Source organism: Cupressus sempervirens, chromosome 8 (genome assembly GCF_028749045.1).
Source record: "Cupressus sempervirens isolate cs-2001-9-10 chromosome 8, ASM2874904v1, whole genome shotgun sequence".
Taxonomy (NCBI): domain Eukaryota; kingdom Viridiplantae; phylum Streptophyta; class Pinopsida; order Cupressales; family Cupressaceae; genus Cupressus; species Cupressus sempervirens.
This window is the reverse complement of record NC_143125.1, coordinates 785,084,323-785,228,501: the sequence shown is the minus strand read 5'-3', so window position 1 is coordinate 785,228,501 and position 144,179 is coordinate 785,084,323. Positions and strand designations below refer to the sequence as shown.

Below are 144,179 nucleotides of genomic sequence, written 5' to 3'. Positions count from 1 at the left end.
CATTTTCCCAATTCTACCCAATGATGATTATTCTCTCATGGAATGTAAGGGGGTTGAATAGCATCCCTAGACAAAAGGCTATTCATAACTTGGTGGTGGATCATAGTCCTGATGTTTTTTGTATCCAAGAGACTAAGCTCTCTGTGGAGTCTATGGTCCAACATGCCTCTAGTATTTGGTCTCGTGGCCAATGCCAGTGTGTTGGGGTAATAGGCAGTGCTGGTGGTTTAGCTATATTTTGGGATCCTCAAAAAATTTCTCCTCTTGGCTAGATGTCTTCTCGCTCAGCTCTCTCTATGGTAGCTTCTGCTCTAGACTCAAGAGAGGTAATCATGGTTACTAATGTGTATGCACCTATTGATCTTGTGGGAAAGGAGGAACTTTGGGAACATATTCAATATGTTAGAAATTGTCATCCTTATCATCCTTGGGTGTTAGCAGGGGACTTCAATTCAGTTTTAAGTCTGGAAGAGAAGCATGGTGGTTTGGCTAGATTGGGGCCTTCTTCTGCTCTTCTTTGGCAACACATATCTCTTTTGCATCTCTCTGATGTTAAGCCTTCTAATGGCCTCTATACCTGGAATAATCATAGGACTGGTGTTGCTGCTATCTCAGAACATCTAGATAGATTTCTTGTTTCTTGCTTCTGGCTTAGTGGCACCCTTACTATCTCTTCAGAAATCCTTGATTGGAGGGGTTCAGATCATTGGGCAATCAAATTTTTTGCTATAGGGGCTTATGTTCCGAAGCATCCTCCTTTTAAGTTCTAGTTGATGTGGCTTCATGACTCCTCTCTTCATGATTTTGTTTTTTGTTGGTGGAAAGATGGTGCTCCTGCATATGGTACTGCAATGTTCTCATTTTCTAAAAGGCTTCAATATGTTAAAAGGCAACTCAAGATATGGAAGAGGGAATGCTTTGGGAACCTTCACTTTATGAAGAGGTTTACTCAAGAAAATCTTGATGTCATCACAAGGGAGATTAGAGATCAAGGTTTCTCAGAGGATCTTGGCCAGGCTGAATCCCTTGCTTCTAGAGCTCTAGAAGAATGGGAACTTCGAGAGGAAATTTTTTGGAAGCAAAAGGCTCAAGTTGATTGGCTCTAGGAAGGTGATCAAAACATTGCCTTTTTCCATAAAATAGTGCAATCTCGCCAGAATCAGAGCACTATCTCTTCTTTGGTTAATTCTCAAGGTATCTAATTGAATTCCTTGCCAGCTTTGTTCTAGGAGGCTATTTCGTACTTCTCTACCCTCTTCTCTAAGGACTCTCCTCCTGCTGATAATGAAGAAAATATTATTTTGTCCTATATTCCTTCCCTTATCACTCAGGAAATGAATGATTATCTCATGCGTCCTATCTCTTTGGAAGAGCTGGAGGAGGTGGTCTTTGGCATGCCTAAGGGGAAGGCTCCTGGTCCTAATGGCTTTCCAGTTGAATTCTTTTAGGAATTTTGGGACATCATTAATCATGATTTGTTGGAGGTGGTTAAAGAATCCTAAGCTAGCAAGCAGATGCTTTGAGCTTTGAACTCTACATTCTTGACTCTTATTCCTAAGAGAGAGGGTGCTAATCAATTGGAGTTTTTTAGACCAAGTGCTTTATGTAATGTGGTTTACAAAGTTATTACTAAGCTAATTGCTGAGAGACTGAAAAGGTGGCTTCCCATTATTATCTCAGAAGAACAAGGTGGTATTGTTGCTGGCAGACAAATTTTGGATGGGGTGGTTATTGCTACTGAGGCTATTCACTCTATGGATACTTCAAGGGAGAGAGCCATGTTTGTTAAGCTGGATATGGCTAAGGCCTACGATAGAGTTAAATGGAGCTTCCTAAGGAGTATTCTTCTTTCTTTTGGATTTAGCTCTAACTGGGTGAGTTGGATTATGAGTTGTGTTACTTTTGCCTCTTTTTCTGTTCTTATTAATGGTCAACCTTCACAACTATTTGGTGCTTCTAGAGGCCTCTGCCAGGGTGACCCTCTCTCCCCATATCTATTCATTATCATGGTTGAAGGCTTGGGAAGATTCATTAAGCATCAGGTGTCCCAGAATTCTATTCAAGGCTAGCGGTGGGGTAATGGCTTACCTTCTCTTTCCCATCTTCAATTTGTTGATGATTCTGCTCTTGCCGGTCTTGCTAGGATCAAGGAAGATGAAGCCTTTTGACATGCTTTGGACATTTATTTGGCAGCTTCAATCTAGAAAGTTAATGAGCACAAATCTTTTATTTACTTTTTTAACACTCCTGATTCTATTCAGCACAGGATTGTTGGTATCCTACGGTTTCAGATAGGTTCACTTCCTTTGACTTATCTTGGCATTCCTATTGCTGTTTCTTGGCAGCCACGTCTCTTCTGGAAAATTTTGATTACCAAGCTTCAAGATAAGGTAAATCATTTGACTCATAGATGGCTTTCTACTGCTGCCCGGGTTACTCTTCTTCAAGCTGTTATCCAAGCTCTTCCTACTTATGGAAGCATGGTTCATGTTGCACCTATTTACTTTCTCAAGGAGTTTGATCCTCTTTCTCAACAATTCCTTTGGAGTGGTAATTTGCGTAGTACTAAATGGAGCTTGGTTAATTGGGCAACTATTTGTAGGCCTAAAAAGGAGGGTGGTCTTGGTCTTCGATCTGCTCTATTGAATAGTCAAGCTTTGGCTACTAAACTTTTTTGGTGATGGTGCTCTAGAAAATATCAACTTTGGGCTCGTATTATCACTCATAAATATTTTCATGGTGCTTATCCTTGCTCTATTTTTTCTCTTCCTCTTGAAGGTCATGGCTCAATGGTTTGGCATACTTTGAAGATAGGTGCGATGTTGGTGAAGAGGGGTCTGTTCTGGATATGTAAAGGAGGTTCTCAGGCTTTGTTTTGGTCTGATGCTTAGGATGGATTCCCTTCCATTTTATCCATATACCCTCATCTTCAGCCTCTTTGTGACTCTTTTCTTGCCACTGGATGGGATAAAGTGCCTCATTACAAGACTCCTTATCAATTGGGACCTGTTGTTGGTTACAAATGGAAGTATTCCTCTGATTGGCCTCCTGGAGGTACAGACATGGATCGTCAGGAGCTTTCTCAAATTCTGGCCTCTAGAGAGTGTTCTTCTTTTCTTGGTCCAGATGTTTTGGCTTGGGGCGGTACCTTGTCTGGTAAATATCATGTCTCTGCTGGGTATCAAGAGATAACTAGACAATTATTTGGGGATGCTGAGGTCCCTTGGTGGAAGCAAGTTTGGAATAAAGTTTCTTGGTCCAAGTGCAATTTTTTCATGTGGCTAGTGGCTCACAACCGTTGTCTTACCTGGGATAATCTTTGTAAACATGGATTTTAGGGCCCCTCTTATTGTTTTTTGTGTGGTAATGGAGAGGAGTCTGTCTCCCATTTGTTCTTCCATTGCTCCTATTCTACTCAGATATGGCACCTTTGGTGGAGCGCTTGGGGTTGCTCTTGTCGGCATGCTTCCTCTTTGCCTGAGTTTTGGGCTCGCTTGGGTAGTGCTCCCTCCAAGTCTTCTTCTCTCCATGCTGCTTGGATTGTTGGCCCATCTTTCATGCTTTGGCATATCTGGTTGGAGAGGAATCATCGCATATTCCAAGATGTTTGGCTTGGTGTTTTTCATCTTTGGTGGAAAATATCACATTCTCTTTAGGAAACTATTCTTGTGAAGTGTGAGCTTGATGGGGGTATGGATCCGGTTGATCTTGCTATCTGTAATCGCCTCAATTTTCATCTGCAGGATGGGGTTGCAGCTCATAGGTTTCCTTCTATGTCCAGGCAGCTTCACCATCAGAGGAAGGGTCGGGTTAACCGGGATGGGCACTAGACTCCTCCTCTCTGTGGAGTTTTAAAAATTAACACTGATGGTTCTTCCCATGGGAATCTTGGTTCGGATGGTATTGGCGGAGTGGCTCGTTGTAGTTCTAGGGATGTTAAATTTTTCTTCTCAGTTCATAAGGGTGATTATACTAACAATCTCATGGAAGCTCAGGCTATTTTATATGCTATGGAACAGTGTTGCTTGTGGGGATGGAGTAAGATTATTTGTGAGTCTGATTCCCAGGTGGTGGTGAACATGCTTTCTTTGCAAGAGCTTGAGGATGTTAGTTGGCAGCTGGCCACTGTTGTTAAGCAGATTCTTTTCTCCTCTTCCTCTTTTCAGTTCATTAGGTTCATGTATATTCCTCATGAATGGAATAGAACTGCTGATTGTTTATCCAAATGGGCTTCTAGTCATGATCCGGGTTGGAATATTAGGGATAGAGGGCAACTGTCCTTTGAGATGGTGCAAGAATTTGATGAACTTGTTGCTCAGGATCGAGCTCCTTGTTGAGCTCTCCTTGTTGTATTCCTTTCTATCTTAATAAATTTTTACCCCTCTTTTTGCTAACATATGAGAAAAGTCTTAAAGAAGATTTTTTTGATGTTATGAGCAACTTTAATGTTCTAAAATTATTTAAAAGTTTCTTTTGCTCATTTTCAATTGCCATGAAATTGTAATACTAGAATGATGAATATTGATCAAGAATTGTACACCAAACATGTACATAAACATTATTTTAATTCTTATAACTAATTTTTCAAATCCAATCTTTTCTAGATTTATCACCATTGATGTTAAAGAACCATTATAAAAAAAATAGCACAAGTGCATTTATAAAATATCATTGCTTCCACAATATATTAATTGTTGGAATTTTTTCATTGGTCTAAAAATAAGCAAGTGTTTTGTAATTAATATCAAAGGTAAATTATTTAAAATAAAATTAATATTTTTATTTTAGATATTTTCATGTGTTTTTTGGGCCAGCTCATCATTTTGAAAGTTATTTTTTGAGTATACGATTTTTACACAAATGCTTTTTTGTTTGAGTTGGAACATGCATTTTGAATAAATAAAATTTGTTGACTTTCCTATGTAGATTTTCTCTTGAGGTCACTTGAAGTTCATCTAGTCATCAATTATAAGACTAGATGAGTATTGTAATTAATGTAAAATGGTAAATTGTTTAATGCAAAATAAAAAAATTTTTTTGATATCTTCGTGTGTGTTTTGGTTAGCTTATTATTTTGCCACCTATCTTTAGGGTATCTTATATTTGGGCTTGATGCTTTTTGGATGAACTAGAAAATGTATTTAAAATAAATGAAGGTTGTTGATTGACTTGATTAGAATTGCTTAAATAGAGGGCACACTTTCAATTCATTTCATCATGAGTCACCAAACTAGACTAGTGAGAATATATAGTTGTGCATACGGCAAAGTCTTAGAGAAGATTTTGTTGATTTTGTGAGTAGTTTCTAAACTTCTAAAATAATTTGTAGCTTCATTTAGCTTGTTTTCAATTGTAAGGAGGTTGTAAGGTTGGAAGGAAGAACATTGTACACCAAACAAGGAGGCTTGAAGTAGAAATAGAAACTAATAGAGAACTATAGGTATGTATTTTGTTCAGATTTGATATAGATTCTCATCAATTATTGTGACTATAAACTTCTATTATATTTTTTATGATTTATTAGTTTGATTGATTGAAGGAAAGTTTAGTGTAACTATCGATATGTGCAAATCTGTATTCCGTTGTATTATTCTGTTGGTATCTTCCCATCACACTAGTTCATGTCTTTTCTACTTTCCTTATTCAAGTTACTTTTGACATTAAAATAAGACCATACTAATGGTTTAACTAGATTCTAGTTTCATTATTTGAGAACATTATATCACATAGTTCTATTACTTTACATTGTTGAATCAAAATTAGGGTTTTTTTTACTAGGTTTATGGTCTCAAGAAGTTGGTAAAGCCAGCCTTGTAGTCACTGGAGATGACATTCTAGATAATCTTGTTGATCCTCTATGACTATACAAGGGAGAGTGGAAGAGGAGGCTCAAAATGCTAATGTCTTCTCAGCTTGAATTGATATCAATGATTTGTAAAGGTGAGAGAGATGCACCCATTTTCCAATGGTCTAAAGAAGATGACATTGTTCCAAGGAATCATGGCATAGAGGTGTGGGTGTGAGTTAGGGGTTTGTCCATGGTTACTATGAAGAATGTTGAGAGTCTACTTCTTGCTTTGGGAGTTTCTTGTTAGTTGACGGTAAAGAGAATATGGGTGGTGATTCAATTTATATGCAGAGATTTCCTTTCACATTAGGCCTCGAGGAAGAAAACCAAGAATGGAAGACCATTATTAAGTATGATAGGATTTGCAAGCCTAGATACCTATATTCCTTGAAGAAGCCATAATCTTCACCATCAATCCACAATGTAGAGGAGGATCATACAATTTATACCGTCCATCAAGTCTTTGGGGGATGACTATCTATGGCCACTATTTTGTTGAAGAGAATACATTGAAGGATAGAGCATGGATATTTGGAAGGAGTATTCAGTGACTACTAGATCATTGAAAGGATTTGGAAATTTCTCATTGACATTCAAAGTCTTTTCCTACTAATTAATTCAAATGACTTTTTGAGGCTCTTGAATACTACTAAGAGGGGTGGGATTAGTAGTGTCACCAATGCTGGTGCTTACTACCTTAACTTTGCCACTCTAAGAGGCCTTACATATGCATGTAAGGATCTAAGAAACATTGTGCCAAAAGTTGTGGGTGTTGAGGCTAATCCAAAGGGTGGACCAGGTAGGCTTCAAGAATTAGTCATGCATATGTTTCATTTGAATAAAAGAGGTCAAACTACTCATCAACATCATGGGAAAGTTCATTTTCTAACAACCTTTTAGGTAATCGAAGCTATAGTGAGAAGTTTCTTCTTCTCTTATCAGAAGCTTGTGATTGTTGTCATATGTAGGGCTAAATTAATGAATGTATTTGCAACATATACAGGTGCTTCAGATGCTCTAACTCATACTACTCCTCCAAATTCTTAGTTCAAGATGATTGGAACATCATCTAGAGGCCCATATGATCCTCTAACTTAGATATATTTTGAGCCCCATTATTTCTCAAGTGTGGATGCTACCAAGACATTGCTAAGTGACCACTATCTCAACAATCCTACAAACATTCTCTAAAAGGTAACTAGTTCTTCTTAGTAGAAAATCTATGCAAAATTTTGAATGTGGATATATTCCAACATCAAAGAAAAATCAATGTGAAATTTTGGCCATGATTATATTCAAAGATGAATATAATCAAAAAAATGATAAGTTTGAGTTGAGAGCCTACATTGATGTTGATTGAGCTAGAAACATTGACGATAAAAAGAGCACTAGTAGAGGAGCATTTTTCTTAGGAAAAAGGTAGGTTACATGGACTAGCAAGAAACAAAATTGCATATCTCAATTTATTGGTAAAGATGAATATGTTGTTGTTTCATTAAATCGTACATACATTGTATGGATCAAACAACTACTCAAAGGTATGAAGGAAGAAATCATTGAATTTGTGATATTTTATTGTGATAATATGTAAGTTCTATAAATATATCAAAGAACCCTATGATGCACACAAAGACTAAGAAGATTGCAATCAAGTATCATTACTTAAGAGAGTTAGTTCAAGACAAAGAGGTGAAGATGAAATATGTGAATACAAAAGACCAAATATATAATATCTTCACAAAAGCATTACCTAAGGATGCTCATGAGTATCTAAGAGGTAAAATAGGGGTGATACCCCAATCCAAAGTTTCTTGAGAAGCATAAAAATTTTCCTCCATCAACTGGAGCTAAATGTTGTATTTTACACATTGATGCAATGGATCTTACTTTAGGAGCTGCCTAAAGTAATCTAAGAGTTGGAACAATTGATTAGTCACATCAAAGGTGACAGAGGGAGAAACTAAAAGTCTTAACATCTACATCTTAAGATGACAAGTATTTGACATTGTTGTCAAAGAGGAAGAAATAGCAAAGGGAGAAATACAAATTTGAAAGACATACAAAATATCTACTTAGAAGGAGATAATATACCTAATCTTTTCTAAAGAAGGAGAAGTGACTGAAATAAATTACATCTACCTAGTAAGAGGGAGAAAATTACTAAGGAAGATATAATTCATAAGGAAGATTTGATTGTCTATTGATCAGAACCAAATATTGTACCTTACACAGAAGATGAAAGCTACTGATAGAGGGAAATATTTAAATACAAGGAATTATTTTGTTTTTGGTATTATTGTTGGTATGGTTTTCCATCAATGCCAAAGAGGGATATTTTTGAAAACAAATTGACATAAGTATGATAATGTGTTTCAATCATTATTTTGTCACTGATGTCAAACCTTCTACTTACTGGTAAGACAACTACTTAGTTGATTTAAATACTATCATTTGTTTGATTGATAAGGAGGTTTTGAAAGCAAGATTAAAAAAAATACCTAAAGAAAAGGTTGATTTATGGTAAGAAGAAAGATTACAAAGGTCAATTAAGACAGTGATGTTATAGTGTATTGATTATCTACTTAAGGCTGCAAAGATTGGATACATTGACTAAGTCCAAAAGAACAAGTAAGAAGAATTGAGTTTGCCAAGCTTGACTAAGTGGACAGTAGGTGCCAGCCAAGAAAAGTTAGTACAAATCAAGCATAAAATTAGTTGGAGTTGAGTATTTAGTGAAACTTCAGTGTATGCTGAGTGATATAGTGCAAGCCGAGTAAAGTTTAGTTGATTCTAAGCACCAGTAAGCTTTAGTGTTTATCGAGTTATCTAGTGGATGATGAGTAGAAGAACAATATGGAAGCTAAGTGACAAAATATTGATGCCAAGTGCCAATATTCATGTTAAATCATAGATTTGATGAGTTTGAGTCTACTATTTCATTTTCTTAATTTTTTTGAAGCATGTGGAAGATAACTATGACGAGTTGGTGTCACACAATTCATGGTAAACCATTTTGAGGTGAATTCAAAGAGGATTCAAGGGAGAAGTTTCTAGAGGAACCAAATGAAAAGTGAGTAGATTCATTGTATCCTACCTAATCCTATCTAACCCTAAAATGGACAATTGAGGTTGAACGAAAAAATATCTTAAATTTCTATTTATAGAGAGAGCTAGTTAGAAGAAAAGGTTGTCATGTGTGAGAACCTAAGGAAGACAAGGAGTCTAGGGTATTGCTTCATTCCATGACCAAATACAAGAGACTTCTATTGGCATGAAAATAAAGAAGGCTTAGGAGTATGAATGGTTGAAGGGTGAACAAGCTATTAAAGCTTAAGTGTGTGAAAGCCAAGAAGAATGGAGCACTAAAACAAAGATTTATAATTTGCAAGTGAGTTATGATTTTTTATCAAATCAAGCCTTACTATTACATTCTAATCGTTGTACCAGTCTAGGGTAAATCCTTTGGATTAAGGTTGACCTAATAGTCATTTGTAAATCCTTTAATTGGGTGACATTCCAAGTGAATGATCTAAAGTCCTCTAATAGGGCTCACTCCTAAAAGGGTGATTGAAATATCTAACTAGGTCACACTTAATAGTGTGTATTGTAACCTTTAATAGGGTTGGCCTTTCATAAGACATTAGTTCAGAAGAGTGAGACTTAGTATCATGTTACTGGTGTTTTTTCCCAAATTGGCTTTCTACATAAAATCATTATGTCAAATGTGTTACTAAAACTCAACATATGTTTCATGTTTACATTCTAAAAAGTTCATTTGATAGTGGTCTATAAGTTTAAGTATTGTATGATCTAATGGATGCATGCATGAATATATTTTATGGATATGGGTTCACTAAGATGTGAAAATTTTTATTTGTACATCTGGACCTTGGATAACTAATCCAGCCCCCTCTCAATTATTCTAAAGAATTCCAACATGATCATGGATTTAGAGAGCAGAGTTAGCATAAAGTATGATGATATTGGGCTATTAGAGATGAAAAAAAAAGGATATTGAAAAGACTATTTTTGTTGACAGGCTACCTTAGCTTACATATTGATTATCTACATAAAAAATTGGATGAATGTCTTTTAGATAAAGCATCATATGACAAGTTTGTATATTCATATTTGAATACAATAGAGATTGCAACATATGGGCTACGTGTACTAATCAACATATCTGAATTAGTCAAGGAAAGGTTAGATAAATACTTCTCTATCTTGACAAAGAATTTTGTGGATTGCATCACACTAATACCAACTCAACAATCTTAATGATATTAATTCAAAGTTTTGAAACCACCTTTGTCATTGATGTAAAATGGGGAGTATTAGTGAAGAAAATTGTATAAGGGAGTTATAAGTAAGAGCATACTCAAATGAGGAGTATCTGTATGTAAAGATGGTATAAATAAGATAATGATGCACAAGTTTTTGAAAAAATTGTGATTGCCATGTAACAGATATTACAAGTTTTGAAATTTTATAATTTTAATTTTTGGGACCTAGCCAATTTTCCAACAAGTTGCCATCAATGCCAAAGTGGGAGATTATTGGAAATTTCACTAGGTTAGATGATATAAGGCTGTTATTTATGGAAAAATATAGTCAAGATTGAGTGATAAAATCATGGAGATAAGATTTGATAGAAGTACTTAGTGTTAGGATTTAACCATGGACAAAAATAACAATTACATGAAAATATAAACAATATTAGAAAATAATGTTAGGATTTGACCACAGATAGAAATAAAAATTACATACAAATATAAACAATATCATAAAATAATAGATCACACAGAAAAGACAAAAAGACACCAAGATTTAATGTAGCTCACCCAATCCCTGATTCTTGGTTTTTCCTTCTAATGGCTTACATAAATCCTTCTGAAAAAGATAGTCTTATGTTTTCATCTTCTATAACTAAAAGTTCTACCTATTAAAATTGTTAACCCTCAGCTTACCCTCATCTACCATTGCTCCCACTCAACCATGAGATTGCCACTCAACTATGAGACTTTCCTACAAAGGATAACTGAAAAAAAACAACCTCGCTCTAATACCACTTGTTAGGATTTAACCACAAATAGAAATAACAATTACATGCAAATATAAACAATATCAAAAAATAATAGATCACACAAAAAAGAACAAAAAAAACCAAGATTTAATGTGGTTCATCCAATCCCTAGGCTACATCCACCAAATAGTAAGTCCAATATTATTGTGATATAGTGGTTACAACCTGATTACAATCTGTAATCCCTTACAACTCAATACCACTAAAAGAAGCAATTTTTACATCAAACCTTATAAAACTATCCCTAACCCTAAGTCCTTTTATACAAGTATTTTTCTCACTTTAGGGTTAAAATTAGTTACAACATGTCAGCCATAAATTGGTGAATATAAACAATAGCCAATTGGCCAATATAAGCCATTAGCAAATAGTACTTGACCATTGGCAAATAGTAGCCCAAAAGAACCCTAAATAATTTATGAAGTATGTATAGTACTTCCTTGATCAGTTACCGCAAACTAACACTTAGTTAATTGTCTAAGTATCACTGAGCTTTTCTATAAAAATGCATTATTTTGATCACTATAGTTCATAGAGGTATTTTTGATATGTTTTCATTTAGGTTAAAATAGAACATAGTATGAAGATTTTGCAGCTAAGAGTGTAAGGTGGTACAGACAATACAAACAAAGTTATTTCAAATTTTCAAGTTGTAGTAATGGGTCGATAGATTAGGATAAAGACAAGGAATCAAATATTTTATATTTAGAATTATTTTTTTTATCAAAATAATTGCATGATAAATTAGGGATGACATCCTAGATGTTAACCCTAAGTGAGAAAGATTTAATTTTGTATTTTGGCAAGTGTGTAAAGATATGAAGGCTGACAGTACAAGTTATGATGAAATAACTTGGTATAAAATATAGAACTTAAAAATGCAAAGTTGTGTGAACGTTAAAATTATAAATCTAAGTAATTACAATATTATTTTGAGATAAAAATAATGATGTTTGATAAGAGCAGTATAGACATATGATCATTTCTATGAAGAGAAAAAAAAGGTAAATTAGATATTGAAGATATCGACAACAGTAAGAGGTTTTGCATATATCTCTTGTATTGAAGAATATTATTGTATATTACATGTTTGAGTAGTGGTCTCTTCTTGGACACTTTCTATAATTGTAATAACAACTTCTAATAAGGTTGAGGCTTCTAAGAAGGCATAGTCCTCTAAGAAGGACTAAGGCATTATAAGGATGTAATAAACTCCTAACATGGTCAATACCTTTCACCAGATACTTTTGATTAGCTAATTATTTTGTGAGTACCATCCGCACCAGAGTTTTCCCTTGGCAAGGATTTTCCTAATTAGCCAAAGAATGAGATGAAATATCATGAATAAAAGAGTACAAACTCATAAACATATAACTAAGGAGAACATAATTTAAAATTTTATATATAAATGAATGTATGCCTTCTCAAAGAGCCTATTTAAAAATGACAAAATGTATTTAATAAAAAATTAAACACTTAATTGACTCCTAACACTAGTGATAAAAAAAATAAACAATATATTTGTAGTATATGTATGTAAGGGAAGGTATGTCTTTCCAAAGACCCCTTTTATACTAAGGGGGATTGTGCAAATCATAGTTTACAAGGCGTTGACACCCCATGTTATACTTGAAGTTTTCTTCCATGTTCTTTTTCATCGGTGTCTAGACTTTGAAAGGGGTACAAAACAAATTTTTAATATTTTTTTAAATGAATAAAATATTATGACTATAGCCTTTTATTGATCAAAATAGTACTATATATAATATTTTTCTAATATTTATTATGTATTCAAATTAATTAAAAATCTTTTCAAAAATTAAGCACATTTTTTTTTAAAACTTATATATATATATATATATATATATATATATATATATATATATATATATATATATATATATATATATATATATATATATATATATATATATATATATATATATATATATATATATATATATATATATATATATATATATATATATATATATATATATATATATATATATATATATATATATATATATATATATTACTAATTTGTAATCATTTTGTAGTTTTTTTAACATAAATAAATATTTCTATTTATAGTTTTATATATTATTAACTTACATTAAAATAATTTAAGATGAATAATTTTTAAATTTTAAAAAATTGTTGATCTCAGATTGGTTTTGACAAGTAAGTGTCAGCACACTTAGGTTATTTACTTAGTTGATGCCAAACTAGTAGTACATGCCGAGCACACCATATATATTAGAACATGTTGAGTAAATAGTGGATACTGAGCAATACAGGTGCCGAGTCATAGTAGAAATATTAGTGTATGTCGAGCATTAGAGACTTAAGATGCCAAGTAAGATAGTCTTGACATATTTGTTTATAAAGGCACAAACAACTATGTAAACCATTTTGAGCTGAGTTAAGACTAAATTTTGATATTTTGGAGATAAGGACGAATCTCTAGTTAGATTCCCTATATAATTACATGTAGCCAATTAGAAAATGAGAAGGATTAAGCAGCAAAATGGATGAATCTTAGTTGTAGATTCATACCTAACCCTAAGTCACTAAGTCTTCTTAAGGAGGAAAAACCCTAAAACTCTTGAGAGAGAGAGAGAGAGAGAGAGAGAGAGAGAGAGAGAGAGAGAGAGAGAGAGAGTAAGGAATTGAAGGAACAAAGAGAGAATTTTTCATGTGCAAAGAAAGAATTCATAGTGGGTTAGAAGTTATGAAGTGAAAAAACATTGCAAATCAGTTAGAGAACAATAGAGGAAAGGAAAAGGATACAAAAAAGAGACATCTAATCAAGAAGGATCAAGAAGACATTAGTTTAGAGGTGATCTATTATATATCGAGCAATTGCTAATCGCATGATCAAAGCTAAGACATTCTATCAGGTGATTTCAGTCAAAATCTCTTAACAAAGTAGTCCTGACAAGTTGTATGAAATCCTTTAACAAGGTACTTACTTAGTTGTAAGTTAAAGTCCTTTAGCAAGGCACACTTCCAACAGGGTGTTGAAATCCTATAAGAAGGTGAGACCTAATAGTCTTTGTAAGCCTTTAAGAGGGCAAACCTTTCATAGGGTAGATCATGTTTCATGGTCAAAATATTATAACCTTCATGATACACTTTATTACTATAGTAGTGAAGATTTATGGGTGTCATCCCCAACCCAGTTTTACCTTCTCATTGGAGGATTTCTAGGTAATCATATTTAGTGTCATATGTGTATGATTGCTTATGTATTTACATGATTTAGATGTATATGCTTTACGTGTTATTTTTTTTACTCATTGAATGTATGCAGTGCCTACCCTCGTTCACATCTTTTCTAAACATTGTTGTTGTTATTATCAGACTATGATGGACTAGTTTTATGTTGATGGATTAGTGGTATTGTTTTGACACTATCAAACATTATGTTATGGACTCAAAGGTTATGTGATGAGATCATTTAGACATTATGTTTCATGCATACATGATGATCATTATATTGTTCTCAGCTATTGTTGATGATTAGTTGATGGTTATTATCTTATGTGTTTTATTATGGATACTTACCCCATACTTGCATGTGTATGGTGTGCATTTTTTCTTATTGTATGGCATTTTTGATGTGGTTAAGGAAGGGAGTCTTAGTCTGCTTAGTCGGGATCTACATGATGCACCACTTCCTGCCATTATCTGTTTAGCTTAGCATTATATATATTGTATGTACATGCATGGTTTTTCTGTAGGTTGCAGGTACCGAGTATCAACTTCCGTGAATTGTCAGGATGAGCATACCCTATTATACTATCTCAATGATAAGAGAAGGGAGATAAATTCTCAAGTCCAAATCCCAAACCCTTAAGCCAATTGTCCTAGTGAGGTAGGACAAGTATCTAGATATTTTACCCATCGAATGTGTCAGATGATATGATTTGTGATTTTTAACCCTTTAGACTGATTTTGTGTGAATTGCTCTATGATGGGTTTTCATATTTTATCTTAGATGTCTATGGTGAATTTTCTATTAATTAAGTCTTAATAAATAGATTTAATTAATAAATTAATTTATTTGAAGAAATTAATATAAAATATCATGTTATTTGATATTTTAATTATAATTAATTGAATGGGAATTAATTGAGGAAAAAGAATTAAATAAAAGAAAATTGGAAATTAAAATTAATAATAATTATAAAATAATAATAAAGTAACAAATAAATAATAATAATAAAAGTTATAAAAATTAAAATGAAAGTTATAAAAATTAAAATGAAAGTTATAAAGATTAAAATGGAAGTTATAAATATTTAAATAGAAATTATATAAAAAGTGAATTGGAGTTATAAGCTTGCATGGGAGTTAACGCACTTTTCTATTTCTCAAGTGTCAACAACACGGGAGTTAGTGCATCAATTAAGCACATGGTGTCTACAACCCTATGGCTCATCTTGAAGGTTGGAAAAGACCCATGCTTAGTTAGTGACACCTTCTAGCCATTTCTAGAAGCATTCTAGATGTTTCCTGAAAAGCTCTTTATATTCAGGCATTCCTAAAAGCTTAGACATAGTGGTTGGAGTGAAAAATTGGAGCATTGGAGGACTCGAGAACTCTAAAGAAGGGAGGAGCTTGCTCTACGGGTTTTTTAGGAAGAGTGATTTAGCATCAGAATCCGGGTAGATTCTTGTGATTTTACTTATGCTATTTCCACATCATGCATTCCCTATCTTCTTTGTGTCTTCCATATGTCTTCTGAGGAATTTCATAATTTATCGTGCATTCTCAATATGGGTAGATTAATTTATTTGAAAATTTTATATGCATGGATCTAAAAGAATACGGGATTAGGGTTGAGATTCATAGTTAAACCCATTAGATTAATTATTGGAAATTTTTGGGAGATCAAAGGTTTATGGAGGAATTCTAAAAAAAATTGAAGTTGTATTGATATATTGTCAATTTTCTTATACTTATACTTATATATATATATATGCTCATATACTATGATATTTTAAATTCTGCATATATTTGTTAAAAACTAGATAACATACCTGTGGGAGAAAACGTTTTAAGAAATGTTTAAAACCAAATCGCAAATGGAAATCGCGTTAGCAATTTTAAAAAAATAATAAATATTTTATACATTGAGTCGGGGGGGACGAGACCCACACCCCCCACTGCAGTTATAGTGTACTGCCGTCACAGGTACTGCGACGATAGTGGTACACAGTACCACTGACGTCCCAGGCCCTGTGACCGCAAGGTCCTGTGTACTAGCACTTATGTTATATAAATATATGTTGTTTAAAAAATGTTTGCCATATTCAATTTTTATTTTGGCATTAATCAAATTCTTAATTCGATTTTGTTAAATGATAAAATAATTTATATATTCATATATATATTTATATGTATATATTTTAATAATATATATATATATATATATAAGTATGTATATAATATGTAAATACCATTATTTGTTTTATAATTGTAAAATTGATAATTGATTTATATCAAAGGCTCATGATTTAAATTAATTTTTTTATTAAGTATATTAAATATTGATTGTTAGATTGGTAGGGGACATTTGGATTAAAATTATAATTAAAGAATGGATTTTTATTCATTCTAAATTTATAAATGTTCCTTCAAATTCTTTCTCTAAACTTGGAAACATAAACTGAGACTTTTGCATTTAAATTTAAATTGTAAATTTAGCAAAACCAAAACATGTGTTTGCATTGTGTATTCTTTATGTTATTGTTTTGGGTTTTGGGTTGACTAGTGTTGACTAGTTATAGGACATCTACCAGAGGCTTGGGGGTTATGTGATTGTGATGTCATGATGATGTTTAATCTCGATCTTTATAAACCCAACCATGTTTATGTGATGGAATGCTCTATGTATTGATTACTGATTGTTATAGTTGAGATTCTTATGTACGAGACACTTGACTTAACCATTATTTTTGATCATCGATCAGTGAACCTTGGTTATTTTCTAGTCACCATGTTGGGACTGTAATGTGGATTTATTCTTGATGATGTCATGATGTGACATGTTTGACTCAACCATTTTTGGAGTCTTCGAATAGTATGACTGGAATATATTTTGGTTATTGAGAACCATTGGATACTTTGATTATCAGTGATACTTTAGTTGCCAATAGAGAGTTGTTGTGTTCATGATTTTCTATGGATGTTGCTCATGGAGATTTGATGCTTTTATGCATATTTGATGATTTTCTTATGGATTATCTTTTTTGATTTTGATATTTATGATTCCATGAGCATTAGGGTAGGATATCTGCATGTAGTGATGGGAAGTGGCTTGCAATGGGGGTCGGGGCCCTAAGAGGCTGCCAGGGTAACTCATTTTAAGTTGAATTAATAAGTGATAACATACACACTTAATACTAATTGAATGAACCTAAAAAGATAAGAGTTTTGTTCTCACCCATGCCTTGAGTGCTTGTACAGGCTAGGATGGGAGTAGTGAGAATGCATGGTTACGACCTTGCATTCCGTAGTATGCCTCGTCAGTATGAGAGGATACTAGTGGCCGCATGAAATCAGTATGGACCCATGGAGTTTAGCTAACTGCCAAGGTAACTTGTATGTGATAATTGCGATGACACTTTCCTGCTTGCATAGTAGGTTCCTACATGTCATTGTGTGCCTCTGGGATTAGATGTCAGATTTTGTGTTTGGAACCTTTGAGTTAGTATACTTTTAGGAGTCCTAGACTTATAGAATTTTGTGCTATGTGATTTTGTTAGCCTGTTTGGGACTTGAGATTATCTCCTCAGCATGGTGGGAGTGGACCACTTAGGTACCACATGGTCGGGTGGTAGTGTATTTTCCACTCTTATCATTTTGAGATTCATTGAGACATCATGGCTAATGTATCCTTCATGATGGTGGATATGTATCCTTTTCATTGATGATTAGCATATGTTAGATGATGATATCTTATGCTTTTATTTGCATGTTAGATTACTTTCCACATATGATGTTGTATATGTTAGGAGTGACATTCCTACTATGTTAATACCGATGATCTCTTCGATAATTTGGAATGTTACACACGGAGGGATGGCTAGGATCCACGATGGTCTAATGATGCTATTAATGATTGGGAGGAACTGTGCACTTAGTTTATTATGTTTGATCTTTATGATGGATGTATATGTCTTCTATGATGATGTATCATGTATATCATGTGATTATCTTTACTTTGATGTATCATGGATTAGAATAGGATGATGTACCTTATTCTATGTATGTATATTTCTTTGAGCTTGTCATACCCTGTGACATGTATAGTGGATGATTGAGTATTTGAAATGTAATGTATAAACATGGACTTATCATTATTATTTTATGTGGATGTTGTACTAGATGGATTCATGTATGTTAGATGTTTGTACATGTAATTCAATGTTAAGGGATCTTAAAGAATGTAATCTGATTATATATATTATGTTTACTTTCAGATGGACATTACTATTGCTTCCATTATTGTGTATAAATTATACATGGTATTTACTTTCATGAAAAAAAAATGCTACCAAACTTAGTGAAAATTCTAGGTTAATTCTTTAGATCCCTTGGTAGGGCATTACATTTGGTATTAGAGCCCGAGTTTCTACATTGGGAGCTTTGGGTATTTTGGAACAACTAGAACTCTGAACTATTAAGTGTGTCTTTCCGAACTTGAACTAGGTGAACTGAAACAGAACTTGAAAACTGTTACTTGAATTTTTTTGCATACTTCAACACTTAGTTTCAAAACTAGAAATTTTAACTTAAACCTAAACATAGAACTGAACTTAGTACCTTGTACTATTGTAGGATGGTATCTAGGACTAGGTCTTCTATTAGAGGCTGTGGTAGAGGCCGTGCTCGTGGAAAAGCTGTCAGTGTCCATGAGTTTTCCTATGAGGCATCGACTCATGTAGAGAGTAGGGAAGAGCACTCTAGTAGGCAGCAAGATGAGAGCTTTAAAGAGGACCAAGCTGAGTCTGAAGAAGTTGGTTTGAGATAGATGATGCAGACTATTCTAGAACATCTACCTCCTATTCAAGAACAACCCAAAGTGCACCAGACAGAACAAGAACATAGACTTAGATCTAGAAGTCCTTGGAAGGATTGTCAGAGGTCCATTGTGTCCACTCAGATGAAAGATATTTCAAGATCCAAGGTTAAGCCTTTCAATGGGCAAGGTTCTAGTTATGTAGCCGAGCAGTGGCTTATTTCTCTCGACAAGATTTTTGCCATGCAGGAGTTGGACAGCAATGTTAAGGCAAGATTTATGATCACTAATTTAGAGAATTTTGGGGCCACTTGGTGGACGATTGAGGAGAAGAAGTTGGGAATCGATATGAGTAGTGTCACATGGGAGTTATTTCTAGGGAGTTTCCATGAACGATTCCTACCAGAGGAATGTTAACAACAAAGGGCTGATCAATTTCATAATCTTAGACAGTATACCTTGTTAGTGACCGAGTATGAGCGTAAGTTTTATGAGCTCATGTCTTTTTCAAGGTTCAGCGAAAATTTAGCTCAGTTGACACAATATTTTATTAGGGGTTTGAATAACCATATAATTGGGGGTGTCAAGGTATTTGAGCCAAAAACCCTCAAGGATGTGGTACATTGAGCTATCCTTGTTGAGAAAAGTGTCAACCTTGGTCAAGGTGGTTTTGTAGGAGCACCAGCAGCATTAGGATCTAAAAGCAACTACAATTTAGGTGGTAACAAGAAGTTTTCTTTCTCTAAGGGGAAACAGTCTCAGCAGACATAGCAATAGAAGGGCTCAAATTCTCAAGCTCAAGGCGGTGGCAAGGGGTCTAACACCAAGAACAATCGCAATGCTTAATGCAATAAACATAATCAGTCCAATCAACTAGCTCAGAGTAGCCATTCTTTTGTGAGTAGGAACAGTCATCAGTAATCAAATGTACCACCTATGGGAAGAGGTTCTGGCAGAAATATGAAATGTTTTTCATGTGGTCAGATTGGACATTATGTAGCTCAGTGTCCTCAGTGAGCACCTTAGTTTTTAGGACCTAGACCTATAGTTTCAGAGCCTACAGTGGGTGATGCAGGTAGAGCTCATAGAGTTTTTGCAGCAATTGATCAGTGTCAGGCAGATCATCAAGGAACAGTGGTTGAGACCACAAGTGCTATTAGAGGTATATCTCTTGTAGTATTTTTTGATTCAAGAGCTACAAATTCATTTATTTCACCATCTATAGTTTCTAAGTGTAAGCTGGATGCGGTGAAGCAAGGTTATGGTTGGCAAGTGGAACTAGCCTCAGGCATTAAGGTCTCCATGGATTCTGTAGTTCATAAGTGTGGGCTTAGCTTAGGAAGCTTTGATACTGCAGTGGATCTTCGAGTCATACCCCTTGGTTCCTATGATGTGGTGTTAGGCATGGACTAGCTTGGATCTCATAGAGCCAGCATAGATTGCAGGAAGAAGATTATTTTGTGCCAAGATGACCAAGGGAATGATGTGCAGATAGTTGGGATACCAAGGCCTATATCTCTGTGGATGATTTCTACTATGCAATTGAAGCGAAGTTTCTATAAGGGATGTTAGATATTTGCTGTTATGGTAAATGATCTTGATGAGGAAGATCCGATGAGGAAGACTTTAGATCACCCAATTTTGCAGGATTACGCAAATGTTTTTCCAAGTGAGGTTGTAGGCATGCCTCCAAAGAGGGACATTAAATTTAGTATTGATCTGATTCCTGGAGCAGAGCCTATCTCTAAAGATCCTTATCACATGACTACACAGGAATTGGGTGAGCTATGTCTTCAACTAGAGGAACTTTTGGCCAAAGGGAGCATTCGACCTAGTGTATCACCATGGGGAGCTCCAGTGCTCTTTGTGAAGAAAAAAGATGATTCTTTGCATCTTTGTATTAACTACAGACAATTGAATAAAGTGACTATTAAGAACAGGTATCCTTTACCTAGGATTGATGACTTATTTGATTAGATCAAGGGAGCTACAGTATTCTCCAAGATTCATCTTAAGTCGGGATACCACTAGCTTTGCATTAAGGAAGTAGATATTCACAAGACCACTTTTCAAACTCACTATGGGCATTACAAGTTCATAGTGGTACCTTTTGGGTTGACTAATGCTCCATCAATTTTCATGAATTTGATGAATGGTGTGTTCTGATCTTATTTGGACAGGTTTGTTTTTGTGTTTCTTGATGACATATTGATATATTCTAAGACTCAAAAGGAGCATGAAGAACACTTTCGGTTGGTATTGTAGTGTTTGAGGGACAATCAGCTTTATGCCAATGCAGCTAAGTGTGAATTCTTCAAGTCAGAGATTCAGTATTTAGGGCATGTTATTTCAAGTGATGGTATTTTAGTGGATCCTGCAAAGATTCAGGCGATAATGGATTGGCCGACATAGACTAATGTGTTAGAGATTCATAGTTTCATGAGTTTAGCCGATTATTATTATAGATTTGTCCAAAAATTCTCTAGGATAGCACATCCTATCACTTCTCTTTAGAGGAAAGGAAAGAAGTTCGTGTGGATAGAGAAATGTGAGGAAGCTTTCTAGAAGCTCAAGGAGCTTTTGACCAGTGCATCAATTCTAGCTGTACCTGATCCAGAAGGTGATTTCATGGTGTGTACAGATGCTTCTCTTGAAAGGATTGGGGTAGTGTTGATGCAAAATGGATGGGTGATTACATTTGAATCACGTAAGCTCAAGGATCATGAGTTAAATTATCCTCCGCATGATCTTGAGTTAGTAGCAGTAGTTCATTCTTTGACTAGATGGAGACATTTCTTGTTGGGGCACAGATTTGAGCTACACAGAGATCATCGTAGTCTACAGTACATTTTTACTTAGCCTAATTTGAATGCTTTCCAGAGGCGGTGGATGGAGTTTCTATGCAAGTATGATTTTGAGGTTAAGTATATTCAGGGTAAGGAGAATGTGGTGGTGGATGCTTTGAGTCACAGGAGACATGTGGTATCATCGATGACCTTTAGTGTGGATTTGAGGAGTCAAATTCTTCAGGCACTTCCTATGGATTCCTAGTATCAGGAAGTGTGCAGAGAGATAGATTCAGGAAGATCTTTGGAAGGAAAGTTTGTAGGTTATGTTCAAGAATTAGATGGTCTTTTAAGACATCTGGGGAGGATATATGTGCCATTTCTAGATGAGCTTCACACCTTGATACTAGTAGAAGCCCATCATACACCTTACTCAGCACATCTAGGTGTCAAGAAGATGCATGCTGATTTGAGGCATTTTTTCTTTTGGTGTGGGATGAAGCGAGATATTTCTAATTTTGTGGCTAGGTGCCTTGAGTGTCAGAGAGTTAAGGCAAAACATTAGCACCCAGCTAGACTTTTACAGCCTAATCTCATTCTTTCTTGGAAATGGGATATCATCTCCATGGACTTCATTGTAGGATTACCTATGACTGTTTGACATTATGATGCTATCATGGTCACCGTTGATCGATTGACTAAGGTGGCACATTTTTCACCAATTAGGTCTTCCTACATAGCAGCTTTTGTAGCTAATGTCTTTATGCGTGACATTGTGAGATTACATGGTATTCCTAGAAAGATCATTTCTGACAGGGATCTTGTATTCACATCTGCATTCTGGACATCGTTACAGCATGAGCTTGGAGTGCAGTTAAACTTTAGTTTGACATATCATCCAGAGATTGATGGTTAGACAAAGAGGGTGAATCAAGTTTTGGAGGACATGTTACAGATGTATGTGATGGATAGACAGACACATTGGGAGGATTATCTTTACCTGGTGGAGTTTGCATACAACAACGGGTATCATAGTTCTATTGGCATGGCACCATTTCAGGCATTATATGGACGTCCTTGTCCTACACCATTGAGTTGGGACAATCTTGAGAATTGCATCCTGTTGGGTCCTAAGATGCTTCATGATATGGAGTAACAGGTAGTGCGTATCCGCGAGCACTTGACTACAGCACAAGATAGATAGAAGAAGTATGCTGATGCTCATAGGATGGATAAGCAGTTTGCTGTGGGTGATAAGGTTTTCTTGAGAGTGAAACTGTGAAAGAGTCTAATCTGATATGGAAAGGGTTCTAAGCTAGCACCTCTCTTTGTGGGACCATTCGATATTTTAGAGATGATTGGCTCGGTTGCTTACCGCCTTGCTCTACCACCCAGCCTATCTCACATTCATGATGTTTTCCATGTTTCAGTGCTTCGGCAATATATACCTGATATTGTACATGTTCTTGATTGGAATGTGTTGCAGGTAGAGGATAGGCAGTTGGCTTTGGAGCCAGTTTGTATTCTGGAGCAGTGGGAGTTGACCCTCAGGGGTCAAACCATCGAGTAGGTAAGGGTCCAATGGGACCCTACTGAAGATTCTTCAACTACATGGGAGGATGTAGTTAGATTGAGGGAGTTATATCCCTACTTATTTGTAGGCTTCCAGGAGTAAGCCTAACCCAAGGGGGGGTGGATGTAGTGCCTACCCTCATTCACATCTTTTCTAGACATTGTTGTTGTTATTATTAGACTATGATGGACTAGTTTTATGTTGATGGATTAGTGGTATTGTTTTGACACTATCAGACATTATGTTATGGACTCAAAGGTTATGTGATGAGATCATCTAGACTTTACGTTTCATGCATACATGATGATCATTATATTGTTTTTAGCTATTGTTGATGATTAGTTGATGGTTATTATCTTATGTGTTTTATTATGGATACTTACCCCATACTTACATGTGTATGGTGTGTGTGTTTTCTTATTGTATGGTGTTTCTGATGTGGTTAAGGAAGGGAGTTGTAGTCACCTGCTTAGTCAGGATCTACATGATGCACCACTTCTTTCCATTGTCTGTTTAGCTTAGCATTATATATATTGTATGTACATGCATAGTTTTTTTGCAAGTTGCAGGTACCGAGTATCGACTTTCCTGAATTGCCAAGATTAGTATACCCTATTATACTATCTCAATGATAAGCAAAGGGAGAGAAATTATCAAGTCCAAATCCCAAACCCTTAAGCCAATTGTCCTAGTGAGGTAGGACAAGTATCTGGATATTTTACCCACCGAATGTGTTGGATGACATGATTCGTGATTTTTAACCCTTTAGACTAATTTTGTGTGAATTGCTCTATGATGGGTTTTCATATTTTATCTTGGAGGTCTATGGTGAATTTTCTATTAATTAAGTCTTAATAAATAGATTTAATTAATAAATTAATTTATTTGAGGAAATTAATATAAAATATCATGTTATTTGATATTTTAATTATAATTAATTGAATGGGAATTAATTGAGGAAAAAGAATTAAATAAAAGAAAATTAGAAATTAAAATTATTAATAATTATAAAATAATAATAAAGTAACAAATAAATAATAATAATAAAAGTTATAAAAATTAAAATGAAAGTTATAAAAATTAAAATGAAAGTTATAAAGATTAAAATGAAAGTTATAAATATTTAAATAGAAATTATATAAAAAGTGAATTGGAGTTATAAGCTTGCATGGGAGTTAACGCACTTTTCTATTTCTCAAGTGTCAACAACACGGGGGTTAGTGCATCAATTAAGCACATGGTGTCTACAACCCTATGGCTCATCTTGAAGGTTGGAAAAGACCCATGCTTAGTTGGTGACACCTTCCAGCTGTTTGTAGAAGCATTCTAGATGTTTCCTGAAAAGCTCTTTATATTCAGGCATTCCTAGAAGCTTAGACATAGCAGTTGGAGTGCAAAATTGGAGCATTGGAGGACTCGAGAACTCTGAAGAAGGGAGGAGCTTGCTCTGCGGGTTTCTGAGGAAGAGCGATTTAGCATCAGAATTCGGGTAGATTCTTGTGATTTTACTTATGCTATTTTCGCATCATGCATTCTCTGTCTTCTTCGTGTCTTCCATATGTCTTCTAAGGAATTTCATAATTTATTATGCATTCTCAATATGGGTAGATTAATTTATTTGAAAATTTTATATGCATGGATCTAAAAGAACACGGGGTTAGGGTTGAGATTCATAGTCAAACCCATTAGATTAATTATTGGAAATATTTGGGATATCAAAGGTTTATGGAGGAATTTTGAAAAAAATTGAAGTTGTATTGCTATATTGTCAATTTGCTTATACGTACATATATATATATATATATATATATATATATATATATATATGCTCATATATTGTGATATTTTTAATTCTGTATATATTTGTATATATATACATACATACATATTTGTTAAAAACTGGATAACATACCCGTGGGAGAAAACATTTTAAGAAATTTTTAAAACCAAATCGCAAATGGAAATCGCGTTAGCAATTTAAAAATAATAATAAATATTTTATACATTGAGTCAGGGGGGGACGAGACCTACACCCCCCACTGTAGTTGTAGTGTACCACCGTCGTAGGTACTACGACGACAATGGTACACAATACCACTGACGTCGCAGGCCCTGCAACCACAGGGTCCTGCGTACCGACAGTTATGTTATATAAATATGTGTTGTTTAAAAAATATTTGCCATATTCGATTTTAATTTTGGCATTAATCAAATTTGTTAATTCAATTTTTTTAAATGATAAAATAATTTATATATTCATATATGTATTTATATGTATATACTTTAATTATATTTATATATATATATATATATATATAAGTATGTATATAATATGTAAATACGATTATTTGTTTTATAATTGTAAAATTGATAATTATAATTAAAGAATGGATTTTTATTCATTCTAAATGTATAAATGTTCCTTCAAATTCTTTCTCTAAACTTGGAAACATAAACCGAGACTTTTGCATTTAAATTCAAATTGTAAATTTACCCAAACCAAAACATGTGTTTGCATTGTGTATTCTTTATGCTATTGTTTTGGGTTGACTAGTGTTGACTAGTTATAGGACATCTCCCAGAGGCTTGGGGGTTATGTGATTGTGATGTCATAATGATGTTTAATCTTGATCTTTATAAACCCAACCATGGTTATGTGATGGAATGCTCTATGTATTGATTACTGATTGTTATAGTTGAGATTCTTATGTATAAGACACTTGACTTAACCATTATTTTTGGTCATCGATCAGTGAACCTTGGTTATTTTCTAGTTGCCATGTTGGGACTGTAGTGTGGATTTATTCTTGATGATATCATGATGTGACATGTTTGACTCAACCATTTTTGGAGTCTTTGAACAGTATGATTGGAATATATTTTGGTTATTGAGAACCATTGGATACTTTGATTATCAGTGAATTATTTTGTATTGAATTATTTTGGCCTAAGGTGAAAAAAGTATTTTAAATAACAATTTGTTCACTAGCCCAATTGGAATTTCTCTTGAATGTATCTAAATAGACATCACTTGAAGTTGATTTGATCATCAACCATAAGACCCAACTTATGAGAATGTATTAGTTGTACATGATAACTAATATATGAGATTAGTCTTATACAAGATTTTTTTGATGTTGTGAGCAAATTTTAATGATCTTAAATTATTTTATTTTATTTTTTCTCATTTTCAATTATTAGGAAGAGATTACGCTAGAATGATAAATATCGATCAAAGAAGTATACACCAAACATGTGCATAAACATTTTTTTACTCTTATCATTCATTTATTCACCAAATCCAAATGTTTCAAATTTATTTTCATCAAAGGGTCATTATGAAAAAATATAGCACGTGTGCATTTAAAATAAAATCATTGCTTTAGAAATAGATTAATTGTTGGAATATTGTCATTGGTCTCAAAGCTAGCAAATGTGTTTAATTAATATCTAAGTTAAATTATTTATAGAAAATATTTTATTTTGAATTTAGATATTTTCATTTATTTTTTGGCCAACTCATTATTTTGCTAGCTATTTTTTTGGTATCTCTAAGTTTTTGTGTGACTATTTTTTTATCTGAGCTGGAACATGTTTTTTAATAAATAATTTTTTTTCCCTTGCCTATTTAGATTTTCTATTGGGATCACTTGCAACTCATTTGATCATCAATTAGAACACCTAGTCAGTGTTTTAATTAATGTAAAATGGTAAATTATTTAATGCAATATATATTTTTTAGATATCTTCAAGTGTCTTTGATTAGCTTTTTTTTTGCCGCCTATTTTTAGGGTATTGTACTTTGGCATTTAATGCTTTTTGGCTGAGCTAAAAAATGTATTTGAAATAAACACACACTATGGAATGACTTAAATAGATTTTCTTAAATAGAGGCTGCTTTTAATCCATTTGATTATGTATCACAAGATGAGACTGATGAAGTTGTGTATGAGACAATTTATAAGCCTCTCATCTAAGAGATTTTGGGTTTGTGTCTGATCAAGTTTAACACATACTAATAAGTAATCTAAAATATATAACAATTAAAACAATAATAAAAAGACTAGACTTCAACCCATTACTTATACAATTTTTTTTTGAAAATAATCCATTACTTGTAAAAATAAATAATAAGTAATGTTAAAAACATGTGTTAAATTTCTAAACTAAAATTTTAATTTTGATATTTTATTTTAAACATCTAAATATGGATATAAAATAATATAAATAGAATCATATATAAAAATTAAAAAAACATATATATTTTAGAAAAATATAACTTACCATACATATTATACAATTATATGTAATTGTATTATTAAATAAAATATTAAGTTTTCTGAAATAAACTTTAATAGTTTATTAACCAGTTTAGATGTTATTTATGATTTTATAAGGATTTAAACTATTAATTCATATAGTCTATAATATTTCAGCATATCACATATGATTTAAAAGTTCACAATGATACAATTAATACAATCATGAAATTTGATGCTTAGCTCACATATTCTCATAAATATGTTCTTATTATTGATGATCAAATGAACTTTAGGTGATCTATATCTATATAAAACTCTTATTAGGAAAGTCAACATATTTTTTTCTATTTAAAACATCTTTTTTCATATAGACCAAAACTAACTCAACTATAGGCAAGAACCTACAACACTATAGTAAATTGTGAGCCTCTTATTTGGGAGGTCTTGGGTTTGAGTCTACATGATCTTAATAAATAATCATAACTAATTACAATGCATAATAGTCAATCCTATCTTTGACCTCTTGCCGATCAGGAAGAAAAATGAAAAAATAGCCCCATCCCCTCTCTACACAATATAAAGAAATTACTTTAAATAATTATAAATTGTTGGCTAACCTAGTTGAAGCTAATCTTGAATGTATCTAAATAGATGTCACTTGAGCTTCATTTGATTGTCAATCATAAAACAGAATTTATGAGAATATTTTGGTTTTTCATGACAATGTAACAGTAGAATGATCTATATTGATCAAAGAATTATATGCCAAACATGTACATAAACATTATTTTAATTCTTATAACTGATTTTTCAAATCCAATCTTTTCTAGATTTATTACCATTGATGTTAAATGACCATTATTAAAAAAAAAATAACAAAAGTGCATTTATAAAATATCATTTCTTCCAAAATATATTAATTGTTGGAATATTGTCACTGGTCTCGAAAGAGACAAGTGTGTTGTAATAATTGTCAAAGGTAAATTATTTAAAATAAAATTAATATCTTTATTTCAGATATTTTCATGTGTTTTTTTTTTTCCAGCTTATTATTTTGACAATTATTATTTGAGTATCCTATTTTTTCACGAATGCCTTTTTGTCTGAGCTTGGAACATGCATTCTAAATAAATACAATTTGTTGAAATTCCTATTTAGACTTGCTCTTGAGGTCACTTGAAGTTCATGTGGTCATCAATTATAAGATTGGATGAGTTTTGTAATTAATGTAAAAAGGTAAATTATTTAATGCAAAATAATATTTTATTTTAGATATCTTCATGTGTGTTTTGGTTAGCTTGTTATTTTTACACCTGTCTTTACGATATCCTATTTTTGTGCTTGATGCTTTTTAGCCAAGCTAGAAAATTTATCTAAAATAAATGAAGGTTGTTGATTGACCTAATTAGAATTTCTTAAATAGAGAGCACACTTTTAGTTCATTTTATCATGAGTGAGGAGACCAGACTGGTGAGAATATATAGATGTGAATGAGGCAGAGTCTTAAAGAAGATTTTTTTGATGTTGTGAGTAGTTTCTAAAATTTTGAAATAATTTGCATCTTCATTTAACCCATTTTCAATTGTGAGGAGGTTGTAAGGCTGGAAGGAGTAACATTGTTTGTACATCAAACAAGGAGCCTTGAACCAAAAATAACAACTGACATAGAGCTATAGGTATGTATTCTCAAATCTGGAGATTTAGATTCTGTCAATTATTTTTAATTTTCAATACAAACTTATCTTGCATTTTTATGTTTTATTGTTTGGGTGTCTTGAAGGAATGTTTGGTGTAAGTACTGAATGTGCAAATATTCATTCCTTTGTATTATTCTATCAGTGTCTACCCATCATGCTAGTTTATGGCTTGTCTTCTTGCCTTATTCAAGATACTTTTGGCATTAAAATCAAACCATTTCTAGTTTAACTAGATTCTAGCTTCATAAATTGAGAATATTATATCACATAGCTTTTTTGCTTTACATTTTTGAATCAAATTTATGGTTTATTTTTAAACCAAGTTTATGGTTTCAAACCATTTACTTTTAGACAAGGTTTTTGAGAGCCTTTTCCAAAAAGAATATTTTGAGAGATTTATATCTTGTTTGTTTTGGAAGTCCTTCTAGGAACGAAGGTAGGTTGTTAAGGTGGGGATTTTTGAAGGCGATGGTGGCACAACATATAAGAAATATATCAATTTCTCAAAGCTTTCTGTGAATTGGAAATCCAAGGAATGACTTCATTGGCATTCTAAGACACTAGTAAAGCCAACCTTGTAGGCTTGTAGTCACTGGAGATGACATTTGTGTTAATCTCATCGATCCTCCATGACTATACAAGGCCTTACACTAACAAGGAAGAGTGAAAGAGGAGCCTCAAAACCCTAACATCTTCTCAGCTAGAGTTGATATCGATGATTTGTGAAGGTGATAGGGATGCACCCATTTTCCAATAGTCTAAAAAAGATGGCATTGTTCCAAGGAATCATGGCATAGAGGTGTGGGTGAGAGCAAGGGTTAGTCCATGGTTACTATGAAGAGCATTGAGAGTCTACTTCCTACTCTAGGAGTTTCTTATCAGTTGGTGGTAAAGAGAATATGACTAGCGATTGAATTTCACATGCATAGAGTTCCTTTCATGTTAGGCCTTGGGGAGGAAAACCAAGAATGGAAGCTTATTATTGAGTATGAAAATATCTACAAGTTAAGATACCTGTATTCCTTGAAGAAGCCACCATCTTCACCATTGATCACGCTTCCTACCTATATTCCTTCTCACATGTTGGTCCACTATTAGAGACTCAATAGCCTTTTACACTAGAGTCTACTGAGGTGAAGCCAGGTCACTTGAACTAATGTGTTGCTCCCAAGACCAGTGTTGTGACTTCTACACCTCTAACTCCTATTCAAATTCCATGTCTTGCATAGGATTACTCTTTAACAATGCCTCCTATTACTACAAAGCTTAAACTCATTTCCTACTATTTCTTCTTGCACATGATTACTCTTCTACTAAGGTGAAGTTAGGTCACTTGAACTTATGTGTTGTTCCTGAAACTTGTGTTGTGACTACTACACCTTCATCTCCTATTTAGATTCCATCTCTTGCACATTATTACTCTTCAACATTGCCTACTATTGCAGCAAAGGTCAAACATCTCAAACTCATTTGATGTAAATTCTCCTCCTTTGTAAGATCTCAAACATTTCAGGAATTCACCTATTTCCTTCTCAACTATTGCTAAGTACCACTTAAACATTTGGAAAGCATCACATTTCTATTTCAAAAACATAACTACCATCATCTTAGGATAATTTTAAACAAATACCATAATGTACTTATCACTATTGTAGCTTTACACAACAATTGGTCCACACAAGTCAGTATGAACAATCTCCAAATTTTTTTTAAAGGAGTGAGTCTTACTCTTAAAACTATAAGACTTTGTCATTTTTCCTAATTGGCATTGTTTGCAAATTATATTGTCAGGTTTCTTCAACTTAAGAAAACCTCTAACTCTTCTCATGTTACTGATACTAACCAAGTTATCAAAATTAACATGACATAACCTCGTGTGCCATAACCACACATCATCAAATTCTAAACCTAGATAATTAGCATCATCCATATCAAGATAAAATAGATTACATCTAGTTTGATAACCTTTTCCAATTATTTTTCCATCAATATCATATATCTTAGCTATCTTGTTCTCAATCTCAACCTTGCAACGCGAACTATTTAGTCATGACACACTCAACAAATTATAGTTAAGTCCTTCAACATAATAATCATTGTCACATTAAATATTTTCTATGATTTTGATAGAACCTTTTCCTTTTATTAGATAGGTTGCATCATGATGTAGAGGGCTTATGGGATTCAATAAAACTCTCTATAGCACCAAGAAGATCATTCGATGATCTAAATATAGTTTTCAATCTATTAGACCTCCTACACCTAACCCCAAGGCTTGGATCCTAGGTATAGCCTTACTTCCCTTGAAATCCCACAACCCTTGCTATTGGATCACCACCCTAAATACCATGGATTTTCACTCCTAGAAGTCCTCTTCATTTTCTTTAATGATCTATGCTTTCCATATAACTTTCTTGAGTCTTGCTGAAATTTCAAACAAGCTCTTTTATGCCTCTAGATAGACCCGTAAACAAATAGATGTAACTTTTGATAAAGGACTAAAATCCTCAATTTCACCATTTATAATAAGAAACATTAGGTTTTTTCCAACATAATAAATTTTTAGAAAGATCCAATGGTTAATTAAAAAGATATGGACTCTGCACTAAGCTGCATTTTAAGAATTTCTAGGCTTCTAGGACAGATTTTAAGTTTATGCTTCAAATGCTTCACCAGTCAGCATATAATTATAAACCCCATAAACCATTGGAAAGAGGACTAAAATAAATTTCCATAACATATACCTAATGGTGTCTTTCTTTACACCAAAACTCTAAACCAAACAGATTTTCCCTCTCCACAGGCTCATCCAAACACAGAGATCAGCCTAGGGCATCACCATAACTTTGTTTTGAAAGCTCTGTAGAAAAAAAAAAGAGAGAGAATATAATACAATGTACAAAATCCATTACCACTTCCCACAAGATATTAAGCATTTTCAATCATCGCAAGTGGCAATAGAGTCCTCTATTTGCATGGCAATGCTGAAAATCAAGATTCTATACTAATTGACAATATTTTTCTTATAACTTTTTAACCAGATCGATTCAAAGCATGAGAAAAAGTGAAAATGAAAGGTAATTTAGAGAAATAATTAAATCTAACAAAAAGAAATTGAAAAACCTATGTACACTAGCTGTACAATGCATCAAAACTCATAAAAAAACTCAGAAAACAAGTTGTGATAGCATTTTTTTGTACTTTCAATGATGGATTTCTTCATTAATGCTAATTAACCCATAAACAAAGAATTTCTTGACTTATATAAGCCTTATCACATGTGTCTATGGTAACCAACTCCTCTTATCCTTTCACAATGCTAAATATCCTTGCAAAATACTAAGTTGTTGACAACCTAGGGAATGTGGATCAACACACTGGCATGTTTGTCACATTTTTAATACTAATGACTCTTAGCATAAACTGGATAAAACCATCAATGGACTTAAGGTGGAATATATCAATCACTTACACACACCAAAATAAGGTCCTAAGAGCATTTTTTACATAGTAGCTCAATTAGGCCTATAACAAACAAAATGGACTATGGCAAGTCCTTTATTACAAACACATAAACTTATGAGATTAACTAACTCATCTCAACACAACTAAGCATAATTAAAAATTAGAACTCAATTAAAAATCACTAATTAGACTTAACTATCCATTTATCCTCCAAGGTGTCTTCATAGTGATAGTTCTTTGCACCATATACTCCCTTGAGATGAAAAACTCAAGTCCCTTGAGTTACTAGGTCAGCCAAGCAGTTATCATGCTTCAATATATTAGCTTCAGTCATCCATACAACCTCTGATTCAAGTAGGCCAGTCCACTTGACAAGATACTCCTTGTATATGCCTTTCCTTGTCTTCTTGAGAACCTTGGAATCAAGAATGCATTCCAATGTGACAGGCTGAGGTGTGGGTAAGTCTTTGACCCAATCGTGAGTAGGGTCACTTGAAGTGGTTGAAACAAGAGTGTCTTCATCTATTGTACCCTTGAAAGGGTAAAGGTCTCCAAAATTGAATAAGGGAGAGATGCCCAAATTCAGAGGTAACTCCACCTCATAAGCATTGTTTCCATACTTGTGCAATATCTTGAGAGGTCCAATCTTTTTCATCAGCAACTTGTGTTGGGTGCCTTTAGGAAGCCTTACCTTCCAAAGATATGCTAAGACTAAGTCACCCATCTTAAACTAAAGGTTATTTCTCTTCCCTTGATCAACCCTTTCTTTGTACTTTGCATTTTGCTGTTGTAAAAGTCTCCTTACTTGGTCATGAAGTGACTTGATACAATCAGCAAACACTTCTCCTTGAGCACTTGTTTTGTCTTGCAATGAAAGGTCTCTAAGCTCAAGAATGCCTCTAGGATGAGCACCATAAAATATTTCAAAAGGGCTTTTACTTGTACATCAATTGCATGAATCATTATATGCATACTCCGCTTGTCCAAGAATAAGATCCCATGACTGCCCATGTTGTATGGTTAAGCATCTAAGAAGATTGCCCAAACTTCTATTAACTACCTCTATTTGACCATCAGTTTGAGGATGATAGGCTGAAGAGAATGATAATTTAGTTACCAACTTCTTCCAAAGTGTCCTCCAAAAATGACCAACAAACTTGCTATCTTGATCACTAACAATGTTGATTGGTAATCCATGAAGTCTAACCACTTCCTTGAAGAATAGACCTGCAACAAGGGAGGCATCATTTGTGTTCTTACAAGGGATAAAATGAGACATTTTTTTGAAACTATCCACCACTACATAGACACTATCATAGCCTCTTGGAGTCTTAGGCAATCCTAATACAAAATCCATACTCACACATTCCCAAGGTCATTGTGGAATGGGTAGTGGCTAGTATAGTCCTGCATTGCTTCTTGTTCCTTTAGCTCTTTGACATATGCTACATTGCTCAACATAATTTTTCACTTCAGCTTGTACCTTTGGCCAATAATAATATTGAGTCACTTGTTCTAATGTCTTAACAAGCCCAACATGACCTCCCAAACTACCTTGATGTATCTCCCTAATGATGTTCTCCCTCATAGAACTCTGAGGTATGCAAAGCAATGGTCCTTTGAATAATAAACCTTCCTACAACATATAATCAACATGATCAACTTTGAATCCCTGCAAATATTACTGACAAGTATTATAGATTTCTTTGAAATCTTTGTCTTCTTGGTAAAGTCCCTTGATGTCTTCCATGCCTACACTTTGTAATCTAATTTCTTGGAGTGCCAAAACTCTCCTACTTAATGCATCTGCCACCTTATTGCTGACCCCTTTCTTATGTTTTATGGTAAAGCTATAGGCTTTCAAGTATTCAACCCATTTAAGGTGTCTTTGATTCAACTTATCCTGTCCATTCAAGAAACTAAGTTCATGGTTATCCATGAACACAACAAACTCTTTTGGAAGTAAGTAATGTCTCCATTTTTTTAGAGCTTGTACCATAGCATATAGTTCCAAATCATATGTGGAATAATTTTGTTTGGCATCATTCAACTTTTCAGAAAAGAAAGCTACTTGATGGCCTTCTTGACTCAAAACTACCCCAATAGCCCTTTGGTTGGCATCACACTCAACAGTAAACAACTAATTAAAATTAGGTAGCCTAACTATAGGTAACTCTATTATTTTAGTTTTCAGCAACTCAAACCCCTTATTATCCTCTTTTGTTCACTTGAACTTGCATTTCATTCCCCCCTTTATAGTATTAAGAATAGGTGCACACACATGACTAAAATTTCTCACAAACATCCTATAGAATGAAGCCATTCCATGAAAAATTCTAACATCTCCTATGCTTTAGGGAGTTGGCCAATTCAAGATTGCATCAACTTTACTAGGGTCCATCTTTAATCAACCTTGAGAAATAACAAAACCAAGGTAAACTAATTTAGTTTTACAAAACTCGCACTTTTCAAGATTGATTTTCAACTTGGCTTCCTTCAACTTCTTTAGCACTAGCTCCACATGCTTGAGATGATCTTCTTTGGGCCTACTAAATATTAAAATATCATCAAGATATATAATTGCAAACTTACCAATGAACTCAACTAGAACTTCATTCATGAGCCTTTGGAAGGTACTAGGTGCATTTGTGAGCCCAAAGGGCATCACCAACCATTTGTAGAGCCATACATTTGTCCTAAATGCTATCTTCCACTCATCCCTAGGTTTGATTCTAATATGATGGTACCTTAATTTCAAATCTAGTTTGGTGAAATAGCAAGCTCCTCCCAAGTTGTCCAATAGATCCTCTATTCTAGGCATTGGGAAACGATATCTTATTGTAATCTTGTTAATGGCCCTTGAGTATGTACACATTCACCATTTCCCTCCTTTATTAGGTACCAAAACTATTGGAATAGCATAAGGACTTAAAATTTTCCTTATGAAGCCCTCATCCATCAACTCTTACACTTGTTTGCCAATTTCTTCATTTTGACTAGGAGTCATTTTGTAAGTAGCTTTATTGGGTAGATTAGATCCAATTATGAGATCAATTTGATGATTAATATCCCTCATAGGTGGTAATGAGTCTATTTTATCATCCGCTATAACTTCTTCATATTGTTTCAGCAACTCTTGTGCTTCTTGCGGAATGTCTTTCATAACATCTGGTTTTGCCTCTTCTTTTGGTTTTAGGATAATTGCATATCCTTGCTCTCCTTCATGTTTAAATATTTGTAGGAATTCTTTCCCACTCAACATCATGACACTAGAACCCACTTGTTTCTCTTCATTCTAATCAGGTAAATGATCCATTTGATGCTTATTTCCATCTTTGACAATAACATAACTATTTTTCTCCCCATCATGAGTAGACTTCACGTCATGCTGCCATGGTCTTTCCAAAAGTAAATGGCATGCATCCATAGGAAGGATGTCACATAAGAACCTATCCTTATACTCTCCAATCTCAAATTTACCCATGCTTGTTCATCTACCAACACATGTTGTCATTTATTTAACCAAGACACCTTATATGGAGTATGGTGTGGTAGTCTCTTGAGCTTTAGTTTCTCCACCATTTCAATAGAGACAATATTTTCTGTAGACCTTGAATCCACTATTACTTTGCAAATCTTCCCATGTGACTTGCATGTTGTTCTAAAAAAACTCTTCCTTTGTGGTGGTTCTTTCCTCTGAGGTATTTTTAACAAGGTTCTTTTCACCATGAGATTCTCTCCATCCATAGTAGGCCCTACCTTACCAATGGCTGTCATGGGTGATGATATATGTTCTTCTTTCTCCAACATGTGAACTTGAGGCTCTCTCTAGACATCTTCTAATGGAGTGACCCACTTGGTTACAATGATAACATCTACCTATAGATACTAGGGTATTTCTACCTCCTTGTCCCCATCTACCTCTAAAATTACTTCTTCCCCTATATGTGCCTCTAAAGGATCCTCTTGATGAGTCTCCATGTCCTTCAAATGGACTATTCTCCTCTATTTTTTTAGCATTGGGACCTCTTCCAAATGTGCCCCTTCCTCTGAAACTCCTACCTCCTCTTTTCTTTTGTTGCTACTCATGTCTTCTCTTGAAATTTTCTTCTGCCCTTAAGGCCAACTGAAAACATTTGTGTACACTATGAGGAGTGAGAATGCTGATCTCATCTTGGATAGTGGTTCTAAGACCATTCATGTACCTTGCCAACTTTTCCACTTCATTCTCATGCTTCTTGGCTCTTAAACTTAGTTCATGAAACTCTTTTGTGTAGGAGCTTACATCTAACTCCCTTTGTTTCAGATTTTGAAGTGTTTAATGAAGTTTTAATTCATAGTCTTTTGGAAGGAATTGTGCCTTGAATTTGTTCTTCATCCTTTCCCAAGAAACTATCTTCTTCTTTCCCTCTTGCAATATTTCTTCTTGCATCATGTTCCACCATACTAATGCTGATCCTTTTAGCCTCGACTTGGCTACATTAACCCTCTTTTCTTCTACCACCTCTTTGTAATCAAAATGGTTGCCTAAAGCATCTATCCACTCCAATAGCTCTTCCCCATTTAAGTTACCACCATAGCTAGGTATACCATCCATGTTATCCCTAGAAATTGATTTAAATGCATCCATCATTACATTTTGATCAGGAGAAAGTACTTCTTTCTCTTCCTTAGCTTCCTCTTCCTCTTCATCTGTCTCATCACTCCACTCTTTTTTCACTTTCATTTTATCTTTCTTGGGACTTCTTTCTTTCTCTTTACCTTTTTCCTGGGTCTTCATTTCCTCCAACATTTGTGTCACCAGTTGCATTACAACATCCTGGTTCATTGCCTTAGGAGGCATTGAACTACCTTTAGATTCTTCTATGTCTGACATGCACCATTTCTAGCCAATATATGGCTCTGGTACCACTCTAACATAGAGGGATTATGGAATTCAATAAAACTCTCTCTAACACCAACAAGATCATCCAATGATCTAAATATAGTTTTCAATCTATTAGACCTCCTAGGCCTAACCCCAAGGCTTGCCTCCTAGGTATAGCTTTACTTCCCTTTAAATCCCACAACCCTTGCTATTGGATCACCACCCTAGATACCATGAATTTTCACTCCTATAATTCCTCTTCATGTTCTTTAATGATCTATACTTTCCCTACAACTTTCTTAAGTCTTGCTAAAATTTCAAACAAGCTCTTTTATGCCTCTAGATAGACCCATACATAGATAAATGTAACTTTTGAACAAGGACTAAAATCCTCAATCACACCCTTGATAATGAGAAACATTAGGTTTTCACCAATATAATCAAATTTTAGAAAGATCCAATGGTTGGTTAAAAATATTTGGGCTCTGTACTAAGCTGCATTTTAAGAATTTCTAGGCTTCTAAGACAGATTTTAAGTTTATGCTTCAAATGCTTCACCAATAAGCATATAATTATAAACCCCATACATCATTGGAAAGAGGACTCAAATAAATTTCCATAACATATACCTAATGGTGTCTTTATTTACACCAAAACTCTAAACCAAACGAATTTTTCCTCTCCGCAGGCTCATCCAAACATGAGGATCAGCCTAGGGCATCACCATAACTTTATCTTGAAAGCTCTGTAGAAAAAAAATAAAGAATATAATACAATGTAAAAAATCCATTACCACTTCCCACAAGATATCAAGAATTTTCAATCATGGCAAGTGGCAATAGAGTCCTCTATTTGCATGGCAATACTGAAAATCAAGATTCTAGACTAGTTGATAGTATTTTGCTTATAACTTTTCAACCAGATCGATTCAAAGCATGAGACCAAGTGAAAATGAAAGGTAATTCAGAGAAATAATTAAATATAACAACAATAAATCCAAAAACCTCTGTACACTAGCTGTACAATGCATCAAGACTCATAAAAAAACTCAGAAAACAAGTTGTGACAGCATTTTTTTGTACTTTCAATGATGGATTTCTTCATTAATGATAATCAACCCATAAACAAAGTGTTTCTTGACTTATATAAGCCTTAGCACATTTTTCTATGGTAACCAACTCCTCTTATCCTTTCACAATGCTAAATATCCTTGCAAAATAATAAGTTGTTGACAACCTAGGGAATGTGGATCAGCACACTGGCATGTTTGTCACATTTTTAATACTAATGACTCTTAGCATAAACTAGATAAAACCATCAATGAACTTAAGGTGGAATATATCAATCACTTACACACACCATAATAAGGTCCTAAGAGCATTTTTACATAGTAGCTCAATTAGGCCTATAACAAAACAAAATGGACTATGACAAGTCCATTATTACAAACACATAAACTTATGAGATTAACTACCTCATCTCAACACAACTAAGCATAATTAAAAATTATAACTCAATTAAAACTCACTAATTAGACTTAACTATCCATTTATCCTCCAAGGTGTCTTCATAGTGAGGGTGCTCTGCACCACATCATTATCAAACCTTACACTATTTCCATCATATGGTAATGAACTTAATTTTATCTCCAATCATGTGATGTGAGCACCCACTATCAATGATCCATCTGTCATTCTTGTTCACACAAGATACTAGTGCAGTTACCTCATCCTCACTAGAATCATCCTTCATTGCAACATACACCACTTCATCATCATGATTGTTAGATCCATCTTTGGTTTCCTCTTTTGTAATGTAGCAAGACTTTTTACCTTTATCTTTGTAATCTTTGTTGTCCTCATCTCTTACTTTTGTACTTGTCTCCACCTCTATAGTTCTTCTTCTCTAGAAATCTCACAACAATATGACCAAACTCATTGCAATTAAAACACATGATAGGTAACTTACCTTTGATTTTTCCTTTACCTCTATGAAATCTCCTTGCTAGTAGTGCTTCAAGTTGTTCCACATCCTCCTCATTTGTGTCACTATCATTGGAAACATATTTTACCTTTTTCTTCTTCTTCTCATTAGGTTCCTTCAATGATAGATTAGCTTTGAAAGTAGTTTCAACATTGTCAGATTTGAAGTTGTCAAAATTGGATAGCTCAAAAGCTGTGATCTTGCCTACTAGACCTTCAAGAGTTAGATTAGAACTTGGTATACATTTCAGTTCTTGTATTGTAGGAAATCTAATAGTATAGATGCAAAGCAATGTTCTCAAAACTTTTCTTAGTATCGTATCATCATCTATCTTACTACTAGATCATCTTATATCATTAAAAAAAATCTTTTATCATAGAGCAATATTGAGCAACATTCTCACCTTATTGCATTCTCATATCATCAAACTTACATCTAAGAATTTCAGATGTTGCTCTCAAAACATTTGCATCTCCTCCATTCATGGTGTGAAGAGCATCCCACATATTCTTTGCACTATCACAACCCTTGATGTCATTGAACTTGGAAAAACTTAGGGTAGAGGCAATCTCCAACATTGCCTAATTATGTTCTTTCTTCTTTTCCAAATCTTCTACAATTAGGGCTCCAATAGGATCAACATGCTCAGTGGCAATGGTAGATTTTGCATGGTATCCAAGACCTCCTAGATGTAGCTTTATCAAACTTTTCCATGCAAGAAAGTTGTCCCTACTAAGCTTGGGTACCTCTCTTTTTGGCTTCTTGATATTTTTCTTTAGTACCTTCAAACTAGTCCTCTTAAGTAGATGACTCTGATATCGATTGTTGAAATTCTTTAGAATAACTGCTCAAGGGGGGGTGAATCAATTATCAAAGGTCCAAATGTACAAATAAAAAATTTCATAGCTTAATGAATACATATCCATAAAACATATTCATTGATGCATCCATTAGATCATACAATCACTTAAACTTTGTAGCTTACTTTCAAATCAACTTTGTAGAAATGTAAGCATGAAACATAACAAATTCAATAACACATTTGATACAATGGTTTTATGTGGAAACCCAATTTGAGAAAAGCCACCAATAGTTTTTTCACCCTTCAAGCATTCAAACTCTTAAGCCTTCTTTATTTTCTTTCCAATAGTTGTCTCTTCTATTCAGTCATTGAATGAAGCAATACCTTTAGATCTCTTGTCTAACTTAGGATCTTGAACATTGACCAATCTTGCTTCTAACCAACCATCTCTATAAATAGAAAATTAAAATCTTTTGCCATTCATCCTCTATCATCCATTTTAGGGTTAGGTAGGATTAGGTAGGATTCAATGAATCTACCCATCATTTCATTTGAGTCCCTCTATAAACTTCTTCTTCAATCCTCTTTGAATTCTCCTCAAAATGGTTTACCATGAATTCTGTGCCACTAACTCATCATAGTTATCTTCCACATGCTTCATAAAATTCAAGAAAACAAAATAGTCATCTTAGATTCGTCTAATCTATGATTTAGCACAAGTATTGGTACTCAACATCAATATGTTCTCACTCAACTTCTATGTTGTTCTTCCACTCGTCATCTGCTAGATAACTCAACAAACACTAAAGTTTACTAGTGGTCAGCATCAACTAAAATTTTCTTTGCTTACACTGTATCACTTGGCATACACTGAATTTACATTTTTCTCAACTCCAACAGATTTTTTTCTCAGCTTACACTAACTTTTCTTGACACCTACTATCCACTTGGTCAAGCTTGGCAGACTCAATTCTTCTTGTTCTTCTAGAGTTAGTCAGTGTATCCAACCTTTTCAACCTTAAGTAAATGATCAATGCACTATAACATCACTGTCTTAACTAATCTTTGTACTCCTTTTTCATATCATTGTTGAAATATTCAAATGGGAAGAGTACTTCTGGGAGGGGGGGTCGTGAATCAGAAGTACCACACTTTAACCTTTTCAAATCCTTTAAAACAAATAACTGAAAGTAAACTACATGCATGTAAACATATTAAATAAACATAAAGTAAAAACATGCATCAATGCACATAACACCAGAAATTTGGTAACCTACAAACCCTCCAAGAATAAGAAGGTAAAATTGGGTGGAGATGATACCAACAAAATCATTGCAACAATAATTGTTTGACTAGTTCTAATGGTCTACCCTGTTAAAGGCTTTACACTATGTCAATACTGACCTGGTTAGAGGATTTACAAACACTTTACATGAAGTGTCACCCTATTAAAGCATATTATCACCTCTTCAAAGAATCTACAACCTAGTTGTTAAGCTAACCTATCAACATAGGATTTTCCTTCTAATACAATTGCTAGAGAGTATTAGATTCGTAAACATGATTTCTTACAATCTCAAATTGCTAATTTCAAGCACTTGATCTTCTCATTTTGATGTGATCCTTTCTTGATCTGATATCTATTTGTAGCCCTTGTTCTATTCTGATCACTTGGATATGTAATTGCTTCTCTGTTCCTCTAAGTCTTTCACACTTCCCACTAAATTTCACTATAGTTTACCCATACTCTACTCTCATCCACACAAACAATGGGGTTTTATCCTTCTTTTAAAGATTATGAAAATTTAGGGTTAGGTATGGATCTATGATCCATATTAAATCTTTAATTCCTTGCACTTTTCTCATTGGTTGCATGCCTTCTCCATTTTTCTTATTGGCTAAATGCTGATTGCATAGTAAATAGAAAAGATTCATTCTTATCCTTATTATCCTTCAAGATCCTTCTATGTCAGCTCAAAAAATGGTTTACATTTGAGTTTGTGAAGGCACAAACTCATATGCCAATTTGGGGTTACTCGGCACATATTGGATTACTAGTGCTAGACACATGTTTGATCCTAGTTTTCTTGGCACCTATTACATTCTATCTTGCTTGGCACATGCATAGTTCTGGCTTACTCGACACATGAAGCGTTCTAACTTGCTTGGCATCAATTGTGACTCGGCAGCTATTTATCACTCAACACTTGTATAATGCTTGGCACATGAAGTCACTCAGCATCTGAAGATTGCTTGGCACATGAAGATCACTTGACACCTATTGGAATTTTGGTTTGGCACATATATTGTACTTGGCTTCTATATGAAAAGTGGTTAAGTGTGTTGACACTCAATTGTCAAAACCAATCTGAGATCAACAATCCCCCCCTTTGACGCAAGTGTCAAAAATACTTACCTAAGCTTTATGCTTGATCTTATGAGTAAATTATCCAATCTATTCAAAAACTTGTTCAAAATTTTGTAAGAAACAATATACCTTAAAATTCTTATGACTCCCCCTGAGCTGATTGTGCCATTACATTCTTGCAACCAAAATTCTTGTGCTGATGTATTTGATACTCTTTACCTTTGCCCTATTCCTATTTCCTATACCTACTTGCTAAGCTATTTTGTCTATTCTATATGCTCTGTCTACACTTGCAGGTTTTATTCACGTCTCCCCCAAAACATTATTTCTCCCCCACACTATTTACATGTTATGTCTTATCTCCCCCTTTTTGGCTATCTACAATCTTTTCCCTTTTTATTCTCCAAAAGAATGAATAAAAAACTGTAATCACCAGAATACTTAGTATTCTCCCCCTTAGTTATATCTCCCTCTTTATTTTCTTTCTCCCCCTAAACATTATATCTATCTCCCCCATCTTTATACTTATTTCAAAGGGTTCTAAGGAGTAATACCATATCTTGCCATAAAAGTATTGTTTACCTCCATTATCATCTTGAGAGCTACATCCCAATTCTCTAGAGTAATTTCTAGTGACTTATGTTGGATGGCGGTCTCTAAAAAAAGATGTACAAGCCCATCTAATGTAGAAAGATTAGGATCTTTCTTTAGAAAATTCTCTACATAGGCTTGTTCTTCGTGGAGGACCTCCAGATGTGGGGTAATGGAGGATTGTATCTGCATCAATTTGGCCTTTATATTGGCCTCTTCACTTGCTAGTGTAGCTAACTCCTTGTGAGTGTGAAGAAATTGAGCAAAATGCTTCTCACTTTGAGCTGGCCCTCTTCATAATTGCATGCTAGAAATCTTAAGATTTCTCTCCAAGCTCAATATCCTTTGGCTTGTCTCTTGTGTGAAATTGGAAAAATCACATAGCTTTTTGTACAGTGAGAAAATGTTCTCAAGTACAGTTTTGACCTTTTCAATCTTCTTGGCCAATTCTACCTATGCAATTGCTATGCCACTAGATATTTTCTCTTTTAATTTCCCTTGAAACTTCCTTCTAGACCACTCCATAAGTTTGACATTGGTGTCCTAGTCTTCGCTTGTCACCTAGTCAACTATATCTAATAATTGTTCTAGTATAGGCTTTGACTCATCTGGTGACTGCAAGCTAAAGGCATCCATAAAGATGTTCTTTATCTCAAGTAGTTCTTGCTTGTGCTTATAATCCTTTTTGAGTATTTCTTATCTTCTCCTTCTATTTAATGCATCCTGCATCTCTGTAATATGTTCAATGGTGATAGTCTTTGAATCATAGGTAGGTATGACAATTTCCTCATCTAACTCAAGGTCTCCATAGTGAACTACCCTAGTCACCTTTGTAAAACTCGAGCCTGGTGTGGAGATTTGCAAAGGTATGGCTTTAGTGCTCAGCTTCTAAAGAGTTTTTGTAGGAGTGCCTATTTTTGGCAACTCTATCAGTGTTTGTGTTTCAACCTACACCTCTTCTTTTGATTTATCTACCTTTTCTTCATCAAACTTCCCTTGATTATGTTGGAAATATAGATGGAGTAACTAAGGTTGGTTTGGGGGGGGGGGAATCAGTTACCACAAAAACAAATCCATATATCCCTTAGATGTCTTATAAAACTAGATACTACTATCACTTGGTAGCCACACATAAAAAATTTGTAACTTGGTAGATGTTAATTTATTACTGATCTTTAAGCATTCAATAAAATTTAACCTGCATGCATAAAATAAATAACATCAACACAAGAGACACCAGATTTAATGTGGAAACCCAATATGGAAAAAACCACCAAGTAACTAGCTACCAATTTTCACTCTTTTGAAGTGAGCCCTGTTAGGAGCCAACCCTATTAAAGGTTACAAAACACACTGTTAGGTGTGAACCTATTAGAGGATTTAAACACCTTGCTAGGAGTGGCCTTGGTAGAGGATTTTAGAACAATTCAATAGAATTGTCCACCTTATTAGAGGGTTTACAAAAATGGCTGCTAAACCAACTCAGTTAAGAGATTTAGAATTTACAGCTATAATTGTGAGAAAGTAACAATGAGTGACCTAAATGAGATGCAATTGAAATTTGTTGATACAAATCTCTATTTTTCTTCACTAGATCCTCACTGATCAAATACACCTTTGCTACTCCTCAAGGATATCTGATCCTTCTTCAAAATTCACTCACACCTTCTTCTTCACACAATCAAATCACTTGCATACTCGCTCATTCATACATCCATTCATATTTTAGAATTCACAACTTGACCTTTTATTTATACAATACAAATTATCAAGTCAACTCATTTACAAATTACATTTACCAATAATCATTACATTAGTCAGCTACAATCGTTACATGAAACAATTAAACTTTATTTTCTAAAACAATGAAATCTTTCATTGGCTGACCCTACTTAGTAAACACTACTCTAGAAATAATTTCCAATGTTAACCAAGTGAAGCTCGATAAACACTTAGAACTCTACAAAATCCTTTGGAGATTGAGTGAACTTGGTAAACACTAACTTTCCTTCGGTGACCTTTTGAGCTTGGTAGAAACTAACTTTCCTTTGTTAACCTTGGGAGCTTGGTTAACACTAACCTCCATCACAAAATCCTTTGATGCTCGAGTGAGCTTGGTAGAAACTGTCTTCATAGTGTAATATTCAAGAACCCTTGGTAGACTCTATAATTCAATTTGCTAGCCATCTGAGCTTGGTAGACTCTATCTTTTGCTTTGCTTACCAACTAAGCTCGGTAGACTCTATCTAATAAATGATATGGAATTTGTGTAACATCAAAGACAACACACAATTGAACAATTGTATCCAACAAACTAATGACAATTACTTGGGGTATGCTTTGGAGTTGTACTATAGGATCAAATGTATCAATCTGTCATGTTTGCTCTGTGTCTTTCTCTGCTTCTACACTTGCCTTTTTTTGCACTGTGGTATCAACTATTGGAAAAGGTGGTGGAGGCATTAGAAGTTGACCACTAGTAGCTATAAAGATGGTGGAAGGTGGTTCTTGTGGTTTCACCTTGTCTCTTATTGGTGCTGCTACTACCTTTTTCAACTCATCGACACTCACCAATACATGATTTGTGCATAATTGTGCCTGTAGAGTGGATTGGTGAAGGATCTTGGAGAGATCATCTATAGTTAGGGGACTGATGTTTTGAGCAGAAGTGTCAGTAACATCCTTGATTGTTATAGTGTCTATAGGTGTGATGGTTACATGAGGAAGGCTAGGAGGTGGCAATTGTGTGTCTTGCACACTTTGTTCCTCTTGTTACTGTTGTTCAATTGTTGCCATGTCTTCTCCCTTTTGTGTTTCCTCCTCTCCTTTTTCCTTATCTTCTTCCTCTTTCTTTTCTTCTTCTCCTTTCTTTTCTTCTTCTTCTTTTTCTGTTGTCTCCTCTTTTTCCTTCTCCTTTATTTTCTTTTCCTCCTCCACTACTTTTGCTTCATTTTCCTTCTCACTAGCTTTAGCCTTATTTGCTTCTTCATCCTTGTCATCAATCAATTTGTATATTGACTTCCACAATTGTGTCGACTTATTCACTACATCTTCAATTTTATTTTGCAGAATACTAAAGGCTCTATATTTTGGTGCAAATTTTCCACCATATTTCGTAGTAGCCCTAGTAATTTGACCTCTTGTCAGATTAGGCATCACTTGTGCCGGTGTTGATTCTCTAATTTCCTTCTCCATTTTGAGACAATAATGCCATTTATTTTCAACTATCTCATATAACTCCCTAAGCATGGTATTGTCTAGCTCTAGAGGTGTGTTCTTAAATTCAGCCATCATGGCATATACAGATTCCTCTATTTTTTTTTGTTCTTCTCTACTTAACTTGTTAAATTCAAGGCTTTTCAAATCAGTCAAATCTATATTCTTAATATTTTCACAAATTTTATCTATGGTAGATTTGGGAGGATGGCTTACCACTCTGAATTGGTTGATATCCTCTAATTTTGTTATCTCCTCATCATCAGTGTCTTGCTGTGCTACATACTTTCTTCTTTTCTTTTCCACTTCACTAATATGTTCAATGGCCTTTTTCTTCTCTTTTACTTGCTCCTTGGCCTTTTGAGTAGAGGCCCTTGTGGTAGCTCTTGTTACTGGTGTTGGCTTGGCTTGAGTTTTTTTTGTAGTCATCTTTTTCTCTTTTGGCTAGGTTGGAGGTCAAGTTTTAGCCTTTCTCTTCTTTGAATTGACTTTTGTAGGTGCTTCCTCAACTTATTCTTCCTTAGCACCTTCCTCCTTATCTTCTCCTAATCCCTAGGTCAATTCCATTGGGTCTTTCCCTTGTTCTTCTTTTTCACTTTCACCTTCTTCTTCTTCTTCCTCTTCTGCACTTGCTGCCCCTTCAATTTTTGCAACAAATTTCTTCTTTATCTTCTTTACTAATTTATCTTTCCTCTTAATTACAGAGGTTTTTTTCAAGTTTGTTTCAACTTTAGATTTCACAACATCATATGTGCCAAAATGTTTGGTAGTCTTGTCTATTTCTTCTACAAGCAATGCAGTGATTGCTATCAATGCTTGATCAATATCCAATTCATAACCTAATGGTCTAAGCCATCTTACCCTTGGAACTACTACTTGTATGTGGGTGTAGTCAATGTCCACTAAGAAATAGATATCATTGATATGTTGTTCCACTAGGGAAACTGGTATCTTCAACCTTTGCTTCATGGATTTCTTAAAATCCTCAAAATAGCTTGTCATTTGGGCTTCAAAGTTGTCACCCATCTATTGAATGTACTCATTGATTTGAGTGATTTTAGTTTTGTTTGGATTCCAGTTTACCTTTCCAATTTATGGAAACTCTTTCATGACATAGAAAAATATGCACACAAGAGCTAAACCAAACTTGCATTGAGCTCCTTTTGACCTCCTTATTGCTCCTGGGTTCTCATTTATCTGCTGAAGCATCAGTTCTACTAGATCATATGTATGATCTTTCTTTACAAGCTTATAGGCTACATCAACAGAAATGCATGGTACATTGTTTAATCAGTTGGATTGGTAAAATTTGTGAGATATCACTCTTACTGCAAAATCTAGAAGAGGATATGTTACAGTATCAATTGCCATACCCCTGTTATTCCACTTAGCCGCTATATTCCTTTCAATGACCTCTTTTGAATCACTTCTCAGGGTCTTAGGCTGATCTAGGGTTGGGAAACTCATAACCCTATGTACTATCCTCTTAGTAATCTTAACTAGTCCTATTTCTAGCCATAGACAACCATTGTGTATTCTACTCAAGATAATCTGTATCCACTATATTTTGAAACTTGTGGGATAAACTAGGGCATTTGTTAAACCCTTCTTCTCAACTATCTGGAACTCATCCTTCAGAATCATATTGTTACACAACTTGTCATAGGCTTGGAATATCTCAAAGTCACCTATCACCCCTATCTTGCAATTGTAACACTTCCTTACATCCTGCACCATGACAACCTTGGGTGGAATTATGGACAACACATAGGTAGGTTCATTTTTGTAGGCTACCTTCGAAATGGGTCTAAAATTAGGTTGTTTTACTTCATTACTAACCAGCTAGACCTTATGACTTTCCTTTCCTATAGGGTTCTTAGAACTAGAAGCCATTATACCAATCTAGGGTTTCAATATATTAAAACATTAACACTGCATAGTTTGACACTTGATAAATACCTTAGATTGAAAAAAATTATGTTGAATCATTGTTGAAATTGGTTCAAAAGGCTTCAAGGTTGCTATTTGATCATTTTGCACTCTTCTCATCTTTTTTCTATGTTCGAATGGCATAAAAATGATCAAAATTTGACTTTATACCTTTGAAAACCTAGCATTAAATGCTTAGTACATACAACTATAAACTTGGCACTTGAAGGTTTCAACATGACTTGACTCCCATTGGATTTTATTCACTCAACTTCCACTAGACTTCCACTCCACTCGGCTTCCATTGACATTTCTCAACTCGACATCAACCATCAACTCAGTCGCTACTAGAAACTTAGCATGCACTAGAGCTTTACTTCACATCTGAGGACAATTCGACAGTATTTGCAAAAACTTCAAATTCTAACTTGGCATCTTTTCTCACGTTGATTTCTTCTTTGCAGTACTTCTTTGTCTTGGGACTAATGCATGATATAACTAGGTATATCAGTCCCATACACCTATTCATGCTTAGTTGGATGAGATGTGACCACTTGACCTCTTGGGTAAAGTAATTCCTTCATTTGATGTGCTGCACTCATCTTTCTTCTTCCAAGTCTTATTCATTTGCCCTTTGATTTGTTCAACATCTGCCTTCTCTTTTCCTTTGTTGACTTCTAAATTGGGTGCCTTGGACCTTGTTGGGAAATACCTACTGATATGACCAGTCTTCAAGCAACTAAAACATGTGGTTTGACTCAACCACCTGTTGTAGTTTCCTCTGAGATGTGTTCTTATATAGTTCTCAGGAACATGCCCATACTCCTGACGGTAATTAAAGCTTTTCCTAGTATTGTAATCTGAATTGTAGTGGTGTGTATGGTTGTTTCTCCTTGCAAGCTGATTAGGTGTCCACATAGGCTTTGATCTGCACTCAAATTCTCTATGTCCATACTTCTTGCAATTGTAGCAGTGATCTACAAATTTTGGTGTCCTTATAGTTCTAGTCCTACATTCATGTGCTTAATGTCCTTGCTTGTTGCACTTATGACAGTAGCTTGCATTCTTAGGCTTATCATGCTGATTTTTCTTCTTACTTCAACATATATTAGCAATGTGTCCCTTTTTACCATAGAAATGACAAGTAGATTTAGTATTCTTACCTTTGTTACTTGTTTCTTCTGTAGTCTTGGATGATTCTCCTTGTTTAGCACTGGTGTAACCAAGTCCTGAAGTATCATTACTAGCCCTTGGTGATTTTAGTAGTTTCTCAAAGTACTTGATAGCCTCATTGGATTTGTTGAAGCTTTTTATTATCTCCTTCTCTCTCCTTAATTCATTCTGCAATTGTTCATTTTGCATTCTCAAGGTGGAGATCTCAATGTCCTTCATGTTTAGCCCATGATGAGAATTCATCATTTGGCTAAGGGTATCTATATGCATGTTGGAGACTTTTGCAAGCTCTGTGGACTTTTCTTCAAGTCTATTTGCAAGGTTTATTTTTTCATCCTCAAGCATGGCCCTGTCCTCAATGGCTCATTTCTTTTGTTCAGTTATCTCACACATCATCATGGCTTGTGACTCTTGCTCGATTTTAAGAGACCTTATCTCTTCTGCTTGAGATCTATTCTTTTCCATCAATTCAACTATTGTTGGATCAAATTCCTTGGAATATCCATTGGAAAACACTTGTGTGGTGTCAATCTCTTTGTAGTGTATGTCATTTTCAGCTGTGGCTATATCCTTCCTTCTTTTCAAGGACTTTTTCAATTCTTCTCTAGCTTCCTCCAATTTGTGTAGAGTGAGGTGCACATCAATCACTTGATTGTCTATGATCTTCCCAAGTTTGAAGACTTCCGTCTACAAATCTTTTCTCTAAGATGTTAGGCTTTTCCTTGTGAGTACCTTGCTCTGATACCAATTGTTGGAATATTCAAATGGGAAGAGTACTTTTGAGAGGGGAGCGAGGGGGCTAGTGAATCAAAAGTACCACACTTTAACCTTTACAAATCCTTTAAAACAAATAACCGAAAGTAAACTGCATGCATGTAAACATATTTAATAAACATAAAGTAAACACATGCATGAACACACATAACACCAGAAATTTGGTAACCCAGAAACCCTCCAAGAATAAGAAGGTAAAACTAGGGTGGGGATGATACCCACAAAATTAGTGCAACAATAATTGTTTGACCACTTTTGATGGTCTGCCTTGTTAAAGGCTTTACACTGTGTTAATACTGACTTGGTTAGAGGATTTACAAACACTTTACATGAAGTGTCACCCTATTAAAAGATTTTATCACCTCTTCAAAGGATCTACAACCTAGCTGTTAAGCTAACCTATTAACATAGGATTTTCCTTCTAATAAAATTGCTAAAGAGTATTAGATTCATTAACCTAATTGCTTACAATCTCAAATTGATCTACTCATTCTGATGTGATCCTTGGTTGATTAGATATCTGTTCGTAGCCCTTGTTCTGTTCTGATCACTTGGATATGCAATTGCTGCTCTATTCCTTTAAGTCTTTCACACTTCCCACTAAATTTCACTATAGTTTACCCATACTTTGTTCTCATCCACACATACAATGGGGTTTTCTTCCTCCTTTTAAAGATTACGAAGACTTAGGGTTAGGTATGGATATACAATCCATATTGAATCTTTTATTTCCACTCATTCCTTGCACTTTTCTCATTGGTTGCATGCCTTCTCCATTTTTCCTATTGGCTGCATGCTGATTGCATAGGAAATAGAAAAGATTCATTCTTATCCTTCAAGATCCTTCTATGTCAACTCAAAAAATAGTTTACATCTGAGTTTGTGAAGGCACAAACTCATATGTTGATTTCTATGTTACTCGGCACATACTAGATTACTAGTGCTTGGCACATGTTTGATCTTGGTTTTCTTGGCACCTATTACATTCTATCTTGCTTGGTACATGCATAGTTTTGGCTCACTCAGCACATGAAGTATTCTGACCTGCTTAGCATCAACTATAACTCGACACCTATATATCACTCGACACTTGTATAATGCTCGACACCTGAAGTCACTTGGCAATTGCTCTTCACTCAACATCTAAAGATTGCTCAGCACATGAAGATCACTCGACTCATATAGTGTACTCAGTTTCTATATGAAAAGTGGTTAAGCATGTTGACACTCAATTGTCAAAACCAATCTGAGACCAAAAACCATAACTCAACCTTTCATCTACATTCTTCTTTTATTAGATTTGATCAAATCCTCTTCATATAATCAAACAAATGATTGTACTCAAATCAACTAAACAATTATCTTACCAGCAAGTAGCAGGTTTGACATCAGTGACAAAAAAATGCTTGAAACACATTCTCATACTTATGTCAATACTTTTTCAACACACTTATGCATTCACATTTAATAATTAATTATTAATTATTAAATGAATTTTCCCTTTTAGGTTACCCTTTTTTGGGTTTCGATCTCCTTCTATAAGGATTGATCTTTTGTAATTATCTCTTATCTTTATCATTTCTGAGAATACAATTTATGTATTTTCAGAACAAACCCTTTCCTCTTCTTGTCCTTTTATTCTTTGTGACAAATCTTTACATGTAGGCATTCTTTAGGCTTTGTGGATTTGTATTGCTTGAATCCATCAGGCTCATCTTGCATACATTTTGTAATTGCAATAAAAACTCCTTATAAGGTAGAGGCTTCTAAGAAGGCGTAATCCTCTAACAAGGATTGAGGCACTATGTAGATGTAATAGACTCCTAAAAGGGTCAATATCATTCACAAGATACTTTTGATTAGTGGGTCATTTTTGCAGGTAGCATCCTCACTAGGGTTTTTCCTTACCCAGGATCTCCCAAGTTAGCCAAAGAATGAGATGAAGTATAACGAATAGATGGGTAAACTCATAAAGATATAACCAAGGAGAACATAATTAAATTAAATTTATAAATGAAGGTATGCCTTCTCCAAATGTATTTATTAAAAAATTAAACACTTAATTGACCCCTAAAACTAGTGATAAAAAAAAAAAAATGAATTTGAACTATATGTATGTAAGGGAAAGTATGCCTTTCCAAAGACCCCTTCTATACCATGGGGTTTGCATATATCATAGTTTACTAGGCGTTGACACCCCATGTTATACTGAGTCTTTTCTTCCATGCTCTTTTTCATTGGTATCTAGACTTTGAAATGGGTACAAAATAAATTGGTAATATTTTTTAAAAATTAATAAAATATTATGACGATAGCCTTTTATCCATCAAAATAATAACATATATAATATTTTGTTTATATTTGTTATATATTAAAATTAATTAAAATTCCTTTTTAAAATTAAGAACATGTTTTAAAAAATATTTTTATAATTTTATTTTTTTCATATATTACTAAGTTGTAATCATTTTAAAATTTTTTTAACATAAAAAAATATTTCTATATATTATTAATTTACAATCTTTCTAAATTAAAATAATTTAATATCAATAATTTTTAAATCAGTATTTTTCATCATTAATATTCCTTTATAAGATGATTTTTTTCAATTTAATAAAAAATCACAAGTGCATTAATTGTACAAACTTTTATTAAAAATGTGTTAATTGTTGAAGTATTATCATTGGTCTCAAAAAAAAATTGTTAGTTTTTTTTTGGTATCCTTATTTTATATTGAATTATTTTGTTTGAGGTGAACAAAGTATTTTAAATAATAATTTATTCATAGATCCAACTGGAATTTCTCTTGAATGTATCTAGATAGATGTCACTTGAAGTTCATTTGACCATCAATCATAAGACCCAACTTATGAGACTATATTAGATGTACATGATAACTAATATATTAGCAAAGTCTTAAAGAAGATTTTGTTGATGTTTTGAGAAAATAAAAAATTATTTAAAATATGTTTTTGGTCATTTTCAATTGTTAGGAAGCTATTACACTAGAATGGTAAATATTGATCAAAGAAGTGTATGCCAAACATGCACATAAACATTTTTAAATTCTTATCATTAATTTATTCATCAAATCCAAATTTTTCATATTTATTGTCAAAAATTGTCATTATGAAAAAATATAGCACAAGTACATTTAAAATAAAATCATTGCTTCTAAAATATATTAATTGTTGGAATATTGTGATTGGTCTCAAAACTTGCAAGTGTGTACTAATTAATGCCTAAGATAAATTATTTAGAACAAATTGCTTTTTTTAAAACTTTTAGCTAGTTTAATTTCTTTTTGGCTAGTTCATTATTTTGCTAGCATTTTTTTTGGTATCCTATTTTTTCTTGAATGTTTTTTTTGTCTAAGCTGGCACAAGTATTTTAAATAAATAAATAAATTTGTTGACTTGCTGCCTATTTAGATTTTCTATAGGGATCACTTGTAACTCATTGATCATCAATTATAAAACTTAGTGAGTATTGTAATTAATGTAAAATGGTATATTATTTAATGCAAATTAATATATTTTTTTAGATATCTTCAAGTGTCTTTTCGTTAGCTTATTTTTTTGCCACCTATTTTTAGGTTGTTATATATTTATATTTAATATTTTTTGGCTAAGCTAGAAAATATATTCAAAATAAACAAAGAATCTAGACTCACTTAATTAGATTTTCTTAAATGGAGGTCAGTTTCAATTCATTTGATCATTGAGTCAGAAGATCAAACTAACGAAGTTATGCATGGGACAATCTACGAGCCTCTCATCTAGGAGATTTTGGGTTTGAGTCGGCTCAAGTTTAACACATACTAATAACCAATCTAAAATACATAATAATTAAAATAATAATAAAAAGACTAGACTTTGACCCATTACTTATAAATAATTTTTTTAAAAAAATCATTACTTTAAAAATAAATAATAAGTAATATTATAAACCTATTTTAAATTAGTGAACTAAAGTTTTAATTTTAACATTTAATTTTAAATATCTAAATTAGTATAGATATAAAATAATAAAAATAGAATCATATATAATGACTAAAGCAAACATATATGTTATAAAATAATATAATTTACCATACACATTATATAATTATATGTAATTGTATTAATAAATAATATATTAAGCTTTCTAAAATAAAATTTAATAGATCATTAATCAATTTAAATGTCATTTATGATTTTATAAAAAAATAGTCTATGAATTCATACAGTCTATAATATTTCACCATATAAAATGGCAGGTTTAATACGATAATGAAATTTGATGCTTAGGTCACACATTCTCATAAATATGCTCTTAATGTTGATGATCAAATGAACTTCAAGTGACCTCTGTCTATAGAAACTCTTATCATGCAAGTCAACATATTTGTGTATTTAAAACATATTTTTCATGGACTAAAAATAACCCATCCTTAGGCAAGATCCTACAACACAACTGGTAAATTGCGAGCATCTTATTTGAGAGGTCTTGGGTTTGAGTCTACATGATCTTAATAAACAATAATAATTAATTGCAACACATAATAATTAATCTTGACTTTGACCTCTTGCTGGAAAAAAATGAAAAAATAACCCACTCCTCTGTACACCATAAATAAATTATTTTAAATTACTATGTGTTGTTCAATGATCTTGCTCTTGAATGTATCTAAATAGATGTCACTTGAGCTTCATTTTGTCATCAATCATAAAACCCAGCTTATGAGAATATATCAGTTGTTCATGACAATTGATATATGAGCGAAGTCTTAAAGAAGATGTTGTTGATGTTATGAGCAACTTTAATGTTTTAAAAGTATTTAAAACTTTCTTTTGCTCATTTTCAATTGCCATGAAATTGTAACTAATACAATGAATCTTGATCAAAGAATTGTACACCAAACATAAACATAAAAATTATCTTAATTCTTATAACTGATTTTTGAAATCTAATATTTTCTAGATTTAATACCATTGATGTTATAAGACCATTATAAATAGACTAGTATGGATATCTTAAATAAATCTATCTAAAAAATTTCAATAGATATCCACTAAAAAATCTTTATCTCTATTTTCTTTATGCTAACTTAAACTTTTTATTTAATTTCTAAAAAAAAATTGACGATTTATCTCAAAGATTATAATTTTAACAAATATTTTATATGGTGTTTAAAAGTATATTGTGTTTATAATAAAATTTAAAGTTTTGACGTGTAAATGATTGTCAAATTTAACATAAAAAAATAAAAGTTAACATTAACACACTCACACCATCCTACTCTACCCTTTCTCCATTGTAGAATGCCTATCAACATTAAAAATAGCACACATGTATTTATTAAATATCTTTTCTTCCAAAATATATTAATTGTTGGAATGTTGTGATTGGTCTCAAAATAGGCAAGTGTGTTGCATAATTAATGTCAAAGGTAAATTATTTAAAATAAAAATAATATTTTTATTTTAGCTATTTTCATGTGTTTTTTAGGACAGCTCATTATTTTGACAGTTCTTTTTTGAGTATCCTATTTTGGCACGAATGCTTTTTTTCTGAGTTGTATAACATGCATTTTAAATAAATATAATTTGTTGACTTTCTTATCTAGATTTGCTCTTAAGGTCACTTGAAGTTCATCTAGTCATCAATTATAAAAGCAAATAAGTGTTGTAATTAATATAAAAATATAAATTATTTAATGCAAAATAATATCTTATTTTAGATTTAATACCATTGATATTAAAGGACTATTATTTTAAAAAAAATATAATTGTGCATGAGGCAAAGTCTTAGAGAAGATTTTGTTGATGTTGTGAGTAGTTTCTGAACTTCTGAAATAATTTGCAACTTCATTTACCCCATTTTCAATTGTGAGGAGGTTGTACACCAAACAAGGAGGCTTGAACCAGAAATAGCAACTAACAGAGAGCTATAGGTATGTATTGTCAAATCTAGATTTGTGCAGATTTGATTTAGATTCTTGTCATTTATTTTCAATACAAGCTTCTTCTCTTGTGTTTTTATGATTTATTAGTTGGGTTGATTGAAGGAATGTTTAGTATACCGATATGTGCAATTTGCAAATATTTATTCCTTTGTATTATTCTGTCGGCGTTTTCCCATCACGCTAGTTTATGGCTTGTCTACTTGCCTTATCCAGGTTACTTTCGGCATTAAAATCGGAGCGTTGCTCATGGTTTAACCAGATTCCAGTTTCATAAATTGAGGACCCTATATCGTTGAATCGAATTTAGTGTTTTTTTTAAAACCAGGTTTATGGTTTCGAACAGTTTACTTTTAGACAAGATTTTTGAGATAATTTTCCAATAAAAAAATTGTTTTGAGAGTCTTATATCTGGTTTGTTTTGGAAGTCATTCCAGGAAGGAAGGCAGTTTGTTGAGGAGATGGGGAGTTTTGAAGGCGGTGGTGGCGCAGCATATGAGGAATATATCAATCTCCCAGAGCTGTCTGCGAATTGGAAATCCAGGGAATGACTTCACTGGCGTTCCAAGACGCTGGTAAAGCCAGCCTTGCAGTCTCTGGAGATGACATTCAGCTTAATCTCCTCGATCCTCCGCGACTCATGTACAAGGCCTAGTTACACTGACCAGGGAGAGTGGAAGAGGAGCCTCGACACCCTAACATCGTCTCAGCTGGAGTTGATATCGGTGATTTGTGAGGGTGATGGGGATGCACCCACTTTCCAATGGTGTAAAAGAGATGGCGTAGTTCCGAGGAATCGTGGCGTGGAGGTGTGGGTGAGAGCAGAGGGTGCGTCCACTTCCATAGTTACCATGAAGAGCGTTGAGAGTCTGCTTCCTGCTCTGGATAGACTGGGAGACGCTTATCGGCCGATGGTAAAGAGGATACGGCTGGCGATTGAATTTCACATGCACAGAGTTCCTTTCACCTTGGGCCTCGGGGAGGAAAACCGAGAATGGAAGCCCGTTATTGAGTATGACAAGATCTGCAAGCCAGGCTACCTCTATTCCCTCAAGAAGCGATCATCTTCGCCATCGATCCACAATGCAGATCAGGAGGATCACACAGTTTATACCGTCCATCAGATCTTCGAGGCATGGCTATGTGTGGCCACTGTTCTGCTGAAGAGAGTACATCGAAGGATAGAGCATGGAGACTTTGTGGGAGCATCCAAAGACTGCTGGACCATTCAAAGGATTTGGAAATTGCTCGCTGACATTCAGAGTCTGTTCCTGCTGGTCGATCCGGATGGCTTTATGAGGCTCTTGAACGCTGCTAAGAGGGGTCGGATCACTAGTGTCACCAATGCTGGTTCATACTGCCTCAACTCCGCTGCTCTGAGAGGCCTTAGAGATGCATGCAAGGCTCTGGCAAACCTTGTGAGGCTTGTTCGAAAACAGATTTGTCACTAAAGAAATTGTCCAATGGAGTGTATGTGGCAAATAGTTCACAACAGTTGGATAGGCCCTTGATATCCGGTCTTCCTCTTCGTTTAGAGGGGCAGCTCCTTCATAAGATGAAATTTTAGATTGTTCAATAAAGATGAGAAGAACTTAGAAAATAGGAAGGAAAACCATTGACAGCGAATGCACCACACGCCTTTTACGTTTTCATAAAAATGATGTAAACTATTAATGAGAGCTATCAAGGACTACGCTTGAGAACTTTCACCAACACAATGCTAATTCAACCATCCAAAAATACTCACATCATACCATGAAAGTAATCATAGATAAATCAACACTTTAACAATCCAGATTCCTTGGAGAGAGAACGTTAAAAGTGCTTCCATTTATTTCTTGCACCAAGAAAAAAAGAAATAACTGATTACACAAAAACAACAATTGTACATACTTTCCAAAAATTGCTTTATGATCAGAGCATAAGTGTTCCCCTGTACCCAAGTCCAAAAAGTCCCTTATTACATTGATTTTCAGAAATTTATAAGTCTTTCCGGCTCAACTAACTTTTCGGGTTCGTAACTACCCAAAAAGTTAGAGTTTGGACTACTTGAAGATGATTCATAACTAACTCTAACCTTCAAAGATTAAAAACAGTTAGAAAAATGAAAACTAGAGTTAATTCTAAAGTTGGCCTTTTTACAAAATACATTAATAAAATTCTAAGACAACTTTAAACAGAAATACTTCTAACTTTTAATTCTTTGAACTCGTTCCTTGATCTGTAGGTGCTACCAGCAACTGAGTCAAGTTTGCCTTGTACGCTCTAAACGATTTGATGACTTGAGCCAAAGTTTTGTTCTTAATGCCAATTAAACTCTGCATTTTCAGCTTACACAACTCATTGTCTCTTTCTAATTTCATCCAATTCTGTGACACAACCTGACAAGTTTTGAGCACAGGAGTTCAATGCTACTGAGAGACTGCTCAATCTCATCATAATACTAGCATCTGAACTTTGTTTACTGCCAAGTTTGGTGTTGATTTTTCTTTCTATGCATTTCAAGATGGAAGATATGTCTAGATTTTGAGTATGTTCACTAATAGGAATACCTTCTATAATCATTGGTAAATATTTCCCCCAAGGCCTTCTTTTTCAGTAACTTGCATGAGTTTAAGAATTGTTCTCCTTCACTCAATTGTTCATTCATACTATCATTCTTCCATCAGATGTTTTCCAGCCATATATCAATTTGCTCTTCTTCTCCAATGCTAATTAACATTAGTGACTTGACTATATTGATGTCCATGCTTTTAATCTCTACTAAATTGGCATCAATTTCTCTCCAGAATGTTTGTTGTTCCTTGAGAGTTGCCAGTTCTTTTTGAATGTTTTGTTGTATATGATCCGCTTTGATAAATGTACCTTGAACATCCTGAAATAAGCTTGATGCCTGTTCTTTCATGCTTTGTACCCATGCTTTCACCATCTTACCATACGTTTGGCATTCTCCTATGTTTTGAATGGTTTCTTCATCAAACATCTTCTTTGGATCTTCTGTACTTTCTATGGATAAACTAGGATCTGGAAAGGAGTCACCAACCATCAATTTGATGCATGAAGAAAGAGCTCAAACTTGACAATTGAGTTGATTCTTAACTTGCTTGTCTCTCCTTGATTGTTCTATTAGGACAGCAGCTGACACTTGAAAATTGTGTTCTTTCCCTTCATAGGTAGTCCAGCCTAGATCCACTTTAGTGATGCTGAAATCAGATTCATTTGTCTCATTTATGTCCTTCTCTGTGACTGGTTGTGCAATTTCAACAAATAAATTACCTGAAGTAGGGTTCATTGCTAGTCTGGAATCCATTTTAGTCTTCTTTATCTTTGTACTTCTTTGCATTAAGTCAGCTACAACATCTAGATTGGGCGCCTAAAATTGAATCATCCTTTTCTTCTTTCTCTCTAAACTTTGTTGTAACCAAGATGTTGAAATACTAGCAGATGGGTTGATTAGTGAAGGAACCTGTAAGACTATAGATGATAAGTTCAAGTTATGTGCATTTTCTACAACTGGCTCCTCTTGGATTGCTTATGTGCTTTTAGGAGACAATGAGCATGCAGGAGATGCTATGGATTGAATCATCTCATCTGCAAATGAGGGTAAAGCTTTCATTTCAGGAGCTTCATCAATCATTTGTTGAATTGGCTTTAAGGTCTTCTCCTTGGGTTTTGACCTCTTCTTCCTGGTGATCACATTGAGTTCACATGCTGAAACTAGGTTAACTCGTTCATCTGGATCTTCACCATCATCTCCCCCTTGTGTGCTATGCAAAGAGCCCGAGGATGTAGGAATAGAAGACGGAATGGCTGAAACTGATGTTCCTTCTTGAGAAGTATTATTATTATTTACACTAATTCTTCCTGTTGACGTAGTAGTAGTGGCTTCTTTGACTTTATTCTTTAACCAAGTCTCAGTTTGTTGAATCACAAAGAAAGTCCTTTCCTTGAGGTCTTTCAGTTCTAGCAGCGACCAATTGATATATGACAATTCTAGTAATTGTATCTGCTCAAAGAAGTAAGGATCAATTAAGTCTGACCCGTCCTCCGTTACGCCTGTCACATCCCATCCCATTTTGTAATCAATGATTTGTTTTATTGTAAATCTCATCCAGTCTCTTTTTCTAACTTCAAAATCATTCTCACAATTCGCCCAATAATCTTCCAATGTGGGGAAATGAAGATAGCTAGGTCCAAGAGCCAAGTTATTTTTAACATACCTGTTATCATCAAATAGAAAGCGACTATAGAAAGAGTGTAGAGTTATGTTCACCATGGATCTCTCAATATTTTGAGCATCCAAAGAAGACAAACAATTGTAATATCCAATGCCAATTGGGAAAGGGATTGATCTTTTGTTCCTGCACTTTTTGTTTACTTGACCAATTTGTCTACAGACTTCTGAAAGTACCAACCTATCATCTACAAAGCGAGGCAACATGAGAGGACAATCTTGGAAACCTCCGATGCAGATGTAAGTGAATCGAGGATATTGTATGAAGAAGCTACCATAAATACTAATGAGACTGGCCACTTCAGGAGAAATTCGAAGTCCTATGTCTCCTTGTAGTTCCCTGGCAGTGAGCATAGAAAAAGCATCATTCACCGTGTGGAAGTGTGCATTGCTTTGTTTCAATTGCAACTGGGGGTAATAGTTATAAATTTGAGTGGTTAAGCTATACTCCCCATAAGGATTTAGACCAGGCCATGACTTCATACTTGCAATTGCGTACATTAGATATGAGGACATGTAAAATCCTTGATTTGCATTGAATCCTGTCAATTGGTAATGGAGAGCATCGCTAATCATTTCTCCCCGATCTATCAATTGTTTCCCAGTGGTGATGGTATAAATATACAAAAACATCCAATCTTGAAAATCTTCAGCTGCCTGATTTCCCACCACTCTATTGAGAAGAACTATCATATCAAAAATGTCTTGATTGAAGATATTCCTACGTAACATTCTTGGCAACTGTGATTGTCCTCACCTGGGTTGATCGAGCCAACTTTTAGCAATAACATTGAGACATTTTTTCTTATTCTGATGGAAATAACCCTGGGCACCTTCTTTAGAAATTTTTGTAAACTCTTCTCTTACTGGCAATCTAAAAGTGATGGATATAGATATTGGGTCCAACCTTGCTATGGCATTACGTCCTGCAATCTTGATGTCCCTCAAATTTTGATCATATGCCTTGATACATTCTAAAACCAATTCCACACATTGAACTGTGAGTGGATGTCCTCCTGCATGGGCCAGACCACTTTCCAGTGTTCGACGTGCTAGGGGTGATTTATCTTCTTTGCTCATCATCTTCCAGAAGTCTGCAATTTCTAAATGTCCCATCTTTGTGTTAGATATTTCGGGAAGCATGCATTTTAGTATTACAAGAGGTTCCTTACCTTGAAAATTATACCTCATATTGTCACCTGTCAAGAGTTGTCCTGGAATTAGAGAGGAGTTAATAGCCACTTTTCTTTATATCAAATTTGATGTTAAATCTTCAATTATAAAATTTCACCAAAAAATTTACTTCACTTTGAGAATCCAACTTTTAGATGGAGCAAAGGTATTTCGTCAAACAATATGACCACACCTTTGACTTGGCATTTTGTAAAATAGTTGGCAGGATTCTCCAACATATATCCAATAAGACTTAGATGACTCCCTTTGGTATTTGTTTCACTTTGATTTCGGTGAGATTCATGGATGACTTTAGAAGAAGGAAGGCGAGATCTTAGATAATTTGAATTTCTCACAAATCGTTGTATAGCTCAGATATTTCATAAATCTTTAAACTGACCAATGCTCCCATGGTAATTGAATTAAAAGTGTTTAACTGATAGCCAATTAAGCAGCGTGTTAAACATATGGCACTATACCCCATTTTCATTGTCTTGGATTTCGCATTTCAAATGTGCATTCATCTGGATGTTGACACTGACGCAGAGATATAACATGGGCAGTGAGCACATTCCATATTATAGTAGTTCTTTGTTAGAATTAGGTCAAATATATCGTGGGTACCTATTTCTTCTGTATACTGCAATTATTGTATTTCATGAGGTCACCTTATGATGTTTGGCATGCTAGTTTTACCTGTCAACTTGTAGATCTGTGCTTACATGCATGGCTGAGGATATGAATTAAATTGACTATCTCCAAGCCGCAGGTCCATGTTAGTCTTTTTAAATGCTATGCAACTGTTATTGTTCTTTATTTTATACGTCCTAGTCTTTGTCCATGGCTTGTCAACAAGAGTGTAAAGCTGGCATCATCTTCTTGTGCAAGATTTTCTTTCAAATTAATCTTGAGATTCGTGGTCCCTTTCTCATCAGATACCCTATAAAAAGATTTAAAGTAGCACTATTTATGAGACCATAGCCTTATGACTATTAGCTGATAATTGTGAGTCACATGGCCATTTCGTCCTTAGATATTTCTTTGAAATGCTCTTAAGCATTGATAGAAATGAGCAGTAGACTCATTTGGGCCTACTTTTCATGACAAAACAAGCTTTCTTCTTCTCTGTGTTGCATATTCTAATGTTCCAGAGCAGTAAAGATAGAGGATATTCATAAGATGATGGTTGGGAACAAACCTGAAAGGATTTGGACTATGTGAATTGATTTATAGAGATTTGGATGAACCGTATTTAAAATGGTAGTGTAGAAATTTTCATTTCTGCACACCCTACCACCATTGTGCTTTAACCTCACCAATTGTCCCCATTTATTCGAAGAAACCCTCATGTTTGCTTGAACATACACATTTTGGTTCTTGTTTTTTATTTTTGCTATAGGTTAAGATTAGGGCAAAAAGTTGGAGTATGGGGAGAGAGAGTAAGGCTAGTACATGGAGAGAGAAAAGTTGAGTAATGACAACTCAAACCCTAACTCAAACCATGTACTTCTCTCTAAAAGGCTTTAGTATGTGCACATAGAAATGTACGTGGAGAGAGAAAAGTTGGGAGAGAGAGTGAAAACCCAAACCAAAAACTTAACCCGTACTTCTCTCTAAAGGTTTTAGTACGTAGAGAGCAAAAAGTATGGGAAGAGAGAAAAGTTGGGAGAGAGAGTGAAAACCCAAACCAAAACCTTAACCCGTACTTCTCTCTAAAGGTTTTAGTAGGTGGAGAGAGAAAAGTATGGGAAGAGAGGAAGTTTTAATTTTCTTGAGTATTAATCTCTCTCTTTTCAAGTAATTAATATAATTAAACTCTCCGTAAAATGTTGGGGAAACAACTGGCTCTATCTGGGGACAAGGACTATACAAGACATTGAAAGAACCCAGAGTTAAGAAATGACAGTGCTTTATCACAAGGGCTATAGAGTCACCCCAAAAGGAGATAAATCCAAGAAAAAGGGACTAAGCACAACAAAAATGGGAACACAACTGAACTGAAAAGAAAAGAAGGCACAACAAAAACTCCTAGCTAAGATATGTACAAGGTGGCAAACTAGACACCTTACTGATGATAGTATTTCAAATGTTGCCCATTGTAAGGCAAGGGAAACTAAGTACCACGTAAGTATGACAAAATAAAAGAGTTCTTTCCACATACCTCTTTAATCTGGAAAGGGCCTCTCCATAAGGAGTCAAATTTTCCATGTAAGCCCTTTCGTTCTCGGTGTTTATCCCACAACAAGACAAGATCACCTTCTTGAAACACCCTCTGCTTAGCTTTCTTATCAAATAACTTCTTAATGCGGGCTTGATGTTCCTGAATTCTATTCACAATAAGATCCCTCTCTTCTTCCAACTTGGTCAAATACAATATTCGTTTTTCAACAGCATCTTTGAATTCATGATTCTCAATAGCACCTTGTAACTTTAAGGCCGATAATTCTAGAGGAAGAGGAAGAGTTGGTTCAGTTCCATATAGTATCTCAAAGGGAGATAATCCTATTGGTCTCTTCTTAGTGGTTCGATCTGCCCAAAGTGCATCATACAGATGTTTATGTCAAGATCTCTTATTCACATCTACCAAATTTCGCACAATGGTCATAATATTTTTATTACTTGATTCTACCTGACCATTCCTTTGGGAAAAATAATCTAAGGAGTGAGAGAGAATGATTCCATATTGATAGCAGAAGGAGGAGATCTCTTGGGAGGAGAAGTTACTAGCATTGTCAGTAACAATTTTGTTAGGAACTCCAAACCTAACCAAAATATTTTTCTTGATAAAACTACACACCACTTTCAAAGTCATTTGTTTGACTGGGATAGCTTTGACCCAATTAGTAAAATAGTTGGTCGCCATCAAAATGTGAGTGTGTCCGACAGTGGATGAAGGATGGATAGGACTGATGAAATCTAAACCCCACTGTTGAAAGGGTTCTTCAATCACTACCGGCTTCAATGGAAATGCTGCTAATTGAACTTTTCCTTTGAAATATTAAAATCTATTCGGATACCCTCTTTGGAGACAATATGCCCCAGTAGTTTACCTTCTATCACCCCAACTATAGACTTCTTAGGATTCAGTGAGATGCCTTGAGTTTGACATCGATGTGAGATGGCTTCTAGATGATGCACATGATCTCTTCTCTATTTTGAAAACACTGTAAGATCATCAAGATACATCACAATGATCTTATTCTTGAAATCCTCAAATGAATGATCCATGGGCGTTGAAAGGTGGCCCCTGCATTTATCAAACCAAAAGGCATATGATTGTAGGCAAACGTACCCCATGGAGTGGTAAATGCTTTTTTATGTTGATCTTCTGGTGTGACACTGATCTAGTTATAACCGGAGAAGCCATCTAGCATTGACATCAGTTCTTAGCCAGATATGAATTGCAAAATATGATCCATAATAGGGAGCCCATAATTATCCTTAAGTGCGGCCTGATTCAAATTGCGGAAGTCTACACATATTATTATCTCACCATTCTTCTTCTTGACAAGAACAATATTGGCTACCCATGTTGGATGGTGAATGGGATAAATAATCTTTTCTTTAAGCATCTTATGAAGTTCATTGAAAATAGCATCAGCTACCTTAGGATTGAATTGCCTTTGCTTTTTTCGAAAGGGAGTTGAACCAGGTTTCAAAGGAATCTGATGTTTAAATTTCCCATTCATGAATTCTTTTAAATCTTCATAACTCCAAGCAAAAATGTCTTCATAAGAATTCAACAACTTTGTGAATTCTTCTTTCTCTTCTGGTGTCAAATCTTTTCCTAATAGGATCATCTTTGGGTTTTCCTCAGAACCAATATTTACTTTCTCAAAACCCGAACAATTAGAAGGTTTAGTGTCTTCAACTTTCTCTTTCCTTTTGTCTTCTTTATTAAAAAGACTCTCTAGGGTGACTAATCCTCTTGGGATAACGTTACCTTCCAATTGAATAACTTCAGGGTCATCTCCTGGTGTTCCATTATGATTACACGATCCTTCAAATTTCAAATTTGAAAATGGAGGCCTTCCCTCAAGAAATGCAATGATTTTCCCATCATCATCAAAAACTTTCCACTGTTGATTGTTATCAGGCACACTGGGTCTATGAATCATCTCTACTGTGTAAATATCTCTGTTGAACTCAAGGTGAGGAACAAGGAGAGAGGTAGAGATTGCAAGACAATTTTCTTTGGAATTTTGTTCACAAGGAATAGAAAATTAAGAGAAAACATCAAAATACTCAATCTCATCCCACACTATATTCCTATATGCCTTCAATTTTGCATTCTTTGATTGATACTATCTACATACCTGGTTGACAATTAATTATGCATCTCCTGATACCTTGAGTTGTTTGATTCCTTTTTATCTTGCATACTCGAGGCCGAGTAGGAGAGCTTCATATTCCATGGTATTATTGGTGGTCTCAAAAGCTATCTTAAAAGCTAACTCTTCTCTTATTGGCAATCTAAAAGTGATGGATATAGATATTGGGTCCAACCTTGCTATGGCATTACGTCCTGTAGTCTTGATGTCCCTCGAATTCTGATCATATGCCTTCATACATTCTAAAACCAATTCCACACATTGAACTATGAGTGGATGTCCTCCTACATGGGCCAGACCACTTTCCAGCGTTCGACGTGCCAAGGGTGATTTATCTTCTTTGCTCATCATCTTCCAAAAGTTTGCAATTTCTAAATGCCCCATCTTTGTGTCAGATATTTCGGGGAGCGTGCTTTTTAGTATTATAGGAGGTTCCTTACCCTGAAAATTATACCTCATATTGTCACCTGTCAAGGGCTGTCCTGGAATTAGCATAGAGTTAATAGCCACTTTTCTTTATATCAAATTTTATGTTAAATCTTCTTCAATTATAAAATTTCACCAAAATCTTTACTTCACTTTGAGAATCCAACTTTTAGATGGAGCAAAGGCATTTCGTCAAACAATATGACCACATCTTTGACTTGGCATTTTGTAAAATAGTTGGCAGGATTCTCCAACATATATCCAATAAGACTTAGATGACTCCCTTTGGTATTTGTTTCACTTTGATTTCGGTGAGATTCATGGATGACTTTAGAAGAAGGAAGGCGGGATCCTAGATAATTTGGATTTCTCACAAATCGTTGTATAGCTCAGAGATTTCAAATATCTTTAAACTAACCAATGCTCCCATGGTAATTGAATTCAAAGTATTTAAATGACAACCAATTAAGCAGTGCGTTAAACATATGGCACTATGCCCCATTTTCATTGTCTTGGATTTCACATTTCAAATGTGCATTCACGTGGATGTTGACACTGACGTAGAGATATAACATGGGCAGAAAGAATGTTCCATATTATAGTATTTCTTTGTGAGAATTTGGTCAAATATATTGCGGGTACCTATTTCTTCTGTAAACTACAATTATTGTATTTCATGAGGTCACCTTACGATGTTTGGTGTGCTAGTTTTACCTGTCAACTTGTAGATCTGCACTTACATGCATGGCTGAGGATATGAATTAAATTGACTATCTTTAAGCCGCAGGTCCATGTCACTGAAGACGCAGGTCCATGTCACTGAAGACGCAGGTCCATGTTAGTCTTTTTAAATGCTATGCAACTATTATTGTTCTTTATTTTATACGTCCTGGTCTTTGTCCATGGCTTGTCAACAAGAGTGTGAAGCTGGCATCATCTTCTTGTGCAGGATTTTCTTTTAGATTAATCTTGAGATTCGTGGTCCCTTTCTCATCAGATACCCTATAAAAAGATTTCAAGTAGCACCATTTATGAGACCATAGCCTTATGACTGTTAGCTGATAATTGTGAGTCACATGGCCATTTCGTCCTCAGATATTTCTTTGAAATGCTCTTAGGCATTGATAGAAATGAGCAGTAGACTCATTTGGGCCTACTTTTCATGACAAAAAAAGCTTTCTTCTTCTCTATGTTGCATATTCTAATATTCCAAAGTAGTAAAGATAGAGGATATTCATAAGATGATAGTTTGGAACAGACCTGAAAGGATTTGGACTATGTGAATTGATTTATAGAGATTTGGATGAACCATATTTAAAATGGTAGTGTAGAAATTTTCATTTTTGCACACCCTACCACCATTGTGCTTTAACCTCGCCAACTGTTCCCATTTATGCAAAGAAACACTCATGTTTTCTTCAACATACATATTTTGGTTCATTTTTTAAATTTTTGGTATAGGTTAAGATTAGGGAAAAAAGTTGGAGTGCGGGGAGAGAGAGTAAGGCTAGTACGTGGAGAGAGAAAAGTTGAGTAATGAAAACTCAAACCCTAACTCAAACCATGTACTTCTACCTAAAATGCTTTAGTACATGGAGAGAGAAAAGTTGGGAGAGAGAGTGAAAACCCAAACCAAAACCTTAACCCATACTTCTCTCTAAAGGTTTTAGTACGTGGAGAGAGAAAAGTATGGGAAGAGAGAAAAGTTGGGAGAGAGAGTGAAAACCCAAACCAAAACCTTAACCCGTACTTCTCTCTAAAGGTTTTAGTATGTGGAGAGAGAAAAGTATGGGAAGAGAGGAAGTTTGAATTTTCTTGAGTATTAATCTCTCTCTTTTCAAGTAATTAATATAATTAAACTCTCCGTAAAATGTTGGGGAAACAACTGGCTCTATCTGGGGATAAGGACTATACAGGATGTTGAAAGAACCCAGAGTTAAGAAATGACAGTGCTTTATCACAAGGGCTATAGAGTCACCCCAAAAGGAGATAAATCCAAGAAAAAGGGTTTAAGCACAACAAAACGGCAACACAACTAAACTGAAAAGAAAAGAAGGCACAACAAAAACTCCTAGCTAAGATATGTACAAGGTGGCAGACTGGACACCTTATTGATGATAGTGTTTCAAATGTTTCCCATTGTAAGGCAAGGGCAACTGAGTACCACTTAAGTATGAAAAAATAAAAGAGTTCTTTTCGCATCCCTCTTTAATCTGGAAAGGGCCTCTCCATAAGGAGTCAATTTTTCCATGTAAGCCCTTTGGTTCTCAGCGTTTATCCCACAGCAAGACAAGATCACCTTCTTGAAATACCCTCTGCTTAGCTTTCTTATCAAATAACTTCTTAAGACGGGCTTGATGTTCCTGAATTCTATTCAAAATCAGATCCCTCTCTTCTTACAACTTGGTTAGATACAATATTCATTTTTCAATAGCATCTTTGAATTCATGATTCTCAATAGCACCTTGTAACTTTAAGGCCGATAATTCTAGAGGAAGAGGAAGAGTTTTATGAGTTCCATATAGTATATCAAAGGGAGATAATCTTATTGCTCTCTTCTTAGTGGTTCGATCTGCCCAAAGTGCATCATACAGATGTTTATGCCAAGATCTCTTATTGACATCTACCAATTTCCACACAATGGTCATAATATTTTTATTACTTGATTCTGCCTGACCATTCCCTTGGGAAAAATAATTTAAGGAGTGAGAGAGAATGATTCCATATTAATAGCAGAAGGAGGAGATCTCCTGGGAGGAGAAGTTGGTAGCATTTTTAGTAACGATTTTGTTAGGAACTCCAAACCTAACTAAAATATTTTGCTTGATAAAACTACACACCACTTTCAAAGTCGTTTGTTTGACTAGGATAGCTTCGACCCACTTAGTAAAATAGCCAGTTGCCATCAAAATGTGAGTGTGTCTAGCAGTGGATGAAGGATGGATAGGAACGACGAAATCTAAACCCCATTGTTGAAAGGGTTCTTCAATCACTATCGGCTTCAATGGCAATGCTACTAATTGAACTTTTCCTTTGAAATACTGACAAGAATCACACTTCTTAACTCATTCTTTTGCATCCTTGAACATCCCTAGCTAGTAAAAACAATTCCTCAAAAAATTTTAAGCCGTTACTGATGCTGAGTAATGACCTCCACATGCTTCACTATGGAACAATTGAAGCAACTCCTTTCTTTTTTCAAAATCTACACACCTCAGAAAGGTACCGTCTATCCCTTTCTTGTATAAAGCATCGCCCCAGAAAATATACTTCATAGATCTCAATTTCAAGGTCCTCTTCTCTTTAGGTGATAAATGAGCAGGACATTCTCCATATTTCAGAAAATAGGCAATATTCGAAAACCAATCATCTACATTGCTAATGAATAAAACTAAAGGCATTTCTTCCTCTAGAAGATCCTTCTGCAATTATCTTACACCAACCTTTTCCCCTAACAAGCTTTGTGGTTTTGATATTGAGATCATATTATTGTACTTTAGCTATCCAAGAGGCCCTTTTGTTCACACCAATTTCTTGTTCTGTCATAATAGTCTTCACTGCTAAATCGGGAACAAACACCTTGGAGTGAGAGTTCAGGATGTAAAACCTGAATTCTTTCACTGCTCTAACTAGAGCATAAGAATTCTTCTTGATCAAAGAGTATTTCAATTCATGTTTCTTAAGAGGGATACTCATGAATGCTATTGGGGCCTCGGTATTGTCTCTGTTAGGTTGGGTAAGTATAGCAGATAAAGTGTTCTCGGATGCATAACAATACAAATGAAAATCTTTAGAAAAATCTAGATAAGAAAGGGTAGGGGCATTTGCAATCTCAGTCTTGATTTTTTCAAAAGAAGCCTTACCTTCTTTGGTCCACTTAAAATTTGTATTCCCTTTCATCATATCCACAATTTACTTTTTTATCTCAGAGAAGTCTGGTATGAATCTCCTTATAAATTTTATCTGCCCAAAGAAAGACCTGACTCTTGGTTTACTATGGGAAGTGACAATTGTTGGATAGCTTTCACCCATTTAGGATCTATTCGAATACCCTCTTTGGAGACAATATGCCCCAGTAGTTTACCTTCTGTCACCCCAAATATAGACTTCTTATGATTCAGTGAGATGCCTTGAGTTCGACATCGATGTAAGATGGCTTCTAGATGATGCACATGATCTCTTCTCTGTTTTGAAAACACTATAAGATCATCAAGATACATCACAATGATCTTATTCTTGATATCCTCAAATGAATAATCCATGGCGTGTTGAAAGGTGGCCCCTGCATTTATCAAACCAAAAGGCATACGATTGTAATCAAACGTACCCCATGGAGTGGTAAAAGCTATTCTATGTTGATCTTTTGGTGCGACACTGATCTAATTATAACCGGAGAAGCCATCTAGCATTGACATCAGTTTTGAGCCAGATACCAATTGCAAAGTATGATCCATAATAGGGAGCCCATAATTATCCTTAAGTGATGCCTAATTCAAATTGCGAAGGTCTACACATATTCTTATCTCACCATTCTTCTTCCTGACAGGAACAATATTGGCTACCCATGTTGAATGGTGAATGGGATAAATAATCTTTTCTTTAAGAATCTTATCAACTTTATTGAAAATAGCATCAGCTACCTTAGGATTTAATTGCCTTTGCTTTTGCTGAAAGGGAGTTGAACCAGGTTTCAAAGGAATCTGATGTTTAAATTTCCCATTCATGAATTCTTTTAAATCTTCATAACTCCAAGCAAAAACATCTTGGTAAGCATTCAACAACTTTGTGAATTCTTCTTTCTCTTCTGGTGTCAAATCTTTTCCTAATAGAACCATCTTTGGGTTTTCCTCAGAACCAATATTTACTTTCTCAAAACTCGAACAATTAGAAGGTTTAGTGTCTTCAACTTTCTCTTTCCTTTTGTCTTCTTTATTAAAAAGACTCTCTAGGGTGACTAATCCTCTCAGGATAAGGTTACCTTCCAATTGAATAACTTCAGGGTCATCTCCTAGTGTTCCATTATGATTCATGATCCTTCAAATTTCAAATTTGAAAATGGAGGCCTTCCCTCAAGAAATGCAATGATTTTCCCATCATCATCAAAAACTTGCCAGTGTTGATTGTTATCAGGCACAATAGGTCTATGAATCATCTCTATTGTGTAAATATCTCTGTTGAACTCAAGGTGAGGAATAAGGAGAGAGGTAGAGACTGCAAGATGATCTGCTTTGGAATTTTGTTCACGAGGAATAGAAAATAAAGAAAAAGCATCAAAATACTCAATCTCATCCCACACTCTATTCCTATGTGCCTTCAATTTTGCATTCTTTGTTTGATATTGTCTACATACCTGGTTGACAATTAATTTTGCATCTCCTGATACCTTGAGTTGTTTGATTCCTTTTTCACTTGCATACTTGAGGCCGAGTAGGAGAGCTTCATATTCCATGGTATTATTGGTGGTCTCAAAAGCTAACTTATAAGCTTTTGGAAATTTCTCTTCTATGGGCGATATCAACACTATCCCAGCACCTGAACCAGAAGAAGAAGAACTTCCATCAAACTCCATTGACCATAATTCATTGGTTATATCAGGCATGAGAGACTCAGTTAAATCTTCTTCAGTGGATGTCATCATATACGTTCCATGCCCAGTATCAACAAACAATATTTCAGCTCTTGGATCGTCTTATTTCAGGACCATATATTTAGCTTTAGGTTCAGGATTAAGCTTGACCTTTTTATCTCCAATCGGGATAAGGGCATGAGACATGTCCATCTTTATCTCACCTCCAAGATCTTTGCAAAAACTCCTACTCAAAAGCATCCCGTAACTGGTAGGAATATCAACAACCAGGATATTTAGTTTTAACTTCTTCTCAGGATGCGATGCAAGTGCTACCTTAGCATCTTTTAACTGGCCAACCAGTGGGACTTTTTTTGCCTCCATAGAGTACACTTTTCTAGATGGTTTATTCAGAGAAAGTCCTAACGCATGGGCTACCTTTGAAGGAATAACATTATCGGATGCACCAGAATCAATAATACAATTACTTAACTTGCATCCAGCTATATAAAGAGAAACATAGAAAGGGTCATCTTTATCTGACAAGGACATTGCAACAAAATATTCTTTCTCAGTCATGGGACCTTCCAAATTATCTTCTGCCTCTAGAGAGACTTCTGACTCATGGTTGATAGTGATCTTAGGCGAACCTTTTTCTTTACCAACACATTGGATCAACCTTTCTAATTGATGAGGGTTTTCCTTAAGGTACTCTAATTGAGAAATTTTCACTTTGGTCTTTTTATAATGATCAATAAAATCAAAAGAATCTTCAACAATGGGAGATTTTTTATACTTATCTGTTTCCTTTGCTTGTGAAGGTTCTTCCGGAGTATGCTTTCAAGATAGAATCCTCTTAGCAGTCTCATCAGAAGCTTTTTCTTTTGCTTGTTTACTCCATTTTTCTTCCAATCCTTGTCTCCAACTTGGTGTAGCCATATTGCAAGAATGATTGTTGATATCTTCATCTTTCTCATCATCAGATTCATATTCTAGAAATTTTATAGAAGAGGTCCCACCAGTGGGTTCTGTTACATCTTCAGGAGCTACATATTCTTCTATTTTCTCTGCTGTTAAATGCATTTGCATGAATGTGGCCATCTCAGGAAAGCTTACACCATCATGATCTGTTGTTAGATGAAAATCACACATAGTAGCCTATTTACCAGATGATGAGGGATGTTCGATGGCCAACCTTGGTGTCGATTGGGGTAGCCACTTAGTTTTTCTATTTTGTTGATATGGCATATAATTCCTCTTTGGAATATCTTGATATAGCAGTGGAGGATTAGAAGGCAACTACTTTTTGAGTTGTAACAGATCATTAGCCAATTTTTGATATAAAGGATCAGTGGTAGAGACAGAGGTTTGCTAACCTTTTCCCTTTCGTAGATCACGACTCAATTTTCCTGAACTAAGCAAGTCATCTTCCACATCGATAACCAAATTTTGCACGGTCGCTAGATTAGTAGGTCTTGTCCTTCTTATTTGAAAGCTTACATCAGAAGGTTGAGCACTAATGAAGAAAGTCATTTGATTTTCTTCAATGGGTCTTTTGTTGATAGGAATTTGATTCACCGTCTGATTAAAACGAGCAATGAATTCTCGCATGGGCTCATGAATTTCCTTCTTCATTTGAGTCAACTAGGAAAGGAGCAAATGTTCATCTTTAGCAGTCTTAAATCTCCTCTTGAAAGCTTGAATCAAAGTTACGCATGACATAATTGATCTAGCCAGTAGCTGTCCAAACCATTTAGCTACGGCTTCAGTGAGTGTTTCAACAAAAAGACGAACAGAAACATCTTCATGTTGGATTGCAAGAACACTGCTTGCTGTAAAGAAAGCACTTATATGTTGATCAGTAGTGACTTTTTCATCACGAAAAAATTGGGAAGAATTTTTTGAGAACCAACGGGCATGTCATGTAATTGGTTCCCTAAATCTAGAGGACCAATAGCAGCTGCCCATGGGACTGGTGGTTGTGATGCTTGATGCGCCATAGTTGGAAGAATGATATTCAAGGGCTAAAAATTTATAGCTAAAGGTAAAAGAGTACTTGGCAAAATCAAAGCTTGAAAGGCCGTAGGAGAAACAATAGCCTTAGTTGGTGAAGGAGACCTACTAATAGACTTGACCATTTTCTTCTTCTTAGGAGTAACTAGCTTAAAATCTAACTTCCAAAGGGCTTCAAAATCTTCATCTACCAAACCCTTTTGTCTATCAACCCGAGTGTATGGTTTATTAGCCAGCTTAGTTGTTATTATTTATTTGCCCTTGAATATGACCAAGATTATGTCTGTTTCTTCTTGGAATGACCACTATTCTTTCAATAACTACAATGTTCTTATCAATAGGGGCTCTTCGCAATATTTCTCTGAACTCTTCTTCTTCTTCAAGAACTTGATTCACTTGATGATATTCCTGTACACTTCGTCTACAACTCCAGGCTAGAGTGTTCAAGTCTAAGATGATATCTTCTTGGGTGTCTTGAAAGCCGAGGCTCGGTTGGAGAACAGGAAAAATGCTCTCATGTGGAAGCGCCATTGTACTTCATCACAAGTGAATGTCAATCTTTCTGTTCAGTCTCCCCAGGAAAGTCGCCAAAAATTTGTTGGTAAATAGATTTGTCACTAAAGAAATTGCCCAACGAAGTGTATGTGGCAAATCATTCACAATAGTTGGATAGGCCCTTGATATCCAGCCTTCCTCTACATTTAGAGGGGTAGCTCCCTCGTAAGATGAAATTTTAGATTTTTTTATAAAGATGAGAAGAACTTAGAAAATAGGAAGGAAAACCATTGACAGCGAATGCACCACACGCCTTCAATGTTTTCATAAAAATGATGTAAACTATTAATGAGAGCTATCAAGGACTACGCTTGAGAAATTTCACCACAACAATGCTAATTCAACCATCCACAAACACTCCCATCATACCATGAAAGTAATCATAGATGAATCAACACTTTAACAATCTAGATTCCTTGGAGAGAAAACACTAAATGTACTTCCTTTTATTTCTTGCACTAAGAAAGAAAGAAATAACTGATTACACAAAAACAACAATTGTACATACTTTCCAAAAATTGCTTTATGATCAGAGCATAAGTGTTCCCCTATATCCAAGTCCAAAAAGTCCTTATTAAATTGATTTTCAGAAATTTATAAGTCTTTCTAGCTCAACTAACTTTTTGGGTTCGTAACTACCCAAAAAGTTAGAGTTTGGACTACTTGAAGATGATTCATAACCAACTCTAACCTTCGAAGCTTAACTACAGTTAGAAAAATGAAAACTAGAGTTAATTCTAAAGTTGGCCTTTTTACAAAATACATCAATAAAATTCTAAGACAACTTTAGATAGAAATACTTCTAACTTTTAATTCTTTGAACTCCTTCCTTGATCTGTAGGTGCTACCAGCAACTATGTCAAGTTTTCCTTGTATGCTCTAAATGATTTGATGACTTGAGCCAAAGTTTTTTTCTTAATGACAATTAAAATTTGCATCTTCAGCTTACACAACTCATGTCTCTTTCTAATTTCATCCAATTCTGTGACACAACCTGACAAGTTTTGAGCAAAGAAGTTCAATGCTACTGAGAGACTACTCAATCTCATCATAATACTAGCATCTGAACTTTGTTTACTACCAAGTTCGGTGTTGATTTTTGTTTCTATGCATTTCAAGATGGAAGATATGTCTAGATTTTGAGTATGTTCACTAATAGGAATACCTTCTACGATCATTGGTATTTCCCCCAAGGCCTTCTTTTTCAGTAACTTGCATAAGTTTAAGAATTGTTCTCCTTAACTCAATTGTTCATTCATACTATCATTCTTGCATTAGATATTTTCCCGCCATATATCAATTTTCTCTTCTTCTCCAGTGCTGATTAACCTTAGTGACTTGACTATATTGATGTCCATGCTTTTAATCTCTACTAAATTGGCATCAATTTCTCTCCAGAATGTTTGTTTTTCCTTGAGAGTTGCCAGTTCTTTTTGAATTCTTTGTTGTATATGATCCACTTTGGTAAATGTACCTTGAACATCCTAAAATAAGCTTGATGTCAGTTCTTTCATGCTTTGTACCCATGCTTTCACCATATTACCATACGTTTGGCATTCTCCTATGTTTTGAATGGTTTCTTCATCAAACATCTTCTTTGGATATTCTGTACTTTCTATGGATGAACTAGGATCTAGAAAGGAGTCACCAACCATCAATTTGATGCATGAAGAAAGAGCTTAGACTTGACACTTGAGTTGATTCTTAACTTGCTTATCTCTCCTTGATTGTTGTATTAGGATAGCAGTTGACACTTGAAAATTGTGTTCTTTCCCTTCACGGGTAGTTCGGCCTAGATCCACTTTAGTGATGCTAAAATCAGATTCATTTGTCTCATTTATGTCCTTCTCTGTGACTGGTTGTGCAATTTCAACAGATAAATTACCTGAAGTAGGGTTCACTGCTAGTCTAGAATCCATTTTAGTCTTCTTTATCTTTTTACTTCTTTGCATTAAGTCAGCTACAACATCTAGATTGGGCACCTCCAATTGAATCATCCTTTGCTTCTTTCTCTCTAAACTTTTTTGTAACCAAGATGTTGAAATACTAGTAGATGGGTTGATTAGTGAAGGAACCTGTAAGACTGTAGATGATAAGTTCAAGTTATGCACATTTTCTACAACTGGCTCCTCTTGGATTACTTCTGTGCTTTCAGGAGACAATGAGCATGTAGGAGATGCTATGGATTGAATAATCTCATCTACAAATGAGGGTAAAGGATTCATTTAAGGAGCTTCATCAATCATTTGTTGAATTGGCTTTAAGGTCTTCTCCTTGGGTTTTGACCTCTTCTTCCTGGTGATCACATTGAGTTCACATGCTGAAACTAGGTTAACTCGTTCATCTGGATCTTCACCATCATCTCCCCCTTGTGTGTTATGCAAAGAGCCCGAGGATGTAGGAATAGAAGACGGAATGGCTGAAACCGATGTTTGCTTCTTGAGAAGTATTATTATTAATTACACTACTTCTTCCTATTGACTTAGTAGTAGTGGCTTCTTTTACTTTATTCTTTAGCCAAGTCTCAGTTTGTTGAATCACAAAGAAAGTTCTTTCCTTGAGATCTTTCAGTTTTGGTAGCGACCAATTGATATATGGCAATTTTAGTAATTGTATCTGGTCAAAGAAGTAAGGATCAATTAAGTCTAACCCGTCCTCCATTATGCCTATCACATCCCATCCCATTTTGTAATCAATGATTTTTTTATTGTAAATTATATCCAGTCTCTTTTTCTAACTTCAAAATCATTCTCACAATTTTCCCAATAATCTTCCAATGTGGGGAAATGAAGATAGCCAAGTCCAAGTGCCAAGTTATTTTTAACATACCCGCAACCACCAAATTGAAAGCGACTGTAGAAAGAGTGTATAGTTATGTTCACCATGGATGCAAAGAAGAAAAACAACTGTAATGTCCAATGCTAATTGGGAAAGGGATTGATCTTTTGTTCCTGCACTTTTTGTTTACTTGACCAATTTGCCTGCAGACTTCTGAAAGTACCAAGCTGTCATCTACAAAGCGAGGCAACATAAGAGGACAATCTTGGAAACCTCCAATGCAAATGTAAGTGAATCAAGGATATTGTATGAAGAAGCTACCATAAATACTAATGAGACTGCCCACTTCAGGAGAAATTCAAAGTCCTATGTCTCCTTGTAGTTCCCTGGCAGTGAGCATAGAAAAAGCATCATTCACCCTGCAGAAGTGTGCATTGCTTTGTTTCAATTGCAAATGGGGGTAATAGTTATAAATTTGAGTGGTTAAGCTATACTCCCCATAAGGATTTAGACCGGGCCATGACTTCATACTTGAAATTGCATACATTAGATATGAGGACATGTAAAATCCTTGATTTGCATTGAATCTTGTCAATTGGTAATGGAGAGCATCGCTAATCATTTCTCCCCAATCTATAAATTGTTTCCCAGTGGTGATGGTATTAATATACAAAAACAGTCAATCTTGAAGGTCTTTAGCTGCCTGATTTCCCACCACTCTATTGAGAAGAACTATCATATCAAAAATGTCTTCATTGAAGATATTCCTGTTTAACATTCTTGGAAACTACGATTGTCCTCGCCTGGGTTGATCGAGCCAACTTTTAGCAATAACATTGAGACATGTTTTCTTATTCTAATGGAAATAACCCTAGGCACCTTCTTTAGAAATTTTTGTAAACTCTTCTCTTACTGGCAATCTAAAAGTGATGGATATAGATATTGGGTCCAACCTTGCTATGACATTACCTCTTGTAGTCTTGATGTCCCTCAAATTTTGATCATATGCCTTGATACATTCTAAAACCAATTCCACACATATAACTATGAGTGGATGTCCTCCTGCATGGGCCAGACCACTTTCCAGCGTTCAACGTGCTAGGGGTGATTTATCTTCTTTGCTCATCATCTTCCAGAAGTTTTCAATTTCTAAATGCCCCATCTTTGTGTCAGATATTTCGACGAGCGTGCGTTTTAGTATTACAGGAGGTTCCTTACCCTAAAAATTATACCTCATATTGTCACCTGTCAAGGGTTGTCCTAGCAATAGCGCAGAGTTAATAGCCACTTTTCTTTATATCAAATTTCAGGTTTAATCTTCTTCAATTATAAAATTTCACCAAAATATTTACTTCGCTTTGAGAATCCAACTTTTAGATGGAACAAAGGCATTTCGTCAAACAATATGACCACACCTTTGACTTGGAATTTTGTAAAATAGTTGGCAGGATTCTCCAACATATATCCAATAAGACTTAGATGAATCCCTTTGGTATTTGTTTCACTTTTATTTTGGTGAGATTCATGGACGACTTTAGAAGAAGGAAGGCAGGATCTTAGATAATTTGGATTTCTCACAAATGGTTGTATAGCTCAGAGATTTCAAATATCTTTAAACTGACCAATGCTCCCATGGTAATCGAATTCAAAGTGTTTAAATGATAGCCAATTAAGCATCACATTAAACATATGGAACTATACCCCATTTTCATTGTCTTGGATTTTGCATTTCAAATGTGCATTCACATGGATTTTGAGCCTGACACAGAGATATAACATGGGTAGCGAGCACATTCCATATTACAGTATTTCTCTGTGAGAATTTGGTCAAACATATCGTGGGTACCTATTTCTTCTGTAAACTACTATGATTGTATTTCACGAGGTCACCTTACAATGTTTCATGTGCTAGTTTTACCTGTCAACTTGTAGATCTGCACTTACATTCATGGCTGAGGATATGAATTAAATTGACTATCTCCAAGCCGCAGGTCCATATTACTGAAGACGCAGGTCCATGATAGTCTTTTTAAATGCTATGCAACTTTTCTTGTTCTTTATTTTATACGTCTTGGTCTTTGTCCACAGCTTGTCAACAAGAGTGTCAGGCTGGCATCATCTTCTTGTGCAAGATTTTCTTTCAGATTAATCTTGAAATTCGTGGTCCCTTTCTCACTAGATACCCTATAAAAAGATTTCAAGTAGCACCATTTATGAGACCATAGCCTTATGACTATTAGCTGATAATTGTGAGTCACATGGCCATTTTGTCCTCAGATATTTCTTTCAAATGCTCTTAGGCATTGATAGAAATGAGTAGTAGACTCATTTGGCCCTACTTTTCATGACAAAACAAGCTTCCTTCTTCTCTTTGTTGTGTATTCTAATGTTCCAGAGCAATAAAGATAGAGGATATTCATAAGATGATGGTTGGGAATAGACCTGAAAGGATTTGGACTATGTGAATTGATTTATGGAGATTTGGATGAACCGTATTTAAAATGGTAGTGTAGAAATTTTCATTTCTGCACACCCTACTACCATTGTGCTTTAACCTCGCCAACTATCCCCATTTATGAAAAGAAACCCTCATGTTTGCTTGAACATACACATTTTAGTTCTTGTTTTTGATTTTTGGTATAGGTTAAGATTAGGGCAAAAAGTTGGAGTATGGGGAGAGAGCGTAAGGCTAGTACATTGAGAGAGAAAAGTTGAGTAATGACAACTCAAACCTAACTCAAACCATGTACTTCTCTCTAAAAGGCTTTAGTATACATGGAGAGATAGAAGTACGTGGAGAGAGAAAAGTTGGGAGAGAGAGTGAAAACCCAAACCAAAACCTTAACCCATACTTCTCTCTAAAGGTTTTAGTATGTGGAGGGAGAAAAGTAATGGAAGAGAGAAAAGTTGGGAGTGAGAGTGAAAACCCAAACCAAAACCTTAACTCGTACTTCTCTCTAAAGTTTTTAGTACGTGGAGAGAGAAAAGTATGGGAAGAGAGGAAGTTTGAATTTTCTTGAGTATTAATCTCTCTCTTTTCAAGTAATTAATATAATTAAACTCTCCGTAAAATGTTGGGGAAACAACTGGCTCTATCTGGGGATAAGGACTATATAGGACGCTGAAAGAACCCAAAGTTAAGAAATGACACTGCTTTATCACAAGGGCTATAGAGTCAACCCAAAAGGAGATAAATCCAAGAAAAAAGGACTAAGCACAACAAAAATGGGAACACAACTGAACTGAAAAGAAAAGAAGGCACAACAAAAACTCCTAGCTAAGATATGCACAAGGTGGCAGACTAGACAACTTAATGATGATAGTGTTTCAAATTTTTCCCATTGTAAGGCAAGGGCAACTGAGTACCACTTAAGTATGACAAAATAAAAGAGTTCTTTCTGCGTACCTCTTTAATCTGGAAAGGGCCTCTCCATAAGGAGTCAAATTTTCCATGTAAGCCCTTTGGTTCTCGGTGTTTATCCCACAACAAGACAAGATCACATTCTTGAAATACCCTTTGCTTAGCTTTCTTATCAAATAACTTCTTAACACGGGCTTGATGTTCCTGAATTCTATTCACAATAAGATCCCTCTCTTCTTCCAACTTGGTCAGATACAATATTCATTTTTCAATAGCATCTTTGAATTCATGATTCTCAAGAGCAACTTGTAACTTTAAGCTCGATAATTCTAGAGGATGAGGAAGAGTTGGTTCAGTTCCATATAGTATCTCAAAGGGAGATAATCTTGTTTCTCTCTTCTTAGTGGTTCGATCTGCCCAAAGTGCATCATACAGATGTTAATGCCAAGATCTCTGATTGACATCTACCAATTTCAGCACAATGGTCATAATATTTTTGTTACTTGATTCTGCCTGACTATTCCCTTGGGTAAAAAAATCTAAGGAGTGAGAGAGAATGATTCCATATTGATAGTAGAAGGAGGAGATCTCCTGGGAGGAGAATTTGGTAGCATTTTCAGTAATGATTTTGTTAGGAACTCTAAACCTAAGCAAAATATTTTGCTTGATAAAACTACACACCACTTTCGAAGTCGTTTGTTTGACTGGGATAGCTTCGACCCACTTAGTAAAATAGTCAGTCACCATCAAAATGTGAGTGTGTCTGGTAATGGATGAAGGATGGATAGGACTGATGAAATCTAAACCTCACTGTTGAAAGGGTTCTTCAATCACTATCGGCTTCAATGGCAATGTTGCTAATTGAACTTTTCCTTTGAAATACTGACAAGAATCACACTTCTTAACCCATTCTTTTGCATCCTTGAACATCCCTGGCTAGTTAAAAAAATTCCTCCAAATTTTATAAGTCATTACTGATGCTAAGTAATGACCTCCACATGCTTCATTATGGAACAATTGAAGCAACTCCTTTCTTTGTTCAGAATCTACACACCTCAGAAAGGTACCATCTATCCCTTACTTGTATAAAGCGTCACCCCAGAAAACATACTTTGCAGATTTCAATTTCAAGGTCCTCTTCTCTTTAGGTGATAAATGAGCAAGACATTCTCCATATGTCAAAAAATAGGCAATATTTGAAAACCAATCATCAACATTGCTAATGAATAAAACTAAAGGTATTTCTTCGTCTATCTCTTCTTCACCTTTAGAAGATCCTTCTACAATTGTCTTACACCAACCTTTTCCCTTGAAAAGATTTGTGGGTTTGATATCGAGATCATATTCTTGTACTTTAGCTATCCAGGAGGCCTTTTTGTTTACACCAATTTCCTATTGTGTCAAAATAGTCTTCACTGCTGAATCGGGAACAAACACCTTGGAGTGAGAGTTCAGGATGTAAAACCTGAATTGTTTCACTGCTCTAACTAGAACATAAGCATTCTTCTCGATCAAAGAGTATTTCAATTCATATTTATTAAGAGCGATACTCATGAATTCTATTGGGGCCTCGTTATTGTCTTTGTCAGGTTGGGTAAGTATAGAAAATAAAGTGTTCTCGGATGCATAACAGTACAAATGAAAATCTTTAGAAAAATCTGGATAAGAAAGGGTAGGGGCATTTGCAATCTTAGTCTTGATTTGTTCAAAAAAAGCCTTACCTTCTTTGGTCCACTTAAAATTTGTATCCCCTTTCATCATATCCACAATTGACTTTGTTATCTCAGAGAAGTCTGGTATGAATCTCCTTATAAAGTTTATCTGCCCAAAGAAAGACTTGACTCCTGGTTTACTCATGGGAAGTGATAATTGTTGGATAGCTTTCACCTGTTTAGGATCTATTCAAATACCCTCCTTGGAGACAATATGCCCCAGTAGTTTACCTTCTATCACCCCAAATATAGACTTCTTAGGATTCAGTGAGATGCCTTGAGTTTGACATCAATGTAAGATGGCTGCTAGATTATGCACATGATCTCTTCTCTATTTTGAAAACACTATCAAATCATCAAGATACATCACAATGATCTTATTCTTGAAATCCTCAAATGAATGATCCATGGCTCATTGATAGGAGGCCCTAGCATTTATCAAACCAAAAGGCATATGATTGTAGGCAAACGTACCCCATGGAGTGGTAAAAGTTTTTTTATGTTGATCTTCTGGTGCGACACTAATCTAGTTATAACCGGAGAAGCCATCTAGCATTGACATCAGTTCTAAGTCAAATACCAATTGCAAAATATGATCCATAATAGGGAGCCCATAATTATCCTTAAGTGATGCCTGATTCAAATTGCGAAAGTCTACACATATTCTTATCTCACCATTCTTCTTCCTGACAGGAACAATATTGGCTACCCATGTTGAATGGTGAATGGGATAAATAATCTTTGCTTTAAGCATCTTATCGACTTCATTGAAAATATCATCAGCTACCTTAGGATTGAATTTCCTTTTCTTTTTCTGAAAGGGAGTTGAACCAGGTTTCAAAGGAATCTAATGTTTAAATTTCTCATTCATGAATTCTTTTAAATATTCATAGCTCCAAGCAAAAATGTCTTGGTAAGCATTCAAAAACTTTGTAAAGTCTTCTTTCTCTTCTGGTGTCAAATATTTTCCTAATAGGACCATCTTTGGGTTTTCCTCAGAACCAATATTTACTTTCTCAAAACCCAAACAATTAGAAGGTTTAGTGTCTTCAACTTTCTCTTTCCTTTTTTCTTCTTTATTAAATATCTCTGTTGAACTCAGGGTGAGGAATAAGGAGAGAGGTATAGACTGCAAGACAATCTACTTTGGAATTTCATTCACGCGAAATAGAAAATAAAGAAAAAGCATCAAAATACTCAATCTCATCCCACACTCTATTCCTATATGCCTTGAATTTTGCATTCTTTGTTTGATATTGTCTACATACCTAGTTGATAATTAATTCTGCATCTCCTGATACCTTGAGTTGTTTGGTTCCTTTTTCTCTTGCATAATCGAGGCCGAGTAGGAGAGCTTCATATTCTGCGGTATTATTGGTGGTCTCAAAAGCTAACTTATAAGCTTTTGGAAATTTCTCTCCTGTGGGCGATATAAACACTATCCTAGCACCTGAACCAGAAGAAGAAGAACTTCCATCAAACTCCATTGACCATAATTCATTGGTTATATCAGGCATGAGAGGCTTAGTTACATCTTCTTCAGTGGATGTCATCATATACATTCCATGCCTAGTATCAACATACAATATTTCAGCTCTTGGATCATTTGATTTTAGGACCGTATATTTAGCTTTAGGTTCAGGATTAAGCTTAACCTTTTTATCTCCAATCAGGATAAGGGCATGAGACATGTCCATCTTGATCTCACCACCAAGATCTTTGCAAAAAATCCTACTCAAAAGCATCCCATAATTGGCAGGAATATCAACAACTAGGATATTCAGTTTTAACTTCTTCTTAGGATGCACTGCAAGTGCTACTTGAGCATCTTTTAACTGGCCAACCAGTGGGACTTTTTTTGCCTCCATAGATTACACTTTTCCAGATGGTTTATTCAGAGAATGTCCTAAGGCATGGGCTACCTTTGAAGGCATAACATTATCGGATGCACTAGAATCAATAATACAATTACTTAACTTGCATCCAGCTATATAAAGAGAAACATAGAAAGGGTCAGCTTTATCTGACAAGGAAATTGCAACAAAAGATTATTTCTTAGTCATGGGACCTTCCAAATTATCTTTTGCCTCTAGAGAGACTTCTGACTCATGGTTGATAGTGATCTTAGGCGAACCTTTTCCTTTACCAACACATTGGATCAACCTTTCTAATTGTTGAGGGTTTTCCTTAAGGTACTCTAATTGAGAAATTTTCACTTTGGTCTTTTTACAATGATCAATAAAATCAAAAGAATCTTCAACAATGGGAGATGTTTTATACTTATCTGTTTCCTTTGCTTGTGAAGGTTCTTCCAGAGTATGCTTGCGAGATAGAATCCTCTTAGCAGTGTCATTAGAAGCTTTTTCTTTTGCTTGTTTACTCCATTTTTATTCCAATCTTTGTCTCCAACTTGGTGTAGCCGTATTGCAAGAATGATTCTTGATATCTTCAATTTTCTAATCATCAGATTCATATTCTAGAAATTTTATAGAAGAGGTCCCACCAGTGGGTTCTGTTACATCTTTAGGAGTTACATATTCTTCTATTTTCTCCACTATTAAATGGGTAAGTGCACAAAGTTGTGGTGCCAAAAGGGGGGTATAAGTGGACACCTTTTTCCTGAAATCTGAAAATTTTGAACTTCAACAAGAATTTGAAGATAGTTACGCTCAAAATTTTTAAATTTGGCAAAAAAAAAAAAAAGTCGTAGTCCTTTGAATCTAGTTTCTAAACTACTAAATTTTTTTCAAAATGGTTTAGTTTTAGGTCCTCAAAAAAGGGGGCCACAAAAAGTGGTACTATTTATTCCAAAAAAACATAGCACAATACAAAGTGTGGCCCCCCTAAAATTTTAACTTTTTTTTTGAAATTTTTTAATCACTCTAGTCAAAAGTTACTTAACACTATGTAGTTTATCCCAGATTTTTTGAGTAATTTTATAATGCCTTTTTTTTTAATGAATTTTTTAACTAGACACATCCCAACAACGTGAAATATCTATGTGCTCCCCCTAGAAATAATTGAAAACTAATCTAAAATGAAAACTTTTTTTTCAAAGTGTGTAGAATGGAGTCTAATTTCTAAAAAACTAAGTTGATACAAAATTTGATGAACGAGCTAAAATCTATAGCCCAATTAGTACGTGGTGGTTTTTGACAAAAAATGAACATACATTCAAAAGAAATTATAGATGAAAGGCTTGAAATAGTTAAAATTAAAAATAAATTATATGGTTAGATAGCTAACACAGAGACCTATAATGCTATGTAACCTGATCTTATTGATACCCAACCATAAGAAATCTTGAAGGGGAGCACAGATGAAAAAACAATCATTTTTTGTATGTTTGCTAGAAAACACGTCTTAGTCCTATTCATCAAATCCAAACCTTTAGGTTGGATCTCCAAGGAAAAACCAAGCCTTAGGCTTGGGTTTGATTAAGGTTTAAATAGCATGTGCACCCTATAGCGCGTACGCGCTATAGTGTGCACGCGCTATTTAAACCTCAGCTCTAAATAGCACGTGCATGCTATAGGGTGCAAGCACTATAGTGCACACACACTATTAAGATGTAAGTTGCAAAAGAGAACTAGGTTGGGGGGGATAGGGGAATGGCTATGTGTGTGCATGTAAGAGATAGAGAGAAAGTAGGGGATAGGAGAGGGGAGAGAGTACATGATGGGAGAGAGAAAGTGAGAAAGAGTAGGGGTGGAAAAGAGAGTATAGGATGAGAGAGAGAGAGAGAGAGAGTTGGGGTGGCAAAGAGAGGAAGTGTGAGAGAGAGTACGGGTGGAAGAGAGAGAGTGCGGGTTGGGGGAAAGAGATTTAAAGTAGGGGATGGGAGAGATAGGAAGTGTGAGAGAGAGTACAGGTTGGGAGAGAGAGATTAAGAGTAGGGGATGGAGGAGAGAGAGTAGGTGATGGGAGATAGAGTGGGAGAGGAAGAACTTGAGAGAGGAGGATGGGAGTGCATGTGTGTGAAAGAGAGAGAGTATGGAATGGGAGAGGGGGACGAAAAAGTAGATCAAGAGAGAGTAGGGGATGGAAGAGAGAGTAGGCGATGGGAGAGGGAGTGGGAGAGGGGGAGACAGGGGGGAATAGAAATGTGTGTGTGTGTGTGTGTGTGTGTGTGTGTGTATGTGTGTGTGTGTGTGTGTGAGAGAGAGAGAGAGAGGAGGGGATAGGAGAGAGTGTGAAAATTTAAGAGAGACTAGAGGGTAGCACAGAGAGAGAGAGAGAGAGTGGAGAGGGAGAGAGTAAGAGTGAGAGTGAGAGAGAGAGTAGGCAGTGGGAGAGGGAGTGGGAGAGGGAGAGCAAGTGAGAGAAAAAGTAGGGGATGGAAGAGGAGAGAGGGGGGATGGGTGTGTGTGTGTGTCAAAGAGAGAGAGTCAAGAATGAGAGAGGGGAGAGAGAGATAGAGAGAGTAGGCAATGGTAGAGGGATGGGAGAGAGAGGGAGAGAATGAGAGAGAGAGAGAGAGAGAGAGAGAGAGAGAGAGAGATAGTAGGCAGTGGGAGAGGGAGTGGGAGGGAGAGAGAGGTGGAATGGAAGAATTTAAGAGAGATAGAGTAGGGGATGGGAGAGAGTAGGCAGTGGGACAAGGACTGCGAGAGAGAGAGAGAGGGGGGGAATGGGAATGTGTATTTATTTATAAGATAGATAGAGTAAAGGATGGGAGAGAGTGTGAGAGTTTGAGAGAAAGTAGTAGGGGATGGGGGAGAGAGAGAGAGAGAGAGAGAGAGAGAGAGAGAAAGAGAGAGAGAGAGAGAGAGAAAGAGAACTTGAGAGAGATAGACAGTAGGCAGTAGGAAAGGGAGTGGGAGAGGGAGAGGGAGAGGGAGAGAAATAGGGGGGATGGGAGTGTGTGTGACAGATGTAGAGAGTAGGGGATGGGAGAGAAGAAGAAGAGTGGGGGGATAAGAGTGTGTGTATCTATGAAAGTGAGAGAGTAGGGGATGGGAGAGAGTGTGAAAGTAGGGGGTGGCAGAGAGAGAGTACGATGATGGGGGAGAGAAAGTAGTCGATGGGAGAGGAAAAGAGAGAGGAGGGATGGGAGTGTGTGTGTGTAAGAGAGATAGAACAGGAGATGGGAGAGAGTGTGAGAGTGTGAGAGTAGGGGGTGGATGAGAGAGAGAGTACGTCGATGGGGGAGAGAAAGTAGGAGGTGGGAAAGGGAAAGAGAGAGGGGGGATGGGGGTGTATGTGTAAGAGAGATAGAGTAGGGGATGGGAGAGAGTGAGAGTGTGAGAGAGTAGGGGAAAAGATAGAAGAGATAGAGTAGGGGATGGGGGAGAGTGTGAGAGTGTGAGAGAGTAGGGGATAGGAGACGAGAGAGAGAGAGCAAGGGATGGGGGAGAGAAAGTAGGCGATGTGAGAGAGAGTGGGAGAGGCAAAGAGAGCTTGTACAAGATGGGAGAGAGAGAGAGAGTAGAGAGGGAGAGAGAGAACTTGAGAGAGAGAGATAGTAGGTAGTAGTAGTGTGAGTGTGAGAGAGAGTAGGGGGTGGTAGAGAGAGTACGACGATGGGGGAGAGAATGTAGGCAGTGGGAGAGGGAGAGAGAGGGGGAATGGGAATGTGTGTAAGAGTGAAAAATTAGGGGATGGAAGAGAAGAGAGAGAGAGTAAGGGATGGGGGAGAGAAATTAGGTGGTAGGAGAGGGAGATTGATGGGGGGATAAGAGTGTGTGTGAGAGATCTAAAGAGCCAAGAATGGGAGAGGAGAGGGGGTGAGAGAGGTAGAGAGAGTAGGTGGTGGGAGAGGGAGAGTGAGAGAGAGTAAAGGATGGGAGAGAGTAGGAAGAGAGAGGGAGGGGATGGGAGAGAGAGTAGGGAGGATGGGGAGTGATGTGTTTTGAGAAAGTAGGGGGTGGCAGAGAGAGAGTATGAAGATAGGGGAGAGAAAGTAGGGGGTGGGAGAGGAAAAGAGAGAGGGGGAATGGGAGTGTGTGTGTAAGAGAGATAAAGCAGGGGATGGGACAGAGTGTGAGAGTGTGAGAGTGTGAGAGTAGGGGGTGGCAGAGAGAGAGAGTATGACGATGGGGGAGAGAAAGTAGGTGATGGGAGAGGGAAAGAGAGAGGGGGGGATGGGGGTGTATGTGTAAGAGAGATATAGTAGGGGATGGCAGAGAGTGAGAGTGTGCGAGAGTAGGGGATGGGGGAGAAGAGAGAGAGTAGGGGATGGGGGAGAGTGTGAGAGTCTGAGAGAGTAGGGGATGGGAGACGAGAGAGAGAGAGTAGGGGATGGGGGAGAGAAAGTAGGCGATGGGAGAGAGAGTGGGAGAGGCAGAGAGAGCTTGTACAAGATGGTGGAGAGAGATTAGAGAGGGAGAGAGAGAACATGAAAGAGAGAGATAGTAGGTAGTAGTAGTGTGAGGGTGAGAGAGAGTAGGGGGTGGTAGAGAGAGTACGACGATGGGGGAGATAAAGTAGGCGGTGGGAGAGGGAGAGAGAGGGGGAATGGGAATGTGTGTAAGAGAGATAAAGTAGGAGATGGGAGAGAAGAGAGAGAGAGTAGGGGATGGGGGAGATAAATTAGGTGGTAGGAGAGGGAGAGGGAGAGAGATAGGGGGGATAAGAGTGTGTGTGAGGGATCTAAAGAGTCGGGGATAGGAGAGGAGAGGAGGTGAGAGAGGTAGAGAGAGTAGGTGGTGGGAGAGGGAGGGCGAGAGAGAGTAAAGGATGGGAGAGAGTAGGAAGAGAGAGAGGGAGGGAATGGGAGAGAGAGTAGGGAGGATGGGGAGTGATGTGTTTTGAGATAGTGCGTACGCACTATAGTGTGTATGCACTATAGTTGCACTATCTCAAATCACCAAAAAATGATCAAAAACCAACCTTGGGGCCCATTTCATCCATTTTTAACTTTTGGTCTATTATGCTCTTTGTGATTCTGACAAAAAACACGGGTTTCAACATCTAGCAAACACTATTTCAACACTTTTGGAAGCTAGGAAACACCAAATTCAATCATTGGATACATGATTTGAAGAATTTTTGAATATTCTTTTAATAGAAAAGGTTAGTGCAATCCATTTTAAATATTTTTTGTCGATATATAGATACAAATTTGATTATAATTTGATATGTTATGTAATATATAGTGAATTCATTAAAAATTGTATATTTGAATGAAATGTTATTTCGAAATGGTTAGAAATTTGACAAGTCATTTGATATATTGTGTATTCATTCAAATAATTATAATTTTTATATGTAATTGAATAATTTGTAATTTACACATTTTAAGTAATTCGGATGTTTGAATAATTTGACATGTAGAAATCATCATCATGCCAAGGAAGAAACCAAAGATTCAAACAAATGCAGATAGGGAGAGAGATTTGACAATTAAAAGAGATAAAATGAAATTACTACGTGAACAAAGAAAATTGCAAAGCAATGATGAAGAATTAACTTTTGAAGAGGATCAAGAACCACTAGTACAAAGAAACAAGGAGGAAGAATTAGAAAGACAAAGAGAACGAATGAGATTGTTACGCTCAAGAAGACAATTGAATTGTGAAGCTACACCATCCTCCAATGTTGGATTCATATCATCCACTACACCATCTTCAAATTTTGGAGTCATATCATCCACTACACCATCTTCCAATGTTGAAGTCATATCATCCTCTAATGTTGAAGAGACACTAATTTATAGATCCAACAATATACACACTTTATCATGTCATGTTGAAAGCACAACATCAACACATCAAGTAGGTGATATTCCATCTTTTACATCTTATTGCCAAGGCACGTCATCTTCAGTTCAAGGTACGCAATACACTCAACCTTATATTGATGTTCAAAATGTTGAGAGAATTGAAGAGATTAGAACACCTTCTAGAATTCATTTTAGAAAACTAAAATATTTGATTGATATTGATACTAACATTTTGAAATCAATGCCTGACAAGATTAGCAAGCCTACTTGTCAAAGAAAAGCTAATCATATGTGAAGATTATTTTTTGAAGAATTAAATATTACAGGTCAATGCCAATTATTTGTTGAAATGATGAGGAATTTGAAATTTAGGCATATCATGAAGATTCTTGGGCTAAGAATGATGGATGATTCAAATGAAAGAAATATTGTAAAGAATCTAATGAGTGCTTATGACAAAGTGGGTTCTAAATCACGTACCAAAGATAGTAATATCACAAGATGAGTACTCACATCAAAAATAGTAAGTAGCCAAATGAAGAAAGCTCAACTCGTGAGAAAGACAAGAAAAACATTAAAAATTGGTAGAGGTACCTTAAGGAGAGCCATGCTAAGGTGTGAGAGATTAGAAGATCCAACAAAAAATGAGTTATGGACATTTAGCAGTAGACTACCACAAAAGGATAAAGAAATTAGTGAAGCCTTGAAATCATTGATCGAAATTTTTTGGACAAATAACACACGTGTTTCTCCTAATCAAAGAGATGTTGTAAGAAGGAGGATTGGTAGCCGAAATCGCAAGCCACATGTGAAACATTTTTTGGACTCAACTCAGACACAATTTTTTACAAAATTTATTGGTATGTATCCTCAAATTTGAATAAGTCAAAGATTTTTTGAGATGGGTAAACCTTTTTATGTGAAAATAAATCACACATGCACAACTTGTTTTTGTAGGATACATATTGAATTTTCTAACCATTTTGATGTTTTTAGGCACATATGCGTAGTTTTGAATTCTCAGTTTGTTTTGCAGGATTGTGACATAAAAGAGCCACCAAGATCTTCAAGGGAATTCATATCCAACATTTTATGTGAAATAGGGGATGGCCAACAATTTTACAAGACATCATGCTTGGATGGTACGTGCTTATTTTGTGGTTCTTTGCAATTTTTATCAACTTGTCAACATATGGATAGTACACATGCAATTGGAAATGAAATAGTGGATTACGGAAAATTCAAGACAGTGACATATGCTCTAAAAGATGGGAAACATGGTGAAAGATGTGATCTAGTTATTGAAAATATTCCAGTGTATGAGTTCATGAAGATTTTTCGTGAAAAGATTATGTACGAGTATGCAAGGCATACCCATAGAGCTCGATGGTTGGACTTGCAATTCAAGTTGTGCAAGGATACGTTTCCATTGGATACCATTGTTTCAGTTGTAGATTTTGTAGAGAAATAGACACTATAACCACAAAATGAGGTGCAAGTAAAGTATTATATATCTCAATAGGTTTCTATATTTGTTCACATAACATTTATGCATTCACCTACAAGTACAGAGGATGACAGGAAGATTTTGAGGGAGTACCATTTTTACATCAGCGATGATCGATCACATTCTACAGAGTTTGTACATGGTTGTTTTCAACTATTTTATGGAGATTTGGCTAACAGGGGCATATCATATCATCAACACATTATTCGGTCAAACAATTGTGCATCTCAATTCAAGAATGCATGGATGTTCTATTGGTTGAGCAGGATGCACAGGTTGTGTATGTAGAACAAGATTTTAGTATGCAAAGCACATTAGCAATAAGAGAAACATTCACAAACTAAAACTAAATTCCCATATAAGCTTAGATAAAAAAAGCAAACAAGAAATGCAAACCTCAAAAGAGAAAACACTCCATACTTTTTTGATTTTGTAGATGTGTCCTTAGATGTGGATGTATGCTCAATTGCTCAAAGTTGCTTCAATGGTGGAGATAGATAATAGCAAATTGGTAGCTTTGTGAGCTCTCAATTTGGCATTATAAGGGTATGAGTATGGATTTTGACTCTCAAAAGGGCATGATAACTTTAGCTCAAAGATTTTTGTTGAAATGGCTTGGGATGGGATTCAATTTTATAGGCCAAGGGGTAGAGGGATGGAGGGCTTAGATGCAAAGATGGGGAGATGGTTAAGGAGGGCTAAGATGCACTCAAAGGGGAGAACATGGATTGTGCTTGTTTAGCACCAATGGGAAGGTGACACTTGTCACAAGGAGGATGAGTGTGAGAGGGTAGGGTAAAGGGTCGGTTAAAGGCATGATGAGTGGGGTTGAGTATGTAAGAGAGATGTAAAAGAAATGAGTGTGGAAGAGGGAAGAGTGTGGAAGATGGATGTAAGAGTCATGAGTGGGCTTGTAAGAGTCTTTTATGGTTTGTAAGAGCACTCATGACTTGGTGGTTGGGATTTTTGAGGGAGGACTTTGATTTGGTTTAGGAAAGTCTTAAACTTGTTTAGGGAATGTGACAACATTAAGGGGTGGATTAGGCTTGGGTTTAAGATTAGATTAGGGATGTTAGAGATGTGCAAGTGGATGGCATTAATGAGGGTGGGTGAGTTAGTGGCTAAGCTTGGTTAGTATGGGTGGATGGGGTGGATTAGTCTAAATGGAGGATTAGGGATAGGTTAGGGGTTGTTAGATTTGAGGATTTTATTTATCAAATAGATTTATTTAATAAATGGGGATTTTTGGAATTAGATAGAAGAATAGGATTTTATTGATAAATAATAGGTTATTTGATTTATCAATTAGGACTATAGATGATTAATTAAATTAATCAACTAGGGATGGCAAAGGATTAATTAAATAAAAATTTAATTAATGATGCATTTACAGATAACTAAATAGGATTACTAAAGTGATGTAATCAAATTTAGGTGTCTACATTTTTCCCCTCTTTGACATAGTGTTGAGACAACACTATTTCAAAGAAGTTCAAATGAAGATGACACGAGGAAGACGTTTTAGCAATGAGGTTGCCCTAGTCTCAGATAAGAAGAGGAGAGACTAGACTTAGATGATGCCCCCTTAAGAAGGTGGCGGGGAGAGAAATGAGGCTCGACGACTTCTTGAAAAGTACAAGAAATTGAGATGAGCTAAGATGCAGGTTGGGGAAGAGAAGGGGTTGAATTAGCTCAAACTCTCACTACGGGAGAATGATAAAGGGAAATCAGAGACACAAAAGTAAAGAAAGCTTAAGACTTTCCAGGATTGGGGGGGGGGGATGGAGGAGCGGAGCACTATAAAAAGAATCCATAGTAGGGAGATGGATGATAGAATGATAAAGTTGATGCAACAGGATTTCAAAGAGTCAGATTGGCAGAATATGAGTTTTGGAGATCCCTAGGACTAGGATTGCGGATCTCGAAAGATGAGGCTTGGTGGATTGATTTGATTGGTGGATCCCTAAGACTAGGATTGTGGATCCCTAAAGCTAAGTGTGAGGGGTGATCTAAAGAGATACTAATGCATAAGCTGGGATAGGTGTCGGATATGGATGGGGGATAATGGAGATGAAGGGAATCCATTGAAGCTTTTTTGAGTTGGGGGATACTTCAAAGAGAAGTACCACCATGTAGTTGAGCACTAGATTTGCTATAGGACTGTTGGTTAATTGCCAAGGTTACCAAGAACATCAAGGCTTCTTCACCAACCATCCAAAGGACTGACAAACAGACTCGAAACAAACATGCAAGGATTGCCCCAGTATCACACATGAATCCTAGAGGAAGCAGCATGGAAACGACACTAGGTAACCCACAAGCAGAAAAAAAAAGCCAAGCAAAAGACTTGATCAAGACCTTACACTCTAATTGCCCCATTCGCAGCATACCATGATACGGAAGATCGTGGCAACCTTGAGGAGGGAACAAGGAGATTGCTTGGAAAAGATATTTCAAGACCCAAAAGGGAAGATCCCAAATCAAAAGAAAGTGAAAATCCAAAAGAGAACCGTTTGCCAACGAGATGGGTAGGATGAGGTACTAACGGACCAAGATCAGACATGAGGAAAGTTATATCCTGCAAGGACCTATCAGAGAGTACCTAAGCTGGTGGATTTGGATGAGTGATGCGTATGGCAAGCTGAACTAAGAAGGATAACACTTTGGTGACAAGAAATCTAGCTAAAGGATGCATTGAAATAGCTAACCAAGGTGTGTGATGTGTGCAAGATTTTGACCAAGGAGGAACTGACACGAAAACTGGATAGATACAATGGTACTAAGCTAAAAAGGATGTACAAGTTGATGGACCAAGATATTTACAAGCTGAAGCTGACCAAGATATTTACAAGCATGCAAAAGCTCAAGATGAGGGGATAGCGGAAGATATGGATTTGGGGAGGATGCATCCCAATGCTAATGATAGATTTTGTGACTGAGGATAGCTAGAGGAGCAGGATGAGATGGCTGGATATGATGGTAGATAGCTAGGATTATGGTGGATATAAAGAGATGACATTGGGTTTGCATGAGGATAGCCTAGAGCAAGATACCAATGAAAAGGGAGGATGGACAAGATAAGATCTTCAAGGAATACAATGCCCCTAGTCGGAATATGACATGTGGAAGGAGGTCTTACAATGGATGTGATAGGATTGAAGCTAGGATGGAAAAGCTGAAGATGCTAGGGAGATGGATGATAGCTTGGATGATTGGCTGAAGTTGTAGAAGATAAGTGGATGGTGTGAGATGGAAGCTGGAGGGTAGAGGATAGATGGATAGATTGGAAGATGGAGCTAGATGACAAGATGTGACCAAAAGCATGAGGATGATAGGCTAAACTGGGGATGGCTGGATTATGCATGATGCTTGTTTGCCAAGTTTTCATCATGGTACTTGTCCAAGGCACTTGAATTTCCAAGTTTTCACTAGTGGACACTTTATTTTTTATTATTATTTTTTTTTCTTTTTGACTTTGGACTTAGCTGGAATGATTTTGGCTTTCTTCAGCTATTTTTGGCTTTTTTCTTGGGATTTTTCACTAGCTATTGAAATGTTCAATTTGTTGCTAGCTGTTGGTACACTGGATATGTGATTTATGCAATAGATTGGATTAGATGGGATCGATGGTAGGAGATGGAGGGATGAAAAGGCTGGAAAGGAGCATGAGATGGGGATGCTTGCAGGATCAACATTGGCACATGTTGGGACAGGTGTGAAAAGAGCATATGGGGGATAGATGGTAGATGTGGGCTTGATGGAGGATTTGTGGAAGCACACTTGGGGACATAGGTACCCAAGATGGAGTTAGGAGATGGGGGACATGAGTCATTGGATGGAGGATTAGCAATGGTGGATTCCATTATGCATTGGGTTTCAACTTTTTTCTTTGGGATCCACATGGTTTTGGATTTTTGTTTTATAGGCTTTTGCATTGTTTTGCATTCTTTGATTGGATTTTTCTTTTTTGGAGTATGTCTTTTAAAATGGACATATGATTGCCTAGGATGTAGATTTTTAGCTTTATGCATTTTGAAGTTGGCATTCACATTGCTGTGGTAAGATTTGGGAAGATGGTTAGGAGAAGCTTTGTGAGATGAAGAGGATATGGAAGAGCATGTAGGGGGATGATGATGGATGATGTGCCCTGATATGTGCCTTTGTTGATCTTTCATAGGAACGAATGGAATAGGATTTCAATGATGGCTGATAGCAAGATGGAGGATGGTAGATTTTGGGACATAGGGACCCAAAATGGATTTAGCGCATGAAGGGGGGATATGGTAGGTTGTTTTGGTTTGCAAAGGTGGTGGAGGGGGGATGACATAAGATTTCTTGAAGGAGTGATGGGAGGCTGGCATGGTGGGTTTGGAGATAGGCTTGGTTTGGGGGTGTGGTGTACCAATACCTTTAGATGGTGAGCCTTTGGATACATATCCAAGACCATGAAATCCTGGATTCTTTTGTGCAATAATAGGCTTTATGATTCCTTGCTCTTGTGGTCCTAAACCTTGACCTTGATAATGCCATCGATTGAGCATTTGAACTAGCTAAGGATACTTTTTGTTTGCAGAAAATGGTGGAAGTGCTTTATCAAATGTACTGTAACAGGGAGATACTATTCTTAATTCTTCTGCTGAGAGGAGGCCACCATGGATGAATGTAATTGAACCAAGAGGGTAGTTTTTAGATGGTGGAATAGCTTGGATAGGTGGTAAGATGGAAGCGTGGAGCAGAGGAGATGGTAGGATAGGCTCTTGATTTAGCTGATGGGATGAAAAGATATCCTGCAGTAGAGGAGGTATGGTTTGAAGTTTTTTAGATGGAGGGGATGGTGACTACGCTATGGATGGAAGACATGATACAAGGATATCTTCATTTATGCTTTGGGGAATGTCAACATGCTTTTGGACAAGATCTTGATAGGATTGGATTGGGATGGATGGTGCGATAGGAGGTGAAGGATGGATTCTTCAAAGGCAGTGGATGGATAGATGGGAGATTCAGTAGTGGAAATGGATGAGTAGAAGATGGATGCATAAGGGTCATTATGGGAGATTTGGGAAATGTTTGGAGGTAAGGTGGATAGGATTTGGAGGGATTTGATAGGTGGTGGGATTTTGATGCTTGTGGGAAGTGGAAGGATTTTAAGAAATTTGATGGATTGTATGGGGATGATAGCAATAGGAGATGGAGGTGATATTATAGATGGGGAAGCTTCATCACTGACTACTTCACATGGTTGGATTAGATGACATGGCTTTATCAACTGCTGGAGGCTTCTTTTCTTGTATTTCCTCTGGGAGATTCCTTGGAGACTTGTGTGTCGGAGGTGGAGTTGAATTGACAGGAATAGCTAGTGTGATGGGGGTGGAAGATTGTAAGCTTGGTTGATTGGGTGATGGAGAAGAAGCTGGGATATCATGTGGCATGACTAGATAGTTTGGAATAACTCTTGGATTTTGGGGGATGGTTGATGGAACGTCTCTAAGGCTCTCAAGATACCCTTCATAGTCCACAAGATCTTCCTCATCATTGGAATAGGAGGTGGCAGGAGCAAGGACAATATGACCGAATATATCATGATAGGATTGGTACTTCATGCTTTGATGATGAGTTTGATGGGGATGGGGTTTTGCATATGGATGAACACAAAAGCTCATGGTCGGATTAGGATTAAGCTCAGATTTTGGATTGGCTGATAAAAGATTTCCTAGGGAGAGTCAAAGCTGTATGACAGACCTAAGGAGGATTGGTTGGAGATTTTTGGTTTTCTTGTGGATGGAAGACTTCAAGGGTATGCTGTCAAAAAGTGAGAGTTTTGCTTTCCTATGTGTAGGATTGGTGGAAATTTTGTCAACTTAAGGATAGACTAATGATCCTATGAGCATGACACGAGATTGACCACTTGTGGATCCCAACCTTTAGCTCAAGGTGATGAGGGATACAAGTGACAAAGCTAGGTTACCCTAGACAATGCTCTGTCAGAGGGATAACTTTGGTGAGATTGGTTGATTGGTAGGATTGATTGGATAGCAAATTTTGGCAGAGTGACAACAACTCTTAAAAGGCTTGGGTTGCTAGTTGGCTGATGGGGGATTTGGATGGACTTTGGATTTGGGATTGTTCTAAAGCAAATAACTAAGGGAGCTTGGACAATTTTTGGATGAGGCAGTGACTACGCTAAGTATGCCTTGAGCTGGGAGATTTCTACTTTTTTGAGATTTTGACCAAAGTTGGCAAACATTCATTCAAAGGCTATGAACAAACAAGCAGACAAAATTTTGGAGCAAGCACATCAAACACACCAACATCCTTGGAAGCTTTCTACAAGGATGAAATTTAGTTTAGCTAGGGAGTCCTCGATATACACAAGGTACGTGAGGCCCATATCCATAGATGAAATAAAAAAGATGTCACACAGCCGAGAGGAGTGGTAACCCACTTCTCCTCTTTCACTTCTCAAGGGTATAAAGTTCCTTGAGGCTTAGCCCGAGTGACAAAATCTTGATCCCAAGAGAGGTGTCTTTCGATTCACCTCCTGATTCTTATACTCTGCCGGAATGTTAGAGTTGAGGTCGTCCCAAGGGGTGATGAAATCCCCAAGCAGGCCTCCTAAAAGGAAACAAGGTTTTGGATCCTAATCTTATGCACCCAAGATGGCCTCGAAAGACGACAAGGGGAGAGAAGACTAAGATGACCTTGGGCTAAAAAGCAGACTTCTTTTCCAATTGATGTTTTAGATTTTGTAAGCTATGATTGAAGACACTCGTGATTATGGCATACAATGTTCATTCCAACTTGACAACGTCGTCAACATAATGAAAATCGAGAATTCGTCAACGTAAGAAATGCGAGTGTCATTGAGATGCGTCAAAACCATGCAATGTTCATTGATTGTTAGGCATTCAAGATTGTGTTAGAGTGTTTTAAGCCAAAATTGGAAGTGTGAGATATTGCATTGATTCATTGATTCTTTGCATTCAAGATTGAGTTTGTTTGTTTTAAGCATGCATTCCAATAAAAGGTTGATTTTTATCCATGGCATTCAAGAGTGTGTTTTTTAACAAAATTCATTCAAAGAAAAATGCTTTAAACATTCAAGTTCATTCCAACGAAAACCTAAGAAACATGATTAAGTTTGTTGCTCCAACCTACAATAAGACAAAAGAGCAATTTGATTAGTTACCCAAAATCTTCTAAAATGAAAGCTTAACTATGGAAAAAAAAATTTAACTTTTTTTTATTCTTTTTAATATGTGTAAAAATGCTTAGAATGGTCTATTTCCTACGGAACCACAAAAAGTCAAATTTTGATTTATACTCTTTTTTTTTTCTTGTTTTAAAAATTTATTTATTAAATTTTTAGTAATTTTTGGTGTTCTTAAACATACAGGTTCATTTGTTAGAGTTTTGAAAGCATGCAAAGACAATGACTTGGACAAGACAGCAAAAAACTAGGCGACAAATCTTGGAAAACAATACAACAGGCAGAGACGCCAATCTGCGCAGATGCTAATCTGCATAGACGCTGATATGCGCAGATGACAGTCTGATGAAGAAAGTAGTTGGCGGCGTCGGAGACGACAGTTGGCAGATTGCGGCGGCGGAGACGTCAGTTTGACTGCAGGCGACAGCGGAGATGATAGTTTCCAGGCGGAGATGCCAAAATTTGCAAATGATAGTTTGGGCTTTTGGAGATAATGATTGAGCTTGTGCAGACGACAGTTGTGCAAGTGTAGACGATAGTTGAGCTTGTGGAGATGACGGTTGGGTTTGCGCAGATGACAGTTGAGATGGCGGAGATGATGGTTGAGTTTGTGCAAACGTCATTTTGCAGAGACAACAGGCAGAGATGCCAAATTGCAGAGACGACAGGCGGAGATGACACTGCGCGAAGTGAATCGACGGACGCGAGTTTTTTCTAGAATTTTTTGTTTTCTTGGTTATTTTTGAATTTTTGAGGGTATGTCTTCTTCTCTAGTGCGTCCTTCCACCTGCAAAAATAAGCAAACACACCTTACAACAACTCAAACAACATAAACCATTAGATTGTTAGTTTGTAAAAGCAAAATATGGATTGAAAAAGATTAAGGAATGACCCATAGCGAGGTCCCACCAGGCGTGCCAAAATGTAGAAAAAGATTTTAGTATGCAAAAAACATTAGCAATAAGAGAAACATTTTCAAACTAAAACTAAATTTTCATATAAGCTTAGACAAAAAAAGAAAACAAGAAATGCAAACCTCAAAAGAGAAAACACTCCATACTTCCTTGATTTTGTAGATGTGTCCTTTGATGTGGATGTACGCTCAATTGCTCAAAGTTGCTTCAATGGTGGAGATAGATAATAGCAAATTGGTAGCTTTTTGAGCTCTCAATTTGGCATTATAAGGGTATGGGTATGGATTTTGACTCTCAAAAGGGCATGATAACTTTAGCTCAAAGATTTTTGTTGAAATGGCTTGGGATGGGATTCAATTTTATAGGCCAAGGGGTAGAGGGATGGAGGGCTTAGATGCAAAGATGGGGAGATGGTTAAGGAGGGCTAAGATGCACTCAAAGGGGAGCACATGGATTGTGCTTGTTTAGCACCAATGGAAAGGTGACACTTGTTACAAGGAGGATGAGTGTGAGAGGGTAGGGTAAAGGGTTGGTTAAAGGCATGATGAGTGGGGTTGAATATATAAGAGAGATGTAAGAGGAATGAGTGTGGAAGAGGGAAGAGTGTGGAAGATGGACGTAAGAGTCATGAGTGGGCTTGTAAGAGTCTTTTATGGTCTGTAAGAGCACTCATGACTTGGTGGTTGGGATTTTTGAGGGGCGACTTTGATTTGGTTTAGGAAAGTCTTAAACTTGTTTAGGGAATGTGACAACATTAAGGGGTGGATTAGGCTTGCGTTTAAGATTAGATTAGGGATGTTAGAGATGTGCAAGTGGATGGCATTAATGAGGGTGGGTGAGTTAGTGGCTAAGCTTGGTTAGTATGGGTGGATGGGGTGGATTAGGCTAAATAGAGGATTAGGGATAGGTTAGGGGTTTTTAGATTTGAGGATTTTATTTATCAAATAGATTTATTTAATAAATGGGGATTTTTGGAATTATATAGAAGAATAGGATTTTATTGATAAATAATAAGTTATTTGATTTATCAATTAGGACTATAGATGATTAATTAAATTAATCAACTAGGGATGGCAAAAGATTAATCAAATAAAAATTTAATTAATGATGCCTTTACAGATAACTAAATAGGATTACTAAAGTGGTGTAATCAAATTTAGGTGTCTATAGTGTAAAATTTAATATATGTGAAATTTCAGAGAGGCTAGTCATGGTAAGGGAGAGCACGATGGTGCAGGTGCATGCATTAAAAGAGCCTTGGCTCGTGAAGAACTAAAGTACAAAGATGGAGCAATATTGATAGATGTAAAATCTATCGTCCAATGGTGTAACGCTACAATGGGTCCAGGTAAGGAAGGTGAGTCTACAATTCGTAGATTTTTTTGGTTGATAGATAATACTAACATTGCACCATATCAAGATTTTTGCACACTAACAGGATCTAGTGAGTTACACTCTTTTAGAAACTCTGATGCAAGTTCATGGAGTATCCACACACGAAAAATGGAATGCTATTGTCCATCATGTGTAGAGGAAAATTGGGATGACTATGAGTCAACTGAATGGGTGGACAAATGGGATATATGGATTTTGGACCCAATTGACACCTATCGTCCCCCACAAGCACTGGAAATGGTAGAGATGGATTCATCTATTGACTTTGACCGCTTGTCAGATTTAGTGCAATCTGGTAATATATATATATATATATATATATTTATATATCTTTGTAATTTCAATATGTAACTTTATAACTTTTACCCAAGTATTTTCTAAATTAGTGACCGCATTTTGTACATTTGTCACTACAGGCCATGTTTTTGCTATTATTGCACCTGAAGACAATGAAGAAGGGACATATTATTATTTGTGTCGTTGTGTTGAAGCCAAACAAAAATTAGATCACTTGGTTATAGATGGTGAAGGTTTAGAGTACCATGTCAGTGCGGTGGTTGTAACAGGCACATGGATTAGATGATATCCTATGAAGAATCCTAACTTGTGGTTATTCGAGGATTGGCAAACAAAGAGGAAGATTCTTCATTATTCAAACCTTGTTGTCGCATCAAATGTCCACTTGATAAAATATGGTGGAAAATCACATAATAAGATTCTTTGGAAAGTTTGCGAGTCAAACCATGAGGCAATACTTGAGACATTAAAATGTTGAGCAGATCCAGTTGGCTCATTAGATTGAATTGGGAGAGAGAGAAAAAGTGATCAATTGGATCCAAATACAATGTTACAACCTCTTCCCCAAGACTATCACATGACTAAGGTGGACCGTATTGTTATGATGTGTAAGTGATGAGATTTAGTTTTGATTTGTTTAGAATATATAGATACATTATTTGAATTTATATTAGATTCTTTAATAGGACCCATTTTTTTAATCTTATCTTATATTTTTTATTGTGCTAATTCTTCATTTGTAGGTCACCAAAGAAGAGGGCTAATAAAGTTGACGCACAAGTGATAAAGGGTGAGATGCCAAAATCATCTGCGAAATGGTATTATCAATTCACATCCTCAATATTTATTAGTGTTCTTTGTTCAAGTACCATTGTCTGATAATCATCTTATGCTTGGAATTGCAGAGGTTAAATTATGTCAATACTAAGGTTTGTAGCATCAATACTAATTTTTTTAGCATCAATTGGTCATGCTAAGTATAGTAGTTGTATCATGAATCCTTCTGAACCAATATGACTAAGATTCTCAGAAGAAGACTAAACCATATCATCTATCTACTCCCTCTTTATATAAGAGTTTGTCAAACAATGAGAATGAAACATTGATTATTACTCCCCCCTCAATGTAAAATTCTCATTGATTGCATTTTGTAAAGTTTTAAGTCACTATCAACCTCTATATCATTGTATTCTTCTTATCAGCAAATTACACAACAATGAGAATATGAATGATGACTTCTTCACATGAACCTGACAATTATAAATGCTACACCTTAATAAATGTTTGGGCTTGGTCTTTACCATTCGAGCTTATAATACAATACATTGGCTTCATTTTTATTTGGAAGTATTTATTATGTTTGTTCCAAAAGTCATTCTTCATTTGCCAATATGAAAATGTGACTATCACAAAAGGCATAGTCTTATAATTTGTAATTTGTATAATGGTATAAAAGCTTGGTTGTGGGTTTGAATCCATTGCCCCCATGACCCTCCTTCTCATGCATTTATTCTATTTATTCTTCTACCTCCTCCTCTGCTTGGCCATTTTGCAACACCATCTGGATGGAACTCTAGCCTTCCTCAAAACCATTATACATGACCTCTCCTTCTTCAAGATATTCTATAAAAAGTTCCTCAACCCTTGAACCTTTCAAAACCCTAATCTCAATGGAAGGCTTCTAGACCAAAGGAACTAGTAGATCCGGTTCTTTAAGAGAAAGAGACAACAAATCCAATTTTCTAGTGACTGGATGGAAAAGTGGGGAAATCATTTCAATTAGTTGTAAATCGAAAGGAATTATAAGTAAACTATATCAATATAATAAGTAACTTAGTAATTATATCAATATAATTTAATTACTAAGGAAATGAATTCATTACTCTAACATATAGTACATTGTTTTGCAGACAAAGGTGTTGAATTTGATGCTTAACAGATTTACATACATGTGTAATAAATAATAAGTGTTGTAGCTTTGGGATCAACACTATAAAATGAAGGATGTCATACTACATTCACAGAGGTACCAAAATATTTTATTTGATATGGAGACAAAAGAAAATGTGTGTTCTTCATACCTTTACATCTTCATCATTGTATTGATCAACAAGTCCTTATTGCACTCACTAGTTCTAAGCCAATGACTAAGGTATGAAAGAGTTTACATTAAAATTTCATTAGTACTAAAATTCAATATAAAATTCATAGGCACAATCGAGTGGTAACTTTGATAGTTTTTGTAGGGTCTTATTATTCCTGACCATCAGTGTATCCCTGAGGTGTATATACAAAGGAATTATCAGCTAGCTGTAAGAAAATATTAAGTTTTATGTGTAAATATATTTTTTTTTTTTATATAAAATAGTTATTTATTCATATATAATTTTGATTGTAACAAGTCGAGTTACAGAAGATTCTAGACTAATGGACTAGTGAGCATGTTAGGAAGACCTCGTTATATACACTAGTCATCTCCCACTTGTTGGCAATTAAAGACAATTAGGGATTTATTTTGTTCCCCTAGTTGGAAAGAGTATATATCTAATTATGTACATTTTACACCTATATGGCATTATTGGTCATATGTTTTGTATAATTTTTTCTATGTATGTCATTTTTTACATATATTTCATGTATGACATTATTAGACATATGCTTATGATGTTTCAAATTATTGATAAATGAATTATATGATATTGTTAGACCTTATGGAATCAACTTTGATTTTTTGTTATCACATTGGTTTGATGCTTATATTCAATCAATCAACATATTTTCCTTTTAATTCTTCCACATTTGGCATATCCATCTAACAATGAACTTATGATACTCCCATCAAGAAGTGCATGATTGCATGGTTTTATGGTGGATGTCCCTCTCTTTTTTAAATTCCAATTTTGTTCATCTACATGATTAAGGGAGATCAATTCCATTTCTTTCAATTGTATTTGAAGGTCATTAAATTTTTTTCAAACAATGTGATTAAATAAATATTATTCAGCATTTACCTCTATCATCAAGGTTGATTCATTCCTCCTCTTATTTTACCAAATAATTTGCATGAATCACCCATGGCTCCTTATATTTCTTGAAGAAAATTTTCAAAGACTTTGCAACATGTCTTCTCTTCTTCCATATAGTTCATGTTCATTGAAGACATTTGGTCAAACAATATATATGCTTTGCATATTCTCACAACACCAATAGTCATGGTACAATGCTTAAAAGATCCATAGTTGAAGAGAAGCTATGTGAAGCTTCTAGAACCATGGACCTATACTTAATTTAGTATTATTGCATCAATGTTACTTATGAAACTGGAACTTTCACATAGATAAGTATGGAAACCAAAATTGAAATCCAAACTTAACATAGAAAAGTAAAGCAAGCCTCAACTATATTCTCATTAAACATTGTGAATTCAAATATCTTTGGTAGAGTATATCTCGGAGCTCGTGCAAGATATGGATGAGGTTCTAGTTCCTACAGGACCGCGTTGTAGAGACCTACAATAACCTCTCTCACTTTTTGGAGATCGCATTCCATTTTCATTCTACAACGCCATCTCGGGTGATGTTGAAACTTGCAGTGTTGGCCAGTACAAAGTTGCCAATTGCCAAATCTCTCTCATCTTTCGTTGTGGGATCAAATTGTCTACTCCATTAGCTCTGGGTGGCCGAGTAAACCCTATCCCCAAACTTTTCTTTTCCCCTTCAGTGCTCGAACGTTCTTAGGCACGCTGAACCGAAATGTCCCTAAGGGTCACTAAATCTCACAGGGCTGCAATCTTTGATAGGGCATATCTCAGAGCTCGTGTGAGATATGGATGAGATTCTAGTTCCTACAAGACCATGTTACAGAGACCTACAATAACCTCTCTCACTTTTTGGAGATCGCATTCCATTTTCATTCTACAAGGCCATCTCAGGTGATGTTGAAACTTGCAGTGTTGGCAAGTACAAAGTTGCCAACTACCAAATCTCTCTCATCATTCATCGTGGGATCAAACTATCTACTCCATTAGCCCTGGGTGGCCGGGTAAACCCTATCCCCAACCTCATCTTGTCAGCTTCAGTGCTTGAACATTCTCAGGCACGCTGAACCGGAATCTCCCTAAGGGTCACTAAATGCCACAGGGCTGCAATCTTTGGCGGGGCATATCTCGGAGCTCGTGCAAGATATGGATAAGATTCTAATTCCTACAGGACTGTGTTGCAGAGACCTACAATAACCTCTCTCACTTTTTGGAGATCACATTCCATTTTCATTCTACAATGCCATCTTGGGTGATGTTGAAACTTGTAGTGTTGGCCAGTACAAAGTTGCCAACTGCCAAATCTCTCTCATCTTTCATCATGGGATCAAACTGTCTACTCCATTAGCTCCAAGTGGTCGGGTAAACCCTATCCCCAACCTCGTCTTGTCCCCTTCAATGCTCGAACATTCTCAGGTATGCTAAACCGGAATGTCCTTAAGGGTCACTAAATGCCACAGAGCTGCAATCTTTGGTGGGGCATATCTCGGAGCTCGTGCAAGATATGGATGAGCTTATAGTTCCTACAAGACCATGTTGCAGAGACCTACAATAAGTACTCTTGCTTTTTGGAGATTACATTCCGTTTTCATTCTACAACGCCATCTCGGGTGATGTTGAAACTTGTAGTGTTGGCCAGTACAAAGTTACCAACTGCCAAATCTCTCTCATATTTTGTCGTGGGATCAAAATGTCTACTCCATTAGCTCTGGGTGGCCAAGTAAAACCTATCCCCAACCTCCCCTTTTCCCCTTCAGTGCTCGAACGTTCTTAGGCACGCTGAACTGGAATGTCCCCAAGGGTCACTAAATGCCACAGGGCTACAATCTTTGGTGGGGCATATCTCGGAGCTTGTGTGAGATATGGATGAGATTCTAGTTCCTACAGGACCATGTTGCAGAGACCTACAATAACCTATCTCACTTTTTGGAGATCACATTCTATTTTCATTCTACAATGCCATCTCGAGTGATGTTGAAACTTGCAGTGTTGGCCAGTACAAAGTTGTCAACTGCCAAATCTCTCTCATCTTTCATCGTGGGATCAACCTGGCTGCTCCATTAGCTCTGGGTGGCCAGATAAACCCTATGCCCAACCTTGTCTTTTCCCCTTCAATGCTCGAACGTTCTCGAGCACGCTAAACCGGAATGTCCCTAAGGGTCACTAAATGCCATAGGGCTGCAATCTTTGGTGGGCCATATCTTAGAGCTCGTGCAAGATATGGATGAGATTCTAGTTCCTACAGGACCGTGTTGTGGAGACCTACAATAACCTCTCTCACTTTTTGGAGATCATATTCCGTTTTCATTCTACCACGCCATCTCGGGTGATGTTGAAACTTGTAGTGTTGGCCAATACAAAGTTGACAACTACCAAATCTCTCTCATCTTTCATTGTGGGATCAAACTATCTGCTCCATTAGCTCCGGGTGGTCAAATAAACCCTATCCCCAACCTCGTCTTGTCCCCTTTAGTGCTCAAACATTCTCAGGCACACTGAACCAGAATGTCCCTAAGGGTCACTAAATCCCACAGGGCTACAATCTTTGATGAGGCATATCTCGAAGCTCGTGTGAGATATGGATGAGATTCTAGTTTCTACAGGACCATGTTGTAGAGACCTATAATAACCTCTCTCGCTTTTTTGAGATCGCATTCCATTTTCATTCTACAATGCCATCTTGGGTGATGTTGAAACTTGCAGTTTTGGCCAGTAAAAAGTTGCCAACTGCCAAATCTCTCTCATCTTTCGTCATGGGATCAAACTGTCTACTCAATTAGCTTTGAGTGGCCGGGTAAACCCTATCCCCTACCTCATCTTGTCCCCTTTAGTGCTCGAACGTTCTCAGGCACATTGAACCGAAATGTCCCTAAGGGTCACTAAATCCCACAGGGCTGCAATCTTTGACGGGGCATATCTTGGAGCTTGTGTGAGATATGGATGAGATTGCAGCTCCTACAGGACTGTGTTGCAGAGACCTACAATAAAATCTCTCACTTTTTGGAGACTGCATTCTGTTTTCATTCTACAATGCCATCTCGGGTGGTGTTGAAACTTGCCGTGTTGGCCAGTACAAAGTTGCCAACAGCCAAATCTCTCTCATCTTTCGTCGTGGAATCAAACTATTTGCTCCATTAGCTCTGGGTGGCCAGGTAAACCCTATCCCCAACCTCATCTTGTCCCCTTCGGTTCTTGAACGTTCTTAGGCACGTTGAACCGGAATGTCACTAAGCGTCACTAAATCCCACAGGGCTGCAATCTTTGACGGGGCATATCTCAGAGCTCATGCGAGATATGGATGAGATTCTTGTTCCTACAGGACCATGTTATAGAGACCTACAATAACCTCTCTCACTTTTTGGAGATCACATTCTGTTTTCATTCTACAATGCCATCTCAGGTGATGTTGAAACTTGTAGTGTTGGCTAGTACAAAGTTGCCAACTGCCAAATCTCTCTCGTCTTTCGTCGTGGGATCAAACTGTCTGCTCCATTAGCTCCGAATGACTGGTTAAACCCTATCCCCAACCTCATCTTGTCCCCTTCAGTGCTCGAACGTTCTCAAGCACGCTGGACCAGAATGTCCCTAAGGGTCACTAAATGCCACAGGGCTGCAATCTTTGGCAGGGCATATCTCAAAGCTCGTGTGAGATATGGATGAGATTCCAATTCCTACAAGACCGTGTTGCAGAGACCTAAAATAACCTCTCTCACTTTTTGGAGATCGCATTCTGTTTTGATTCTATAATGCCATCTCGGGTGATGTTGAAACTTGTAGTGTTGGCCAGTACAAAGTTGCCAACTGCCAAATCTCTCTCATCTTTCGTCGTGGGATGAAACTGTCTGCTCCATTAGCTCTAGGTGGCCGGGTAAATCCTATCCCCAACCTCTTCTTATCCCCTTCAGTGCTCAAACATTCTCAGGCATGCTGAACTGGAATGTCCTTGAGGGTCACTAAATGCCATAGGGCTGCAATCTTTGGCATGACATATCCCAGAGCTCGTGTGAGATATGGATGAGATTCCAGTTCCTAAAGGACCATGTTGCAAATACTTACAATAACCTCTCTCACTTTTTGGAGATCGCATTCTATTTTCATTCTACAACGCCATCTCGGGTGATGTTGAAACTTGTTGTGTTGGCCAATACAAAGTTGCCAACTGCCAAATCTCTCTCATCTTTCATCGTGGGATCAAACTGTCTGCTCCATTAGCTACGGGTGGCCGAGTAAACCCTATCCCCAACCTCATCTTGTCCCCTTTAGTGCTCGAACGTTCTCAGGCACGCTGAACCGAAATGTCCCTAAGGGTCACTAAATGCCACAGGGCTGCAATCTTTGGCAGGGCATATCTCGAAGCTCATGTAAGATATGGATGAGATTCTAGTTCCTACAAGACCATTTTGTAGAGACCTACAATAACCTCTCTTGGTTTTTGGAGATCGCATTCCATTTTCATTCTACAATGCTATCTCAGGTGATGTTGAAACTTGTAGTGTTGGCCAGTACAAAGTTGCCAACTGCCAAATCTCTCTCATCTTTCATCGTGGGATCAAACTATCTACTCCATTAGGTCCAGGTGGCTAAGTAAACCCTATCCCCAACCTCGTCTTGTCCCCTTCAGTGCTCAAACATTCTCAGGCACACTGAACCGGAATGTCCCTAAGGGTCACTAAATCCCACAGGGTTGCAATCTTTGACGAGGCATATCTTGGAGCTTGTGTGAGATATGGATGAGATTCTAGTTCCTACAGGACTATGTTGTAGAGACCTAAAATAACCTCTCTCTCTTTTTGGAGATCACATCCCGTTTTCATTCTACAACACCATCTCGGGTGATGTTGAAACTTGCAGTCTTGGCCAGTACAAAGTTGCCAACTGCCAAATCTCTCTCATCTTTCGTCGTGGGATCAAACTTTCTGCTCCATTATCTCTAGGTGGCCAAGTAAACCCTATCCCCAACCTTGTCTTGTACCCTTCAGTGCTCGAACGTTCTCAGGCACGCTGAACCAGAATGTCCCTAAGGGTCACTAAATGCCATAGGGCTGCAATCTTTGACGGGGCATATCTCGGAGCTCGTGCGAGATATGGATGAGATTCCAATTCCTATAGGACCATGTTGTAGAGACCTACAATAACCTCTCTCACTTTTTGAAGATCGCATTCCATTTTCATTCTACAACACCATCTTGGGTGATGTTGAAACTTGTAGTGTTGGCTAGTACAATGTTGCCAACTGCCAAATCTCTCTCATCTTTCGTCGTGGGATCAAACTATCTACTCCATTAGCTCCAGGTGGCCGGGTAAACCCTATCCCAAACCTCATCTTGTCCCCTTCAGTGCTTGAACATTCTCAGGCATGCTAAACCGAAATGTCCCTAAGGGTCAATAAATCCCACAGGGCTGCAATCTTTGACGAGGCATATCTCAGAGCTTGTGTGAGATATGGATGAGATTCTAGTTCCTACAGGACCGTGTTGTAGAGACTAGAGATCAGCTAAGGATAAGGATAGCATAGTAAGAAAATGATTATTTATCTGGTGAATATAATTCTTTTATATAACAAACCATTTATATGCATAGTAAAAGAACTGAATATAGATTTGAGACATATTGATCACCTGCAGTCTGATCATCTTCACAAGTATGCAACTTTTGTTTCACTATTTCATGCAGATTATTGAACTTTCTTTATGAGGTCATTTACAGATTAGATGTTCAAAGGTTGAGTTCCTATGGGCCTTCAATACTTTGACTATACTTTAAGTCAACAATTATCAATATGGGAATAAATGGAACTCATTTTATTTTGAAGTACTGAGAAGATGGCCTTGCCCTTCCCTAGGAGTTTCAGAAATGGGAGACATTAGGTAAGAGAGTGAAAATGTTACTATCACTTCAACGCACATGAAACAATTGGAAATGCAAATTTTGATGGTAATCATTTTGTGATAAGGGAGAGACTAGGGATGATCGTTGTTACTATCTCTTTAGTAGTGGATTTTTGTTTTCTCTTGAATTTGGTGGTGGGGGATCAGTGGTAATTCTCCTTGGATATTCCTTCTTATGATGTTAGTGACAAGTGTTGCTCTTTGAAAACACTTGTACAATCTTTTTTAAATTATTAGATAAAAACAAAGAATTGTAAGTATTAAACATGATTAGCCTTTAGTTCCTAGAAGATCTTTATTTCCCCATCAATGCATTTAGAAAGTTAAGTTTTAAGAAGATCATAAATAGAAAAAATTAGAGAAGCGATTTAAACATTTATATTGATTGGAAACATGTGATTCTTGAGTTTCCTCTGCCTTTTAAAGAACGTTCCTTAGCTAGCATACCTAAGTCCACATTCCATAAGAGTGTCATTGCGCTAAAGATTTAGGAAACCAACTACTCTAAGATAAAGCTTCCCGGTCAATAATAATCTAGCCTATTGAGGTACATAATACTTCTCAATTAAACTTGTGTTAATTCAATATTAATTTTCTAATTAACTACAATTTTAGTATCTGTGTACAGGGGGTGACTGAGAAAACTATTTGAGGTCCAATTTGAAAATATATTTGTAAGGATCTCGACCAAGGTTCACAACTTCGATGATTAATACATTCATTCAAGCTAGAACCTCACTACAAAAAAATAATATATAAAAAAGGTAGTGAATAATGTCATGTCTAGACCCAAATCAACCAATGAAAGTCAAATCAGCATAATGTGGAACAACAATATATGCATTGAGTGGGTTGTCATAGAAAAGCTTCAGAATAAAATTCATGTCTAGAATTAAAAGACCTTAAAAGAAATTTTATGCTTGTAACAAAAATGGCCATTCAAAATTGAATATGATTACAATATGTGAAATAGCATTACGAGAACTTGTAATGCTCTTGTGAACATCATGTTAATTCTTGTAAGAATCCCTAAGATGCTTGTTATACTCAAATTTTTTTTGAAATTGAATTAACTTTTATCCTGTTGGTTAATTGGCTTAGGGTGATATATGCTTCTTGGATGGAATAATGAGTTCGTGATTAACTCTGTATTAAGATTCATAGCATCTTCTAGTTATTTGCAAAGGAAATTTATAAATTAAGCTAATGTCATATGGCTTGCTTGAGAAAGATGTTCGTGTTCTTATTGATGGGTACTAATGACTATCCACATTTAGTTCTTCAATATCCTATTTGACAAGCTTTCCATAGACATTTCTTTGCCATACTAAGTATTTTTGAAAACATATTTGAGTAGAAGCACTATAATAGATACTACATGATGTTTTAACAAATAAAGTAATGGGTTAAAGACTATTATTTCCAAGGTATTATGTCATAGTATTTTAATTGTAATGATCTTAGACTAATGATATTCTTGAAGGTAACTTTGACATGCAGCAAGAAAGACAACCTATAGCCAAGGCTATATTGTGCCTACAACCAAAGCCATAAATGCTCACAGCCAAAGCCACTAGTGCACATAGCCAAAGCCATGGATGCTTATAGCCAAAGTTACAAGTGTTCGCAGCCAAATCCATGAGTACATGAATTCGATGATCACAATTGTTTACAACTATTCACCAGAAACAACTTCTTTGCAGTTTTTGAGAAATACTAATAAAGCAAAAAATAGCATCTACTAGTTCGTAGACATAATGGAAACTCTCTAGCAATTGAGTTTAATTTCATACATGCACATATCTAATTTAATGTCATACACGAACATATCTAATTTAACGTCATACATGAACAAACATATAATATAAAATGATAACCAATAATGTAATATACATTAACAAACATATAATATATTATGATAACCAATAATGTCGTATATGAACAAACATATTATATATTAACCAATAATGTCATACATCAAATAAATGTCATACATCAAATATAAAATGTCATATGTACATCAAATGTATGTCAAATATGTCTCTCTGATGCCTATATATATACATGAGGAAGGAAACAAGTCTCTATTTATATATGTATTGAATATCTCAACTACATCTTTTCCTTCCCATGAGGGGACGGAAACAAGTCTCTCGACATCCTCTGCCGTCGTGTGGAGGGAGACAGTGGAGATGATGGGGCCCTCCTGACACGCTCACTTGACCTCTTGTTGAGGCTCTTCTCCAGGTCCAACTGATACAAAGAAAGTAGATATGAATCAATATTTATTATACATTGAAATCAAATATATGTACACACAAAATCAATTATTTTCTTACCGCCAACAAATAGTTACTCTGTAAGTCCACCTCAAATGCTCATGGATGATTAGGCGTGACAAGACCCTACAACAATTCAATAAATATAATCACTTATAAATAAAATTAGAAATTTTGAGATTAACTATTATAAACAACAACTAATGAAGAAAATTCTTTCATACCTCCGTCAGTGGCTGTGAGCTAGCCACAACTGTGGACACTCCACTATCAACAGACTGTCGCAGATGAGGAGGTGTGTCCGACATCATGAGGTGCATGTCATACAATACACGTTATATCTAACATGAAACATGGAATACATATAATCAAATGAATTAAATTAACATGAAACAATTGTACCTGTGTGAAGCTCATATGATGTCTCTGCTCTGTGTCTGTGGTAAAGGTTGAGGGTCCTGTAGAGAACTGATGCACATGCATAATTTCTTTTGTCAATCCTTAATATGATTACGTAATAAATATATGTATTAATTAAAATGATTAAATTGATACATACCTCAGGACTCGTCGAAGGGACAAAAAATGGGCCTGGAGGATCGCTGCTAGGCCCAGCAACACTTTGACCCTAAATTTTAAACAATGTCAATAAATGCTAATTAATTAATCATTCACTATACATATGAAATGTGATAAAATTAGTAATTTACCTGTGTGTCAATGCCAAATTTCTCGTTCAGGAACTCATCGGTGACAAGCCCATCATCCGCAGCATCTCCGGCATGAGTGCCAAATGTGCATAGGGATCCGTATGAAGTGCACATGTGACCACGACGCATAGAAGACTCCCCCTCAACTAATGGGCTCTTGGAATGGATGAGGGTCTGCATCAAAGCATTAATGGTCCCTAGAGTGCTGGCCTCTACATGTTCCTTCACAACTGAAGGAATAATCACATGCTCATGTTGTGGATGGACCACAGGTGCCCTAACTACATTAGGGTCACGACATGCTCCTGGCCTCTCAAATGATGACCCCCCACCTCTACCTTAGGAGTCTAACATATCAAAATAATTGGGGATCTCCCCAAGGACAAACTCACAATATAATTTTTTCAAAAAATACATGGGGACCTCGTGATTGTTGCAAGGAGGGGCATCAAAAACCATCCACCATCTATCCCAAAAATTATTTCTAATAGCATCGTGTATACACCAATGGATGGGGAACCATTTAGTACCCTCTCTAACAGTATTTGGCTCACTGGGTTTTCTAAATAATGCACATATACTACCTTTTGATATTTCATTTTTTTAACATCTTCATATGACAATTTATTTGCATAAAATCTTTTTTGTTCATCCCTCTTAGCCTGCCAAATATCTAACTGACCACTAACTAAGGCTATCTGAGTGTTAATGGATTCGAGGGATGATGCCAATTGAGCCCTCATTGGATTGGTTTGTCTGGATTCTTTCAACCGAGCAATGAGTCTTTCTAATTCAGTTTTGCCTCTCTGTATTTCATTTCTTATATTTTCTTGTGTGTCTGGCGGAGGTCTTGCAATTGGCTCAAGTTGTGGAATTTGTTGTTCTTCTTGAGGAGGGTTTTTATTTTGAGGTTCTTGAGGGTTTTGTGGATTTTCTGGTTGATTATGGACATTTCTTGATAAAAAATTAATTGAAATCCAACTAAATAAACAAATCTAAATGAAATTTGTAAAAACCCTACAAAAGAATATCAAAAACCAATAAAACAATATGGAAAACATATTAAACAATGCAAAGTTAAGTTTATATCACTTACCTCATCGTCGTCGGTGTGCTCGTTGTCTTGGATTTCATTGGTGAGGAGGCATTTTGGCAAATGGTGGTGAATTTTTTCTATCAAACCCACGTACGTGCTGTTGGAGAGCCAAAAAGCAAAATGGAAATGATGGGCCGCAGGTTTGCGGCCCATCATATAACTTTTTCCATATCAAAATAGCGTGTACGCGCTATAGCTTGGGTGACCCAAGCCATAGCGTGTGCGCGCTATAGTGCGTACGTGCTATAGCGCATACACACTATTGAAAATTAGAAAAAATAAACCTTGTCATATTTTTGGCACCACAACTCGGTGCATACACCCAAATGCATTTGCTTGAATCTGGCCATCTCAGGACAGCTTGCACCATCATGATCTGTTGTTAGATGAAAATCACACATAGCAGCCTGTTTACCAGATGATGAGGGATGTTCGATGGCTAACCTTGGTGTTGATTGGGGTAGCCACTTAGTTTGTCTATTTTGTTGATATGGCATATAATTCCTCCTTGGAATATCTTGATATAGCGCTGGAGGATTAGAAGGCAACTACTTTTTGAGCTGTAACAGATCATTAGCCAATTTTTGATATAAAGGATCAGTGGTAGAGACAGAGGTTTGCTGACCTTTTCCCTTTTGTATATCATGACTCCATTTTCTTGAACTAAGCAAGTCATCTTCCACCTTGATAGCCAAAGTTTGCACGACCGCTAGATTAGTAGGTCTTGTCCTTCGTATTTGAAAGCTTACGTCAGAAGGTTGAGCATTGATGAAGAAAGTCATTTGATTTTCTTCAGTGGGTCTTTTGTTGACAGGAATTCGATTCACCATCTGATTAAAACGAGCAATGAATTCTCGCATGGGCTCATGAATTTCCTTCTTCATCTAAGTCAACTAGGAAAGGAGAAAATGTTCATCTTCAGCAGTCTTAAATCTCCTCTTGAAAGCTTGAATCAAAGTTAACCATGACGTAATTGATCCAACCGATAGCTGTCCAAACCATTCAGTTGTGGCTTCAGTGAGTGTTTCAACAAAAAGACGGATAGAAACATCTTCATGTTGGATTGCAAGAACATCACTTGCTGTAAAGAAAGCACTTATATGCTGATCAGTAGTGACTTTTCCGTCACCGAAAAACTTGGGAAGAATTTTTTGAGAACCAACGAGCATGTCATGTAATTGGTTCCCTAAATCTAGAGGACCAATAGCAGCTCCCCATGGGACTGGTGGCTGCAGTGCTTGATGCGCCATAGTCGGAAGAATGATATTCAAGGGCTGCAAATTTATAGCTAAAGGTACAAGAGTACCTGGAAAAATCAAAGCTTGAAAGGGCGCAGGAGAAACAATAGCCTTAGTTGGTGAAGGAGACCTACTAACAGACTTGACTTTTTTCTTCTTCTTAGGAGTAACTAGCTTAAAATTTAACTTCCGAAGGGCTTCAAAATCTTCATCTACCAAACCCTTTTGTCTATCAACCCGAGTGTATGGTTTATCAGCTAGCTTAGTTGTTATTATTTATTTGCCCTTGAATATGACCAAGATTATGTTTGTTTCTTCTTCGAATGACCACTATTCTTTCAATAACTACAACGTTCTGATCAATAGGGGCTCTTCGCAAGATTTTTCTGAACTCTTCTTCTTCAAGAACTTGATTCACTTGATGATATTCCTGTACATTTCATCTACACCTCCAAGCTAGAGTGTTCAAGTCTAAGATGATATCTTCCTGGGTGTCTTGAAAGCTGAGGTTCGGTTGGAGAACAGGAAAAATGTTCTCATGCGGAAGCACCATTGTACTTCATCACAGGCGACTATCAATCTTTCTGTTCAGTCTCCCCAGTAGAGTCGCCAAAAATCTGTTGGTAAATAGGTTTGTCACTAAAAAAATTGCCCAACGGAGTGTATGTGGCAAATCGTTCACAACAGTTGGATAGGCCCTTGATATCCGGCCTTCCTCTACATTTAGAGGGGCAGCTCCCTCGTAAGATGACATTTTAGATTTTTCAATAAAGATGAGAAGAACTTAGAAAATAGGAAGGAAAACCATTGACAGTGAATGCACCACACGCCTTCAACGTTTTCATAAAAATGATGTAAACTATTAATGAGAGCTATCAAGGACTACGCTTGAGAACTTTCACCAACACAATGCTAATTCAACCATCCACAAATACTCACATCATACCATGAAAGTAATCATAGATGAATCAACACTTGTGGGCGTTGAGGCTGATGCAGCTAGGCTTCAAGAATTAGTCATCCATTTGTTTCATTCGAATAGAAGAGCTCAAACTGCTCATCATCATCATCATCATGGAAAAGTTCATTTGCTGATGGCCTTTCAAGCAATAGAAGCTGCAGTGAGAAGTTTCTTCTTCCCTTATCAACAGCTTGTGGTTGTTGTCATGGGCAGGGCTGAATTAATGAATGGATTTGCAGCATACACAGGTGCTTCAGATGCTCTAACATCATCTGATCCTCTCACTCGGATATATTCTGAGCCTCCTTATTTTCCAAGTGTAGATGCTGCCAAGACATTGCTAAGTGACCAATGGCTCAACCCTACAAACCTGCTCTGAAAGATAACTTCTTCTTCTTAACAGAAAATCTATGCATGCGAATTGAGGATGTGGGATTTAGCATAGTATGCATTTTTGCGTGGAGATCAGACATTTTAATGTTACTCTTAAAATTAAAAAATAAAATTTATTTAAAACTTTTTAATAATAAAATCTTTCTAAATATCTATTTGAAAATAATTAAATATAAAGAAAACTAAGAATTATAATCATACTCAAATCAATTCAATTTTCAATATTTTTCTGAATTCTAATCAAGATAAAAATAAAAATAAATATTTTTTACAATAGATTTTGCTCTCATTATGTGCATGGAGAGGAAATGCAACTTGTTATGAGTTTTTTGCTTCGATAAAATTGAGGTCAATAAAATAAACTGTAATTCTGGTGCGGAAGAAGCAATGCAGGACATTTTCATCCAAGTCCATTCAAGTCTAACAATTAAAACTTTAAACAAATTAATATTCAACAATGTAATACACAAATAGCCATTGATTTGTAAAAGTCCAGAAGCCACTACTTTTACACAAAGGAATCACTGTTAAGAATGCACAGAGAGTTTGTCAGGTCCTTATTGTAGCTTAAAAAATTGAGAGATAAAAAGACATAATAAATACAGATTTGAAATTGTGAAAAAAATAAACACTGTAATAGAAAATATCTTTAAGATGTAATATTGTACACCACGTTGATATTGGCCGAGATTTAAAATTTCCTTATCCTTTGCATTAGTCTTTGTCTTGCCCTATAGTTTCATATAATGTAGCGAGGAAGTGGAATGCATGCACATTAATGCATTTAGACATAAAATGAAAATATGAAAATATAAAAATCTAAAAACAAGTCAAATAATTAGAAATTTCTATTATTAGTACTTGTCTATAGGTTAAGTACTATTGTGACACATTTTGAATTTTACGATTTAACTAGTGATTAAATTTTTTTGGTTTGTACCAGATAGATTTTAACTTTGTTATCAAACTATGTTGCATAGGAAAGATGGAAAATTTTTAACTTTACAATTTTTAGAAAATACATTTCTTAGATTTGATTGGTGAATTCATTTAGCTCTTATATTGATCGGGTTGATTGTATAGTTTTTTTTGAAAGTAAGTGGCCTGGTTTAGATTTTTATAATTTAATATTGCAATTTTTAAATATAATTTTTGTCATTCAATTAAAAATACTAAAAAATGATATTTCTTATATTATTATATAATCGTTTAACAAATATTATTATATATTACTATTATAAAGATATTATAATTTATTTATAATATAATAGTATCACAATGATATATGCAGTAAAACATCTATATCAATAATTACATTAATAAATAAAATTATAATTATAATTAACATCAACGATAAATATATAATATGTTTTTATTAATTCAAATATTTTATAAACTATAATAAATTTATTAAATTAAAACTATATTTATATTAAAAGTAAACACAAGTACTAAGCCACTATGTGGCACTTGTTCTACAAGAAAAGACTAGTGGATAAAACTGATGATGTCATTGTGATGTTAATAAGGATTTTTCCTTTATTTTGAAGATATCAATAAAAATTGATATATAAGATTGTCAACATCATTTAATAATAAATTTTTGGACTATGTAATTATATATTATTTATAATTTAAATTATTGAATAAAATAAAAAGAGAATATATTTTTTATTTTGATGTTGAACATATTAATAACATTGGTGTACTATTATATAATTATTTCTTCAATTAAAAAATAAAAACAAAAAAATGTCATTATGCAAATTTATTTTTTGTAAATCTTAAACTTAAAAAACTAAAAATAAATAAATTATTATTCATCTCCTCTCATTCTCTTTCATCACTTTCTCTCTCCTTTCTTTCTCTTTCATCACTTTTTCTATCTCTCCCTTTCTCTCCCCTCCCTTTCTCTTTCTCTTTCTCTTTCTCTTTCTCTTTCTTCCCTTCACATTTCTCTCTTCTATTTTTCTCTTCTCCCTTTATCTCTCCCCCTTCCTTTTTTTCTCTCCTTTCTTCCTCTCTCCTCCATTTCTCTCTCCTTCCTCTTTCTCTCTCCTCTCTTTCTCTCTTCACCATTTCTCTCTCCTTCCTCTTTCTCTCTCCTATCTTCCTCTTCCATCACTTTCCCTTCCTCTCTCCTCCATTGTATTTCTCTTTTCTCACTATCTTTATCCTCTCTTCCTCTCTCCTCCCTTACTCTCTCTATCTTGTTTCTCTCTCATCTCTTCCTCTCTCCTCTCTTTCTTTCTCTTCCCTTTTTTGATATTTGCATGTTCATTTAATTTATTTTTTGTAGATGTTCAATTAAATTAATGTTTTAGATGTTTGGATGTATTTAATTGATATGTTACATAATTGAAGTTAAAGTGATGGATGATTAGATGCATTATATGTTTAGATTGTTTAAACATGCATTTACATTGATGTTTTAGATTTATTTCAACTAAATAGTAAGTCTGATTTTTATTTTATTTCATACATATTAAATATTAACCAAAGTTTATGGCTAGGATTTGTATAAACCCTATACCTGAACCTACACTTTACACTTATATATATTTATGAAATGTTTTTCTAACCCTAATATATTAACTTATAACCCTATTTCTATCTCTAATTCAACTATAATCCAAATCTTATGTATTTATTAAACCTTGAAATTAATAATCAAACTCTAACCATAATCTTGAATCATGATTATAATTAACTTGTTGACCTTAACTCTAACTAGAATATCTTGCTCTACTTGAACCATAGTTCCCTAGTCTATCCATAAGTCTAGTAAAAATTATGCTCTAACCATAAGAGCAATTGAACTATATAACTCTCTCCTAGTTTGAATCCTAACATAATCTAATATTAATTAGATCCATAGTAACACCAACCCTACTATGTACATCCTAACTGAAACCTATCTAATGCATAATCCCAAATCCTTACTTCAATCCTAAAACCAACTCTAAACCTTAAATGCCTAGTTATAATAAGTTAAGTTTTAAAGATTACATTCCTAACCTTACCATATATACTAAATTATGAATGTAAATGTAAACCATGATGTTATCCCATATCCATACCCTAACACTAATCTTAACCAAGTTTTATGTTCATACCCTAAAATGTTATTTTAAAAAATCAACCACAACCTGGATCCTCTAACCTTAAACCCTAAAATGCTTCTTTTATACCTCAACCTAAACTCTAACCCTATATTTCTAAACCATAATCCTAGGCCTAACTCTTATCATAATTCAGATATATTATTCCAAAAAATAATTTAAAAACACTTATAATTTGTAGCCTAATCTTGACCCTAATCTAAATATAATTTGAATCCTAATCCATAACTTAACCCTAGTCCTTTGTGTAACAATAATTTTAAATTCAAGGAAAATCATACTAATGTAATTCATGACCTTAATAATAAGCTATTCTTTAAATTTAATCATTCCCCTCCTTGTTTTGATATATTCAAGTAGTTAAAGATGTATTATATGTATATATGCATTTAAAGATGTATTTATATTGATATTTTAGATTTATTTAGACTAAATAGTAATTGAATTTTTTTATGTTGTACATATTAAATACTAACCTAAGTTAAGGGTTAGAAATTACTTAAATAATATACGTAAACCTATAATTTATAGTTATGTATGTTTATGAAATGTTTCTTTAACCTTAATACATTAAATCATTAGCATGATTCTATCCTTAATTCAACTCTAATCCAAATCCTAGGTATGAATTAAACCTTCAATTTAATAACCAAACTCTAACCATAATCTTCAATCATAACTATAATTAACTTCTTGACCCTAACTCTAGCTACAATATTTCTCTTTACTTGAACCTAGCCCTTTTCCATCCTTAGGTCTACCACAAATTATGCTTCAACCATAAGAACATTGAACTATATAACTCTATCCTAGTTTGAACCCTAACCATAATCCAATCCTAGAACTAGAGCCACAATAACCCTAATTGTAATATGTACACTCTAACTATAACCTAACTAATGCATAATCCCAAACCCTTAACCTATTCCAAAATCTAACCCTAAACCTTATATGCATAAATATAATAAGTTAAGTTTCAAACCTTATTCCTTGTTGGAAATATAAGAGGAGTAACTGAGAGGGGAGGGGTGAATCAGTTACTACTAAAATAAATCCTAGATCCCTTAGATGTCAAATAAAATCTAGACTAGTAAACTAATTGCTGCTGATACTTAGTAAGCATTCAAAAATTGTTGTAACTTAGTAAATCTAGAGTGTGTATTACTTTAATAGATCTTAAGATGTTATCAATAATTTACCTGCAAACATGAACACATAAGACACCTAGATTTAACATGGAAACCCAATTTGGGAAAAACCACCAAATGTAACTAGTTACTATTTTTCAGTCTTCTGAAGTGAGCCATGTCAGGAGCCAACCCTATTAAAGGTTACAAAACACACTGTTAGGTGTGACCTTGCTAAAAGATTTAATCACCCTATTAGGAGTGGCCTTGCAAAAGTTCTTGGAACAATCCAATGGAATTTCCACCTTGTTAGAGGATTTACAAATGGTTATTAAACCAACTCTATTAAGAGATTTTAGATCACTGCTACAATGGTAAGAGAGTAACAATGAAATGACCTGATTATGATGCAATTGAATTTTTGATTATAGATTTATGTTTTGGTTCATACTTGACCCTTTTTGATCGAATAACACTTTTCTGCTCCACGAGGATACCTACTTATCCTTTAAGTTCACTTCCTCTCTTCTTATCCTTTTCATTCAACTTGCATATCACACACTTTGAAATCACAACTTGACCTTTTACTTATACCTTCCAGATTTTCAAGTCAGCTCAAATACAAATTATAATAACCAATATTCATCACCTTAGTTAGCTAGAATCAATAGGTAAAATATAAGAAAATCCTTTGGTAGTCAAGCCAGCTCAGTAGAAACTAATTCTGTAGTGATTTCCTGTGTTAACCATCAGAAGCTTGATTAACACTATGAACTTATAAAATCCCTTTGGTAACTGAGTGAACTTGGTTAATACTAACTCTGTTCAACTTTCCCTTCATCAACCAAGTGAGCTCAATTAACACTCTTTTTTGCATAACTTCCTTTGTTGGTCGAGTGAGCTCAGTAGATACTGCCTTCCATACAAAGTAAAGTTAGGAATGTTTGGTAGACTAAGAAAATTGTCTTCACTGACCAAGTGATCTTAGCATGCACTAACTATCAACTGTTGTGACATTTGTGTGATGTTAGAGACAACACACAATTAATCAATTCTATCCAACAATCTCCCTCTTTAGCATTGATGGCAACACAACATATCATAACATAATAAAAGTTTTAGAACAAGATTCCCTCTATTAGAAAGTTTCTCCCTCTTTGATTTTACGTAGAAAATTTCTCCTATAGTATTCTCCCCTTGTGAAGGAATTGCTTAACTTCTCCCTCTATAAAATTTCAAAAAAACATGATAGTAAACTTCTCCCTCTTTGACAACACATGCCAAAGACAATTTTGATTAACTTATCAATGTACCTTGAGTAGAGATTCATTTGCAATATGTCCTTGTAAATACTTCATCAATTGATTGATCTTCAACTTAGTTCTTGTTGATGCATCACTAAACTTTATTTAGCGAGCTTCAAATAGGGGAATGACCCCTAGCTTACCTCTTAGATACAAAAATGCATCTTTAGGTAATGGCTTTGTGAATATATCTACAATTTGTCCTTTTGTATGCACATATTCTAATCTAATTTCTTTATCTTGTACTAATTCTCTTACAAAGTGATATTTTATGGCAATGTGCTTTGTTTTGGAATGTATCACTGGATTCTTTGATATGTTAATTGTACTGGTGTTATCACAATACATGACTATTGGCTCTTTGATTCAAAAATACATCCTTAGGTAATGTCTTTGTCAATATATCTACAATTTGTCTTTTTGTATGCACATATTTCAATCTAATTTCTTTATCTTGTACTAATTCTCTTATAAAGTGATATTTTATAACAATGTGCTTTGTTTTGGAATGTATCACTAGATTCTTTGATATGTTGATTGCACTAGTGTTATCACAATACATGACTTTTGGCTCTTTGATTTCAACCTTCATTCCTTCCAACAACTGTATGAACCAAAAAATGTTAAAGCAATTTACTGCTGCTGCTACATATTCTACTTCTATTATGGATTGAGATGTGTAGTTTTGCTTCTTGCTTGTCCAAGATACCAAACTTTTACCAAGAAATTTTTTTCCAGCACTAGTGCTTTTTCTATTATCAAGATTTCCTACCTAATCAGCATTAGTAAATACTTTTAGGTCAAGGTTGCCTCCAAGTTTGTACCATAAGCCATAGTCTTCAATACCTTTCAGATATCTCAAAATTCTTTTTATTGCCATCATGTGGTTTTCTCTGAGTTTTGCTGAGAATCTTGCCACTATCCCAACTACTAAAGAAATATCAGGCCTTGTATGTACCACATACTATAATTTCTCAATCATTGATCTATATAAGTTTGATCTACTTCTTTGGATTCATCATCTTTGGTAAGCTTAAGTTTAGTACACATGAGGGTTCCAACTAGTTTTGAATCTTCCATTCCAAATTTCTTGAGTATCTCTTTGATATACTTAGATTGAGTGATATAGATACCATTTCTATTGTGATGTATGTGCAATCCAAAAAAAAAAATTATTTCACCAAACATGGACATCTCAAATTCTTTATTCATTTGTTCTAAAAATGCTTTGCATAAATCATCATTTCCTATGAATAGAGTATCATCCAAAAATATTTCTGCCAACATAATCTTCTTATCTAGTCCTTTTATGATGTACACACTATTGTTATCATTTGTTCTTTGAAAACCAATCTGTACCAAATAGTTATGTAGTCTTTCATACTAGGCTCTAGGAGCTTGTTTTAGACCATATAGCTTGTCTTTGTGTAATTTGCAGACCACATCCCTTTTGTCTAGATCAACAAAACTTTATGGTTGTTCAATGTAGACTTCCTCGTCAAGAATTCCATTCAAGAATGCAGATTTAATGTCCATCTGATATACTTTGAATCCTTTGTCACCTGCATAAGCCAATAAAATCATAAAACGTTCTAATCTTGCAACAGAGGAAAAAGTTTCAAGGTAATCAATACCTTCTTCTAGAGAATAGCCTTTACATACCAACCTTGCTTTGTTTCTTAACACTTTTCCATCTTCATTCAGCTTATTTTTGAATACCCATTTTGTCCCAATCACATTTTTATCTGAGTTGAGCCTGGGTACAAGAGTCCAAGTTTTATTCTTTTCTATTTTTTTCTATTTTTTCATTCATAGCCTCAATCCAACTTTCATTTTCTAGTTCATCTTTAACACTTCTAGGTTCAAATTCAACAACTAAACATATACCTTTTAGTTTGCTTCTTGTCATTGTTTCATTTGATTTGTTTCCAATGATCTAATCAAGTGCATGATGCCTTTTGACATATTTAGCAAATATAGGTTCTTTAACTTTTAAATGAATTATATTGTCTTCATTTTGAATCTCAACTTCAAACTCGAGTCCTTCTATCTGTGGCTCGGGTTCTTCAAACTTGGTATGCACTAACTTGGTAGCCTCTGAATGTGACTCGGGTCCCTATGACTCAATTTGCACTTCTTGCAACTCATTAACTATTGGAGACTTGGAGAGCTTGGGAGATGAAGTCTCCTTTTTGTCAAATGTGTTTGGCAATGTATTAGGTTCATAGTAGACAAATCTTTTGTAATCTTCTAGCTCCTTTTTTCTTTCTTCTTTAGCCTTTTCTACAAACTCATCAATTCTCACATGTGCACTTTCTATGATTTTGTGAGCAAAAAAATTCAAACATTTGTATGCTTTACTTCTACAAGAATATCCTAGAAATATACCTTCATCACCTTTTACATCAAATTTTCTTTTTCTAGATTCTTTCAAGATATAACATTTGCTACCAAATACTTTCAAGTAACTTACATTGGGTTTATGGCCATACCATAGTTCATAGGGAGTTTTGTTTGAGTCATTCTTCAACTAAACTCAGTTCAGAGTATGAACTAAAATGTTGATAGCTTCCTTCCAATATTTGATAGCAACATTCTTTTCAATCATTAGTGTCCTTGTACAATCCATGATGGATATGTTTCTTCTTTCAGCTATTCCATTTTGCTCAGGAGTACTAGGGGTTGATACTTATCTTTTGATTCCTCTTTCAATGTAGAAATTGTTGAATTTATTTGAGATGAATTCATCACCTCTATCTGATCTTAACAATTTTAATCTTTTTCTAGTTTCTTTTTCTATTTTTCTACTCTAGCCAGATACCATTTGAATTTCTCAAAAGCTTTAGATTTTTCTTTCAGATACATAACAGTCATCATTCTAGAATAATCATCAACAAAAAGAATGAAATTTTTTTCTCTACTATAAGTTTCTATTCCAATGGGTCCACACAAATTAGCATGCAGAATTTTGAAGACATCCATTGACTGATAGTTTTTCCTTTTAAAACTAGTCTTTCCCATTTTACCAATTTGGCAATTTTTCCATAATCCAACATTAGGTTTCCTCAAACTGGGAACACCTCTTACTCTTCTAAGTTTGCTAATCTTGACCGTATTATCAAAGTTTACATGACATAGTCTTCTATGCCATAGCTAGCTTTCTTCTATTTGAGCAATAAAGCATGAACGATCATCAAGATCAAGATAAAATAGGTTACCTTTTATTTGCCTACCTGAACCAATCAGATTTCCTTGGTTATCTAGTAGACTTTCCTTGCCATTCATGAATTCTACCTTGAATCCAATGTTGTTTAGCTATGCCACACTCAATAAATTAAGTTTTAGTCCTTCAACACAATAGGCATTGTCACATACAAGTTCATTGGATAATGAGATTCAAGCTTTTCCTTTTATGCAACAAGGTTCATTATTTCCAAACCTTACGCTACCTCCATCATAGTGTTCAAAATATTCAAACTTAGTTTTATCTCCAGTCATATGGTGAGAACATCCACTATCCATGATCCATGTGTCATTTTTACTAACATGAGAGACAAGTGCCATCTTATCTCCTTCATCATTAGATTCATCTTTTATAGCAATATACACTATTTCATCTTCACTCTTATCATAATCTTTAGCCATAAAACAAGTTTTCTTACCTTTGTCTTTGTAGAATTTGTGACCTTTGAATTCCTTCTTGTGTTTGTACTTGTGGCTTTTCTTCTCTTCCTTTCTTTCTTTGTTTGGACACCTAGTAGCAATATGACCAATTTCTTCACAAGAAAAATAGATTAAAGGAATTTTATCTTTGTACTTTCCTCTACTCTTGGAATATTTATTTGCAAGTAGAGCTCCAAAAATTTCAAGATCACTATCAGAACTTTCTTCAATTTCTTCCTCACTTTCTAATTGATTATCTTTTATATTCTTGCCTTTTCTTTGAGTGAGAGTTTAGCTTCAAATGCAAACTTAATATTCTTGGAAGTAGGAACATAGTTATCAAAGTTGTCTAGTTCAAAAGCTATCAGTCTTCCTACTAGGGCATCCAAACTTATCTTGTTATTTAGATCACATCTCTTTTCTTGAATAGTAGATACTTTAAATGCATAGATGGAAAGCAAAGTTCTGAGCATTTCACTTACAAAAATTTCTTCTTTGATTTATCCTCCAGATGCTTTGATTGCACTAACACTTGCCTTGATTCTTTCCACATATTTTGTAACATTTTCATCTTCTCTCATTCTCATTTGATCAAATTGTCCTCTAAGGCTTTGTACTTTGGCTCTTCTTACATTGTCATCTCCTCCATAGATTTCTTTCAATTTGTTCCACATATCAAAAGTAGTTTTACAGTCTTTGACCTCATCAAATTCAATATAACTAAGAGCAGATGCAATGTCAATCATCATGATATTATGATTATTCTGTACAATATCTTCAACTAATAATGTTCTAGTGGGAGTTTTATATTCTTCATCAAGATATTTGCATCTTGAATCATTGATGGTAGCTAGATGAAGCTTCATAAGTCCTTTCCATGCAACAAAGTTGTCTTTGTTTAGCTTTGGAATCTCTCTCTTGTAAGACATCCTAATCTTTAGCTTAGGTCCTTAAAACCTTCTCTACAAGCACAAAAATCTCTTATACCAATTGTTGGAAATATAAGAGTAGTAACTAAGAGGGGAGGGGTGAATTAGTTACTACTAAAATTAATCCTAGATCCTTTAGATGTCAAATAAAATCTAGACTGGTAAAACTAATTATTGTTGATACTCAGTAAGCATAAAAAAATTGTTGTAAGTCGATAAATGCAGAGTGTGTATTACTTTAATAGATCTTAAGATGTTATTAGTAATTTACCTACAAGCATGAAAGAAATAACATGAACACACAAGGCACCAGGATTTAATGTGGAAACCCAATTTGGAAAAAACCACCAAATGTAGTTAGTTACTATTTTTCACTCTTCTAAAGTGAGCCCTATTAGGATCCAACCCTATTAAAGGTTAAAAAAAAAACTATTATGCTTGACCTTATTAAAAGATTTAATCACCTTGTTAGGAGTGGCCTTGCAAAAGGTCATGAAACAATTCAACGAAATTGCCACCTTGTTAGAGGATTTACAAATGGCTATTAAACCAACTCTATTAAGAGATTTTAGATCATTGTTACAATGGTTAGAGAGTAACAATGAAATGACCTAACTGTGATGCAACTAAATTATTGATTGCAAATCTCTATTCTGGTTCATACTTGATTCTTTAGATGATCAAATAACACCTTTTTTCTCCATAAGGATACCTACTTATCCTTCAAGTTTGCTTCCTCGCTTCTTATCCTTTTTCATTCAACTTGCATATCACAAACTTTGAAATCAAAACATGACCTTTTACTTATACCTTGCAGATTGTCAAGTCAGCTCAAATATAAATTAGAATAACCAATATTTATCACCTCAGTTAGCTAGAATCAATAGGTCAAATAATTAAGCTTTACATGCCAACATAAGAAAATCCTTTGGTAGCCAACCTAGCTCACTAAAAATTGATTCTGAAGCAATTTCTCACATTAACCAAGAAAAGCTTGGTTAACACTATGAACTTATAAAATCCCATTGGTAACCAAGTGAACTTTTTTAATACTAACTCTGTTCAACTTTCCCTTCATTAACTAAGTCATCTTGGTTAACACTCTTTTCTGCATAACTTCCTTCATCACCTGAGTGAGCTTGGTAGATACTGCCTTCTATACAAAGTAAACTTAGGAACACTCGATAGACTAGGAAAACTATCTTCACTAACCAAGTGAGCTCAGCATGCACTAACTGTCAACTGATATGAAATTTGTGTAACATCAAAGAAAACACACAATTAGTCAATCGTATCCAACAATTCCTAACCCTAATCGTTAAACCTTAAACCCTAAAATATTTTTTTAAAACCTCAACCTAAACCCTAGCCCTATATTTCTTAATCATAATCCTAGCCCTAACTCTTATCATAATTCAAATATGTAACCCTGGGCAAACCCTTTTTTCAACCACATTTATAATCATTACCTTGATTTTGACCCTAATCTAAATATTTAATTTGAATCATAACCCATACCCTAACCCTAATCCTAAGTCTACCCATGTAAGCTTAATAATAAGCCATTCAGTAATATTAATATATAACCTTCCCTTTTTGATAAATTTTTAGTTAAAGAGTTATTAAATGTTGATATTGTATTATAGATTAAGTATATTTATGTTTTAGATTTTTTTGATTAAATGATATATATATATATGTATGTATGTATGTATGTATGTATGTATGTGTGTATGTATGTATGTATGTATGTATGTATGTATGTATGTGTGTATGTATGTATGTGTAGTGCCTACCCTCGTTCACATCTTTTCTAGACTCATTGTTGCTATTATTATCAGACTTTGATGGACTAGTATTATGTTGATGGATTAGTAGTATTGTTTTGAGACTATCAGACATTATGTTATGGATTCATTGGTTATGTGATGAGATCATTTAGACTTTACATTTCATGCATACATGATGATCATTATATTATTTTTAGTTATTAATGATGATTAGTTAGATGGTTTATTATCTCATGTGTTTTATAATGGTTACTTACCCCATACTTGCATGTGTATGGTGTGCGTGTTTTCTTATTGTATGGCATTTCTGATGTGGTTAAGGAAGGGAGTCGTAGTCACCTGCTTAGTTGAGATCTACATGATGCACCACTTCCTGCCATTATCTGTTTAGCTTAGCATTATATATTGTATGTACATGCATGGTTTTTCTGCAGGTTGCAGGTACCAGGTATCGAATTCCCTGAATTGCCAGGATGAGCGTACCCTATTATACTATCTCAATGATAAGAGAAGGGAGATAAATTCTCAAGTCCAAATCCCAAACCCTAAAACCATTTGTCCTAGTGAGTTAGGACAAGTATCAGAGTTGAGTACCCACCGAATGTGTCGGATGACATTTCGTGATTTTTAACCCTTTAGACTGATTTTGTATGATTTGCTCTATGATGGGTTTTCATATTTTATTTTGGAGGTCTATGGTGAATTTTTCATTAATTAAGTCTTAATAAATAGATTTAATTAATATATTAATTATTTTGGATAAAATTAATAAAATATCATGATCTTTAATATTTTGAGTATAATTAATTAAACGAGAATTAATTGAGGAAAAAGAATTAAATAAAAGAAAATTAGTAAATTAGAATTAATAATAATTATAAAATAATAATAAAGTAATAAATAAAATAATAATAATAAAAGTTATAAAAATTAAAATGAAAGTTACAAAATTTAAATAGAAATTATTTAAAAAGTAAATTGGAGTTATAAGCTTGCATGGGAATTAACACACTTTTCTATTTCTCATGTGTCAACAACATGGGGGTTAGTGCATTAATTAAGCACATGGTGTCTACAACCCTATGGCTCATCAAAAAGGTTGGAAAAGACCCATGCTTAGTTCGTGACACCTTCTAGCTATTTCTAGAAGCATTCTAGAGGTTTCTTGAAAGCTCTTTATATTTAGGCATTTATAGAAGCTTAGATACAGCATTTGGAGTACAATTGGAGCATTGGAAGATTCGAGAGTTCTGAAGAAGGGAGCTTGCTCTGTGGGTTTTCTGAGGAAGAGCGATTTAGCATCATAATTCTGGTAGATTCTTGTGATTTTACTTATGCTATTTCTGCATCTTGCTTTCCCTGTCTTCTTCATGTCTTCCATATGTCTTCTGAGGAAGTTCATATTTTTATTGTATGCATTCTCAATTTGGGCAATTAAATTTATTTGAGAATTTTATATGCATAGATCAAAAAGGAAAACGGGGCTAGGGTTGAAATTCATAGTCAAACCCATTAGATTAATTATTGGAAATTTTGGAAATCAAAGGCTTATAAAGAAATTCTGAAAATTGAAGATTGTATTCATAAATTTTCTTATACATACTTATATATATATATGCAATTATATATATAAATATGCATATATGTTCATATACTGTGATGTTTTTAATTATATATATATATATATATATATATATATATATATATATACATACATACATACATATGTATATATATAATATATATAAATAAGAAATCGCATAGCGATTTATCTCTGCGCAAAGCGTTTTAAAAACGCTGTTTAAAAATTATTAAAAAAGAAAATGTCTGGGCGGGTATGTACCCCCCCCCCCCCCACCTTTATCTGTCCACGGATATTTATATTGGCAGGTCGCAGGGTATTTGCAACGCAGTGTACCCGCGACAAAAGAACTGCCATACGGCAGTGGTCGCAGGGTACCCGCGACGGGTATGATCGCACGTCATCGGCGGCGATTCAAACATATAAATTTCTTTTGGCTTCGGTTATAAATTGTGATCAATTTTTATATTATTTTTTTAAAAAAAGTTATTATCAATTGATATTAATATATAAATATATATTTATGTATGTATATATATATATATATATATATATATATATATATATATATATATATATATATATATATATATATGTATATAAGTATATGTATAATAGTTATAAATAATTATTTTATTTATAATGATTTATATAGATGGATCATTTTGTAAAGATAAAATATTTAAAGAATATGATTAATAATTATAATGAGGAGATAATAATAATTAACTAAATTTAGTTAATTAAGATTAATTATTAGAACGTGATATAAGTTTTGATATATGCAAATTTTGTTCAATGGAAATGTCATTTTTCAAACAAAGTTTATATGAATAAAATATTATTAGATCAATTAGAAAATTGAGTCTAATGGAGAAACTTTTTATCTATCAAACAAATACACGGGTTAGGTAAAACGTGAAATTTCTCCACTTGATATAGTTTGGAAAAACGTAAACTGAGACTTTTAAATTCAAATTTGAAAACTTAGCAAAACCAAAACATGTGTTTACATTGTGTATTCTTTATGCTATTGTTTTGGGTTTTGGGTTGACTAGTGTTGACCAGTATAGGACATCTACCAGAGGCTTGGGGGTTATGTGATTGTGATGTCATGATGATGTTTTAATCTCGATCTTTATAAACCCAACCATGGTTTGTGATGGAATGATCTATGTATTGGATGTGATTAATAATTGTTATAGTTGAGATTCTTGTGTATGAGACACTTAACCTAACCATTATTTTGGTCATCGATCAGTTATCCTTGATTATTTTCTAGTCACCATGATGGGACTGAGATGTCGATTTATTCTTGATAATGTCATATTGTGACATGTTTGAATCAACCATTTTTGGAGTCTTCGATCAGTATGATTGAGATATATTTTGGTTATTGAGAACCATTCGATATTTGATTATCAGTGATACTTCAGTTGCCAATAGAGAGCTGTTGTGTTCATGATTTTCTATGGATGTTTGCTCATGGAGATTTGATGCTTTTATGCATATTTGATGATTTTATCATGGATTATTTTTGTGATTTTGAGACTTATGATTCCATGAGCATTAGGGTAGGATATCTGCATGTAGTGACAGGAAGTGGCTTGCAATGGGGGCTGGGGCCCTAAGAGGCTACCAGGGTAACTCATTGTAAGTTGGATTCATAAGTGATAACATTCACACCTAATACTAACTGAATGAACCTAAAAAGATAAGTTTTATGTTCTCACCCATGCCTTGAGTGCTTGTTTAGGCTAGGATGGGAGTAGTGAGAACGCATGGTTGTGACCTTGCATTCCATAGTATGCCTTGTCAATATGAGAGGATACTAGTGGCCGCATGAGATCAGTATGGACTCATGGAGTTTAGCTAACTGCCAGGGTAACTTGTACGTGATAAATGCAATGACACTTTCTCGCTTGCATAGTAGGTTCCTACATGTCATTGTGTGCCTCTGGGAAGTAGATGTCAGTTTTGTGATTGGAACCTTGAGTTAGTATACTTTTAGAATTCTTGGACTTAGAGAGATATGTGCTATGTGATTTTGATAGCCTGTTTGGGACTTGAGATTATCTCTTTAGTACGGTGGGAGTGGACCACTTAGGTACCACGCAGTCGGGTGGTAATGTATTTTCCACTCTTATCATTTGAGACTCATTGAGACATCGTGGCTGATGCATCCTTCGTGATGGTGGATATGTATCCTTTCATTGATGATTAGCATATGTTAGATGATGTTATCTTATGCTTATATTTGCATGTTAGATTACTTTCTACATATGATGTTGTATATGTTAGGAGTGACATTCCTACTATGTTAATATCGATGATCTCTTTGGTGATTTGGAATGTTACGCACAAAGGGATGGCTAGGATCCACAATGGTCTAATGATGCTATTAGCAACCTTGCACTTAGTTTATTTTGTTTGATCTTTATGATGGATGTATATGTCTCTACTTTGATGTATCATGGATTGGAATAGGATGATGTACCTTATTCTACATATGTATATTCTTTGAGCTTGTCATACCCTGTGACATGTACAGAGGATGATTGAGCATTTGAAAATGTAATGTTTAAACATTGGACTTATCATTATTATTTCATGTGGATGTTGTACTAGATGGATTCTTATATGTAATTCAACATTAAGGGATCTTTAAAGAATGTAATCTATTATGTATGTTATGTTTACTTTCAGATGGACATTGCTATTGCTTCCATTATTGTGAATAAGTTATGTATGGTATTTACTTTCATGTAAAAAAATTTAAAAAAAATGTTACCAAACTTAGTGTAACTCTAGGTTAATTCTTTGGATCCCTTGTCGGGGCATTACATTTGGTATCAGAGCCCGAGTTTCTACATTGGGAGCTCTGGGTATTTTGGAACAATTAGAACTTTGAACTATAAAGTGTATCTCTTCAACTTGAAACTAGGTGAACTGAAACAGAACTTGAACTGTTACTTGAATATTTTTCATACTTCAACACTTAGTTTTCAAAACTAGAAATTTTACTTAAACCTAAACATAGAATTGAACTTAGTCTATTGCAAACATGTGTCTTTTGATTGTAATAGTACCTTGTTCTATTGTAGGATGGTGTCTGGGACTAGGTCTTCTGTTAGAGGCCATGGTAGAGGCCGTGGAAGAGGCTCATGTAGAAAGCAAGGAAGAGCACTCTAGTAGGTAGCAAGAAGAGAGTCATAGAGAGGACCAAGCTGAGTCTGATGAGGTTAGTCTAAGACAGATGATGCAAACTATTCTAGAATGTTTACCTACTATTCAAGAACAACCTAATGTGCATCAGACAGAACAAGAGCATAGACCCAGTTCTAGGAGTCCTTAGAAGGATCGTCAAAGGTCCATTGTGTCCACTTAGATGAAAGATCTTTCAAGATCCAAGGTCAAGCCTTTCAATGGGCAAGGTTCTGGTTATGTGGCCGAGTGGTGGCTCATTTCCCTCGACAGGATTTTTGATATGTAGGAGTTTGATAGCAATGTTAAGGCAAGATTTGCGATCACTAATTTGGAGAATTTTGGGGCCACTTGGTGGACGATTGAGGAGAAGAAGCTGGGAATCGATATGAGCAGTGTCACGTGGGAACTATTCTTAGAGAGTTTCCGTGAACGATTCCTACCAGAGGAATGGAAGCAGAAAAGGGCAGATGAGTTTCATAATCTCAAATAGTACACTATAGTTTTATGAGCTCATGTCTTTTTCAAGGTTCAATGAAAATTCAGCTCAGTTGACACAACACTTTATTAGGGGTTTGAATAACCATATAATTGGGGGTGTCAAGGTATTTGAGCCAAAAACTCTCAAGGATGTAGTACATCGAGTAATCCTTGTTGAGAAAAGTGTCAACCTTGGTCAAGGTGGTTTTGTAGGAGCACCAGTAGCATCAAGATCTAAAGGAAACTTCAATTTAGGTGGTAACAAGAAGCCTTTCTTTTCTAAGGGAAAACAGTATCAGCAGCAGTCTCAGCAGACGCAGCAGTAGAAAGGATTGAATTCTCAGGCTCAAGGTGGTGGCAAAGGTTCTAACTTTAAGAACAACCACAATGCTCAATGCAATAAACAGAATCAACCCAATCAACCAGGTCAGAGTAGCCATTCTTTTGTTAGCAGGAACAGTCACTAGCAATCTAATGTACCGCCTATGGGTAGAGGATCTGGCAGGAATACAGAATGTTTTTCATGTGGACAGATTGGACATTATGCAGCTCAGTGTCCACAACGAGCACCTCATTTTTCAGGACCTAGGCCTACAACTTTAGAACCCACAGTTGGTGATGCAGGTAGAGCTCATAGAGTTTTTGTAGCAGTTGATCAGTGTCAGGCAGATCATCAGGGAATAGTGGTTGAGACCACAGGTGCTATTCGAGGTATATCTCTTTTAGTATTGTTTGATTCAGGAGCTACAGATTCATTTATTTCACCATCTATAGTTTCTAAGTGTAAGCTGGATGCGGTGAAGCAAGATCATGGTTGGCAAGTGGAACTAGCCTTAGGGATTAAGGTCTCCACGGATTCTGTAGTTCATAAGTGTGGGCTTAGATTAGGAAGCTTTAATATTGCAGTGGATCTTCAAGTCATACCCCTTGGTTCCTATGATGGGGTTTTAGGCATGGAATGGCTTGGATCTCATAGAACCAGTATAGATTGCAGGAAGAAGATTATTTTGTGCCAAGATGACCAAGGGAATGATGTGAAGATAGTTGGGATACCAGGGCCTATATCTCTGCGGATGATTTTTGCTATGCAAATGAAGTGAAGTTTTCGTAAGGGATGTCAGATATTTGTTGTTATGGTAAATGATCTTGATGAGGAAGATCCTGTGAGGAAGACTTTAGATCACCCGATTTTGCAGGAGTACGCAGATGTTTTTCCAAGTGAGATTCTTGGCATGCCTCCGAAGAGGGACATTGACTTTAGTATTGATATGATTTCGGGAGCGGAGCCTATTTCTAAAGCTCCTTATCGCATGACTACTCAGGAATTGGGTGAGCTACGTCTTTAGCTAGAAGAACTTTTGGCCAAAGGGAGCATTCAACCTAGCATATCACCATGGGGAGCTCCAGTGCTCTTTGTGAAGAAGAAAGACGGTTCTTTGCACCTTTGTATTGACTGCAGACAGTTGAATAAGGTGACTATTAAGAATAGGTATTCTTTGCCTAGGATTGATGACTTATTTGATCAGATCAAGGGAGCTACAGTATTCTCCAAGATTGACCTTAAGTCAGGATACCACCAGCTTTGCATCAAGGAAGCTGACATTCACAAGATCGCTTTTCAAACTCGCTATGGGCATTACGAGTTCACAGTGGTACCTTTTGGGTTGACTAACACTCCATCAGTGTTCATGAGTTTGATGAATGGTGTTTTTCGATCATATCTTGACAGGTTTGTACTTGTGTTTCTTGATGACATATTGATGTATTCTAAGACTCAAAAGGAGCATGAGGAACACCTACAGTTGGTTTTGCAGTTTTTGAGAGAGAATCAGCTTTATGCCAATGCCGCTAATTGTGAATTCTTCAAATCGGAGATTCAATATTTAGGGCATGTTATTTCAGGTGATGGTATTTTAGTGGATCTTGCAAAGATTCAGGCGATAATAGATTTGCCTACCTCGACTAATGTGTCAGAGATTCGTAGTTTCATGGGCCTAGCTGGTTATTATCACAGATTTGTCCAAAACTTCTCGAGGATAGCACATCCTATCACTTCTCTTCAGAGGAAAGCTAAGAAGTTTGTGTGGACAAAGAAATGTGAGGAAGCTTTTCAAAGGCTCAAGGAGCTTTTGACTAGTGCACCGATTTTAGCTGTACCTAATCCAGAAGGTGATTTCATGGTGTGTACAGATGCTTCTCTTGAAAGAATTGGGGCAATGTTGATGCAGAATGGACGGGTGATTGCGTATGAATCACGCAAGCTCAAGGATCATGAGTTAAATTATCCTACGCATGATCTTGAGTTAGCAGCAATAATTCATGCTTTGACAAGATGGAGACATTTCTTGTTGGGGCACAGGTTTGAGCTACATAGCGATCATTGTAGTCTTCAGTATATTTTTACTCAGCCTAATTTGAATGCTCGTCAAAGGCGATGGATGGAGTTTCTATGCGAGTATGATTTTGAGGTTAAGTACATTTAGGGTAAGGAGAATGTGGTGGCAGATGCTTTGAGTCGCAGGAGACATGTGATAACATCGATGACTCTTAGTGTGGATTTGAGGAGTCAGATTCTTCAAGCACTTCCTGCGGATTCTTGGTATCAGGAAGTGTGCAGAGAGATTGATTCAGGAAGGCCTTTGGAAGGTAAGTTTGCAGGTTATGTTTGAGAATCAGATGGTCTTTTGAGACATTTGGGGAGGATTTATGTGCCATTTTTGGATGAGCTTCGTACCTTGATTCTAGCAGAAGCCCATCGTACACCGTACTCAGCAAATCCAGGTGTTAAGAAGATGCATGCTGATTTGAGACATTTGTTCTTTTGGTTTGGGATGAAGCGAGATATTGCTGATTTTGTGGCTAGGTGTCTTGAGTGCCAGAGAGTTAAGGCAGAACATCAGCACCTAGCTGGACTTTTGTAGCCTAATCTCATTCCTTCTTGGAAGTGGGATATCATCTCCATGGATTTCATTGTAGGATTACCTATGACAGTTCAGCGTCATGATGCTATCATGGTCATCGTTGATCGGTTGACTAAGGTGGCACATTTTTCACCGATTAGGTCTTCCTAGACAGCAACTTCTATAGCAAATGTCTTCATGCATGACATTTTGAGACTACATGGTATTCCTAGAAAGATTATTTCTGATAGGGACCCTATATTCACATCTACATTCTGGACATCATTGCAGCATGAGCTTGGAGCGCAGCTAAATTTCAGTTCAGCATATCATCCAGAGACAGATGGTAAGTCAAAGAGGGTGAACTAGGTTTTGGAGGATATGCTACGGATGTATGTGATGGATAGGTAGACACATTGGAAGGACTATCTCTACCTAGTGGAGTTTGCTTACAACAATGGGTATCATAGTTCTATTGGCATGGCACCTTTTAAGGCATTATATGGACGTCCTTGTCATACACCATTGAGTTGGGACAGTCTCAAGGATCGCATCATATTGGGTCCTAAGATGCTTCGTGATATGGAGCAACAGGTAGTTCATATCCGTGAGCACTTGACTACAGCACAGGATAGGCAGAAGAAGTATGCCAATGCTCATAGGACTAATAAGCAGTTTGCTATGGGAGATAAGGTTTTCTTGAGAGTGCATCCGCGAAAGAGTCCGATCCGTTACAGAAAGGGTTCTAAGCTAGCACCTCGCTTTGTGGGACCATTCAAGATTTTGGAGAGGATTGGCCTAGTTGCTTACCGCCTTGCTCTACCGCCCAGCCTAGCTCACATTCATGATGTTTTCCATGTTTCAGTGCTTAGGCAGTATATTCCTAATATTGTGCATGCTCTTGATTGGAATGCATTGCAGGTAGAGGACGGGTATCTGGCTTTGGAGCCGGTTCATATTTTGGAGCAGCGGGGGTTCACCCTCAGGGGTCGAACCATCGAGCAGGTAAGGGTCCAATGGGACCCTACTGATGATTCTTCAGCTACTTGGGAGGATGCAGCTAGATTACGGGAGTTATATCCCTACTTGTTTGTAGGCTTCAAGGAGTAAGCCTAATCCAAGGGGGGGTGGATGTAGTGCCTACCCTCATTCACATCTTTTCTAGACTCATTGTTGCTATTATTATTAGACTTTGATGGACTAGTATTATGTTCATGGATTAGTGGTATTGTTTTGAGACTATCAGACATTATGTTATGGATTCAGTGGTTATGTGATGAGATCATTTAGACTTTACATTTCATGCATACATGATGATCATTATATTGTTTTCAGTTATTAATGATGATTAGTTAGATGGTTTATTATCTCATGTGTTTTATTATGGTTACTTACCCCATACTTGCATGTGTATGGTGTGCGTGTTTTCTTATTGTATGGCGTTTCTGATGTGGTTAAGGAAAGGATTCGTAGTCACCTGCTTAATCAGGATCTACATGATGCACCACTTCCTGCCATTGTCTGTTTATCTTAGCATTATATATTGTATGTACATGCATAGTTTTTCTACAAGTTGCAGGTACCAGGTATCGACTTCCCTGAATTGCTAGGATGAGCGTACCCTATTATACTATCTCAATGATAAGAGAAGGGAGATAAATTCTCAAGTCCAAATCCCAAACCCTAAAACCATTTGTCCTAGTGAGTTAAGACAAGTATCAGAGTTGAGTACCCACCGAATGTGTCGGATGACATATTTCATGATTTTTAACCCTTTAGACTGATTTTGTATGATTTGCTCTATGATGGGTTTTCATATTTTATTTTGGAGGTCTATGGTGAATTTTTCATTAATTAAGTCTTAATAAATAGATTTAATTAATAAATTAATTATTTTGGAGAAAATTAATAAAATATCATGATCTTTGATATTTTGAGTATAATTAATTAAATGAGAATTAAATAAAAGAAAATTAGTAAATTAAAATTAATAATAATTATAAAATAATAATACAGTAATAAATAAAATAATAATAATAAAAGTTATAAAAATTAAAATGAAAGTTACAAAATTTAAATAGAAATTATTTAAAAAGTAAATTGGAGTTATAAGCTTGCATGGGAATTAATGCACTTTTCTATTTCTCATGTGTCAACAACACGGGGGTTAGTGCATTAATTAAGCACATGGTGTCTACAACCCTATGGCTCATCAAAAAGGTTGGAAAAGACCCATGCTTAGTTCGTGACACCTTCTAGCTATTTCTAGAAGCATTCTAGAGGTTTCCTGAAAGCTCTTTATATTCAGGCATTCTTAGAAGCTTAGATACAGCGTTTGGAGTACAATTGGAGCATTGGAAGATTCAAGAGTTTTGAAGAAGGGAGCTTGCTCTGTGGGTTTTCTGAGGAAGAGCGATTTAGCATCAGAATCCGGGTAGATTCTTGTGATTTTACATATGCTATTTTCGCATCTTGCTTTCCCTCTCTTCTTCGTGTCTTCCATATGTCTTCTAAGGAAGTTCATATTTTTATTGTATGCATTCTCAATTTGGGCAGTTAAATTTATTTGAGAATTTTATATGCATAGATCAAAAAGGAAAACAGGGCTAGGGTTGAAATACATAGTCAAACCCATTAGATTAATTATTGGAAATTTTGGAAATCAAAGGCTTATAAAGAAATTCTAAAAATTGAAGATTGTATTCATAAATTTTCTTATACATACGTATATATATATGCATATATGTTCATATACTGTGATGTTTTTAATTCTGTATATATATATATATATATATATATATATATATATATATATATATATACATACATACATATGTATATATATAATATATATATAAGAAATCGCATCGCGATTTATCTCTGCGAAAAGCGTTTTAAAAATTTTGTTTAAAAAAAATAATAAATAAATATGTCTGGGCGGGTATGTACCCCCCCCCCCCCCCCCACCTCTATTTGTCCACCGATATTTATATTGGTGGGTCGCAGGGTAACTGCAACGCAGTGTACCCACGACAAAAGAACTGCCATATGGCAGTGGTCGCAGGGTACCTGCGGATGCAGGGTACCCGAGACGGGTATGATCGAACGTCATCGGCAGCGATTCAAACATATAAATTGTAATCAATTTTTATATAATTTTTAAAAAAAAAGTTATTATCAATTGATATTAATATATAAATATATATTTATGTATGTATGTATATATATATATATATATATATATATATATATATATATATATATGTATATATATATATATATGTATATATGTATATAAGTATATGTATAATAGTTATAAATAATTATTTTATTTATAATGATTTATATAGATGGATCATTTTGTAAAGATAAAAGATTTAAAGAATGTGATTAATAATTATAATGAGGAGATAATAATAATTAACTTAATTTAGTTAATTAAGATTAATTATTAGAACAGGATATAAGTTTTGATATATGCAAATTTTGTTCAATGGAAATGTCATTTTTCAAACAAAGTTTATATGAATAAAATATTATTAGATCAATTAGAAAATTGAGTCTAATGGAGAAACTTTTTATCTATCAAACAAATACATGGGTTAGGTAAAACGTGAAATTTCTCCACTTGATATAGTTTGGAAAAACGTAAACCGAGACTTTTAAATTCAAATTTGAAAACTTAACAAAACCAAAACATGTGTTTACACTGTGTATTCTTTGAGCTATTGTTTTGGGTTTTGGGTTGACTAGTGTTGACCAGTATAGGACGTCTACCAGAGGCTTGGGGGTTATGTGATTGTGATGTCATGATGATGTTTTAATCTCGATCTTTATAAACCCAACCATGGTTTGTGATGGAATGCTCTATGTATTGGATGTGATTACTGATTGTTATAGTTGAGATTCTTTTGTATGAGACAATTGACCTAACCATTATTTTGGTCATCGATTAGTTATCCTTGATTATTTTCTAGTCGCCATGATGGGACTCAGATGTGGATTTATTCTTGATGATGTCATGTTGTGACATTTTTGACTCAACCATTTTTGGAGTCTTCGATCAATAAAATTGAGATATATTTTGGTTATTGAGAACCATTGGATATTTGATAATCAGTGATACTTCAGTTGCCAATAGAGAGTTGTTGTGTTCATGATTTTCTATCAATGTTTTCTCATGGAGATTTGATGCTTTTATGCATATTTGATGATTTTATTATGGATTATTTTTGTCATTTTGAAACTTATGATTCCATGAGCATTAGGGTAGGATATCTGCATGTAGTGACGGGAAGTGGCTCGCAATGGGGGCCGGTGCCCTAAGAGACTGCCAAGGTAACTCATTGTAAGTTGGATTAATAAGTGATAACATTCACACCTAATACTAACTGAATGAACCTATAAAGATAAGTGTTATGTTCTCTCCCATGCCTTGAGTGCTTGTATAGGCTAGGATGGGAGTAGTGAGAAAGCATGGTTGCGACCTTGCATTCCATAGTATGCATTGTCAGTATAAGAGGATACTAGTGGCCGCATGAGATCAGTATGGACCTGTGGAGTTTAGCTAACTTCCAGGGTAACTTGTACGTGAGAAATGCGATGACACTTTCCCGCTTGCATAGTAGGTTCCTACATGTCATTGTGTGCCTCTGGGAAGTAGATGTCAGTTTTGTGATTGGAACCTTGAGTTAGTATACTTTTAGGATTCTTGGACTTATAGAGATATGTGCTATGTGATTTTGATAGCCTATTTGGGACTTGAGATTATCTCCTTAGCACGGTGGGAGTGGACCACTTAGGTACCACACAGTCAGGTGGTAATGTATTTTCCACTCTTATCATTTGAGACTCATTGAGACATCGTGGCTAATGCGTCCTTCGTGATGGTGGATATGTATCCTTTCATTGATGATTAGCATATGTTAGATGATGTTATCTTATGCTTATATTTTCATGTTAGATTACTTTCTACATATGATGTTGTATATGTTAGGAGTGACATTCCTACTATGTTAATACCGATGATCTCTTCGATGATTTGGAATGTTACGCACGGAGGGATGGATAGGATTCACAATGGTCTAATGATGCTATTAACGGTTGGGAGGAACCATGCACTTAGTTTATTTTGTTTGATCTTTATGATGGATGTATATGTCTCTACTTTGATGTATCATGGATTGGAATAGGATGATGTACCTTATTCTACATATGTATATTCTTTGAGCTTGTCATACCCTGTGACATGTACAGAGGATGATTGAGCATTTGGAAATGTAATGTTTAAACATTGGACTTATCATTATTATTTCATGTGGATGTTGTACTAGATGGATTCTTGTATGTAATTCAACATTAAGGGACCTTTAAAGAATGTAATCTATTATGTATGTTATGTTTACTTTCAGATGGACATTTCTATTGCTTCCGTTATTGTGAATAAGTTATGTATGGTATTTACTTTCATGTAAAAAAAAAAATGTTACCAAACTTAGTGTAACTCTAGGTTAATTCTTTGGGTCCCTTGGCGGGGTGTTATAGTATGTATGTATGTATGTAATATGTTGAGGCTTTTTTGGCTTGGTTAGCAGCAATCAATCCCACATGGTATCATCCAATGACATCAAATCTCCCATTATTGAGTATTCTTTTTTTGATTCAAGCAAGAAATCAACCTTCTACATAAGTATTTTCTAGTGATCTCATTCCCCTATTAGCCCTAAGTCTCTCGACATCCTTTTGCACTATGATTTGCATCAAGTCCTTGCCACTCTGTTCCATTGCAATTAGTAGTTTTTTGTTGACAATACCCATCTGGATTACTCTCCATTTATGTAATTTCAACTCCCTGACTTGCATTTGAGCTAGATCTGAGACCTCAACATGATTCTTTTTTTGCTAATTGTCAAATTTATGTTCTACTAAGTAATACCACATCATCAAAACTACAAAAAGGTAGATATACATTCATATAACCCTAGTTGATTATTCAACCATCCATTCCATTTAACCATAATCACAAATTAACAAATAGTTATCTATATCATTAACCAAAATCAAAGATGAATTATAATTACTTGCTAACTAAGCAATTAGGATGTCAATTCAATGATGTTGACCTATAGGTCATACATTCATGACAAAATAGTATAACCCATATGTTTGATTATACAATATACTATTGTATACACCAATACCAAGTACATTATTACATCCAATCTTCTAGTGTACAATGATTACATCAATTACAACATATAATATAATTTCATACATTACATTATATGAAGAGTTTAAAATATTTTTTTCCTTTGATATGCATCCATCTACAAGTCCTAGTCTCCCCAACCATCATACATCATCCATCCACTATCTAAGGTGGGAGTTTGGCCCAAACACTTTTACCATGCCAACGAAAAAGTGTTTAGCTCCCCTAAGGTTGTTCTTGACATGAAGAGCACCCCAACCTTGGCACAAGAAGCCTAGCATCTCAAAACAAAAAGATTATATGGATTTGATATAATTGTGAAATATACTAGTTACTTTCCATATATTTCTAAGTATCCTAATAAAAAATGTGGCATGGAAATAAATTCATAACATATATAAACATATCTAGTGAAATAAATGCCTTTGGAAAAAGAAATTCAAACTAGTGTTACTGATAGAAAGAAAAATAAAATTATATCCATTTGTAATCAAACAATTGATAGATAGAAAGAAATAAAGCATACTATATCCGTCTCTATCCCTCCCAATTCACCATGTTACTCCCATCCCATAAGGAAGTTAACGCATTCAAATATCAAAAAATCAAGTGAACAACTTTAATTTCAAAATGAACAATACTCAAATTCTTAATATGCACTATCTATACATAGGCATGTAGTTGGTCAAGCTTGTTAAAAAAGTATGAACACTTAGTAGATAAGCTTAATGCATACATTG

At 35.4% G+C, this 144,179-nt stretch overlaps 1 pseudogene; it reads left to right on the top strand.

The window, feature by feature from the left end:
- The first annotated feature begins 56,854 nt into the window (after positions 1–56,854).
- On the top strand, positions 56,855–117,116 carry LOC149544750 (nematode resistance protein-like HSPRO2; annotated as a pseudogene).
- The last annotated feature ends 27,063 nt before the right edge of the window (positions 117,117–144,179 follow it).